This window comes from Schistocerca nitens, chromosome 2, assembly GCF_023898315.1.
Source record: "Schistocerca nitens isolate TAMUIC-IGC-003100 chromosome 2, iqSchNite1.1, whole genome shotgun sequence".
Taxonomy (NCBI): Eukaryota; Metazoa; Arthropoda; class Insecta; order Orthoptera; family Acrididae; genus Schistocerca; species Schistocerca nitens.
The window spans coordinates 992,433,618-992,577,796 of NC_064615.1; the positions used below are offsets into that span (position 1 = coordinate 992,433,618).

The following is a 144,179-nucleotide window of genomic DNA, read 5'->3' on the forward strand; positions in this document are numbered from 1 at the left end:
TATAACACATCCCGAGAAAAAAATTCTCAAAGAACATGCTTTTTTCCGGCCAAAGATAGTAAACCTCCCCTTAATGTGCAGCTAGGATTCGGTAGCCATCCTTCCGCTTGCCTACCTTGTTAGTTGTTGTCAGCAATTAAGTTTGTTTTTTAATAGAATGTCGATGTAAATACTTTGTAATTTGTTAATGTAATAATTAATAGGGTTGTGTTTCATTTTTATTTGAAAGAGAGCGTAGTTCCCTTCAATGATCTGATTTATTCTACTGATTGAATGGATAGTTATGAAGTAGTTATCATGTTCGTACAGATTTACTTTTAAACATACGTTACGCTATGTTTCACAATTTATTGTACATGTTGTTTCGCAGCTAATTGTTCCATTTCTTTTTTCAGGTAAGTTCCCGCTTTCTTTACTCCACCGTTCACGTTTGGCGAGGTAAGACTATATCTTACTCCATTTTAGGTCAACTAGAGACTATTGTGCATATTAATTGATATACACAAATAAGTGCAATCAATCGCTTTCGTTCATTATTCCACTACACGTATCGGAGAATCATGCCTCTATCTTCAGGTGCATTTATTTGCATTAATTAAACATTTACTGTTTGTACGTACGATTTCTAGGGCAACCTGTATAGCTGTCTGGCAACTGAAAGTGAAAACGAAACATGGTTCCAAAGCCTTATAGTTTCGCAATTAACATACCCATATAACACAATAGTATGCCTGTTAAATGCAACCCTTGTGGCATAGAGAAGTGTGTAATTGTACTGGCTGGACTGCGATGAATGTTATACAGGTGGACAAACTGAAACTTTCCGGGAAAATATTTCATCCACCGTAAGATAGGCAGCAGAATTTACATCTGCTCCCTATAAGGATGACCTAAGCTGGGTTGCTTGTATTAAGGTGCATGAAATACAGGGTGATCCAAAAGTCCGTTAAAATTTGAAAATTAAAGTGCTTTGCGGAATAATGCAGGAAGAGAGGTAGAAATGTACACACTTTATTGAAATGTCATGGCGTTTTATTGGAACCAAAAATAGGTGCACAAAAACACCAGCAGATGTCGGTTCATATGATACAAAACAATAATTAGAGTAACAATGGATTTTTAGCGAAGGCAATGTTCTTTAACAAATGCTCAACATGTCGGCCGTCATCCATCAACAACAGCTGTAGTCGAGCGACAATGTTTTGAACAGCACTGTACAGCATATCAGCAGATATGGTGAAAAACTGCTGTTGGATATTGTCTTTCAGCGTCCGTAATGAGGTCGAACGATCGCGGTAGATTTGCGACTTCAGGTAACCCTAAAACCGATAATCACGTGGAGTGAGGTCTGGGGAACTGGGAAGCTAAGCATGACGGACGTGGCGATTCAGCACGCGATCCTCACCAAGCGATGCGCGCAATAGGTCTTTCACACGTGAAGCTCAAATGGTTCAAACGGCTCTGAGCACTATGGGACTCAATATCTCAGGTCATCAGTGACCTAGAACTTAGAACTACGTACACCTAACTAACCTAAGGACATCACACACATCCATGCCCGAGGCAGGATTCGAACCTGTGACCGTAGCGGTCGCGCGGTTCCAGACTGTAGCGCCTAGAACCGCTCGGCCACCCTGGTCGGCTGCTGCTGTTGCAGACGCATCTGACTCCCTCCCTCACTACGCGAGTCTCATGCGGCGTCTCTGACGTGTTGTTGTCCAGCGCCATGTGTTACCTGATATTTGCACTCGCTTTTGGTTCCAATAAATACCCATATCCGTTCAGACATGGGTGTTAAGTTTTACCTCTCTACCTACATTATTCCGTAAATAAGTGCATTTTCAAATGTTAATGGACTTTTGGATCACTCTGTATTCTCCAGGTTAGTTTTATTTTGTCCATTCCGTACATACTGATATTATTTAGTTCCATGTTCCATAGATCATACTGCCGGCCGGATTGGCCGAGCGGTTCTAGGCGCTACAGTCTGGAACCGCGCGACCGCTACGGTCGCAGGTTCGAATCCTGCGTCGGGCATGGATGTGTGTGATGTCCTTAGGCTAGTTAGGTTTAAGTAGTTCTAAGTTCTAGGGGACTGATGTCCTCAGAAGTTAAGTCCCATAGTGCTCAGAGCCATTTGAACCATAGATTATACTCATGATAAATGTTACGCAACGAAATGAATCAACTGATCCAAATATTGTATGGACAGTTTAAAAAAATGTTTATATGGTCACGTGTCGGCCATTAACAGGTTTATAATTGACTACTTATTTCTCTCAAAAATTTATCCATGGTATAGAAGCAGTAATTGAGGAGAAACAAAATTAATCTTCTTTTGATAGCGAAAATATGGTTCAAATGGCTCTGAGCACTATGGGACTTAACATCTATGGTCATCAGTCCCCTAGATCTTAGAACTACTTAAACCTGACTAACCTAAGGACATCACACAACACCCAGTCATCACGAGGCAGAGAAAATCCCTGACCCCGCCGGGAATCGAACCCGGGATTTTGATAACACTTCTACTGTCTTTCAGACATCTTATTTGCATGGGCAGATCCTCAAAGAGCTTTATACTTGGGTATTTCCCTTCTTTGTTTGCCAAAGCTAGATTCACTAGAGGGAAGTGCAGATAATTTTTCATTCTAGCATTGCAGTTGTAAATATCTCTGTTATTCATAAACAAGAGCGGATTCGTGACAGGTCTCATTAGTAAGAAAATGTATTGTTAGGCTGTGGCTAATATTCCCAATTGTCCACACAGATACAATACGTAAGTTTGTAAACCCCACAAATAATCCTAAATACTCACTGTTGTGAAATGAATACCTTCTCTTCCAAGAGCGGAGCTAGCCAGAACATTAACCCACAGGAGACCGTGGATTAAAATATGCAAAATATGTCAATTTATTGCTTTTTATGACCCTAAAGCTGACAAGTTTGTTATGACAAAAGCAGCTAAACCTGAACGCTTCGGCATGCTGACGAATGTTTTCATCGAAATGAACATAATGCCATGCAAGGTACCATTTGTATAGGGTAAATGTGGCTAGGGCCTCCCGTCGGGTAGACCGTTCCCCCGGTGCAAGTCTTTCGAGTTGACGACTGTTCGGTGATTTGCGTGTTGATGGGGATGACAGGATGATGCTAAGGATAGTCACTTTTTTTCTTTTTTCTTTCACTAGCTGCTTATTTTTTATGACCCACCGTTTAATTTCTTATGGTGGGTCGTATGTTGCCACTTAGCCGCTGGGTCCGGGGTCCGGAGTGAGTGGAAGTAACACCATCCCGGATCCCGTCCCCACTCACACCGTTGCCCGTGTCCCGCCACGTGGAGGTGGGCTCTATTTGTTTACATCCATTTGATATCTTTTTTGTGCAGCATTAGAAAAACTTATAACTAATACAAAATCAAGTGAGATATTAATAAACAAAACGAAATTAAATATTTCGTTTTGCTAATGACAGCACAACACCCAATCCCTGAGCGGTGAAAATCTCCGACCCAGCCGTGAATCGAACCCGGGCCGTTAGGCATGACTTTCCATCGCGCTGACCACTTAGCTACCAGGGGCGGACTTTTACATAGGGTGAGGCTGCTAAGAAGAGCATCCCAAATACATGTCGAGTTACGGTTTTCGCAAATTTATTTCGGACAATATGGCAAATTACGTGACAGTAGCAACTGATTTTTATCACTTTCAGTCGCCGAATTACAACTCTGACTGTTTTGGAACTATATACTTTTTCCTCTGGCGTTTGGAAGAAGCTTCTACGAGAACTTCAACTACACAACATGTTTGGGACTTGGCCAAATGGTATCAAGATGACAGCGCCTCCAACCACTGTCTGGGCTCAGGAGAAGAGGTTCCAAAAACGCCTGCCCTGTTACACCAAATGTAAGCAAACATGTAGCTCAGGTATGGTACTTGTGTCTACCTGTGCACTTGAAGCCCATCAGTCTGTGTTCTGCTGTTTTAGCAGTAAGATAGCTTGCTCGTAAAGCTATTGAGACGTTCACAGTGTATACGGACAGTCCAAAAAGTGAATGTCGTTTGTGAACGTCGCTTACGTCGAACTTCGCGAAACTATTAGTGCAGCCGTACGGTTGTTTGCTGAACAGTAGTAAGATCGTGCCAAACGCTCCCAATCTGTCTTTGCCAACAATATAAAAAAGTTCTGGAAACTGGAAGTGTGCAGAACAAATTATTCCAAGGAAAAAGAAGTGCAACTGTGAATGAAATGGAAACTTAACATTTTAGCAGAAATAACACGCAATGCAGATGTCTCTAAAAGACATCTCGGAAGAACCAGTGGGATTAACCAAACGAGTGTTCTGCGAAACTGCATTCCATTGAATTTCATCCTCTTTATATTGCCCTGCTTCTACAGCTTCATGGCAATGATTACCAAAATTGCTTACAGTTCTCGGAATGTTATCTACTAAAAGTTAAAAAGCGGCGCAGCATATCTGTGCAAAATTTCCTTTAAGGAAGAAGCATCGATTACAGACCATAAACTAAATTCTGTCCGAACAGGCCTTCGAAGGCCCAACGGTACCAACCGGCCGCCGTGTATTCCTCAGCCCATAGGCGTCACTGGATGCGGGGATGGAGGGGCATGTGGTCAGCACACCGCTCTCCCAGCCGTATGTCAGTTTACGAGACCGGAGCCGCTACTTCTCAGTCACGTCGCTCCTCAGTTTGCCTCCCAAGGGCTGAGTGCATCCCGCTTGCCAACAGCGCTCGGCAGACCGGATGGTCACCCATCCAAGTGCTAGCCTGGCCCGACAGCGCTTAACTTCGGTGATCTGACGGGAACCTGTGTTACCACTGCGGCAAGGCCGTTGGCGATTACAAACCGTGGGTAAGTCAATCTTCGCAACATGCACTGGTAGTCAGAACCCGCGCTGATTCAAAGAAATGGATGCATGTTTTTCAAGATCCGTAACTTTGGTCCCTGTTTCATTGAAGTGAACCAAACTATACTTAAGTGTCTCGAGTTCTTAAGATATTCTGCTGCCGTATCTACTGGGAGGCATCCCACTGGGCATAAGGCAATCAGTAATGAAAGGCCGTCTTAAGTAAACGTTTAGAGAGCATTGCAACGGTCATTCAGAAACGCAAAATGGTCTGCACACTCACCAAACTTAACACTTCTGTACTTTTATCTGTGGCGAAAATTAAAACAAGAGGTCTGTTAGGAAACACCGACGACTTCCGAAGGCATGGAATGGCTAAAATAAGGGCCTGCGCTGCCGTTAACTCCAGTAGTAATTCAACATGGAGTATTGTTTCTCCAGAATCACTTTATTGCGTGCAGCAATGCTGAACATTTTGAGCCCTAGGTATGACAACCTTGATGATACACACACGAGCCGCACCTGATTGTTGACATTTTGTATAATAGGGCACACGTTTGTGGAACTTCTCCTGACGGCGGGACAGTGATTTGCATCGCCCAGCCCAAAACGCTAGGGATAAAAAGTTGATGTCTGGATGTTGTCTTATACTGTAGGCGTCGCTTAACCCTTTAGTGACCAAATTATTTCCGGAAGTTGTAGACTTTTTATGAACACTTTATTGGGCTAAGAAACCGTTCATAAAATCATAGTTTAAATCTTGAAAGTGAGAGTTTAGCCTACGAGTATAAAAGAATTAGTGGGAACTATTGTTCTCACCGAACTCTGGAGTAACTTCACTTGCTAATTTAAAAAAAATAAATTTCCCTTATTTTTTAGAACAAAAACATGTTAAACATTACATTTATATTTGTATTAGTTCATACTGTCCTTTGAGATCACTAAGGTGATGTACTATGGAACTCAGAGAAGCATGGTGCTACACACAAAGGTACACGACAGTTGCTACACATTATCTTTGTTCTCTTTTCTTTGTTCTTGGTGCTACATTGGCGGCATCTTCTGTTTGTTGTACCTTTTGTAGGGAAAGGAGTTCCCACTTTCTTCAGACAAACTTCATCTGGTACTCGAGACACAACTCTTTTTGTTGTTTGAAAATGAACAGGCCTTCCTCTTCTCTTACTACCTGAGAAGTCAGAGATAAGCTGCCTTGCCAAGAACAATCTAAATGTTAGCTGGTCTGCTTCTGTCTTCCGTAGCTTCCAAATAACGTAGGAATTGACAACTGCCAAATCCACAAGAAAGAAAAACAGTTTGTGCCACCACTTCCATGACTGACGGCCTACAGCATACCGTTCACACAGCTGATCACAACTATCCACTTCTCCCATTATTTTATTACACTCTGCCACAGTCAGTGGGCAGAATACTTCACTTCTGCTTCCACTAACTTACCTTGTAATATTTATGTAATTTTCAGTCAAATCCAGCAAATATACACGAATACTGTCTCCCTCATAAATATAAAAGTAGATAAATACAGCACAAGTCACTTCACACGTAAAAGGAAAGCACACTATCCAAAAAACGGTGTAGCGGTCGAAACAGTGGCTAGTTTTCACGCAGGAACTGCGCTTCTGCATTGATTGACTCACAAGGTAGAAATACAACAGCTTTCGCCCAACTGTTGACAATCTACACATAGTTAGCACACTCTAACAGAGATGGTAGCACAAGTTAGAAGTGAGAACATGGATTACCACTGAACTTACAGCGAAAACAAATAAGTGGGATCTATAGTTCCCACTGGTCACTAAAGGGTTAAGAAAGGATTTTTTCGAAATTCCATCTTTAAGGGGCTTCTCTGAAAAATGCCGCTGTTGAGGCAATTTTGAAGCTAGACCTACGGAAATTGGTATTTCGTTTATCGGTCAGAAATAAAGAAACCCGTGTTTCAGCATGTTCGCAAAATTAACTCTGTGAGGGTGAAATAGTGAATGCAAGCGTTTTTTTGAAAACATTTCTTTATCGAAGGATTGCTAAAGTATTTTTAAAGCTGCGTCTGTGAACACTGGTGTTTAACTCCTCGATTACAAATAAAAATATACGTGTGTGTGTTTTTTAAAACTGAACCCATAAAGGGGTGAAATAGGAGGAAACATTTTTTGAAACTATTTTATTATGAAAGCATTTTTAAAGCCACTATGAAAATTTAAGTTTGGCTGCTCAGTTGTAAATTAAAAAAATGCGTATTTCACTGTTTTTTGGAAATTCATCCCCTTTGGGGTGAAACAGTTTTTATCGAAATATTTCATTGTGCAAACGTTTTTGAAACTAAATCTATGACAGTTTGCATTTGGCTTCTATGTTAGGAATAAAAATGCAGGTGTCAATTTTTCTTTAATTCAACCCCTAAGGGAGTGAGATGGGGAATGAAACGTTTTATGACAATATTTCATTGAGAGAGAATTTTTAAAGATACATCTTTGAAAATTGGTGTTTGGCTTCTCGGTTAGAGACGAGAAAAATACGTGTTTCATTGTTTTTGGAAATTCAACCCCTAAGGGGGTGAAATAGGGTCAGATTGATTCACTGACTCATCACCGCCCGGCCCAAACCGCTAAGGATAGAAACCTGAAATTTGGAGAGGATGTGGATCTTATACTGTAGACGTCGTAAGGTATTGTCCGAAATTCCACTCCTAAGCTGATGAAATAGTGGATGAAAGGCTTTTGAAAATTAAAATTATCTCACTATTAAAGACATTCTGAAGCTGGAACTAGGAAAATTTGGTTTCTCAGTAAAAAAAAAAAAGTTTCAGCCTTTTTGAAACTTCAACTACTAAGGGAGTAAAATAGTGGGTGAAAGTTCTTTTTTCAAAATAAATAATTACTAAAGAATTGCTGAAGAATCTATGACAAATGGTATTTGACTGCTCGGTTAGAAATAAAAAAATTCGTGTTTCACTGTGTGTGTAAATTCAGTCCCTAATGGAGTGCAACAGAGGATGAAAATTTTTAAGAAATTATTTCTTTACATTAAAAAAATTTTAAAGCTAAAGTTATGAAAAAAATTGGTGTTTTACTTCTCGGATGGATATAAGGAAATATTTGTCAGCGGATGAAAATTCCTATGGAACGATCTCCACAAGAACGCAAAAGGCATGATCAACAAAAACTTTGGACTAAAGCTACCAGAAATACTTTTTTAGTCAGAAGTATATTCGGAAAAGACCATGGCCTTAATTAGCGCGAAAAGCTTAGAAGGTGTTGCAATTTGCGAACAACAAAAAAATTTTATTAAATAAAACAAAAAAATTGTTTGTAGGCCGTACAATTTACACGGGCGAAGCAGCGAGCGCTACGCTAGTGCGATACTATTCGATCAAGTCCCGTATATGTTACGTCGCTGAAGTTCTCCTAGAAGATTCTTTAAAATGGCACAGAAAAAGTGTGTAGTTTCATTAGAAAAAACAAAGGCGGTGTTGTAGGTAACTTGCAGACTTCAGGAAATTCGCCATATTGTCCGCTACGTAGCGAAAGGCGCACCTCGGTGTATTTATTCAGCCTGGATATATTTGTGATATCCTGCCTTAGCTGCGTCACAGTGTATATGTTGTGATATCTGCGGGTAGGTAATGAAAGAACAGGATGACTCGTGGCTCTGCTTCATCTTCTGTCGTCCCCTACAGACGTACATAGTCGACACTACAGCACCTCCCCAAGGCCAGTACTTTCGGCTAGACAACACACTGCTGTGTCGCTGCAGAGTTCAGTGTGACGTCATGAAGAATTCAAGATCAAAATGGTGTTTCCCTACGTCCTACGTCACCTGACCTCTAGACTACAGAGCACGTTGGGGTTCGATCAATAAAGACGTGCGCACATTCTGAGCTCTCTTTGTGAGTTGTTGTTGTTGTTGTTGTGGTCTTCAGTCCTGAGACTGGTTTCATGCAGTTCTCCATGCTACTCTATCCTGTGCAAGCTTCTTCATCTCCCAGTACCTACTGCTACCTACATCCTTCTGAATCTGCTTAGTGTATTCATCTCTTGGTCTCCCTCTACGATTTTTACCCTCCACGCTGCCCTCCAATGCTAAATTTGTGATCCCTTGATGCCTCAAAACATGTCCTACCAACCGATCCCTTCTTCTAGTCAAGTTGTGCCACAAACTTCTCTTCTCCCCAATCCTATTCAATACCTCCTCATTAGTTACGTGATCTACCTACCTTATCTTCAGCATTCTTCTGTAGCACCACATTTCGAAAGCTTCTATTCTCTTCTTGTCCAAACTGGTTATCGTCCATGTTTCACTTCCATACATGGCTACACTCCATACAAATACTTTCAGAAACGACTTCCTGACACTTAACTCTATACTCGATGTTAACAAATTTCTCTTCTTCAGAAACGATTTCCTTGCCATTGCCAGTCTACATTTTATATCCTCTCTACTTCGACCATCATCAGTTATTTTGCTCCCTAAATAGCAAAACTCCGTTACTACTTTAAGTGTCTCATTTCCTAATCTAATCCCCTCAGCATCATCCGATTTAATTTGACTACATTCCATTATTCTCGTTTTGCTTTTGTTGATGTTCATCTTATATCCTCCTTTCAAGACACTGTCCATTCCATTCAACTGCTCTTCCAAGTCCTTTGCTGTCTCTGACAGAATTACAATGTCATCGGCGAACCTCAAAGTTTTTACTTCTTCTCCATGAATTTTAATACCTACTCCGAATTTTTCGTTTGTTTCCTTTACTGCTTGCTCAATATACAGATTGAATAACATCGGGGAGAGGCTACAACCCTGTCTCACTCCCTTCCCAACCACTGCTTCCCTTTCATGCCCCTCGACTCTTATAACTGCCATCTGGTTTCTGTACAAATTGTAAATAGCCTTTCGCTCCCTGTATTTTACCCCTGCCACCTTCAGAATTTGAAAGAGAGTATTCCAGTTAACGTTGTCAAAAGCTTTCTCTAAGTCTACAAATGCTAGAAACGTAGGTTTGCGTTTTCTTAATCTTTCTTCTAAGATAAGTCGCAAGGTTAGTATTGCCTCACGTGTTCCAACATTTGTACCCTCGGATAATATTAAGTTAGGAATGAATACTTTTCGTTAACGATTCTGGTGTCGTCTGCCATAACAACTGCTTGCTGCCATCTTCAGCTAAAGCCTGCTCGACGGAAAAAGCGAGGTTGTAATTCATTTGTCGGATCCTGCGGACGTGCTATCTATCACTGAGTCTCTATGTTGGGATTTATTATTCCGGTAGCAAATAAATAAGGTTTGCTGCACTCAATCCGGTAACATAATACCCATAAATCAGCCTGCTGTTCCTTCGTTGGAGATTTGTGTAGTGTGCGTGGTATTCATTCTGGACATGCAGAACGTATTGTCGGCACTGTAGAGTTCTATTTTACGGCTAAATCGTGCCTATACTAAATAACATTAAAAGTGGAACCAACCAAAAGACAAAACAAAATAAATGAATGCGGTTCTTTGTTCACATATAATAGAGAAAAGTGTAAAAAGCGATTTTTAGTGAACTAAAGGACATTAATTATGCGTGGAATATTCAGTTCACGTTAACCTCTATGTAGCAGTATTTTTAATGTATAATCTGTTGTCTTCTTTCCTGTAAGAGTGTACAATGATTACTCTTGCTCTATCTGTGATCGAAGCTAGTCGCATTGTATAGGAACTGCTGTGTCAAGATCTGTAATTTACAAAATACTCCGAATATTTGTGTTAAATGTTCTCCTTGTATTCATTTAAATAATATTAGCATCCTCCTTCGTATCAGATATGAAAGCTTTTCTAGATTCTTAGCGTAATAGGATAGAGTAAATATCTCTGGAGAGAGCATTGCGTTCTGGGCATGTTGTCAGCTTTAAACCAGGATTGTCACGTGTTTTCGGGACTTCGCTGCGCGTGTGTGCTTTCTGCAGCGTTTGAAGTTTATAATATCAAGAGTTTTTGGTGTGTTTCACCGTTTGTTGATAGTGTAATAACGATGGTGAATTACTGTTGTTGCTAGGGATGCAAAGAAAAATATGTGAAAGGAGGGATAGTAACTTTTCATGGGTACATATCATGTAGCTCTAATTATAGTTATCATATTAGTAAGAGACACTGTATATGTTTAAAAATTTTGAGACGCATTATAATTAAGGCTTGATTCTGTAGACCTATTTTTTACGATTTTATGACTATATAATAGATATTACGGCTCGTACAAAAGCTTACAAACAATCGCTTCCTCTCGTAAATTTGCTAGTCGAACAGGAAAGGGAATGGTTAGTTGTTTCAGCAAATACTATTCTCCATGCATTTATCACTGACTTGTCGATTATGTATATAGATTATTCAATCTACTATTTATTTAATAAACTGGGAGCAAGTACGTAAAATGCGTTAAATTAATACTTCAAAGTGTCACCAGTAAGAAAAATTGTGCTTTAGGTCGCAAAAACTAGAAAATAAATACGCAGAAATAGCAGAAAAAAGGACGAATTAGCAGGGGTATAATAGCTAATGTGTGGCAAATTCGGTGTTTTTCGGACACTTGCAAAAGTACTAGCGTACTGTCAAGTCGTTTTGCAAGACTATCACTGCAAAAATGTACGTCAGGCTCTGTAATAATATAAAGTGCCGTATCATACCGAAAATCGAGTGCATCTGAACTGTGACACCTATCGCAAACAAGCAGAATGTAATATCACTTGCCCTTAAAACTTACGTTGCTGGTTTATTCCCGGTATCAAATGGATACTGTTAAAACGTCTGCGCAACATATATGAATAATCCACGACACGTACGAAAAGAATTCGTCTGTGCTAGGGATGTAGTGACATTCTAAACATACAGGGCGCTATACGGACACACGCACGATGTGCCGAGAGCACGTGACCAGGCCGGCAATGTATGTTGACAACACAAAATCTGTTCTGCGCATGTGAATGCTCACTCCAGAGATTTTACTCTATGCATAATACCAGCCGTTAATGCTAACATCGCTGGTGTCGTGCGTTCAAAGCGTAATAATGTGCCGCCATTATGCGGACAATTCAATCTTCCATAAAGTATAAAACTAAGCTCTCACTTTCTGTGAAAGAAAAGTGATAACTCTGATTTGCATTATCTAACGCAATTTAAGGTGATTTTTCAGCTTAGAAATGCCCATACTCGCAACAGCCTTTGGCCTGAACTTAACTGACGAAAGAAAAGTCACTCATCGACATACTCGTTGTCCAGAATTAATGATAGAAAGTAATTAAATCCAAGGTAAGAATAATTTTCCTATTCCCACTTACAGCGCTCTTCAACTTAGTACTGATATTTAAAGGTAAACTAAAAGTCCATTGCCGGCCGAAGTGGTCGAGCGGTTCTAGCCGCTACAGTCTGGAGCCGGGCGACCGCTACGATCGCAGGTTCGAATCCTGCCTCGGGCATGGATGTGTGTGATGTCCTTAGGCTAGTTAGGTTTAAGTAGTTCTAAGTTCTAGGGGACTGATGACCTCGGCAGTTAAGTCCCATAGTGCTCAGAGCCATTTGAACCATAAAAGTCCATTCACGGTGTAAACTCTAAATGTTAAACGTGGAGGGAAACGCTATACGCCAAACGAACAACTCACTGCTTATGGTTGTTATTTGATAGTACAAATATTTAAGATACCAAAACATACGTTGGCACTGTGCTAGATTGTTTCTCTTTGTGCTAAACCCTATTTAACGAGCGAGAGCTACTATACATGCGCTCGAGCGTCACACACACACACACACACACACACACACACAGAGGGAGAGCGAGAGACGTTGGGGTGGGGGAGGGGATGGTGGAAGCATCGGTTGCTACCTGAATGACAAGAGGTAGGAAGTAAAGGCGACAATTGGTTGGGGAAGGGGGGGGGTGGAGGGGAATTTGGTGGTGGAAGGCAGGAAAGAGGCGGAGAGAGAAATGAGAAACGCTCGTTGTGTGTGTGTGTGTGTGAGAGAGAGAGAGAGAGAGAGAGAGAGATAAGAGAGTGACGGAGGGATGCAAGCAAGGAATACAGAGAAAGAGAGAAAATTACCCTTGTACTTACAGCCATTCCTAACTGTTCAGAGAAGGGATAGCGAGGAGATGCATATTAACGAAACATGTTAATCTCAGATCGAAGGAACACAGCATCGTCTGCTGTATAATGAATATTACTCTGCCCCGTACCGTTCTCCGCTTCGACCATTTTGTTTTCCAATGACAAAGAGAAATGGCGCTTGGATTCGCTTCCCGATATCACAGTGGAAGCAATAGCAACGCATGGTAATCCCTCTTTATGAAGAAGTATAAAAAGGGAATTTGTCAGCGGAATATTTGTGACGGTGATATACAAGGCATTGAAAGTGGTTTTCGTAGCGTATCTCGGACAGGACGCATCGGTAACAAAGAATGCCGTTCCTATTTCTGGACGAGTATAAAGAAAAAACTTCGTTGTAGAAGAACGAGTTTTAGGGCTCAATAATCTTAACAGTTAGCTCTTCGCAATTGTAAAGGTTGATTAGAACACAGTCAAAGAGCGGCTAAGAATAAGGAGGAAAAGAGTGACAATAATGTATGTGACTTTATTTTCGTCTTAAAGTTCAGTTTTATGACCGTAGTTCATTCTTATTTTTAGTAAAAAATTCACTTGTCATAAGATATTTGCTATGGACAAGCTGCTATCGTAGTTTTAAAATTACAATAATTGGGAAATACACTGAAGAACCAAAGAAACTGGTACACTTGCCCAATATTGCGTAGGGCCCGGGCGAGCACGAAGAAGTGCTGTAACATGACGTGGCATGGATTCGACTAATGTCTGAAGTAGTGCTGAAGGGAACTGACACCATGAATCCTGCAGGGCTTTCCATAAATCCATAAGAGAACGAGGGGGTGGAGATCTCTCCTGAACGTGCTGTTCAAGGCATTCCAGATATGCTCAATAGTGTTCATGTCTAAACACAGAAGAGTGTTCCTGGAGCCACTCTGTAAAAGTCTGGACGTGTGGGGTGTCGCATTGTCGTGCTGGAATTGCCCGGGTCCGTCGGAAAGCAAAATTTACAAGAATGGATGGAGGTGATGAGACAGGATGCTTACGTACGTGTCACCTGTCAGAGACATGTCTAAACGTATCAGGGGTCCCATATCACTCCAACTGCACACGCTCCACACCATTACAGAGCCCCCACCAGCTTGAACAGTCCCTGCTGACATGCAGGTTCCATGGATTCATGAGGCTGTCTCTTCACCCGTACAAATCCATCCGCACGATACAATCTGAAACGAGACTCGTCCGACCAGGCAACATGTTTCCAGTGATCAACAGTCCATTGTCGGTGTTGACGGGCCCAAGCGAAGCGTGAAGCTTTGTGTCGTGCAGTCGTCAAGGTTACACGAGAGGGCCTTCGGCTCCGAAAACCCATACCGATGATGTTTCGTTTAGTGGTTCGCCCGCTGACACTTCTTGATGACGCAGCTTTGAAGTCTGTAGCAGTTTGCTGAAAGGTTGCACATCTGTCACGTTGAATGTTTCTCTTCAGTCGTCGTTGACGTTGTTCTTGCAAGATCTTTTTTTCCCACCCGTAGCGATGCCGGAGATTTAATGCTATACCGGATTCCTAATATTCACGGTACGCTCGTCATCACTACCTCAGAGACACCGCGTCCCAACGTTCGTGCGCCGACCGTAACACCACGTTCAGACTCACTTAAATCTGGACAACCTGGCACTGTGGCAGCGATAACTCATCTAACAACTGCACCAGACGTTTGTTGTCGTACGTCGACGTTGCCGACCGCAGCGCCGTATTCTACCTCATTACATGGATCTGTATTTGTAGTTTGAGCCTAAATTAGTTCTATAATAGGTAAGCAACATTATAATTAGGTCAAGCAAATGTAATAAAAAATTGACTCGCGCTGTAAGTGTTCTGTACGATTCATCGATCCCAGGAATGGAGAATTTTTACCATATTTGCCTGTTATCGACATCGATACTGGCAAGGTATCGCTGCCGAGAATTCCAAAAACTTTCGTGCATGTTTTAAATTTGAAGCAGGACAATAAATGACAAAAAATTTTGTTCCGCCGATATAATCACAAATTAAAAATTTCAGGGATTTTTTCCTTTAGCTGTGCCGTGAAACCTTGCTTCTTGGCAAATTTCATGATATCAGGTCAATGGGAAGCACCATATCGGTTTTGACGAGCGAGTCTGACATTGTCACAATATGTGACATAGATGCCCGTATCTTTTGATTTCATTGACTTAGAGGCTTTACTTTTTGCGTCGCCAAGGGACTGTAGACGTTAGTATGTGGGGTAAATTTCAAGTTCATACGTCTATCCGTCCCTGAGAAAGAAGTTTTCAACAATTGTACACACAGACAGACAACAAAGTGATCCTATGCGGATTTCGTACCCGAGTCTGAGGTTCGGAACCCTAAAAAAGGTATAAAAGAGCTCGAAAAATGATTCTAGCAGTGGTGAAAAACGCGCTAATGCGAATAGGCAGGGGAAGCTTATAAGGGTAGTAAAATGAACGTAATACGTGATGTAAGGGTGACATCCCATTAAACTTACTGAAATATGTTTTAAACTCTATAAAAATTTTATGCCCATATTTTCTCAACCTGTTAAGTTGCCAGTGCAATCAGGCGTCTGTCGAATAAAAAGTTAACAGGGTGTTATGACCATTTTTACGATGCAAAAGGAAAGTAGTATCCCTGTCTATGTCGGCAAGTGTAATAAAACGGCTTGTCAAACGTTGTCTATTTAGGATATACGTGTAAAAAACGTAATTCAGCTCTCACGATGTTGCTTTACAAGGCTTTTGGTATTGAAGTCATTCGAAACGGGCATGCCATACGGAGTTAGAAGGGATCTGCAGTAACGAGGTACTAAACTGGGGATTTCTGCAGCTCGACGCTTGCAGCTATATAGGAATGCGTGCCCCACGACTGCAGGCGAGTCGTTTTTCCTTTACCTCCTGGCTGTTGGACTGAGCGCGCGCCGTACCACATAGGCGGCGCTTGGGGCGGAGCAGATGTGTTTAATTAACGCCAAACAACCGCCGGTGCATAAATCTGCCGCTACGTGCGACGCTGCGCGCTAATGAAACAGATCTTAATCTCGTCGAAACCGAATTACGCGCTTTAATCGAGGCGCTACTGCTCTCTGGGTCGCGTTATGAGCGACAGGGTCGCCTAACCATAAACCGCCTCGTACGCAAGTCTGCCACCAGAGATAGTCTCTTCTTTTGCATATAAAAAAGACACTTAACACACTTTTAAAAAACGATACGGCTTCCCCGAAGCAGCCTGTTCTTTGAATAAACTGTCTTCTTCGTCTCTACTGACCAATTTCGATTAAACGCTCACTAGTAAATATACTGTATATTATTACAAGGTCATACACACGGTGAACCACACTTTCCGCACACACACACACACACACACACACACACACACACACACACACACACACACACACACTCACCACAAAACAGTTTTCCTTAGTTATTAACAATACGAAAATATCTGTAATAAAATTTCATCCCATGCTTATTTTGAACTGCAAATGGATGTCAAAGAGCGGTAATTTGGCAACATTGTAATCACAATTTTTAGAAGTATCTTTGTAATGTACTGACGGTAGCAGAGCTAGGATGGCGAAGGTGTAGGCACATTTATTTGGTCCAAGCCTTGTATTTATTATTTAAAAATAATTGGTCATACATCCAAGTTAATACAATTAACACTTTAAGGGAAATTTTAGCACTAGAAAATTTTTTTTTTTACATTCTCCAGAAGAACATGCAGTCCCACTCTGAAACATCACATAAAGGTACTGTTAGTAAAAGGTATATCATATATCATGTGCAGTCATCAAGACCTCAAGAATAATGTTTTGGTTCAACATAAGGTGCAAACACCAAAAATGCAGGTCTAGCGGTTCTGGCGCTGCAGTCCGGAACCGCGGGACTGCTACGGTCGCAGGTTCGAATCCTGCCTCGGGCATGGGTGTGTGTGATGTCCTTAGGTTAGTTAGGTGTAAGTAGTTCTAAGTTCTAGGGGACTTATGACCTAAGATGTTGAGTCCCATGAGCCATTTGAACCATTTTGAACCAAAAATGCAGATATTCAAAACAACTTACAGATAAACAATTTAACACATCACTCACAAAATTACACGAATTATTTCACACAAACAGTCTATTACGAGATCAACAGTCATTCTTTCCAGCTGTGTGATACCTAAATTTGATTGATACAGAATAAACACAGGTCAAACGAATGATCTTCCAACATACTATAAAACAACTTTATAATAAAAGATGACTGCCCCTTTTTTCCCATTCAAATTTCTGCATAACAGTCTTTGTACTAACAAGCTACAGTTGCTGCCTCTTACTTGCTACAGACAGACGCATCTGTCAATAAATGATGGATTAACGAGGTGGCAATTCAGAGCTAGCAACTTCTTGTAACAACTGATTCTCAAATGCTGCCACAAAAAAACATTCCCTAAAACAGAATCACTCAAATTAAAGTTCCACTCACTAGCAAAATCCAACAAATGACGCAGTATAAATAATGGTCACTTCGTAACAATGGAACTGAAAAAGATTACGCACTCAAGTGTGCTTCTCTCACACAACAGTCCTTTTAAGTGCATACACAACACAGCTTAAGATCTATATCCCAAGCAGCATTAGTAGAATTAGGGAATTTGCAATTTAAACGCACCAAGGTTAACAAGATGTAATGTAATAATGATTTGGACAAAACTTTCATTAAATGATCGATGACAGTCGATACCGTGCCAAACACTATGAAACAAATTACGAATTATTCACAATAGACACCTTGCACACGATGATATTCTCTGAAGTGTTTCAAATCACAAAATGTTGGCTACAAGTACCAATCGCATAATAAGGTAATGATCATGAAATATAATAAAGTATCTGAAAATTTCGGCCTCAGCCAGGTGACCAGAAGCATACCTATACAGTTTCCTGTTACACTCGAGTGCTAGGCCCAACAAACAACAGCTGGTCATGGAGAACCACGCTAAGCAAGCGAGCATTCCATCCTCCCCACATGCTCGCAAACAGCCATCTTATCGCAGTCCTCGACGACAGGCACCAGTTGACTCCCAGCCGCTTCCGTCCTGTCCCCATCCGACGACCAGCCCACCGATCGACCAACGGCCTTCCGTCTGCGTCGACCACGGCCCCGGCGCGTACTTGCACCGTGCGGACCTGCCTGCTGCTGACTGCCAACTCGTCCAACCGCAGACACATGCGAGTGTCTGCCTTCTGACTGACTCCGTCGCCTCACTGCACCGACTTCCAGACCGAGCGACTAACCGACTGACCAGACTCGCCGAGACTGACTGACTGGTCCTCTCGCCATGTCCCGACCGAGCCGTCCTCCAAAACTGTTGCTTCGCGCACCAGCGCCAACAGCGGTCAGCGATCACGCCCCCTATCGCTGTGGCGAAAAAAGTGAATAATCTCGCGGGTAAATCAAATGAGCTGAGCTGAGCCGTGACACGGCTCAATCTTCATGTTATTGTTTAACAGAGTCAGATTTGGAGGTAAACGATCTGTTGTGTTGAAGCTGCAGTTTCAAAAGAATTTTGGAAATTTGTTCAAAAATGGTTCAAATGGCTCTGAGCACAATGGGACTTAACTTTTGAGGTCATCAGTCCCCTAGAACTTAGAACTACTTAAACCTAACTAGCCTAAGGACATCACACACATCCATGCCCGAGGCAGGATTCGAACCTGCGACCGTAACAGTCGCGCGGTTCCAGACTGTAGCGCCTAGAACCGCTCGACCACTTCGGCCGGCAATGGACTTTTAGTTTACCTTTAAATATCAGTACTAAGTCGAGAGAGCGCTGTAAGTGGGAATAGGAAAATTATTCTTACCTTGGATTTAATTACTTTCTATCATTAATTCTGGACAACGAGTATGTCGATGAGTGACTTTTCTTTCGTCAGTTAAGTTCAGGCCAAAGGCTGTTGCGAGTATGGGCATTTCTAAGCTGAAAAATCACCTTAAATTGCGTTAGATAATGCAAATCAGAGTTATCACTTTTCTTTCACAGAAAGTGAGAGCTTAGTTTTATACTTTATGGAAGATTGAATTGTCCGCATAATGGCGGCACATTATTACGCTTTGAAGGCACGACACCAGCAATGTTAGCATTAACGGCTGCCATTATGCATAGAGTAAAATCTCTGGAGTGAGCATTCACATGCGCAGAACAGATTTTGTGTTGTCAACATACATTGCCGGCCTGGTCACGTGTTCTCGGGACATCGTGCGTGTGTCCGTATAGCGCCCTGTATGTTTAGAATGTCACTACATCCCTAGCACAGACGGATTCTTTTCGGACGTGTCGTGGATTATTCATATATGTTGCGCAGACGTTTTAACAGTATCCATTTGATACCGGGAATAAACCAGCAACGTAAGTTTTAAGGGCAAGTGATATTACATTCTGCTTGTTTGCGATAGGTGTCACAGTTCAGATGCACTCGATTTATGGTAGTTTTCGGTATGATACGGCACTTTATAGTATTACAGAGCCTGACGTACATTTTTGCAGTGATAGTCTTGCAGTCCTGGCCGGCCTGGAAATTTGTGGTAAGGGCTTACGGGACCAAACTGCTGAGGTTATCGGTCCCTAAGCTTACACATTATTTAACCTAACTTAAACTAACTTACGCTAAGGACGACACACACACACACACACGCGCGCGCGCGCACACACACACACACACACACACACACACACACACACACACACACACGCCCCCGAGGGAGGACTCGAACGTCCGACGGGGAAGCCGCGCGGACCGTGACAAGGCGCACCAGACTGGGCGGCTACCCCGCACGGCTTATTTTTAGAAAAACTGTTAATAGCCAAGATAGCAAGTACACATTGTGGTGATTAAAGTCTTGGGGTAGCAATGTGCACGTATACGAATGGCGGTAATATCGCGTACACAGGGTATAAAAGGGCAGTGCATTGCCTAGGCCGTCATGTATACTCAGGTAATTCCTGTGAAAAGGTTTCCGACGTCATTATGGCCGCACGACGGAATTTACACGACTTCATCGCGGAATGGTGGTTGAAGCTAGAGACGCATGGCACATTCTGTTTCGGAAATCGTTAGAGAATTCACTAGTCCGAGATCTAATTTGTCAAGAGCGTGCCGAGCGCTTCAGGCATTATCTCTCACCGCGGACAATGCAGTGACCGACGGCCTTCACTTAATGCCGAGAGCAGCGCCTTTTGCGTTGAGTTGTCAATGCTGACAGACAAGCAACACTGCAAGAAATAACCGCAGAAATCAATATGGGACGTACGACGAACGTATCCGTTACGACAGTGCGGCGAAATTTGGCATTAATTGGCTATGGCACCGTACGACCGACGCGAGTGCCTCTGCTAACAGCACAACAACGCCTGCAGCTCCTCTCCTCGGCTCGTGATCATATCGGTTGGACGGTAGAGAACTGGAGAACCAAGGCCTGATTAGATGAGTCACGATTTTGTTGGTAAGACCTGTTGGTAGAATCAGTGTGTGGCGCAGACCCTACGAAGCCATGGACCCAAGTTATCAACAAAGTACTGTTCAAGTTGGTGCTGGCTCCATAATGGTAGGGCTGTGTTTACATGGAATGGACGGGGTCTTCTGGTGCAACTGAACCGACCACAGTTGTTGGTGATTGGTTTGAACCATTCTGCACAGTTCGAGCGAATGATTATCCACGCAGATCGCCCAACATGAATCCCATCGAACATTTATGGTACATAATGGGGAGGTCAGTCCGTCCACAAAATCCAGCACTGGGAACACCTTCGCAATTATGGGCGGCTCTAGAGACAGCAGGGCTTAGTATATCTGCAGGGGACTTCCAACGACTTGTTGAGTCCATGCGACGTAGACTTACTGCACTGTCCCGTGCAAAAGGGGGTCCGACACGATATTAGGAAGTATCTCATGACTTTTGTCGCTTCAGTGTATGTAATGCACACTGACGGAGACAGTTTACATATGTGGACAATTGCAGTTGTACATTAATTAATGTACTTTGTTACGACCTGAACGTGATTTGTAAACAAGCCGAAACTAGTAATCGATAGAATTCTATTTGCGATATTGACTGTTTAGGGTTTTATTTTGAATTCACTGTTTTTTGGTACCTCCATAGCGCCGTGTAGTTGTGTTGCTGAGTTGATGCAGTCGTTTTAGTGCACTCGAGTTCTAGAGTACGATTCCGGATCTAGGTCTAATTCTTTAATTTTGATCTGCCCAAAATTGCTGTACTTCAAACGACACATATCGTGTGAGTACAGATTTTTTTATTATAAAACTAATTACTATACGAGTACCAAACTTGGTAGCACTAATGTAGGGAAAATGGGGAAGAGAAATAATGCAGAATCAAAGCAACTGAAACACTTTTAATATGCTGCTACGTTGCACGATACCATTACACACTGGTACCATTACTACTACAAAAGAGGCTGAATATGGCGTCCATTAGTGTCCATAAGAGTCTGAAAGCGCAGGATTGCATTCCGCACAGCAGAACGAAGCATGTCCGTAGGTAAACTGGCTACCTCTCTTGATACACTGCGCTTCAGATCAGCATATGTGTGAACGTTCTCCTGGTAAACCCTGTCCTTCAGGTAGCCCCACAATCAGAAGTCACAGGAAGTGAGATCAGATGATCGTGCCGGCCAGGCATTTGGAAACGATCGCTGATAGTTCGATCGTTTCAAAATGTGTTTGGGAGAAGCAGGTGAACTTCACGAGTGATGTGCGATGAGGCCGAATCTTGCATGAAAACGAATTCAGTGCGTGTCTCTCCTGCAGGACGGGTAATTACATGCTGGCGAAGCATATCGCAGTAACGCTGGCCAGTCACGTCTTTGGTCCTTGAGTGGCAACCTGTTGAAAAAAGAGTAGACCAATGATGAACTTAGCCGTGAAGCCAGACCGTACGGTGACACGTTCGCCATACAGACGAACTTCATGCACCGTGACTGGAGATGAAGATCCCAACACTTCGCAGTTCTGTGTGTTCACCTCAACCGTCAGAGAGAAATGAGCTTCCTCGATCAATAGGATGGTCCAAGGTCAGTCCTCGTCAACTTCAATCTTTGCGAGAAAGTGGAGAGCGAAGTCAACACATCGTCGTGCGTCCTGTGGTGCAAGGTGCTGTACGATATGGGCCTTGTACGGATAACATTTGAGAATGGTTCGAAGCACCTTCCTTACAGTGCACCACGGGATGTTCAATTCTCGTGACAAGCTCACTGTCTAGCGATCGGAAATTGCGTGCAGCGTTGTCTGCCACTGCAACAGCGGTGCCACCGGTTGTCGGCCTCTTCCCGGAGCGACGCCCAGTTCTCCAGTTGGTTGGTACATCTGCATCATGCTCTGTACAGGAGGTGGAAAAAGAGCACCCTTCTATAGTCCTTTCGGTCGACGATACTCTCAAAGTGCAGCTGCAGCATTACTGCTGTTTTGATAACAGAGCTTCACCAATAATGCTCTGCTCCTTTAGTCCAAGCTCACGTCGACACATCAACAAGTGCACTGCGAATGATCAGGAGAGTGGGACTATGAATCACGATGACTGATCACGGCACCTGGTGGCCATAATTGTAACTTTACGGTGGCGCTGTGAAGCATGGAAATCGTGCACCCCATACTCTGGACACAAGTTTGGTACTCGTACGGTAATTAGTTTCCGTGTTATAGCATGTTAAATAGGGAAAGTTTAATTATAACCATCCGGTATGTCAACGCGGAGATGTTAAACATAGACGGGGAAGGGGGGTGGCAAGTGTCATCACCCAACCCTCTTCCTTCGCCCATTGAATTCGCGCCTACGCTGTGTATACTTTGCCAGCACCGTTCGTTCGTTCCCGGAGTAGACGCGTAGCTAATTGCAGGAAGCAATGTGATCGCTTAGCGGTGTAGGTAGGGCCCGAGTTCCGTCCTGCTGTAATTGAGGCTCGGTTTACCTGCAGAGGCGACCTAAGCCCCGCAGATCGGATTCGGCGAGCCGCAGCGGTAAGCTCGTAGGATTTCCTCCCCTGCTGCTCCTTTCACTCCCAGAGCCGAGAACGGGCTATGTTTAACGTAGAGGGAGGATACGCCATGGGCGTGAAAGCATTTGAACGTACATGGCAAGATTTTCTGAACAAATCGTTGACGAGACGGAGTTTTTCCTGGAAAATGATGCCGGAGGTACGCTCTTGATTCTACATCTATGAAAGTGTGATGAAAAGTAATGCCTACGAATTTCTTATTCGGTTCCCAATATCGGTTGACGTATTAAATGTCATATATATTAATCGTATGACATAACCGCTTCAGTGATGCGAGTTGCGACCATCCGCCACTGGAGGGCTCCATATTGTAGCGCGTAACAGGCGGTGTGTAACGTAATCACGTCGGTGTACTGCGAGGCCCACGGAAAACTGAAAGCAAGAATTCGAAGAGTGAGTCAACACAGGGGACACCCTCTCCGTCAGCATAACAGTGGAAGATCACGTATTAGCGGTGCGACATTTACAACAATTCCATGCCTTGTGTTCACTGTCATCGATCATCCTCCATACAGTCCTGACTTGATGCTATTCGATTTTCATCTGTTTCCAAAACTTCAAGAACACCGTCGATGACTTCACTTAGATCATGCTGAAGCCGTGCAGGCGGAGGTTAGGTTGTGGATCCGCCAACAAAGTCATTCTACTGTGATGGTGATGGTGTCATCAAATTGGCCTCTTGTCGGGATAGATGTGTTTGTCGCCAGGGTGACTGTGTTGAGAAATAAATATGTAGAGATGGAGAATATTGATATGGAACGTTAATAACGTTTGTTTTATTTTAAAAGCTTTAAGAGTTTTAACATAAATAATTATGAGGCGTTACTTTTCAGCACACTTTCGTATACAGGGCGGTCCATTGATCGTGACCGGGCCAAGTATCTCACGAAATAAGCGTCAAACGAGAAAACTACAAAGAACGAAACTTGTCTAGCTTGAAGGAGGAAACCAGATGGCGCTATGGTTGGCCCGCTAGATGGCGCTGCCGTAGGTCAAACGGATATCAAATGCGTTTTTTAAATAGGAACCCCCATTTTTATTATACATTCGTGTAGTACGTAAAGAAATATTTATGTTTTAGTTGGACCAATTTTTTCGCTTTGTGATACTTGGCGCTGTAATAGTCACAAAGATATGGCTCACAATTTTAGACGAACAGTTGGTAACAGGTAGGCTTTTTAAATTAAAATACAGAACATAGGTACGTTTGAACATTTTATTTCGGTTGTACCAATGTGATACATGTAGACTACCTTTGTGAACTTATCATTTCTGAGAACGCATGCTGTTACAGCGTGATTACCTGTAAATACCACATTAATGCAATAAATGTTCAAAATGATGTTCGTCAACCTCATTGCATTTGGCATTACGTGTAGCGACATTCCTCTCAACAGCGAGTAGTTCGCCTTCCGTAATGTTTGCCCATGCACTGACAATGCGCTGACGCATGTTGTCAGGCGTTGTCGGTGGATCACGATAGCAAATATCCTCCAACTTTCCCCACAGAAAGAAGTCCGGGGACGTCAGATCCGGTGAACGTGCGGGCCATAGTATTATGGTGCTTCGACGACCAATCCACCTGTCATTAAATATGCTATTCAATACCGCTTCAACCGCACGCGAGCTATGTACCGGACATCCATCATGTTGGAAGTACATCGCCAGTCTGTCATGCAGTGAAACATCTTGTAGTAACATCGGTAGACCATTACGCAGAAAATCAGCATAGATTGCAGTATTTAGATTGCCATCGATAAAATGGGGGCCAATTATCCTTCCTCCCATAATGCCGCACCATACATTAATCCGCCAAGGTCGCTGATGTTCCACTTGTGGCAGCCATCGTGGATTTTCCGTTGCCCAATAGTGCATATTACGCCGGTTTACGTTACCGCTGTTGGTGAATGACGCTTTGTCGCTAAATAGAACGCGTGCAAAAAATATATCATCGTCCCGTAATTTCTCTTGCGCCCAGTGGCAGAAATGTACACGACGTTCAAAGTCGTCGCCATGCAATTCCTGGTGCTTAGAAATATGGTACGGGTGCAATCGATGTTGATGTAGCATTCTCAACACCTACGTTTTTGAGATTCCCGATTCTCGCGCAGTTTGTCTGCTACTGATATGCGGATTAGCCGCGACAGCAGCTAAAACACCTACTTGGGCATCATCATTTGTTGCAGGTCGTGGTTGACGATTCACATGTGGCTGAACACTTTCTGTTTCCTTAAATAACGTAACTATCCGGCGAACGGTCCGAGCACTTGGATGATGTCGTCCAGGATACCGAGCAGCATACATAGCACACGCCTCGTTGGGCATTTTGATCACAATAGCCATACATCAACACGATATCGACCTTTTCCGCAATTGGTAAACGGTCCATTTTAACACGGATAATGTATCACGAAGCAAATACCGTCGGCACTGTCGGAATGTTACGTGATATCACGTACTCATACGTTTGTGACTATTACAGCGCCATTTATCACAAAGCGAAAAGAGTGGTCCAACGAAAACATTCATATTTCTTTACGTACTACACGAATATGTCATAAAAAATTTTGGTTCCTATTTTAAAAAACGCAGTTGATATCCGTTTGACCTATGGCAGCGCCATCTAGCACGCCAACCATAGCGCCATCTGGTTTCCCCCTTCAAACTAGACGAGTTTTGTTCTTTGTAGTTTTTTCGTTTGGCGCTTATTTCGTGAGATATTTGGCCCGGTCACTATCAATGGACCACCCTGTATATACTGGGTGCTTCCAAATCCATGCGACAAACGTGTATGGGTGAAAATCTTTGCGACAAACGAGTAGAGGTGATAGATCACTTTATGGGGACCGACTTTAGTTAATGATAAAGTGTTCGTTGACAGTTCTCGGTGACGCCAGGCGTCGTTTAACACGAGTTGTGCTCCTGAGAGGCAACAAGGTGTAGGCGTCTGCACCTTTTGTATGCAGTGCGTGTTGCCTATCACCCACTTATCTGCAGTAGACCGCGCAAAATTAAAGTCCCCAATTCAGTTCTAAAATATCTTTCTCCCCTTAGAGACGCTCTCTCTTACTGTCTTCTTGTTGATAGTCTTATCACTTTATTGGGGTACGTAGACTCTATGAGTTCGCTGAAATCTCGTCGTCTTCAGCGAATACTAAACGAAATATAGCGTCAGGGAACATTTCGTCTCTGACAAAAGTTGTTCCCAATTACGTGATGTCACTCCTTGACATTCGTCTCAAGGACTCTGAAACACCCTTGTGTAATTAGCAAGCCACTGTACAGTGTATGGTGAAGGGTACTTCTTGCAAAGACTAGCTATTTACTGCCTACTGCATTCGCGTATTGGGCAAGGGAAAGAACGACTGTCCATATTCCTCTGTTCGTCCTTCAATATCTCCTACCGATTTCTAATGATCACTGCGCGAGATGTACTATGATGTTGACAGACTGGTACAGCCTTCTTCGAATATACACTGATGAGGCAAAGTCACCTTTGAGGCACGTGACACGATAAGGAAAGTGTATGCTGTAGGGTGTAACTGAAGCCCCTTTCAGACTCTGAGGCCAGGTTGCTTCAACCAAAACAAGAAACAAATTCTAGCAAACGTAGGGTGTAAAACGCATACTTTACGAGTTAACGAGTACTTGATCATCTTCACTAATGTGAAAAACTTCTCTTATGCTGAACAAGGGCTCACAGCTTTTAAGGTATGCGTTTTAGAGCCCATGTATACCGGATAGTTTTTCTTGTTTTAGCGTAAGGGACCTTTCCTCGAAGTTTGTAGAATGAATTTGGTTACACACTGTATAAGCGGAGCAGAGACGATTGGGGAATCATTATCTCCAGATTCGCTACATAAAAGATCAAACATGACTCTCACGAGGCGGTTTATGGACTGGTCCATATTTGCAAACTGTACATACAGTAATAAATACTATACGCAGATACTATCTGCTCATTTATCTAATGGTGTGTAGCAGACGTCAGACGAATATAGATGCCTGTGTAGCTTATGTTGTTTGTATTCTGAACACGCTCGTTAGGGATTCATTCTAGTGACGATGTTGTTGTTGTTGTTGTTGTTGTGGTCTTCAGTCCAGAGGCTGGTTTGATGCAGCTCTCGATGCTACTCTATCCTGTGCAAGTTTCATCACCACCCAGTACCTAATGCAACATACATCCTTCTGAATCTGCTTAGTTTATTCATCTCTTGGTCTCCCTCTTCGATTTTTACCCTCCACGCTGCCCTCCAGTACTAAATTGGTGGTCCCTTGATGCCTCAGAATATGTCCTACCAACCGATCCCTTCTTCTAGTCAAGTTGTGACACAAATTTCTCTTCTCCCCAATTCTATTCAATACCTCCTCATTAGTTATGTGATCTACTCATCTAATCTTTAGCATTCTTCTGTAGCACCACATTTCGAAAGCTTCTATTCTCTTCTTGTCTAAACTATTTATTGTCCACGTTTCACTTCCATACGTGGCTACCCTCCATACAAATACTTTCAGAAAAGACTTTCTGACACTTAAATCTATACTCGATGTTAACAAATTTCTCTTCTTCAGAAAAGCTTTCCTCGTAATTGGCTGTGTACATTTTATATCCTCTCTACTTCGACCATCATCAGTTATTTTGCTCCCCAAATAGCAAAAAATCCTTTACTACTTTAAGTGTCTCATTTCCTAATCTAATTCCCTCAGCATCACCCGACTTAATTCGACTACATTCCATTATGCTCGTTTTGCATTTTTTGATGTTCACCTTACATCCTCCTTTCAAGACACTGTCCATTCCGTTCAGCTGCTCTTACAATGTCTTCGGCGAACCTCAAAGTTTTTATTTCTTCTCCTTGGATTTTAATACCTACTCCGAATTTTTCTTTTGTTTCCTTTACTGCTTGCTCAATGTACAGATTGAATAAAATCGGGGATAGGCTACAACCCTGTCTTACTCCTTTCCGAACCACTGCTTCCCTTTCGTGCCCTCGACTCTTGCAACTGCCATCTGGTTTCTGTACAAACTGTAAATAGCCTTTCGCTGCCTGTATTTTACCTCTGCCACCTTTAGAATTTGAAAGAGAGTATTCCAGTCAACTTTTTCAAAAGCTTTCTCTAAGTCTACAAATGCTAGAAACGTAGGTCTATTTTCTAAGATGAGTAGTAGGGTCAGTATTGCCTCACGTGTTCCAACACGTGGTCCGTGACGATATGCGTCGTAAACGAGGAAATGTACTGACATAAGCGGCTCTGACAAAGTACAGATTTTTTATGCGGCGACGCCAGGGAACGAGCATCAGTGAAGCTGGTCAGCTGTTCCCGTGCTACTGTGGTGAGCATGTATGGAAAGTGGCTGAAGGACAGTGAGACCGCCAGTCGGGGATAAGCTGGTGGACGCCCTCTCATCACAGAGTGTGGACGCCAGAGGCTCACTCGCTCTGTAGAGCATGATAACGGCGGTGTGTGGTAGGTCTGTGGACGAAACATCAATATATATCAATATGTACCAAAAATTATCGATATACATCGGCGATTGTTTGTACCGATATGTCGATATCGAAATGACAGTGGCAGGTGCCCATATTTTTAGTTCATATTATATTTTTTTCGCAATTTTCGGTAAATATATAAAACTGTTCTTTTGAAACTGTACTAGAATATAATTTTACTCTCACTGTGAGGAGTGTTATTATTTTTTAGCTCCCATCACGTCGAGTCTTTCTCTTTGACTGTGCGAAGCAAGTACAGGTAGCACAAAGAAGTATCTCGGGTGCACTAGGGGTGGCGGTGTGAATAGAATAACAAGATTTTCGACCTGGAGAAATAGTCCACCAGTTGCGTTAAAAAAAAAAAAATTAACACAACTAGTGTGCTATTTTTTCACACAAGCATTCTTCAGAAACAGTTGCTGAAAAATATGATCATAATATAAATGATGAGATTGGTTTTCGCTGTGTGCGGAGACGTCTGAGGGGAAATGCTGACGTAATCGGCGCTCGGCGCTACTAAAAGAAACTGCAATGTTTGACTTCAGCCCGCCGCAATGGCCGAGCAGTTCTAGGCGCTACAGTCTGGAACCGCGCGACCGCTGCGGTCGCAGGTTCGAATCCTGCCTCGGGCATGGATGTGTGTGATGTCCTTAGGTTAGTTAGGTTTAAGTAGTTCTAAGTTCTAGGGGAGTGATAACCTCAGAAGGGAAGTCCGATAGTGCTCAGAGCCATTTGAACTTTTTTTTTTTTTTTTACTTCGTCACGGAAGTTTGACACTACAGCTGCTAAGTCACTGGCGTTCGCAGAAATAAAGAAAACAGGGAAGTCGGCATGAAGTGTTTCAGATAAATCCGATATGTGACGAAACCGAACGGCGGACTCATCGGACACGTACTGTGGCAGTTACACGAAGGTACCACTGTCAGCAAATTTGTTATCGCCTAGCGTGAACGTGCATGATTTTCCTTTCAATTTTTGCTCTAAGGGAAATAGGCAGACAGCTATCTTGTTGATCTACAGTATATCTAATAATAAATCAATATTTAAATATACAGATCTAAAACCGGTAGCATATTTACAATATGCAGCCGATATTTTTATAAACCATCATGTCGATTTTTTTTCGTAGATATATCGATATTTCTTTTAGATATAAGAATGCCAATGAGGATAATTTTTAAATATCGATATATCGGATTCCCGATCTTTTTAAAAATATCTACAGTCCTTACATCGGAGTGTAGCGCTGGTACTACCACAAGTGTTTCAGAGCAGACAGTTCAGCGCACTCTTCTCACGTTTCGCTAGCACGAGTCGCTGGCATTGTCAAAGCCTCACCCACTATTACTGTCGGCGCTGGCTGGAGGTTGGCTCGACCGGCAATGGAGCGTGAAGCTTTGAGATTTCCAGCCACACGTGCTGCTGAAACGTCAGGAAAAATGTCAAACAAGCTGCGGCAGAAGAACCCGAGACAGAAGCCAACAGGCAACTTGTGAAGTATTGAAGTTAGAATCTGAGTATATGTCTTAGGGCAGCGTCACTCAGGGCACGCAAATATAATACTAAGCTCATTCATTGATTGAGAATCAGAGCACGTAGTGACTGTGAACAAACGTAACATACAGTTTTAAAATTTTGCAAGACTACTTCTTCCTGATACCCCCCACAACATAATGATGAGAAAAAGTTTATCACTTACTACATTTTCCCTGTTCATTCCTCAAAGCTTCAATATCAGGCATCGCGTTTTGACTTACCACTTTTGCAACACATTTTGGAGGCACAATCTACTGAATGTAACGGGTGGTGCGAGCGTAATGCCTGAAACGTGGGATTCTCTGCACGTTATTGTCGTAGAGTATCTCGGAATATTAAAATCCCCCAACGATTTTCGAAATGCAATGTCCCATGCAGTCATGCTACCATAATCACGTCGGAAACCTTTTTACATGAATCACGTGAGTATAAATGACAGCTCCGCCAATGCACTGCCCTTTTATACTGTGTTACGCAATACGACTCAATCTGTATATGTGCATACGGCTATCCCATGACTTTTGTCACCTCAGTGTGTGCTAGTGCATTAATATGAAATCGATTTACGCTGAAAAAAAAGATGCAGTTTTGGCCAGCAGTAGTAAAAATTCGGCGCTTTAAATCATCTCGTCAACATCTCAGGCCCTCGTATTGAACAAATTGTGTAAGCGGCGGTTAATAATAAAATCAACATCGTGCCCTGCACACGTTCCTAATCCATTACATATGTAAACATTTCCCCACGTCTTTGAACTACTTCCATATTAACGCAATAGAATACACCACGTTTCACTGCAATTCGGTAATTACAGCCCACGCTGTGTACCTATGTGAGTAGCTGCTCTTTAGTGATAAGAACCCGGTATCTACAAAATCATACCACGGTACGACACATAGTTCAGGAGATATATCCTCCTACACATTTACTTCAAACCGGATATATTGAAGCTACAATACTGGCCATAAAAATTGCTACACCAAGAAGAAATGCAGCTGATAAACGGGTATTCATTGGACAAATATATTACACTAGAACACATTTTCACGCAATTTGGGTGCATAGATCCTGAGAAATCAGTACCCAGAACAATCACCTCTGGCCGTAATAACGGCCTTGATACGCCTGGGCATTGAGCCAAACAGAGCTTGGATGGTGTGTACAGGTCCAACTGCCCATGCAGCTACAACACTATACCACAGTTCATCAAGAGTAGTGACTGGCGTATTGTGACGAGCCAGTTGCTCGGCCACCATTGACCATGTGCGCGCCAGGGCAGCAGTCGAACATTTTCTGTAACCAGAAAGGCCCCTACGGACCTGTAACATGCGGTCGTGCATTATCCTGCTGAAATGTAGGGTTTCGCAGGGATCGATTGAAGGGTACAGCCACGGGTCGTAACACATGTGAAATGTAACGTCCACTCAAAGTGTGTCAATCTGAACAAGAGGTGACCGAGACGTGTAACCAGTGGCACCCCATACCATCACGCCGGGTCATACGCCAGTATGGCGATGACGAATACACGCTTCCAATGTGCGTTCACCGCGATGTCGCCAAACACGGATGCGACCATCATGATGCTGTAAACAGAACCTGGATTCATACGAAAAAATGACGTTTTGCCATTCGTGCACCCGGGTTCGTCATTGAGTACACCATCGCAGGCGCTCCTGTCTGTGATGCACCGTGAAGGGTAACCGCAGCCATGGTCTTCGAGCTGATACTCCATGCTGCTGCAAACGTCGTCGAACTGTTCGTGCAGATGGTTGTTGTCTTGCAAACGTCCCCATCTGTTGACTCAGGGATCGAGACGTGGCTGCACGATGCGTTACAGCCATCCGGATAAGATTCCTGCCATCTCGACTGCTAGTGATACGAGGCCGTTGGGATCCAGCACGCCGTTCCGTATTACCCTCCTGAACCCACCGATTCCATATTCCGCTAACAGTCATTGGATCTCGATCAACGCGAGCAGCAATGTCGCGATACGATAAACTGCAATCGCGATAGGCTACAATCCGACCTTTATCAAAGTCGGAAACGTGATGGTACCCATTTCTCCTCCTTACACGAGGCATCACAACAACGTTCCACCAGGCAACGCTGGTCAACTGCTGTTTGTGTATGAGAAATCGGTTGGAAACTTTCTTCATGTCAGCACGTTGTAGTTGACGCCACCGACGCTAGCCTTGTGTGAACGCTCTGAAAAGCTAATCATTTGGAAATCACAGCATCTTCTTCCTGTCGATTAAATTTCGCGTCTGTAGCACGTCATCTTCGTGGTGTAGCAATTTTAATGGCCAGTAGTGTATTATGTACATGGGAGTTCGATTTTTCAAAGAATCGGGAGTGGAGATCATTGGTTGAGAACTAATGAAAGAGAGATGTTAACTAAATGTTGTTTGCAAGTTTGCTAGAAGGGGAGAGATACCTCGTAGTCACGGTCTCCGTGGTAATCAGCTTCCTCTTATTCACGAGACACGTAACCATGCTGTCCAATAATTTCAGTAGCTATTAAAAGTGAAATCCGATAAGTCTTGAAAGTGCAAACAAAAACAGCATTTAATGATATTAAAGAAAAGCGAAACAGTCCAATCTATCAATCATTCATTTAAACAACTCCCCATATCAGCAATGTAACAGGTTCTAGCTAATTTTGGAGTCGTAGTTGCTGAGTTTAGCGCACCGGTATGCTGTGGAATGCCAGCCTGTTCTGACGCCGACCAATGCAGACGGCGACATTAAGCAAAGTGAATCTGGCTGTCTGCAGCGTCGAGCGCAATAGGACGCCCCACAGTGGAGGCTGGCAGACAAGGGTACGGCGCTAATCTGCAGAGCAATCGCTTCGTTCCTACTATTACCGTGCCATTCCATTAGCGCAGGGGGGAATCTGCTCCGACGCGTTAGCAGGCTACAGCCTTTGGAACTGCTCAGCATTCATCCTCGCGTTGCGCGTCCAATGTCTGACCTACATAGCTTCGCAAGATCGCTAGGGACTGCGAATGGCACGTTCGTCGCACGTTACTTAACACCCATCCGATACCGACACGGTCTCGCTCACGGAAACCAAGCAGCTCCGTAAGAAACTCCCTCTCGCTCGTCCTGTGTAATGCCGTGGCGTCGCAATAAAACATGGTTTTACGACTTTCTGTCCTCCACCTACTGAAATTTATCTGCATTTGGGACTTGGCGTAGGTAAATTTCCATTGCTGCAGTAGTCGATACCGATGTTTATAGAAGCTCTCGATACTAAATTATAACTGAATTACACGATACATTTGATCACATTCTCTGGTGAGCCGAAACATTAGGTCCACTGCCTACCGCGAGACTGATTGCCTCCTGGCGGTCTTGCGGGCTCGTGACGCAGTAAGTGAAGAATGTAGGCGGAAGAGAGACGAATGGGCAGCCAAACTATGGTAAACGCATTCTCTGAAAATTATTTCTAGCAGTTAGTTCATGAGACTACGCGGATAGTGAACGGTTGTGAAAACACGCTTGACCTCTTAGCAACAAATAATCCTGAGTTAATAACCAGCATCAAAACCGATTCAGGGATTAGTGAACACAGGGTTGTCGAAGCGATATTGAATATTGTAACCCCAAATCCTCGAAAAATAAGCGAAAAATATACCTGTTCAGAAAAGCAGATAAAAATTCACTTGATGTCTTCCTGAGAGACAATCCACACTCATTATAAAGTAATAATATAAGTGTTGACCAGATGTGGCTTGAATTCATAGTATCGGCAGCAATGGAGAGATTTATACGAAATAAATTAACAAACGACGGAGCTGATCCTCCTTGGAACACAAAACGTGTTAGAACACAGTTGCAGAAACAACGAAACAAACATGCAAAATTTAAACAGACGCAAAATCCTCAAGATTGGCCATTTTTTGCAGAAGCTCAAAATTTAGCGCGGACTTGAACACGATATGCTTATAACAGTTTCCACAACGAAACTTGTCTCTAAACCTGGCAGAAAATCCAAAGAGATTCTGGTCGTATGTTAAGTATGTTAGCGGCAAGAAACAATTAATGTCTTCTCTGCGCTGTAGCAATGGAGGTACTATCGAAAAGCAGAGTTACCAAACACAGCCTTCTGAAATGCCTCCACAAAAGAAGACGAAGTAAATATTCTAGAATTCGAATCGAGAACAGCTGCCAACATGAGTAACGTAGAAGTAAATATCCTCGTAGTAGTGAAGCAACTTAAATCACTTAATAAAAGCAAGTCTTCTGGTCCAGACTGTATACCAATCAGGTTCCTTTCGGAGTATGCTGATGCATTAGCTCCATACTTAACAATCATATACAACCGTTTGCTCGACGAAAGATCCGTACCCAAAGACTGGAAAGTTGCACAGGTCACACCAATATTCAAGAAAGGTAGTAGGATTAATCCACTAAATCACAGGCCAATTTCGTTAACGTCGATATGCAGGGGGATTTTGGAACATATATTGTGTTCGAACATTATGAATTACGTAAAAGAAAACGGTCCATTGACAAACAGTCAACATGGGTTTAGAAAACATTCTTCCTATGAAACACAACTAGCTCTTTATTCACATGAAGTGATGAAGGGATTTCGGATCGATTACGTATTTCTGGATTTCAGGAAGGCTTTTGACACTGTACCACAGAAGCGGCTCGTAGTGAAATTCCGTGGTTATGAAATATCGTCTCAGTTATGTGACTGGATTTGTGATTTCCTGTCACAGAGGTCTCAGTTCGTAGTAACTGACGGAAAGTCATCTAGTAAAACAGAAGTGATTTCTGGCGTTCCCTAAGGTAGTGTTATAGGCCCTTTGCTGTTCCTTACCTATATAGACGATTTGGGAGACAATATGAGCAGCCGTCTTCGGTTGTTTGCAGATGACGCTGTCGTTTATCGACTAATAAAGTCATCAGAAGATCAAAACAAATTGCAAAACGATTTAGAAAAGATGTCTGAATGGTGCGAAAATTGTCCGTCCTCTTTTAGAATACTGCTGCGCGGTGTGGGATCCTTACCAGATAGGACTAACTGAATACATCGAAAGAGTTCAAAGACGGGCAGCACGTTTTCTACTATCACCAAATAGGGGAGAGAGTGTCACAGAAATGATACAGGATTTGGGCTGGACATCATTAAAAGAAAGGCGTTTTTCATTGCGTCGGAATCTTCCCACGAAATTCCAATCACCTACTTTCTCCTCCGAATGCGAAAATATTTTGTTGACACCGACCTACATTGGGAGGAACGATCACCACGATAAAATAAGGGAAATCAGAGCTCGTACGGAAAGATATAGGTGTTCATTCTTTCCGCGCGCTATACGAGATTGGAATAACAGAGAATTGTGAAGGTGGTTCGATGAACTCTCCTCCAGGCACTTAAATGTGATTTGCGGAATATGCATGTAGATGTAGATACGGACCGCAAATGCGGAAATCCACTGATATATGAGGTTTTAACAAAGGGCAAATTGTTATGGCCCTGCAGCTGGAATCGAGAATCTCTGAAACGGCGAATATAGTCGCCTATTAGCATACTACCGTCGCGAGCACCTGTGGAAAGTGGTTGAAGGATGGTCGAATAACGCGTAATCCGTATGGTACGGGACGTCCACGTCTTATCTCAAAACATAGAGGTCGCAGGAATCAAGGATAGACAGCGATCTGTAGCAGATCTGACGACAGAGTAGAATACTGGTGCAGGGTCGGTGTTTCGGAGCATACCGTTCAGAGGTCATTGTTGAACATGAAGCTCCGTCATCGCACGACCCCTACGTGTTCATGTAATGACCCAACGACATCGTCAGTTACGACTGCAGAGGGCACAGCATCACCGCGTTTTAATCGTGGATGAATAGAAACGCGCCCCTGGCAAATGAATGGCATTTCTTGCTACACCAGGTCGATGGTTGGGTCTTTACACTCTATCATCCCGCCGCATGGCTGCTTGAACGTGCACCACGCTACAGATGCAGTCCGGTGAGGGCAGAATTACGCTGTCGGTTACGTTGAGTTGGGCTTCCACGGAACCTGTGGTAGTCTCGAAGAACCGTTTCAACAGTGAACTACATGTTCATTATTGCGGATCACCTGCACCCCTTCATGGTTAAAGTTTTCTCTGGCCAGCTCTGTGAAGCAGGATAGGCGGCGATCTGTAGCAGATATGATGCCAGAGTAAAATTCTTTTGCAGGCACAAGTGTTTGGGTGCACGTCGTTATGCGCACAATGTTCAAAATGAGGCTCCACAGCAGAGGATCCGCACACGTGCTCCCGTATTAAAATCTACATCTACACGGTTACTCTGCAATTCACACTTAAGTACCTGGCAGAGGGTTCATCGAACCATTTTCATACTACTTCTCTACCATTCCACTCTCGAATGGCGCGTGGGAAAAAGGAACACCTAAATCTTTCCGCTCGAGCTCTGATTTTTCTTATTTTATTATGATGATCATTTCTCCCAATGTAGGTGGGTGTCAACAAAATATTTTCGCATTCGGAAGAGAAAGTTGGCGATTGAAATTTCGTAAATAGATCTCGCCGCAAAGAAAACCGCCATTGTTTCAGTGACTGCCACCCCAAATCGCGTATCATATCAGTGACACTCTCATCCCTATTGCGCGATAACACCAAACGAGCTACCATTCTTTGCACTTTTTCGATGTCCTCCGTCAATCATACCTGGAAAGGATCCCACACTGCGCAGCAAAAAATGGTTCAAATGGCTCTGAGCACTATGGGACTTAACATCTAAGGTCGTCAGTCCCCTAGACCTAGAACTACTTAAACCTAACTAACCTAACGACATCACACACATGCATGCCCGAGGCAGGATTCGAACCTGCGACCGTAGCAACAGCGCGGTTCCGAACTGAAGCGCCTAGAATCTCTCGGCCACAGCGGCCGGCCCGCGCAGCAATATTCCAGTAGAGGAAGGACAAGTGTAATGTAGGCTGTGTCTTTAGTGAGTTTGTCGCATCTTCTAAGTGTTCTGCCAACAAAGCGCAGTCTTTGTTTCGCCTTCCCCACAGTATTATCTATGTGGTCTTTCCAATTTAAGTTGCTCATAATTGTAATTCCTAGGTGTTTAGTCGAATTGACAGCCCTTAGATTTGTGCGATTTATCGTATACCCAAAATTTATCGTATTTCTTTTAGTACCCATGTGGACCTCGCACTTTTCTTTGTTTAGTGCCAATTGCCACTTTTCGCACCATACAGAATTTCTCACTAGATCATTTTGTAATTGGAACTGATCGTCTGATGATTTTGCTAGACGGTAAATTACAGCGTCATCTGCTAACAATCGAAGGGGACTGTTCAGATTATCACCTAGATCATTTATGTAAATCAAGAACAGCAGAGGGCCTATGACATTACCTTGCAGAACGCCAGATACCACTTCTGTTCTACTCGATGTCGTTAGTTGCGGTTGCACTGGACACGGGAGCGTGGAGTCTGGACCTTGGGTCGACGGGAACTCGTCACCTGGTCGGACGAGTCACGTTTCTGGTTGACGCCGGGTCTATGGTCGTGTCCGAATACACGATCATTCGCATCATCCGGTGCTCGGAACATCCACTGCGTAGCTAACGCAGGCCAGTGGGGGCCGTGTTATGCTATGACTGACGTTTCCGTGGCCTTCCGTGTCGCATCTGGTAGTAACCGAAGGCACCGTGACAGCTCTGAATTGCGTGAACGTCGTTGTGCGCCAGCTGCATCCTCTCATGCTTATCGTCTTCTCCGACAGAGATGGTCTCTTCCACGAGGATAACTGACAGTGTCACAAGGCCATAATCGTGCTAGAATGGCTCGAGGAGCATGATAATGAACTCACCAAACTCGTCTAATTTCAAAGACTTCTATTCTCCTTTTGTCTGAACTGTGTATCGTCCACGCTATACTTCCGTACATGGCCAAACTCCGTTCAAATACCTCGAGAAACGACTTGATAACATTTAACATTCGATGTTTAGAAATGTCTTTTTTTTTTTTCAGAAACTCTTACCGTCCTATTGCTAGCTTGCATTTTACATCCTATCTAATTTGACCGTCGTCAGTTATTACGCAGCCCAAATAGTAAAAATCATCGACTAGTTGTCGTATCCCGTTTCCTCAACTAATTCTGTCTACAAGCCCTCATTACATTGTACTACATTTCATAATCCTATTTGTATTTCTGTCGATATTCATCGTATAAATTATTTTCAATTTCATTGCATTCAAATGCTCTTTCAAGTCCATTGCCATCTATGACAGAGTGCAATGTCAACGGCAAACATCAAAGTTTAAATTTCTTCCCTTTCCAAATTTCTCCAGCGTTTCTTTTACTGCTTGCTATGTACATTGAGTAATATTGGGGAGAGCCTACAGCCATGTCCGATGCCCTTGTCTGCTACTGCTTCCCTCCCTTTCATGCGCGTTGACTCTAGTCTGGTTTCTGCACTAGTTGTAGATGACTTTTCGTTCCCTGCATTTTACCCCTGCTACCTTTAGAATTGCAAAGATTGTGTTATAGTCAACATTTTTAAAAAGTTTTCTGTAAATCCATAAATACTATACACTTAGGTTTTCCTTTCTTCAGTCTGTCTTGTAAAACAACATCCAGTATTGTTTTAACACGTCGCACCCTTGCTACAAAAGTGATACAACTCAAAAATTTTCATTTTTTTAGTTTCTAATGTCGTAAAGTTGAAGAAACGATACCTGACCAGTCATCAAAAGTGTGTTTCTGTTATTCCATAATTTGACCGTTAGAGGACAGTTGTGTCACGTTAATTGTTTGGAGCGGGAACTTATTCAAAACAACAAGAGCATTGTGTTATTAGCTGAATAGTGAATTCCATAGCGAACGGTTCGTTGTTAAGAAGTTCAAAACAGTGTTATTTTGAGTTGACGTTCTTTTGGATTGAAGTCACAAAAAAAACAGCTTCATATTTCTATCTGTGCCACTTTAGTCTATCATGGTAAACGTAGAACGATTAAATAATAAGTATTGTGCTCATTTTGAAGAATCATTTCAGGGAACTTCGAGTTACCACCGTTTTAATGAATAAGCTGAAAAGTTCCGTTTCTGTGCTTTGACCATAAAAAATTTCTGATTTTCTAATTTAACCATTGTTAACTCTCCAAGTAAACATAATACTTTTGACTATAGTATGAATTGTATTATTTGCGGGGATGTGTTGTTGCTGTTTTGAATTGCTTCACTTTAGAAGAATTATTTTCTAACGTTCTCAGATATGTCGGTTTTGAAAACTTAGATTAGGATATTTTGATGTGTCACTTTTTAAGAATATACTCACACATTTACTTTTCTGTTTCCTCTACATCCGGAAGAATGAGGTTGCTGTTAGTGTCCACCTGTCCTATTGCTCGTTAATACAGAAGATAGACATCTTGCTAATCTGGAAAGTATTTATGGAAAAGCAACTCATGTTACAAATCCAGGTGATGAGGAACCAAAGCAAGAACACAGTAAAATACTTAATGAGCTACATTGTCATAGAAATGCAACATATAATTCAAAAACCTATAATGCAATAGCATCAACTATTACTGCCACCAGTTCTGAAGGAGATAAAAGTGACATTTATGCTGTTGCATGTAGGTCAAAAAGTAGACTGGCTAAAATTTATTCTAATCAATTTCTTCAAGATATTGTAATTCTTATTATGAAGAATTTGTCAATATTTGTTGAATATTGGGACTATTTATTAATATTCAATCATTTTAGTGTCAAATAACTGTTGGTCATGTATAATGCTAAATGATACTGTCATTTCCCTTATATATCTGAGTTTGTGAAAGGTTTTGTTAAATATATCTAGTTTCCAGAGACGTAATGTGTTTGCAGCAATGGAAACCAAAAGCCTGTTAGTCAAAATCTATCCTGCTCACTGTGCGACTTCAGTAGAAATAAAACATTATTAATAAGCATAAATTGAACGACAAAAGTGTCAAACATGGACGTTTTATTCTAGAAAAATGTCAGAACTATAAATAATCAGCAGCTATATGTATGATGAAGACACTGAAAGTGACGTAATTAAAACAAAGGGCAGTTCTTTGGCGTTAATATTATAAAAGACTAAAACACCAATTCATCCTGGTGCTTTACCCATTTACATTGGCACTGATAAATTTGTTTGTCTTCGGTTTTCGTGATTTATGGAAAACCTGAGATTTTGCATTGTGTCACTTTTATAGCAACAGCGCGGTATGAGTAACGAGAATTCGTGACTTTGAAATTATCTCATTGCCAGTTTTTGGCCGTTTTATTTCGAAATGTAACACTATTCCGCATACTACAAGCAGTGGTGCACGCTAGTAAAGACTACGGGCCAGCTGGTTCTTGTCCCTGAGGGACGAATGAGGTGAATGAATCCTTTGACACGCCTAGCGTCTGGCAGTGTCTGCTTCGGCTGGCCGCCAAGCTGCACTTTGATGCTCTCCTGGTGCTTCCCAGTGACACGCGTACTAGCGTCTCTTGTTCTGGAGTACAGCCAATTTCTTACTTACTGCCTCCACGCCAAAGTTTGAACCGAGCGAGGTGGCGCAGTGGTTAGCACACTCGACTCGCATTCGGGAGGACAACGGTTCGATCCCGCGTCCGGCCATCCCGATTTACGTTTTCCGTGATTTCCCTAAGTCGCTCCAGGCAAATGCCGGGATGGTTCCTTTGAAAGGGCTCGGCCGACTTCCTTCCCCATCCTTCCCTAATCCGATGAGACCGACGACCTCTCTGTTTGGTCTCTTCCCCTAAACAACCCCCCAAAGGTTGAAATTAAATAATTTCTCTATCTGCCTATGTAACGTCGCTTTTCTCAAACGCCATCATGAGACCCATGGATCAAGGCAATCAAACGAATACATTATTTCCCGACTTCTGGAAAACTTTTGAATGAACACCACACAAGGCTTATTAAGGGACATACACTACTGGACATTAAAATTGCTACACCACGAAGATGACGTTCTACAGAAGCAAAATTTAACCGACAGGAAGAAGATGCTGTAATATGCAAATGATTAGCTTTTCAGAGCATTCACACAAGGTTGGCGCAGGTGGCGACACCTACAACGTGCTGACACGAGGAAAGTTTCCAACCGATTTCTCATACACAAACAGCAGTTGACTGGCGTTGCCTGGTGAAACGTTGATGTGATGCCTCGTGTAAGGAGGAGAAATGCGTACCATCACGTTTCCGACTTTGATAAAGGTCGGATTGTAGCCTATCGCGATTGCGGTTTATCGTATCGCGATATTGCTGCTCGCGTTGGTCGAGATCCAATGACTGTTAGCAGAATTTGGAATCGGTGGGTTCAGTAGGGTAATACAGAACGCCGTGCTGGTTCCCAACGGCCTCGTATCACTAGCAGTCGAGATGACAGGCATCTTATCCGCACGGCTGTAACGGATCGTGCAGCCACGTCTCGATCCCTGAGTCAACAGATGGGGACGTTTGCAAGACAACAACCGTCTGCACGAACAGTTCGACGACGTTTGCAGCAGCATGGACTATCAGCTCGGAGTCCGTGGCTGCGGTTACCATTGACGCTGAATCACAGACAGGAGCGCCTGCGATGGTGTGCCCGGCAACGAACCTGGGTGCACGAATGGCAAAACGTCATTTTTTCGGATGAATCCAGGTTCTGTTTACAGCATCATGATGGTCGCATCCGTGTTTGGCGAAGCGTGTATTTGTCATCGCCATACTGGCGTATCACCCGGCGTGATGGTATGGGGTGCCACTGGTTACACGTGTCGGTCACCTCTTGTTCAGATTGACACACTTTGAGTGGACGTTACATTTCACATGTGTTACGACCCGTGGCTGTACCCTTCAATCGATCCCTGTGAAACCCTACATTTCAGCAGGATAATGCACGACCGCATGTTGCAGTTTCTGTAGGGGCCTTTCTGGATACTGCACAGAAAATGTTCGACTGCTGCCCTGGCCAGCACATTCTCCAGATCTCTCAGCAATTGAAAACGTCTGGTCAATGGTGGCCGAGCAACTGGCTCGTCACAATATGCCAGTCACTACTCTTGATGAACTGTGGTATCGTGTTGAAGCTGCATGGGCAGCTGTACCTGTACACGCCATCGAAGCTCTGTTTGACTCATTGCCCAGGCTTATCAAGGCCGTTATTACGGCCGGAGGTGGTTGTTCTAGGTACTGATTTGTCAGGATCTATACACCCAAATTGCGTGAAAATGTAATCACATGTCAGTTCTAGTATAATATATTTTTCCAATGAATACCCGTTTATCATCTGCATTTCTACTTGGTGTAGCAATTTTAATGGCCAGTAGTGTACTATCATATGAAGGTATTCGGGAGTGGACGGCCACAACTGGAATCGTTAAATTTGTTCAAATACCTAGATGCAATAGCGTGTAGCGATATGAAATGAAACGATCACATAGGTTCAATCGCAGGTAAAGCACGAGGCAGGTGTCAGCGTATTGACTAACTAAATATGCATTTAAGCAGTATTTCTTCCCTTGCGCCACACAATAATGAAATAGAAAGAAATCCTAATATGTGGCTGTTACACAGGGTGAAGAAAAATTCGCACACTCGGACTTCGCAGCGCGATTCCTCACGTACTAGCAATACAAAAATGTATCTCACGAAATTTCGTCCTTCGCATATTTCTGGCAATAAATGGACGTTAAGGATTGGTAGCGTGGCAACACTGTAGTCATATGTACGGTAAGTACTTCTCTCATCGTAGGACAGTAGTGCTGTGCAGTTGGTGCAATGGATAGCGTTTGGGTTAGCATGCGGGAGGTTAAGGGTTCGATTCTGGGTCGCGACGTATTTGTTTTTATTTGCTAAATGTAGTCTGTTTCTCAATCGTCAAATAGCGATTACAGCGAGTCTTCTAAAAAACATTTGCACTTCCATACTACGAACGTAGAAATGGAAATACAATCGTTTTGACTGGTCAACTTTTAAAGAAGCCTTTTGTGCGTTGTGGTCGCGAAGTGTTTCACAGCACTGCATCTAATCGATTCCAAACGTGTCTTTTTTGTACCCTCCCACAATGGTCCCATCGCTTAGCACCAACTATTATTCTTGGGCTACCAACGTGATTTGCAAATAATTTCCAAACATGTGCTATGACAATTTCGGGTACATGCGGCTTAGTGACCGAGTGGTTCTAGGCGCTTCAGTCCGGAACAGCGCTGCTGCTACGCTCGTAGGTTCGAATCCTGTCTCGGGCATGGATGTGTATGATGTCCTTAGGATAGTTAGGTTTACGTAGTTCTAAGTCTAGGGGACTGATGACCTCATGAGTTAAGTCCCATAGTGCTTAGAGCCATTTGAACCATGTGGCTTAAGGAACGGTGTATACCACAGTATTATATGGCGGAATGAAACTGGCAAATAAAAACAAATACCCCTCGACCCAGAATCGAATTCTCGACCTCCTGGATGGTAACCCAAAACGCTATACCACTGCATCAACTGCAAAGCACCTGTTATATGCTGACTGAGGTAATTACTATACACGTGACTACAGTGTTGCCAAATTGTCAATCTTTAATGTCCGTTTACTGCCGGAAATATGCGCAGGACGAAATTTTGTTACATACGTTTTTGTATTGCTAGTATGTGAGAAATTGCGCTGCGAAGTTCGAGTGCGCCAATTTTTCTTCGCCCTGTATAGCAACCATACATTCAGCATTGAAAATGGATAAGTAAAGGAAATATGCATTACTCTGTACCACTACTCGGTACAAATACAGGGTATTTCAAATTGAATATAGGGGTTTTAAGGCTTTAAGCAGTTACTATATTCAACCTACAATTACAAATCATCATCATCATCATTTAAGACTGATTATGCCTTTCAGCGTTCAGTCTGGAGCATAGCCCCTTTATAAAATTCCTCCATGATCCCCTATACAGTGCTAACATTGGTGCCTCTTCTGATGTTAAACCTGTTACTTCAAAATCATTCTTAACCGAATCCAGGTACCTTCTCCTTGGTCTGCCCCGACTCCTCCTACCCACCGAGCGAGGTGGCGCAGTGGTTAGCACACTGGACTCGCATTCGGGAGGATGACGGTTCAATCCCGTCTCCGGCCATCCTGATTTAGGTTTTCCGTGATTTCCCTAAATCGCTTCAGGCAAATGCCAGGATGGTTCCTATGAAAGGGCACGGCCGATTTCCTTCCCCATCCTTTCCTCACCCGAGCTTGCGCTCCGTCTCTAATGACCTCGTTGTCGACGGGACGTTAAACACTAATCTCCTCCTCCTCCTCCTCCTCCTCCTACCCTCTACTGCTGAACCCATGAGTCTCTTGGGTAACCTTACTTCTCCCATGCGTGTAAGATGACCCCCACCATCTAAGCCTGTTCGCCCTGACTGCTACATCTATAGAGTTCATTCCCAGTTTTTCTTTGATTTCCTCATTGTGGACTCCCTCCTGCCATTGTTCCCGTCTACTAGTACCTGCAATCATCCTAACTACTTTCATATCCGTAACCTGAACCTTGTCGATAAGGTAACCTGAATCCACCCAGCTTTCGCTCACATACAACAAAGTTGGTCGAAAGATTGAACGGTGCACAGATAACTTAGTCTTGGTACTGACTTCCTTCTTGCAGAACAGAGTAGATCGCAGCTGAGCGCTCACTGCATTAGCTTTGCTGCACCTCGCTTCCAGTTCTTTCACTATGTTGCCATCCTGTGAGAATATGCATCCTAAGTACTTGAAACCGTCCACCTGTTCTAACTTTGTTCCTCCTATTTGGCACTCAATCCGTTTATATTTCTTTCCCACTGACATTACTTTCGTTTTGGAGATGCTAATCTTCATACCATAGTCCTTACATTTCGGATCCAGCTCTGAAATATTACTTTGCAAACTTTCAATCGAATCTGCCATCACAACTAGGTCATCCGCATATGCAAGACTGCTTATTTTGTGTTCACATATCTTAATCTCACCCAGCCAGTCTATTGTTTTCAACATATGATCCATAAATAATATGAACAACAGTGGAGACAGGTTGCAGCCTTGTCTTACCCCTGAAACTACTCTCAACCATGAGCTCAATTTACCGTCAACTCTAACTGCTGCCTGACTATCCATGTAAAGACCTTTAATTTCTTGCAAAAGTCTCCTCCTATTCCATAATCTCGTAGAACAGACAATATCTTCCTCCTAGGAATCTGGTCATATGCCTTTTCTAGATCTATAAAGCATATATACAATTCCCTGTTCCACTCATAACACTTCTCCATTATTTGCCGTAAGCTAAAGATCTGGTCCTGACAACCTCTTAAGAGGCCTAAACCCACACTGGTTTTCATCCAATTGGTCCTCAACTAATACTCGCACTTTCCTTTCAACGATACCTGAGAAGATTTTACCCACAACGCTGATTAAAGAGATACCTCTGTAGTTGTTACAATCTTTTCTGTTTCCATGTTTAAAGATTGGTGTGATTACTGCTTTTGTCCACTCTGATGGAACCTGTCCCGACTCCCAGGCCATTTCAATTATCCTGTGTAGCCATTTAAGACCTGACATTCCACTGTATTTGATGAGTTCCGACTTAATTTCATCCACCCCAGCTGCTTTATTGCACTGCAGTCTACTGACCATTTTCTCCACTTCCTCAAATGTGATCCTATTTCCATCATCATTCCTATCCCATTCTACCTCGAAATCTGAAACATTACTGATCGTATTTTCACCTACATTGAGCAACTCTTCAAAATATTCCCTCCATCTGCCCTAGGCATCCACAGGATTCACCAGCAGTTTTCCTGACCTGTCCAAAATACTTGTCATTTCCTTCTTACCTCCCTTTCGAAGACTGCTAATTACACTACAGAATGGTTTTCCAGCAGCTTGACCCATAGTCTCCAACCTGTTTCCAAAGTCTTCCCAAGATTTCTTCTTGGATGTTGCAATTATCTGTTTGGCTTTGTTTCTTTCTTCAACATAACTTTCTCTGTCTACCTGAGTTCTAGTATGTAGCCATTTTTGATACGCCTTATTTTTCCTTTTACAGGCTGCCTTGACTGTGTCATTCCACCAAGCTGTTTGCTTCATCCTACTTTTACACACTACTGTTCCAAGACATTCTTTAGCCACTTCTAGTACTGTGTCCCTGTACCTTGTCCATTCCTTTTCCAATGACTGTAATTGACTGCATTCAACTAACTGGTACCTTTCTGAGATCGCTGTTATGTACTTGTGCCTGGTTTCCTTATCCTGAAGTTTCTCCACTCCTATCCTCCTACACATGGACCTGACCTCCTGCACTTTCGGCCTCACAATCCCAATTTCACTGCAGATTAAATAATGATCAGTGTCGTCAAAGAATCCCCTGAATACACGTGTGTCCCTCACAGCCTTCCTGAATTCCTGATCTGTTATTATATAGTCAATGACAGATCTGGTTCCCCTGCCTTCCCAAGTATACCGGTGAATGTTCTTATGTTTAAAAAAGGAGTTTGTGATTACTAAGCCCATACTGGCACAGAAATCCAAGAGTTGTTTCCCGTTCCTGCTGGCCTCCATATCCTCTCCAAATTTACCCATCTGTTCGATTTCCAATCCTGGCATTAAAATCACCCATGAGCAGAACACTGTCCTTGTCCTTTACTCTAACAACTACATCACTGAGTGCGTCATAAAAACTATCCATTAATTAAAAGTAATACATCAAATGAAAGAGCAATGCAAATAATTTTGTTTGTGTACCTGTGAGCAAAACGAAGAATATGAAACGACCAGGAATGACTGAAGATCGTGTCCAGCGAGTGAGAGAGTCTTTCAGGTGTAGCCCCGAGAAATTAGTTCGGAAAGCTAGTCGCGAATTAGCAGTTCCAATGACGTCTGTGTCGAGTCTTTTAATGAGAGGCTCAGAAGTATGTCGTTATTGTTTGCAGCTGTTACAAGCTCTAAAGCAGGGGTAGTCAACCTTTCTTACCTACCGCCCTGTTTTGTATCTCTATTAGTAGTAAGATTATCTAACCGCTCACCCTTTCCACAGCAATGGTGATTTATTGAGCAAATAACTTAAGGTTACTTTACAACATTTATGAAGTAGAGTTACAGCAAATCAAAGCATACAATAATAATTTCTAACGAAATATTTTAAATCAAATTTTTTAGAATACTTAATGAGAATGTTTTAAAACCCCTGTCTCCAACCGCCGACCATGAAACATGGAACACCCACCAGTGGGCGATGGTGGTCTGGTTGACTACCACTGCTCTGAAGCCTACAGACTACTGTTTAAGTGCCAACTCTGCAAATAAAGTGTTGCTTTATGACGATGAGAATTATCTGGATCGTGTCGTCAGTGATGAATAGACATTTCACCTAACTTTATATGTGTGAACACACATAATGGGCCCATCTGGGGATCATCAAATCACCACGTGGTGGTACAGCTGCAACGAGACTCCCCTAAATTGAATGTATTCCTGCCAAATCCTGGCGGAAAGTTTATGGGCCTTTCTTTCCCGGTGAAGCAACTGCAACTGGCGTTCCGTATCTTGATGCGCTAGGACTATGGCTCTTTCCTCAATTGAAAGAAGCTGAGCCACAGAACTATATTTGGCAGCAAGATGGTGCGCAGCCTCACTGGTATAACGAGGTATGTGATTGGTTAAAGTGTTAAACGACGTTTTGTACGCGACCGGTGGATTGCCCGCAAGGGGCCAGATGATAGGGCTTGTTTTACATGATGTCTACATTCTCACACGATCTGACGCCATGCAATTTTTGCTTTTAGGAGTTCATAACGGATTAAGTGTATGTGCTTCTGCTACTAGTTGATCTAGCCGACTTTACTAACTGCATTGTTGAAACAATTACTCCAGTCACGTAATTAAGGTTTTGGGAAGGACTCGCCTATCGATTCGATGTGTAACGAATGGTACTCACGTTGTGCAGTTTTAGGAAAAACGTTTGAGTTGCTCTTGCATTTGATGTATTATTTATAATTCTATGTTGAATGTAATGAATTCTAAAAAATGCTAAAACACCTATATTCATTTTGAAACACCCTGCATAAAATTGCCGTTACTATTCCTTACTTTTGTTACATGGGAAGTATTCCATGACATTCCATTAAAAAGCAGGTTACGTCACACTGTCGTGGATCGTCGAAGTTCCGATCCATAGCCTATGGCATTAGCAATACACCTCTTCCACGCGAAAACCATCTTTGAAACGATGTTCAGCGCTGTTTCTTTACAAAAGTGAGATCCTAAATGTCCATCGCCGGAATGTGTACCGCGTGTCAGTTATTTTTAGTAAAATGCCCCGCTGCGGCAAACTGAACAAGAACATATACTCTACCGCTATGAGCGCCGGTATAATGGGGCGGAAATTAAAAACGGTGAGTTGTATTGTTTTCTCCTACTGCCTCGTTTAACGCTTCCTGGAACTACAAATAAAGAATGTGCGTGCGGTAATAAAGTAATTATCCGTTCACTCCTTCTCTTGTGTTTACCGTTGCACCTGAAGTAAAAAAGCGGATGAAAATCCGACAAAGTGTTGTTCTAAGTCGAGAGCATATTTCAAGGAACAGTGAACACTCCAGCTTCAGGAAACAAACGAAGTTACACAAAGGTAAAAACAGTTTGTCTCTCTGAAATAGGGAATTAGGTAGGCAGGGATGTATTTCGCAACAAAAAAAACCATATTATTATTCATTTATTTCTCCTTACATCTAACCAAACTCCCTCGGTGAGCAGACGTGGCATTTTTTTGTGGTACATGAGCACCATAATGATAGTATGTGTAGGAATGAATATGTAGAATTTAAGAAATATCAGTCTTTTAACATTAAGCAATTACCTCATTATCTTCTTGTCAGTTGTGAGTAGTCACATTTAACAGGAATGTACGGCAGCAGTGCAGAAGGAATGGATGAGGAAAATATGATGACGGGGCGGAGAAACAGCGAGGGACAATAGGGTAAGATCAGCAGATGAGATGGAAGGAAAGAAAGTGACAAGAAAAGCGTATATAATTTTCAACGTGATACAGACACAGGTTCCTGTTGGACAGGAAGGAAACAGCAGGGATGTGCTGAGAAGGCAGCTACGCCAGTAACCAATATATATTATAAAAGTAAGCGTGTAATGTGCGTGCCGCTAAAACTCAGAAACGAGTCCAGATACGATCAAGGGAGTTATATGATGTGGTAGCCCTCTATCCTCCATCCATGATGAAGGTTCTAGTGTTTACCTAAAATGTGTGCTTTTCAAAATATAAGGAGTGGGAACTTTCGCTCTCTAGAAATCTCTAGAACATTCCAGAATATTAGAGAGCATTCCACAACATTCCGGAATGTTTCACAATGATCCGCGGTGTTCGAGAATGTTTGGGAATAGTCTGGAACATTCGGGAAGATTCCAGAATGTTATAGAACATCCCGGAACACCCCATGTCGTTGTGGAATATTCCAGAACGCTCTCGAATGTTGTGGAACGTTCTGAAACATTGTGGACCATTCGAAGAGTTTTTGGTATGTTCAGGATACCCATTCGTAAGGCCGGCCGAAGTGGCCGTGCGGTTAAAGGCGCTGCAGTCTGGAACCGCAAGACCGCTACGGTCGCAGGTTCGAATCCTGCCTCGGGCATGGATGTTTGTGATGTCCTTAGGTTAGTTAGGTTTAACTAGTTCTAAGTTCTAGGGGACTAATGACCTCAGCAGTTGAGTCCCATAGTGCTCAGAGCCATTTGAACCATTTGAACCCATTCGTAGGGATATACAAAGTAAGACCGGTCGTGGGTTCTAACGTCAATTTCTTATCAGTGACGAAGGGAGAAACCGAAAAAGTAGTGCAGTGAGAGAATAAAAAAAGAACAGTGAATTGTGATTAGTCAAAGTGATGCAGTGACTGGATATAAATCGAAAATGAAGTGTGAAATATGTGAAAAGTGTACTTAGCGTATTTGTTAGTAAAAAGTTGATTCGATTTATATTGTAGACTATGACCGAAGGTAAAAAAAAAAGGGAGATCTTGCCAGTTTAGAAGCGAGAAAACGAAACAGACGAAGAGCACGAAGCACGTTTAACTTTCCAAATGAACGAGAATGAGTACCGTGAGAACTATACCAATCCGGACTGGCAATTTTGGCACCTAAAAATAATATTGGTGGTGATACCTACTTTAATATTCAAAAGAAAATTCCCTGTGAAGAGAGAATATACAAATCGATCGACACTATGTTAAACGTTGAAGAAAGTGTGAACTTTTCTACAGAATTTCTAAACTGTTTGCAAGTACCAGGAATGCTATTACACTGGCTTGGACTTAAAACTGTACCTCCAATCATAATAATCAGAAATCTCAACTCACCAAAACTAGGTAATGGAACAAGAATGATCGTCAAACAGCTATAGAATAACGTCATCGAAGCCGAACTTACGACTGGTAAATACAAAGGACGCGCACTATTTATCCCCAGAATACCAGTTATCTCTACCGAACTGCTATTCCAGTTTAAAAGACATTTCCAATCAAGTTAGCCTACAGTTCTACAATTAACAAAGCGCAAGGAAGGACGTCAAAATATTGCGACATCAACTTCAAAGACTCCTGCTTCCGTCAAGGTCAACTACACACGCTAACGAGTAGGAAATTCGAAAAATTTGTACTTATGTACCCCGGAGAACAAAATGAAGAATGTATTGTAAATAATTAGAATATGTTTTCAATAAGTTTTGTACCTCTTATACATTGAAGTTAATTCTTTCATTCCAGTTACTACGCAAACTCATGTCAACGCCCTGAGCATAGCCGGATACCCCAGCTAGTAACAGATAAAGCTCTAACCTCCTATTGAATTCGGAGTTGTTTTTGGATAAGACGCAGGTTGCAGGGTAATTTGTTCCACAGCGACCGTATAGATGAACGGGGGAGGCAGTGGAGAAAGATCTAGATTTACAGGAAGGTGCAGCTAAGATGTTGGATTATCAGATCTGGTATTGCAGTTACAGAATGATCATAGGGATTTGATGTGTCAGGAGCGGTAGCGAGGACACTAGAGACTAATAAACCGATCCTGTAAACATAAACAGAACTTGTGAAAATCGCTCCGACTCTCCGGTCGCATCCGACACGACTGACGAGATTTCGCCAACTCGTTCTCACCGATTTTGTCCTTATTTATGTTATATGCAGGTCTTGACCAAAAATAAAAGTGACAGAACTGGGAGCTCCAGATGGCCAAGTGCTTAGAGAAAATAGTATTTTTCGCGTGTGGTTGAGGCACGAGCCATTTATGTTTAATGCTAATTTGTCGAAAACTGATACTCTTAGCCGGTGGCTGTGTACAAAATACAGGTAGACTCTTACAGAGAAGAAACAGTAACCGGCCACTTGTTACAATGCTATTTGTTTATTTAAATAGCACTGTTACCGGTGTAAAATGTATCGTAGCGTGAACTAGCCGTCTGAAGATGAACCTTTCGGTTCGAAACTGGTAATGGCGCTATTTAAATAAATAAATAGCATTGTAAAGAGTGGCTGGTTGCTGTTGTCTTCTCTGTAAGAGTCAACCTGCATTTATGTTTAGTTGATGTCCATGCAGTGGTTTGCGCAGAGCAGAGAGTTCATAACGGTTAACCATAGGGTCGTGGGTTGGAGTCTCTTTGCACAAACAAATTTTTATTTTAAATTTTTACTTAAATTACATTCCAAATAAACCGAAATAATACTCGGTATATTATAATTATATTTATTATATTTTCGTAAAAGACATGAAAAGGAAAGCGAAAAGAAAATTTTGGGTTGCAGATAAATTTCCGAGACAGCATTCCTCTTAAATGCATTCAGCTAGGGCAAATCTGCGACGTCTGTTTTTATCGTCAGGTAAAGAATTTGATCAAAAAGGTTCAAAACTGCACTTACCTCGTCGAGAGAGAAGAAGAAATCGCATTTCCGGGAGACTGCATCTAAATATATTCCATTGTAGATCAGTATTTGACCGAATGATGCGTTTCGCGTGGTTTGCTACCAAACTATGCGGTAAGAGAGAACGTTTTATCAGTAGAAACTATTTTGTTTTTCTGTAGAATCTATAAAACAACCGTGTAACTGTAAAAATGCGGCGTGTATAACGTGAGCAACAAGGCATGAAAATTACTGTGTTCTCGGTTTTTGCCTCGGGCATGGATGTGTGTGATGTCCTTAGGTTAGTTAGGGTTAATTAGTTCTAAGTTCTAGGCGACTGATAACCTCAGCAGTTAAGTCGCATAGTGCTCAGAGCCATTTTTTCTCGGTTTTTACGACGAATATCATCCCAACGAGTGTAAATCATCAACTGTAAAATATTAAAAATACCTAATTTTATATATGAGGTTCTCATGTTCGCCTTATAATCCCTTCCTGGAAATTTATTTGCAATCCTAAATTTTCCTTTGCCATTTTTTCGTGCCTTTAATGAAAATATTAATAAATACAATATATTGCGCCACATTTCGGTTTATTTGCAATGTATGTAACTTAAAAAGTGAAATCAAAAATAGGTGTGTGCAAAGGCATATCAACCGATGACCCATGACCCTCGGATTACCGGTCTGTACTCATCCCGCTGCACCAACCGCTACTTGGAAACTCCACTGAAATAAATGGCTCATGCCTCACCGGACCCATGCCAGAAATACCTTGGCCGTTGGCAGTCCCCACTTCTGTCACTTTCATTTCTGACCATGCCCTGCATACACCATAAATTTGGACGAAATTTGTGGTGACGAGTGGGCGCGGTCTCCTTGTGAATATAGGAAGGACCAAATAACTGAAATCTGCACACGTATCATACGCAAGCGTTCATAGCTAGTTCCAGTCCTCTCGACTTTTCAGTGTTTGCCCAATGATGAACCATGATAGCAGGACTAAATACTGGACTATTTTTTGTTTAATTTTAGGTGCAAATATTTTTTTCTACATTTGTGGATTGCATTTAAACGGCAGAGAGATTCCTTGCATACTGCAACAGTTTGATTTTACCAATTTAGAAGCTAATCTAGTATTATGTGAAGTTGTTACACTGTTCTTTTGGATCGGTAACTACACTACTGGCCATTAAAATTGCTACACCACGAAGATGACGTGCTACAGACGCGAAATTTAACCGACAGGAAGAAGCTCCTGTGATATGCAAATGATTAACTTTTCAGAGGATTCACACAAGGTTGGCGCCATTGGCGACACCTACAACGTGCTGACATGAGGAAAGTTTCCAACCGATTTCTCATACACAAACAGCAGTTGACCGGCGTTGCTTGGTGAAACGTTGTTGTGATGCCTCGTGTAAGGAGGAGAAATGCGTACCATCACGTTTCCGACTTTGATAAAGGTCGGATTGTAGCCTATCGCGATTGCGGTTTATCGTATCGCGACATTGCTGCTCGCGCTGGTCGAGATCCAATGACTGTTAGCAGAATATGGAATCGGTGGGTTCAGGAGGGTAATACGGGACGGCGAGCCGGATCCCAAAGGCCTCGTAACACTAGCAGTCGAGATGACAGGCATCTTACCTGCACGGCTGTAACAGCTCGTGCAGCCACGTCTCGATCCCTGAGTCAACAGATGGGGACGTTTGCAAGACAACAACCATCTGCACGAACAGTTCGACGACGTTTGCAGCAGCATGGACTATCAGCTCGGTGACCATGGCTGCGGTTGCCTTTGACGCTGCATCACAGAGAGGTGTACTCAACGACGAACCTGGGCGCACGAATGGCAAAACGACATTTTTCGGATAATTCCAGGTTCTGTTTACAGCATCATGATGGTCGCATCCGTGTTTGGTGACATCGAGGCGAACGCACATTGGAAGCTTGTATTCGACATCGCCATACTGGCGTATCACCCGGCGTGATGGTACGGGGTGCGATTGCTTACACATCTCGGTCACCTCTTGTTCGCATTGACGGCACGTTGAACAGTGGACGTTACATTTCCGATGTGTTACGACCCGTGGCTCTACCGTTCATTCGTTTCCTGCGAAACACTACATTTCAGCAGGTTAAGGCACGACCGCATGTTGCAGCTCCTGTACGGGCCTTTCTGGAGACAGAAAATGTTCGACTGCAGCCCTGGCGCGCACATGGTCAATGGTGGCCGAGCAACTGGCTCATCACAATACACCAGTCACTACTCTTGATGAACTGTGGTATCGTGTTGAAGCTGCATGGGTAGCTGTACCTGTACACGCCATCCAAGCTGTGTTTGACTCAATCCCCAGGCGTATCAAGGCCGTTATTACGGCCAGAGGTGGTTGTTCTGGGTACTGATTTCTCAGGATCTACGCACCAAAATTGCGTGAACATGTAATGACATGTCAGTTCTAGTATAATATATTTGTCCAATGAATACCCGTTTATCATCTGCATTTCTTCTTGGTATAGCAATTCTAATGGCCAGTAGTGTAGATACCATTTAGCAGCATCGGAAAATACGTTCCACTAAAATGCCCGCTGTTCAGCTTTTGGTTTGATATGAGAACGACCTGTGATATCTGGAGTTTTGTTAAAGACCCATGTTTTGTGCCCTTCGTGATATTGAACAAAGATCATTCGTACCTGATACAGAAGCAGCAGACCGACCCTAATTCCAGTTTCTGTCCTGACACATGTTATTCGCATTTTTTCGTAAACTATATGGGTCACTGTAGTAGTCGCAAATCGGTAGAGATACAAACAGCATCAGAAGCAATAAATCTGTTTGTGTGGCCTGGCCCCTGGATCAACGTGGACACTCAGCCCGTCGCATTGGCGCCAGACTCGTAACTGTTGAGCTCTCTCTCTCTCTCTCTCTCTCTCTCTCTCTCTCTCTGTGTCTCGGGCACAGTTATGTCTCCTCGACAGAACCTAATCAGATTGTGTATCACGTAGGAGACAGTAAACGCTGCCAGGCCATAACAGCTTGAAGTATGTAAGCACACTAACAAGCAGAACAACTTTTATTTTGGCTATAAAAAGTGGCGATCAAATGAAAACGAGACACAGAAAAAAGTAAGTGAACGTTTATTGTTTCAAAAGTAATTGCCGCCGGCCGGTGTGGCCGAGCAGTTCTAGGCGCTACAGTCGGGAACCGCGTCACCGTTACGGTCGCAGGTTCGAATCCTGCCTCGGGCATGGATGTGTGTGATGTCCTTAGGTTACTTAGGTTTAAGTAGTTCTAAGTTCTAGGGGACTGATGAACTCAGATGTTAAGTCCCATAGTGCTCCCATTGGAACCATTTTTTGAAGTTATTGCCATAGGTTTTAAAACATTAATCCCACTGTGAGACAAGACGGTGAGTGCCTTCATGGAAAAATGTTTTGGGTTGCCTACGGAGCTGTGATTGTACCCAGGCGTGCACGTCTTCTTCCGAAGCAAATCGACGGCCACAAATTTCTTACATCAGGGCTCCAAAAACATGAAAATCGCACGGAGAGGTATCGACGCTGTATGGCGGTTGTAAGGGCATCCCCAGAGAAACTTCCGCAGCGCAGACGAAACAACCTTGGCAACATGTGGGCGGCCATTATCGAGCAACAGAATGATGCCGTCCGTCAACAGCCCAGGGCGTTTCGGCTTCATGGCATGCTTCAGTTAAAGCGATTCCATATTCCATATTCTGCTAACAGTCATTGGACCTCGACCAACGCGAGCAGCAATGTCGCGATACGATAAACCGCAATCGCGATTGGCTACAATTCGTCCTTTATCAAAGTCGGAAACGTGATGGTACGCATGTCTCCTCCTTACACGAGGCATCACAACGTTTCACCAGGCCACGCCGGTCAGCTGCTGTTTGTGTATGAGAAATCGGTTGGAGACGTTCCTCATGTCATCACGTTGTAGGTGTCGCTACCGGAGCCAACCTTGTGTGAATGCTCTGTAAAGCTAATCATTTGCATATGACAGAATCTTCTTCCTGTCAGTTAAATTTCGCGTCTGTAGCACATCATCTTCGTGGAGTGGCAATTTTAATGGCCAGTAGTGTACGAAATACCTTTCTGAATAAATAATATCCAAAGTCAGACTTATTCACTAATGAATCGTGGTTTTAGATCGCTTAAAACGCGCGTCACATCGATGAGAGAGAAAAGTACGTTGCAGTTTTTCATTACAAATGTCTTATGAGAAAGGCGATTCTCTCAAACTGTAAAATAGTAAGTTGAGCAGGAAGTACTATCTTTTCAATTAACAGGATTGGTAAAACAAAATTGAATTTTATGTGTGCCAGTTTTGTTCGCACTAGCATTTCGGACTTGGTCAGTATACGAGTAAAACTAGCAGGACCTGTGTAATATGTCAATAATAACTACCGAACTGAGGTGGTCGCAATGGCGTATCTATTGGATTCAGTCATATTATTTCAGATTGTTAAATCAGAAAGACAGCATCCGTATTCGTACCGATAGCACAAAAGGATCTACTCTGCATACTTTTAGAAATCGAAGTAATCTACTTTCCAAAGAAACACTGATCAGCCGGCAAATTGTGACCACCTATATCTAATAGTCGGTATGTTCCTCTGTGGCACGGATAACAGCGGCCACGCTTCGTGGCACGGAAGTAATGAGGCCGTGGAAGGTCGCTGGAGGGAGTTGATACGTCTGCACACACAGGTCACCTAATTCCCTTAAATTCCGGTGAGGGGAGCGATGAACTCTGACGCCACGTTCAGTCACATCCTAGATGTGTTCGACCGGTTTCAAATCTGGCGAACTAAGAGCCGCCGCATCAATTGGAACTCGCCGCTGTGATCCTAGAACCACGCCATCACGCTATTGTGCCTTGTGACACGGCGCATTATCTTGTTGAAACGTGCCACTGCCCTCAGGAAACATTATCGCATGAAGGGGTGTGCGTGGTCTGCAACCAGTTCACGATCCTCTTTGACCGTCATGGTACCTTGCACAAGCTCCACTGGAGCCATGGATGCTCACGTGAATGTTCCCCAGAACATAATGGAACCGCCGCCAGCTTGTTTCCGTTCCGCAGTACATGTTCAAAGAGCTGTTCTCCTGGAAGACGACGGATTCGCGCACTCCCATCGGCATGATGAAGAAGATATCGGGATTCACCAGACCATGATGAAACGCTCTACCAGTGCGCCAACGTCCAGTGCTGACGGTCACGTGCCCATTTGAGTCTTAGTTGCCAATGTCGTGGTGTTAACATCGGCACATCCATGGGTTATCGGCTGCGAAGGCCCATCTTACGAGTGTTCGGTGCATAGTCTGGCCGCGCGGGATTAGCTGAGCGGTCCGGCCGTGGTGGCCGAGCGGTTCTAGGCGCTTCAGTCCGGAACCGCGCGACTGCTACGGTCGCAGGATCGAATCCTGCCTCGGGCATGGATGTGTCTGATGTTCTTATGTTAGTTAGGTTGAAGTAGTTCTAAGTCTAGGGGACTGATGACCTAGGATGTTAAGTCCCATAGTGCTCAGAGCCATTTGAACCATTTTTCTGTTGGTACGGTAGCTCAGCGACGAACTGAAACTGGTGTCTTGCGACGTCCGCTCCGAGCAGATGAAACGAACGAAAACGAACAGTATGAGATTTAAAAAAAAGCTGTCTAAGGCGCTACAGTCATGGACTGTGCGGCTGGTCCTGGCGGAAGTTCGAATCCTCTCTCGGGCATGGGTGTGTGTGTTTGTCCTTAGGGTAATTTAGATTGGGTGTAATCTTAGGGACTGATTACCTTAGCAGTTAAGTCCCATAATATTTCACACACATTTGAACATTTTTTTTTTTTTTTTTTTTGCAAAGTGTGTTGACACACAGTTGTACTCTGCCCAGCATTAAAGTCTGATGTTAGTTCCGCCACAGATCACCACCTGTTCTGTTTACCAGTGTGCCTAGCCTACGACGTCCGACATCTGTAATGAGTGGTGGGCGAGTCTGTACGTGGTTTGGCCACATATTGAAAGCGGGAACTGGCCACAGCACTCCTCGAACACCTCACAAGTCGTGCAGAAGTCGTACAGTTTCCGAAAAGCTCGTGCCGAACCTGCGAGCCATCACAACCTGCCCTCGCTCACACTGAGACAGATCACGCGCTTTCTTGATTCTACACATGGACAGGACGCTCGCTGATACTACGAATACATGCACCGTGCATGTGTCTGAGTAGCACTTATTCCTCGCCAGGTGACGTTGCTATCGCCTGGACGGATGTATATCGATCGCAGGTCGGTGGTAGTAATGTTCTGGCTCATCAGTGTATATTAAGTGGATAATATCAGTCCTTGGAAATATAAGGAGCAATCTAATGAAAATAAGACAGATGGAAATAAGTAACTAAACTGTTTATTACTGCAAAAGTAATACCCATAGCTGTTAATACATTTGTAACAGTGTGAGACAAGATGGGGAATGCGTCATCAAAAAATGGTAGAGTGCGGAATAGTGATTGCCCTGGCCGTGCACCTCTTCATCTGAAGCAAGCCGACAGCCACGAATATCTTTCTTCAGGGTTCCAAAAATATAGAAATTGCCCGCCCAAATATAATCCATACAGTCTCGATCTCAACCCATGTGATTCCCATATTTCTGGAGGCCTTTAGAAAGACATTCATGGCCGTCGTTTTGCTCCTGACGAAGAGATGCACACGTGAGTTGGCCACGGCAAAAATTTATCTATAAAGGCACTGACCGTCTTGCCTCACATTGGGATAAACATACACTACTGGCCATTAAAATTGCTACACCAATAAGAAATGCAGATGATGAACGGGTATTCATTGGACAGATATACTAGAACTGACGTGATTACATTTTCACGCAATTTGGGTGCATAGCTCCTGAGAAATCAGTACCCAGAACAACCACCTCCGGCCGTAATAACGGCCTAGATATGCCTGGGCATTGAGTCAAACAGAGCTTGGATGGCGTGTACAGGTACAGGTGCCCATGCAGTTTCAAAACGATAGCACAGTTCATCAAGAGTAGTGACTGGCGCATTGTGACGAGCCAGTTGCTCGGCCACCATTGACCAGACGTTTTCAATTGGTGAGAGATCTGGAGAATGTGCTGGCCAGGGCAGCAGTCGGACATTTTCTGTATCCAGAAAGACCCGTACAGGACCTGCAACATGCGGTCGTGCATTAACCTGCTGAAATGTAGGGTTCTCAGGGATCGAATGAAGTGTAGAGCCACGGGTCGTAACACATCTGAAATGTAACGTCCACTGTTCAAAGTGCCTCCAATACGAACAAGAGGTGACCGCGACTTGTAATTAATGGCACCCCATACCATCATGCCGGGTGATACGCCAGTATGGAGATGAAGAATACACGCTTCCAATGTGCGTTCACCGCGATGTCGCCAAACACGGATGCGACCATCATGATGCTGTAAACAGAACCTGGATTCGTCCGAAAAAATGACGTTTTGCCATTCGTAAATTGCTGCAATCCGACCTTTATCGAAGTCGGAAACGTGAGGGTACGCGTTTCTCCACCTTACACGATGCATCACATCAACGTTTCACCAGACAACGCCGGTCAACTGCTGTTTCTGTATGAGAAATCGGTTGGAAACTTTCCTCATGTCAGCACGTTGTAGGTGTCGCCACCGGCGCCAACCTTGTGTGAATGCTCTAAAATGCTAATCATTTGCATATCACAACATCATCTTCTTGTCGATTAAATTTCGCGTCTGTAGCACGCCATCCTCATGGTGTAGCAATTTTAATGGCCAGTAGTGTGTCAATAATTATGACGATTACGTTTGGAATAATAGACACTTTCTTCCATGCGCCTCGTTTTCATTTGACTTTTCCTTATACAACGAATGTCTGCATGTTGGAAAATTTTAGTCCTGATGCAGGACATATGCTCAGTCTCGTAGAACGATTTGTGTAAAAATATTGACAATATTAGAATGTTGCCTCCACTTCGATAAATTTCTGCAGACGGCTACAGTGTTGGGTACAAAATTTTTCCACGAACTTAGGTATGTCCTATAGAGATATGGGTGAATGGACACAGGACGGCCCGCTTGGTTACGTGGCCGGCGGTTGGGTGTCCGCCGAGGTATTCCATTCTAGCGGCAGGATGATCGCGGCGCCGACCTTGGGCGGCATTCCTTAGCCGGCCGCTGACGTCAGCACCGGACTCGTTCCGTCCCGGGAAAGCCTGCGACCGCAACAGCTTCCCGGGACACCTGGCCGTTCGGCCGCCGTATGGGGTCGACGGCCGCTTCACACCGACCAACTCGTGCACCCGTTGCCAGACTTTCTCCCAGCCGCCTCAAGGTCAGCGCTGTGGTGCACCCAAACGCCGGTACTCACTAGGGGCCGCCGATAAAACATCGATATAGCGATATTTCTTCCAAGAATGTATAGATATATGTCGGCCATTTATCTATCCCCGATAAATCGATAACGAAATGGCAATATCGACGGCCGATATTTTTATATAATATTGTATTTTTTCGCAATTTTCGGTAAATATTTGAAATTGTTCTTTCGAAATAGTAGTTGAACATAATTTTTCTTTCTCTGTATGAAGGAGTCTTACCACTTGTTGAGCTTTCATCGCGTCCAGTCTTTCTCTTTGACAGTTTGAAGCCAGTATGGGTGGCACAAAGAAGAATTCAGATTGCACTGGTGGGGGTGGCGGTCTGAAAGGAATAATCAGATTTTCGATTTGAAGAAAAGGCATTCCAGGCGAATTCAATATGCTGTTGGTCCATCCTTAGCCTTGATGACAGCTTCCACTCTCGCAGGCACACATGTTTAATTAGGTGCTGGAAGATTTGTTGGGAAATGGCAGCCCATTCTTCACGGAGTGCTGCACTAAGGAGAGGTATCAAAGTCGGTCGGTGAGACCTGGCACGAAGTCGGCGTTCCAAAACATCCCAAAGGTATTATATAGGATTCAGGTCAGGACTCTGTGCAGGCCAGTCCATTACAGGGATGTTATTGTCGTCTAACCAGTCCTCCACAAGCCGTGCGTTATGAACAGGTGCTCGAATGTGTTGAAAGATGCAATCACCATCCCCTAATTGTTCTTCAACAATGGGAAGCGAGAAGATGCTTAAAACTTCGATGTAGGCCTGTGCTACGATAGTGGCACGCAAAACAACAAGGGGTTCAAGCACCCTCCATGAAAAACACGATCACACCATAACACCACCGCCTCCGAATTTTACTGTTGGCATTACACACGCTGGCAGATGACGTTCACCGGGTATTCGCCATACCCACACCCTGCCATCGGATAGCCTCACTGTGTACCGTGATTCGCCTCTCCACACAACGTTTTTCCACTGTTCAATCGTCCAATGTTTACGCTCCTTACACTAAGCGAAGCGTCGTTTGGCATTTACCGGCGTGATATGTGGCTTACGAGCAGCCGCTCGACCATGAAATCCAAGCTTTCTCACCTCTCGCCTAACTGACGTAGTACTTGCAGTGGATCCTGATGTAGTTTGGAATTCCTGTGTGATGGTCTGGATAGATGGCTGCCTACAATACATTACGACCGTCTTCAACTGTCTGTGGTCTTTGTCAGTCAACAGACGAGGTCAGCCTGTACACTTTTATGCTGTACGTGTCCCTTCTCGTTTCCACTTGCCAATCATATCGGAAACAGTGGACATATGGATGTATAGGAGTGTGGAAATCTCGCCTACAGACGTATGGCACAAGTTATACCCAATCACCTCACCACTCTCGAAGTCCGTGAGTTCCGCGGAGCGCCCCATTCTGCTCTCTCACAATGTCTAATGACTACTGAGGTCGCTGACATGGAGCACCTGGCATAAGGTGGCAACACAATGCACCTAATATGAAAAACGTATGTTTTTGAGGGTGTCCGGATACTTTTGATCACTTCGTTTATTTCGTAATGTTTACCACAGCTGTTAAGTCACTGGCAACATGAAGGACATTGTATAGTGAAGGTAACCCACGGTGAAACACACCCATCAATGATATCCATATGTGCCGACAGAAAATGCTGTCTTCTGTATGATTTTTTGTTTTGTTTTGTATGTTCTTAAATGTAAGAGAATATATAATATGTAAGAACTCAAAATATGCTCTTGTGGGTTAGCACTTTCTTCCGTCGACCCTTTCAATTCCTTTTCCCAAATTTCTTCCTGATGCCCTTTACCGCTTGCGCAGTGAATGGGTTGAATAACACCCGGGATAGGCTCCAAGCGTCTCTCTTTTTCCTGCTCAGCTGCTGCTTCCCATTCACGTCCTGAAGACTGTAGTTGGTTTTTCCGGTAATATGTGTTCCATTGTGAGAGAAGGGCTGCATTTCACCAGACGCTTGCACTCTCCCCGATAAGTTTGTAGGGGCACCTGCGGAGCCTTCTCGGTAGCGTAGCCGGAAGGCTTGCGAATGCCTCTGGAGACCACTGGGGTTCCTCGAAAGGGGGGGGGGGGGGGCGGAGGCGGAAAGCACTGGATGCTGTTGTCCCGCGAGTACCGGAACTTTCTCTGCCGAGCCGCGCTCAACTTCAGCCGACAAGAATGAAACTGAGGCTCGCATCCCCGAACGGTCTACCAACTTTTGCGGCGAATTTCGTAAGTGCAAAGAAGTGTTACATCTTCCCGGGGCGCACTAAGCACGAATTTTCTTGAACGAGGATGCGATTCCAGATAGGCATCTTATGTCTTCCAAACTTCGATTTTCGCCTGTATTTTAACGCTGAAAGCTTTTAGAGAAAACGCTTCTATCGCGAATTACGCGCCGATGTGTAATCGATGCTTTTTACTCTGTACCACACGAGCGGCTCGTAGTGAAATTGCGTGCTTATGGAATATCGTCTCAGTTATGTGACTGGATCTGTGATTTCCTGTCAGAGAGGTCACAGTTCGTTGTAATTGACGGAAAGTCATCGAGTAAAACAGAAGTGATTTCTGGCGTTCCCCAGGGTAGTGTTATAGGCCCTTTGCTATTCCTTATCTATATAAACGATTTGGGAGACAATCTGAGCAGCCGTCTTCGGTTGTTTGCAGATGACGCAGTAGTTTATCGACTAATAAAGTCATCAGAAGATCAAAACAAACTGCAAAAAGATTTTGAAGAAATATCGGAATGGTGCGAAAAGTGGCAGTTGACCGTAAATAACGAAAAGTGTGAGGTCATCCACATGAGTGCTAAAAGGACCGCGTTAAACTTCGGTTACACGATAATCTAAAAGCTGTAAATTCAACTAAATACCTAGGTATTAGAATTACGAACAACTTAAATTGAAAGGAACACACAGAAAATGCAACAGACCTACTAAGGAGACTGCCTACACTCCGCTTGTCCGTCCACTTTCAGAATACTGTTGCGCGGGTTGGGATCCTTACCAGGTAGGACTGACTGAGTACATCGAGAAAGTTCAAAGAAAGGCAGCACGTTTTGTATTATCGCGAAATATGGGAGAGAGTGTCACATAAATGATACAGGATTTGGGCTGGACATCATTAAAAGAAAGGCGTTTTTCGTTGCGACGGAATCTTCTCACGATATTCAAATCACCAACTTTCTCCTCCGAATGCGAAAATATTTTGTTGACACCGACTTACATAGGGAGGAACGATCACAAAGATAAAATAAGGGAATTCAGAGCTCGTACGGAAAGATATAGGTGTTCATTCTTCCCGCGCGCTGTACGAGATAGGAATAATAGAGAATTGTGAAGGTGGTTCGATGAACCCTCTGCCAGGCACTTAAATGTCATTTGCGGAGTATCCATGTAGATGTAGATGTTGATTAAGGTAATTCCTGCGACGCTTGTATCACCGAGAGCTATCATGAGTCACAGGTAAGGTGAGAAAATCTGAATTGGTAGTTTATTTCACTAACAGGGTTGTTACTGGCTACTCGTGCTACATCTTATATATGGCGCGTGTGTTTAGATAGCTGTAAGAAGGTTCAGGCAGGAAATAATCAACTTTACCGGCTAACGATAAGCACATCATTTCAGGGACATGAGAACGTGTTAAAGCATATTATTAAATTTCAAAGCAAGTTTATATGATGCTCGAAAAGAAAAAACAAAATAAAGGGAAACGAAGTATCTACTTTCACGAGATACATACTGCACAAAATATGAATCTTATAAAGTCTTATCACAATTCTGATGGCAGCGAGGATAAAATAGACGGAGTGGAAGTTTAATTACAATTTGTACACAAAACAGAATGCAGTTATAAGAATCGAAGCAGTGGTCGCGAAGGCACTGAGACGTGGGTGTAACCTATCCCCGATGTTATCCCTTCTGTACATTGAGCAAGCAATAAAAGAAAACAAGGAGAAATATGGGATTCAAGTTCAGGAAGAACAAAACAAAAACTTTGTGGGTGACTGTAATTTTATCAGAGACGGGAAAGGACTTGGAAGAGCTGTCGAACGTAATGGATAGTGTGTTGAAAAGAGAATATAAGACGAATATTAACTATAACAAAAAAAAATTGTAGTGCAGTTTAGTCCAGTCAAATCTGACGATACTGAGGGAATTTCACTAGGAAACGAGGTACTATCTACATCATTTCCACAAAGTGAGTTAAATAGCAACAGGATAAAAAAGACAGATTGGCTGTAGCAAGATGGTTCAAATGGCTCTGAGCATTATGGGACTTAACATCTATGGTCATCAGTCCCCTAGAACTTAGAACTACTTAAACCTAACTAACCTAAGGACAGCACACAACACCCAGCCATCACGAGGCAGAGAAAATCCCTGACCCCGCCGGGAATCGAACCCGGGCGTGGGAAGCGAGAACGCTACCGCACGACCACGAGATGCGGGCAGGCTGTAGCAAGAAAATCATTTCTGAAAAAGGGGGATATGTTAACGTCGAATATAAATTTGAGGAAGTATTGTCTGAAGGTATCTATCTGGTGTGTGGTCTTGTATGGAAGTGAAACGTGGACGATAAACAGTTCAGACAAGAAGAGAATAGAAGCTTTTGAAATGTGGTGTTAAAAGAAGAATGCTGAAGATTAGATCGATATATCGAGTAACTAATGAGGAGGCACTGAAAAAGAAATTTATGGCACTACTTAACTTGGCCAGAAAATGAGATTGGTTGATAGGACACACATCAGGACATGAGGGAATCGCAAATTTCGTAATGGAGGAAATTTTTGGGGTAAAATTGTAGAGAAATGCCAAGGGACGAATACAGCACGCAGTTTCAAATAGATTTAGGTTGCAGTAGTTATTCACAGATGAAGAAGCTTTCATAGGCTAGCGTAGCAAACCAATCTTCGGACTGAAAACCACAACAATACTACTGTGTCACCGAACTGCAACTGTTTCGCACCATCATCCCTTCAAGATTAGAAGAATAAATTCGGAGGGATATACCATACACGGAACCTAGCATGAAAGCTTAACTATTAATGAGAACATGCGCTTCTCTTTACAAACGGGTCACGTTCTTCAGATAGAATTAGCACACATATTACGACGAAACGGAGACGGACATTTCAGCTTCCCCTGTGATTACAGCGGAACTCACTGCAATACTAGGGGGGGGGGGGGAGGCTCAAATATGCTGACGGCTTAAATGAGGACACTTTTATCCCGACAGACTTCCCGTCTGTGCTGCCGCTCATGCAGAATCATGGTCAGTAAACCCATCAACTATTCGGTGTTCCAGATGACAGAACGGATCGCAGAACTATATCACCACAATAAGAATGTTACCTCATGAGTGAAAGGGCTCTTTGGTATCAAAGGAAAATAAACTCTTACGAATAAGAGGCAAACGCCATGAGACGTACAGGACCTGTATTTATCCATTCCGAGACGGCTGGAAACTGCTTTGAATGCCAACTCGTTTCCTGCACCGTATTAGGCATGGCTTCGTATTGTGTTTTTGATGTTTCCGTAATGTTGTCCAAATCGTGTAAATCGTTCTTGCTAGTAACGCCAGTCCGTATAACATCCACAGAATCCCAAAGATAATATACAAAAATAACACACGAAAGTATGGGAAAGAGAACTGATTTTCTGTGAGATGACGATAAGTTTGGTTTTAGGAAAGACAAAGACACCAGAGAGGCAGTTCTGACGTTGCGCAATATAACGGAAGTAACACTTAACAGGTAGACGATGGAGTGAACAGCAATCGATCGCGAAATCCGTCGTTCTATTACAGCAGATTTAGAATTCAACTATTACATAACCATCAAAAATGGTTCAAATGGCTCTGAGCACTATGGGACTTAACTACTGAGGTCAGCAGTCCCCTAGAACTTAGATCTACTGAAACCTAACTAACCTAAGGACATCACACACATCCATGCCCGAGGCAGGATTCGAACCTGCGACCGTAGCGGTCACGCGGTTCCAAACTGACGCGCTTAGAACCGCACGGCCACACCGGCCGGCACATAACCATCTTCAGTGCATATAACAACAGGTAGCGTTAGTCCAAAATGTCACATGGTAAACAATATTGATGTACAGCTTACAGGAGTCTCCAATAGCTCTACACCAATATAGTCCGTAGGTCGTGGTCTCGCGGTCGCGTTCTCGCCTTCCGAGCACGGGCTTCCAGGTTCGATTCCTGGCGGGGTCACGGGTTTTCACCTGCCTTGAGATGACTGAGTGTTTGTGTTGTCGTCATCATTTCATCATCATTCATGAAAGTGGTGAGATTGGAGTGAGCAAAGGTTGGGAATTCGTACGGGCGCTGATAACCGCGCAGTTGAGCGCCCCCCAAACCAAACATCCTCATCATCTGCACCAATACTATTTACTACGTGACAATGGATTAATGCCACCTGTTACATGCTCAGAAGATGACTATGTAATAGTTGAAATCTAGATATGCTGTAATGAAACGATGGATTTCGCGATCGATTGCTGTTCTTTTCTCCGTTGTCTGTACTCAACGATCGCTGTGCACAACGATATCACATAGATTCCAGTCTGACTTAAAAGATATTTGCAAAGTATATCTCGACCTACAGAAGGCGTTACACATTGTAATATGGTGCAAGATGTTCGAAATTCGCAGGAAGACAGGGTTGAGATATACGAAGATACTAGTAATATACGATAATGCAAAAACCAACAGGCTCAAATAAGAATGGAAGACCAAAAACAAAAGTGCTCGGATTAGAAAGAGTATAAGAGGGGGTGTAGTATTTGCCAGTATTTTTCAATCTATAAATCGAAGAAGCATGACAGAAATAAAAGAAAGAATTAAAATTCAGGGGGGTTGAGTTGAGTTCAGTTGTTTGGGGGAAGAGACCAAACAGCTAGATCATCGGTCTCATCGGATTAGGGAAGGAAGTCGGCCGTGCCCTTTTAGGGGAACCATCCCAGCATTTGCCTGAAGCGATTTAGGGAAATCACGGAAAACCTAAATCAGGATGGCCGGACGCGGGATTAAACCGTCGTCCTCCCGAATGCGAGTCCAGTGTGCCACCTCGCTCAGGGTGAAATATATCAGTGGTAATGTTCGCTGATGACATTGCTACCCTGAGTGACAGCGATGAAGTACTGCAGGATGTACTGGATGAAATGAACAGTCTAATGAGCGCACACGATGGATTGAGAGTAGACCGAAGAAAAACTAAACTAATGAGGACATTAGTGGTAAACTGAACATCAGAATTACAGGCCACGGCGTTGACGAAGGGAAGAAATTGTGCTACTTTGGAACCGAAATTACGCCGCAAGACTGAAAAAACAAGGACGATAGAAAGAGCAGGCTGGCACGTTCAAAAAGGGCTACCCTGACCGAAAGAAGTCTACTATTATCAAACATCTGCTTTAATTTGAGGCGACGACATTTGTGAGAATGTCCGTTTAGAGCACAGCATTGTCTGTAGGTGAATCATGGGCTGTAGAAAAATGAAAAAAAAAAGAGAATTGGAGCGGTTTAATGGTACTGAAGGACGTTTAAAAGCAGGTGATCTGTCAAGATGAGACAGTAGGTGGTTGTTCGCAGGATCTGCGAGGAGAACATATAAAAGGCATTGATCAGAAGAAAGTACGGGATGATAGTACACGTGCCAACACAACGGGGAATAACTCCCACGGTACCTGAGGAAGCTGTAGGGGGTAAAAACTGTGGGGGCAAACAGAGACTGAAACACGAGGGTAATCCCAAAAGTAAGGTCTTCTATTTTTTTTATATGTGCATATACCTGTTTATTTCTACAATGGTTTACATCAGTTTACAGCTTGAACATTTAGCTATTTTTCGACATAATCTCCATTTCTGTCGATGCATTTTTGTAGACGCTGTGGCAGTTTTTGTATGCCCATGTCATACCATCTTGCCGCTATGCTGTTCAGAAAGTTATGAACCTCTTCTTTCACCTCGTCCTCGGAGCTGAATCGCTTTCCGGCCAAATGTTCTTTTGGGCTAGGGAACAGGTGATAGTCACTGCGCGCCAAGTCAGAACTATAGGGTGGGTGGGTGATTATGTTCCACTGAACTGTTGCAGGAGTGCAACGGTTTGCCGAGCGATGTGTGGGCGAGCGTTGTCATGGAGAATGTGTACGCTATTGCTCAACATTCCTCTTCTCCGGTTCTGAATTGCCCGTTTCAGCTTTTTCAGACTGTCACAGTACCTGTCAGCGTTAATTGTGGTCCCAGCGATTCAGCTCCGTCGACAAGGTGATAGAAGAGGATCATAACTTTCTGAACAGTATGGATGCGAGATGGTATGACATGGGCATACAAAAACTGCCATATCGTCTACAAAAATGCATTGACAGAAATGGTGATTATCTCGAAAAATAGCTACAATACTGGCCGTTAAAATTGCTACGCCAAGAAGAAATGCAGATGATAAACGGGTATTCATTGGACAAATATATTATACTAGAACTGACATGTGATTACATTTTCACGCAATTTGGGTGCATAGATCCTGAGAAATCAGTACCCAGAACAACCACCTCTGGCCATAATAACGGCCTTGATACGCCTGGGCATTGAGTCAGACAGAGCTTGGATGGCGTGTGCAGGTACAACTGCCCATGCAGCTTCAACACGATACCACACAGTTCATCAAGAGTAGTGACTGGCATATTGTGACGAGCCAGTTGCTCGGCCACCATTGAGCAGACGTTTTCAATTGGTGAGAGATCTGGAGAATGTGCTGGCCAGGGCAGCAGTCGAACATTTTCTGTATCCAGAAAGGCCCATACAGGACCTGCAACATGCAGTCGTGGATTATCCTGCTGAAATGTAGGGTTTCGCAGGGATCGAATGAAGGGTAGAGCCTCGGGTCGTAACACATCTGAAATGTAACGTCCATTGTTCAAAGTGCCGTCAATGCGAACAAGAGGTGACGGAGACGTGTAACCAATGGTACCCCATACCATCACGCCGGGTGATACTCCAGTATGGCGAAGACGAATACACGCTTCCAATGTGCGTTCATCGCGATGTCGCCAAACACGGATGCGACCATCATGATGCTGTAAATAGAACCTGGATTCATCCGAAAAAATGCCGTTTTGCCATTCGTGCACCCAGGTTCGTCGTTGAGTACACTATCACAGGCGCTCCTGTCTGTGATGCAGCGTCAAGAGTAACCTCAGCCATGGTCTCCGAGCTGATAGTCCATGCTGCTGCAAACGTCGTCGAACTGTTCTTGCAGATGGTTGTTGTCTTGCAAACGTCCCCATCTGTTGACTCAGGGATCGAGACGTGGTACACGATCCGTTACAGCCGTGCGGATAAGATGCCTGTCATCTCGACTGCTAGTGATACGAGGCCGTTGGGATCCAGCACGGCGTTCCGTATTACCCTCCTGAACCCACCGATTCCATATTCTGCTAACTACCATTGGATCTCGACCAACGCGAGCAGGAATGTCGCGATACGATAAACCGCAATCGCGATAGGCTACAATCCGATCTTTATCAAAGTCGGAAACGTGATGGTACGCATTTCTCCTCCTTACACGAGGCATCACAACAACGTTTCACCAGGCAACGCCGGTCAACTGCTGTTTGTGTATGAGAAATCAGTTGGAAACTTTCCTCATGTCAGCACGTTGTAGGTGTCGCCACCGGCGCCAACCTTGTGTGAATGCTCTGAAAAGCTAATCATTTGCCTATCGCAGCATCTTCTTCCTTTCTTCCTGTCGGTTAAATTTCGCTTCTGTAGCACGTCATCTTCGTGGTGTAGCCATTTTAATGGCCAGTAGTGTAAATGTTGAAGCTGTAAACAGATGTAAACCGTTGTAGAAATAAACAAGTCTATTTAATTATAAAAAAAATAGGAGACCTTACTTTTAGAATTACCCGCTTACATACAACAAATATCTGACGACATTTGGTGTAAGGGAGACTCTGAGTTGTATAGGTTAACACAGGGTAGGAAGTCGTGGCGGTTCGCACCAAACCAGTTGGAAGCTCGGTGAAACAAAAAAATGTAACAGTCCCATCATTAAACACGCTCTGCTACCAGTAGTTCCCTGGGCGTGTCCCTGCAGCGAGAACGACTGTTTTTGTTGAGTTTTGTGGAGACCCTGTTTGTTATCGAAAGCACCTTCCATTGCTTAACGACGGCACAGCGGTTCGATGCTACCGTTCGGGTTTGTTTGGACAGATCCAATTTCTGCTTTCATTACTGTGTGGGCCGATTAGTTGAAGATATAAAGAGAAAGTGTGTACCAGCAGAGAAATCGATAACCTGAAAAGCAGAAGGAGCAGAGAAGTATTTGTATGCATATTCCTGTAATTTTTTTGTTGCTGTCGGATGATTACTAGAGGACGACGGAGAGATTTTGAATCTTGGTCGACATTGTTGTCGCTCCAGATTGCAGCAGCTGTAGGCGGCTGCCGAGAAACTAATCTCTCGATCGATCTTCTCTCGCTTTCTTGGCATGGGAGGGGCCACCCAAGGCATTCAAACAAGCCGGACTGGAAAGTCTGGAGCAGCAGAAGGATGGGGTAGCAGTTCTCAGGCTCTCTCACCACACCAATACGAGTTACTTCCATCCAAGCATAATGAGAACACTAGCAACACAAATTCGTGGGAGTAACGAAAAGCAAAGCCTCCGAAGTTTTTATGTGAAAACTCTTAAAGCTATTTAAATTAAATAAACTTTATTAACATTCCACCTCTGAATTCTTTAAATCTACGTTCTTTTTTGTCAACATAGTCACCCTGACGACGAATGCATTTCCCGCAACGAGAGACCAGTAAACAGAGCCACACCTCACCTCTGCTTGCACCGCTTCATCAGTCTCTACATCTACATCCATACTCCGCAAGCCACCTGACGATGTGTGGCGGAGGGAACCTTGAGTACCTCTATCGGTTCTCCCTTCTATTCCAGTCTCGTATTGTTCGTGGAAAGAAGGATTGTCGGTATGCCTCTGTTGTTCTTGTTGTTGTTGTTGTGGTCTTCAGTCCTGAGACTGGTTTGATGCAGTTCTCCATGCTACTCTATCCTGTGCAAGCTTGTTCATCTCCCAGTACCTACTGCAACCTACATCCTTCTGAATCTGCTTAGTGTATTCATCTCTTAGTGTCCCTCTACGATTTTTACCCTCCACGCTGCCCTCCAATACTAAACTGGTGATCCCTTGATGCCTCAGAACATGTCCTACCAACCGATCCCTTCTTCTAGTCAAGTTGTGCCACAAACTTCTCTTCTCCCCAATCCTATTCAATACTTCCTCATTAGTTATGTGATCTACCCATCTAATCTTCAGCACTCTTCTGTAGCACCACATTTCGAAAGCTTCTATTCTCTTCTTGTCCAAACTATTTATTGTCCATGTTTCACTTCCATACATGGCTACATTCCATACAAATACTTTCAGAAATGACTTCCTGACTCTTAAAACTATACTCGATGTTAACAAATTTCTCTTCTTCAGAAATGCTTTCCTTGCCATTGCCAGTCTATATTTTATATCCTCTCTACTTCGACATCATCAGTTATTTTACTCCCCAAATAGCAAAACTCCTTTACTACTTTAAGTGTCTCATTTCCTAATCTAATTCCCTCAGCATCACCCGATTTAATTCGACTACATTCCATTATCCTCGTTTTGCTTTTGTTGATGTTCATCTTATATCCTCCTCTCAAGACACTATCCATTCCGTTCAACTGCTCTTCCAAGTCCTTTGCTGTCTCTGACATAATTACAATGTAATCGGCGAACCTCAACGTTTTTATTTCTTCTCCATGGATTTTAATACCTACTCCGAACTTTTCTTTTGTTTCCTTTGCTGCTTGCTCAATATACAGATTGAATACGATCGGGGATAGGCTACAACCCTGTCTCACTCCCTTCCCAACCACTGCTTCCCTTTCATGCCCCTAGACTCTTATAACTGCCATCTGCTTTCTGTACAAATTGTAAATAGCTTTTCGCTCCCTTTATTTTACCCCTGCCATCTTCAGAATTTCAAAGAGAGTATTCCAGTCAACATTGTCAAAAGCTTTCTCCAAGTCTACAAATGCTAGGAACGTAGGTTTGCCTTTCCTTAATCTATATTCTAAGATAAGTCGTAGGGTCAGTATTGCCTAACGTGTTCCGATATTTCTGCGGAATCCAAACTGATCTTCCCCGAGGTCGGCTTCTACCAGTTTTTCCATTCGTCTGTAAAGAATTCGCGTTAGTATTTTGCAGCCGTGACTTATTAAACTGATAGTTCGGTAATTTTCACCTCTGTCAACACATGCTTTCTTTGGGATTGGAATTATTCTATTCTTCTTGAAGTCTGAGGGTATTTCGCCTGTCTCATACATCTTGCTCACCAGATGGTAGAGTTTTGTCATGACTGGCTCTCCCAAGGCTGTCAGTAGTTCTAATGGAATGTTTTCTACTCCCAGGGCCTTGTTTCGAGTTAGGTCTTTCAGTGATCTGTCAAACTCTTCACGCAGTATCATATCTCCCATTTCATCTTCATCTACATCCTCTTCCATTTCCATAATATTGTCCTCAAGTACATCGCCCTTGTATAGACCGTCTATATACTCCTTCCACCTTTCTGCTTTCCCTTCTTTGCTTAGAACTGGGTTTCCATCTGAGCTCTTGATATTCATACAAGTGGTTCTCTTTTCTCCAAAGGTCTCTTTAATTTTCCTGTAGGCAGTATCTATCTTACCCCTAGTGAGATAAGCCTCTACATCGTTACATTTGTCCTCTAGCCATCCTTGCTTAGCCATTTTGCGCTTTCTGTCGATCTCATTTTTGAGACGTTTGTATTCCTTTTTGCCTGCTTCATTTACTGCATTTTTATATTTTCTCCTTTCATCAATTAAATTCAATATTTCTTCTGTTACCCGAGGATTTCTACTAGTCCTCGTCTTTTTACCCACTTGATCCTCTGCTGCCTTCACCACTTTATCCATCAAAGCTACCCATTCTTCTTAAACTGTATTTCTTTCCCCCATTCTTGTCAATTGTCCCCTTATGCTCTCCCTGAAACTCTGTACAACCTCTGGTTTAGTCAGTTTATCCAGGTCCCATCTCCTTAAATTCCCACCTTTTTGCAGTTTCTTCAGTTTTAATCTACAGTTCATAACCAATAGATTGTGGTCAGAGTCCACATCTGCCCCTGGAAATGTCTTACAATTTGAATCCTGGTTCCTAAATCTCTGTCTTACCATTATATAATCTATGTGAAACCTGTCAGTATCTCCAGGCTTCTTCCATGTATACAAACTTTTTTAATGGTTTTTGACCCAAGTGTTAGCTATGATTAGGTTTTGCTCTGTGCAAAATTCTACCAGGCGGCTTCCTCTTTCGTTTCTTACCCCCAATCCATATTCACCTAATACGTTTCCTTCTCTCCCTTTTCCTACTGACGAATTCCAGTCACCCATGACTATTAAATTTTCGTCTCCCTTCACTATCTGAATAATTTCTTTTATTTCATCATACATTTCTTCAATTTCTTCGTCATCTGCAGAGCTAGTTGGCATATAAACTTTTACTACTGTGGTAGGCGTGGGCTTCGTATCTATCTTGATCACAATGCCTTTGTGTGAGCTCTAATCTCTCTGATTTTATCCTCATGGTCCCTTCGCGAGTTATACGTAGGAGGGAGCAATATACTGCTTGACTCCTCGGTGAAGGTATGTTCTCGAAATTTCAACAAAAGCCCGTACCGAGCTACTGAGCGTCTCTCTTGCTGAGTCTTTCACTGGAGTTTATTTATCATCTCCATAACGCTTTCGCGATTACTAAATGATCCTGTAACGAAGCGGGATCCTCTCCGTTGGATCTTCTCTATCTCTTCTACCAACCCTATCTGGTACGGATCCCACACCGGTGAGCAGTATTCAAGCAGTGGGCGAACAAGCGTACTGTAACCTAGTTCCTTTGTTTTCGGATTGCATTTCCTTAGGATTCTTCCAATGAATCTGAGTCTGGCATCTGCTTTACCGATGATCAACTTTATATGATCATTCCATTTTAAATCACTCCTAATGCCTGCTCCCAGATAATTTATGGAATTAACTGCTTCCAGTTGCTGACCTACTATATTGTAGCTAAACGATAAAGGATCTTTCTTTTTATGTATTCGCAGCACATTACACTTGTCTACATTGAGATTCACTTGCCATTCCCTGCACCATGCGTCAATTCGTTGCAAATCCTCCTGCATTTCAGTACAATTTTCCGTTGTCACAACCTCTCGATATACTACAGCACCATCCGCAAAAAGCGTCAGTGAAATTCCGATGTTATCCACAAGATCATTTATGTATATTGTGAATAGCAACGGTCGTACGACACTCCCCCTGCGGCACACCTGAAATCACTCTTACTTCGAAAGACTTCTCCCCATTGAGAATGACATGCTGCGTTCTGTTATCTAGGAACTCTTCAATCCAATCACACAATTGGTCTGATAGTCCATATGCTCTTACTTTGTTTATTAGACGACTGTGGGGATCTGTATCGAACGCCTTGCGGAAGTCAAGGAACACGGCATCTACCTGGGAACCCATATCTATGGCCCTCTGAGTCTCGTGGACGAATAGCGCGAGCTGGGTTTCACACGATCGTCTTTTTCGAAACCCATGCTGATTCCTACATAGTAGATTTCTAGTCTCTAGAAAAGTCATTATACTCGAACATAATACGTGTTCCATCAAGTGTATCAAAGTGAAATTGTCGAAGGTGTTCTTTAAGTTCTGGAAACAGATGAAAATCGGACGGGGGCAACTCTGGAGTGTATGAAGGATGACAACCCAAGGCATCGGACTGTTACAGACGTCGCAGCGCTTGTGTGTGGTGTGGCATTGCCATGCTGAAAGTGCCTCAGAACGTGGGGAACACATGCCCACAATTTGAGGATGCAGCATGAGTGGACGAACTCTTCGAATTGCTGCTTTCAGTTTTCTAAGCTGTTTCTCACGCACTGTCTTGGTTACGTTACACACCGCCATGTTACACGCTACAACACGGAGCCCTCTAGCGGCAGAGAATTGCAACGTGCGTCAGAGAAGCGGGAAAGTCGACCGAGCAATACGCGTGACATGTCAGACCACTACTGATATCGAGAACGGAACAAAAATTTCGAGGGCATTACTTTTCAGCACGCTTTCGTAGTGTTCGCTGGCAAGGTACAAGGTGTTTCAAAGAGATTCACTCACTTTTAGCAGGGTATATCTTCTACACGAATGAAGATGGAAGCTCGAGATGCGTTTTAACTTACGCATATGACTATAAAGTTTTTGTTTTCAAAGAAATCATTCTTTTTCACATGCAAAAATGGTTCAAATGGCTCTGAGCACTATGGGACTCAACTGCTGAGGTCATTAGTCCCCTAGAACTTAGAACTAGTTAAACCTAACTAACCTAAGGACATCACAAACATCCATGCCCGAGGCAGGATTCGAACCTGCGACCGTAGCGGTCTTGCGGTTCCAGACTGCAGCGCCTTTAACCGCACGGCCACTTCGGCCGGCTTCACATGCAACTTTCAATTACTTTTTACAATACATTTAACGTCAAAGTTTTCTTTTACATTTCACAAATGTTCAGTGTGCCCTCCATCGGACGCACAGTAAACATCCAAAAAATATCTCTCAGAATTTCTTGGCGTGACTGATTAATGGTGCACATCTGAGTGTACGGCAAAATAGTTGTTTCAGTTTTTGGCACGAAATTTCGACAACCGACTCAGACATCTTCTCCAGGAGCTGCGAGTTGCGCTGTTATGTGTATTCGCTGCCTGGACACCAACCAGACTCAGAACTGTTGTTGATCCCGCGACCCGCTCCGCTATATATACCTGTTGCCAGCTCCGGATCTTCACTACTCCGTTGTTTTTTTTTTTTTTTTTTTTTTTTTTTTCCAGAGCGCTTACTTATATTCCGTGAAACGCCCATTCTCTTAGATGGATGTGATGGCCCGCGAGATGTTAATAGTGTCGAACCACAAACCTCGTTCAAGGGTAATTAGAACGGATTTTTTTGAACCATTTCGCATCCTTATACCATTGTAACATTTGCGATTTTTTTCAATGAAATGGCATATAACTCACTTAAAAACTCGCATGGGAAGTATTTTAATTGCTTTTATTAATATCGTCTAGAGCTGTTTAAAATGTTAAAAATTTCACGGGTATTACTTCAAGATCAAATAAAGTCAGTAAGTTCGTATTCAGAAGGCTGTGGCTTGCAGGATTATAAAGGCTAAATTATGTTATTTCGATTGCTAACAATGTCGAAAACAATATAGTAGCTTTCTGAAACATAAAATCTTATTGTATGTAGACGTTCTAAGAATTCCGCTATTACGGTGGCTAGTGTGGACACCGGAAAGGTAATAGAGTTTCAGATTCTGGAAAAACAGTGTTATAAAAATAAATCAACGAACCAAGCAAATCTATCTGTGATAACTTCTATTAAGGGGTGGCGCTACTATTTAAATTATCTGTCAATCCATGAATGACACGAGTGTTTATTACATTAAGTTTTTAGGTCTTACGGACTCAGAAACATACGACAGCGCAGTAGCACCTCGGCTTCAAGGTGATAAGATTATCAAAAACTGGAATGCGTGGATCATGCCCAGAAGAGGACGGCCACCAGGCTGAGGAAGCTGGAACTAAGTTCGAGAGAAGAGAAACACAGTGATGGTAAAACCATACGGGGCAAACTGGCAGACAAAATCATTGTTGAATTATGGTTGTATTATGGGACAACCATTAGAAACAATACTGATGATTTGTTCAGAATGAGGCTGGCAGTACGAGCTGCCTTCTTCCACAAACTGTTAACAGATGACAAACCTGTACAGCAACAGCGCCCTCCAGGAGCAGTTTCTTGGTGCAAAAATCGCAACGGCCAATATTTAAACATTTTACAGCCAGACTTATTTCATCCCAGCAGCAGCCGTGGGAGCCATAAAGTTCATTTTCATAGGTATGACATACTCGATGTTGTTGAAGCAATGTCTACATGGGCAGACTCTGAATACAAATGAGTCTGTCAACAATCTCATATCAACTCACACACCCAAAAAAAAAGAAATTTGTATGGAGGAACTCACTAAAATTGGGAATCTGTGTTGCTGGTCGGCCGGGTGGCCGAGCGGTTTTAGGCGCTACAGTCTGGAACCGCGCGACCGCTGCGGTCGCAGGTTCGAATCCTGCTTCGGGCATGGATGTGTGTGATGTCCTTAGGTTAGTTAGGTTTAAGTAGTTCTAGGGGACTGATGACCACAGATGTCAAGTCCCATAGTGCTCAGAGCCATTTGAACCATTTTTTTTGTTGCTGGTACAGCTTTTAATGATGGCAACATTGGTAAAGTGGAAGTGCTGCAGTATATGGGAATTAGTCCTAGAGTAAACTGCATCAGAGAACTTTAACGGATGGCTAAGACCTCATCGGTAAAGCAGAGTGCACAGCAGAAATGGCCGCTAAGGAGTCTAGAAGGGAGAAAGAAATGAGGTCCATGGAAAATGATAAAGAGGATGACACACAGAATGGTGCAGGTCGTTTCTGAACGAGTAACAATAAAAAATAAAACACGTATTAAGTAAATTTCAGTCATTGCAAGCTGATAAAAAAAAATTCAAATTTTTAGTTGCATTATTCTCTAAATCTCAGGAACCACGTTGAGTAGAGCATTCAAATTTTCAAGGAGTTGCAGTATAGGTATACTGAGTGTACTGAAGTAAAATAAAAACAGAATTTAAAGTATAAGTAAAATTGTTTTGCAGACAGTACAGAAAAATTATACAAAATTTTAATCATTTGGTTAAAAAATTGTATTTTCCAATGTACTCGCTGAAATTAAATGCTTTTAGTTTAGTGCACTAAGAACTTAACGTGTGTCCATTCGTGCAGTTATTTCTGAAGTACAGGGAAACAAAGTAACAAAATTTAACATTGTGGACATAGGCTGTTCCAATGATTATTAGATTTTCTGACTACTTAATTTCGAGAGACCCTTCATTAGGCTGTTCCAGAAACATGGCGTTTGCACCACCATACTGGAAAAAGAAAAAAGAAAGAAGAAAGACTGGGTTTAACGTCCCGTCGACATCGAGGTCATTAGAGACGGAGCACAAGTTCAGATTCTGTCGAGGATGGGGAAGGATTTCGGCCGTGCCCTTCCAGAGAAACCGTCGCGGCCTCTGCCTGGAGCGATTTAGGGAAATCACGGGAAACCTAAATCAGGATGGCCGGACACGGGTTTGAACCGTCGTCCTCCCGAATGCGAGTCCAGTGGGCTAACCATTGCGCCACCTCGCTCGGTTTGCACCACGAGACTGGCCGCCCCGTATTTCATTGTTTGGTTGTTGTAGTCATTAGTAGGGGACAGGTGATTTGATTGGTTGCTTCAGTCGGGTGTGTGGCTGATGTCGCCTGCATCTCCTCTCGACAGTTGTGGGATATACAGTAAGAAAAGTTGAGGAATATAAATTAAGATGTCAGAAAATCTAATAAACCAGGGCAGAGGGTTCAGTGCAGACAAGGTTTGGGGTTGGGCACTCAGTTTACTCGTATTAAGATCTCGCCAGTTATCGCATCCACCACAGCTGGGAAATGCTAAAAGAGTGTTAATTTCAGAGACTGTCAATATGGGCTCTGAAAAACTATAAGAGTGCCGAGAGACGAACTCTGTTAATATCGGGACAGATCAACAATAGTTCACAGTCTGGTTGGAGTCAAGTCAGGCAAGATAACAGCAAAATTCGCAGCACCTGGAAAAAACGACTGAATTGGTCGTAGAAATATTGTACAAAAATGGAAACAACATCTCAGCCACATAAGCTGTATAAGCACAGCATTAATCCAGGTGACAGTCAAATTCGTCGCACACTTTAGTGCGTACATCTGTAGTTATTGCATTCACTGCTGTTGCTGTGGGCGTCACAGATGACCCAAAGTTGTTGAAAAAAAGGGGAAACAGGCACACAGAAAGAGCCGTCCATAAAAACCCACAAAAAAGTCACATACCACGAGATCAAGAAATCTGTGAGGCCAATGGTGCTGTTGTACTGGACGAAAATATACTTGTCGGTACAACGGTGGGTTCTTTACTTTACTCCGGAAGGAGACCAAATGGATAATATAACATATAAAATATTAGTTATTATTACAGAATTGACAAGAAGAGTTACTTAACTTTCTACAACCTATTCCACAGAAATGTCATGAGTATTGAAAACTGTCTCTGAACATTAACGTATCACTTGATACAGACAATAGAAAAGTCTCGCAATCAGAGTACATTTAACAATAACTTTCACTTAGTGTTCTGCTTAATACAGTGATCACACATCTGTCCTACTAGAAGACGATGCTGTCGTCTTAGTTCATGACCGCGGACTGGTCTGAGCGGCCTTGTTCTCGGTCGCGAGTAGAAGATCCCATGCAGCAGCAAAGCGAAACGTTTCTGGCCATGACTGTCCTGTCGTCGATACGGCTTGCAACGAGTATCTTCCCTTGTGGTCGCGTTGCGAGGTACCAGCGTTGCTTTGGCATCTCGCTCTTCGGACGACACCACAGGTTCAATTAGAGACTCTAATGCCTCTTACTCTCTAGAAAGTGCAATGCCGTTCTCTCGACGAAAATCACGCCGCACCATCTTAGTTGAACTGGACCTGTTGGCACAGAGAATGCAAAACGCCTTTTCCTCCGGTGTTGAGGAACGAACGAAGGAACGAGATGGGGAAATCCCAACCACATGATCCGGCAACTTATAAATGGCGCTAAGGTAAATCTGCAATTTCGGCGTGTAAGTTAAATTTCACCCCAAGTTCTTATCATAAGTGTAACAGATATCGGTCGCTGCAATTTTTACTTTTCATCTCGTCATGAAAAATTCGAAACGGACCTAAAAAGAGCCTCATCGATTGGAAGAGGAGTAAATGTAGGTGGTCAAGTGAAACTGTTGACGTTTGCCGATGATACCGTCATTTGAGGAGGAAGATAAAGTAAGAAGAACAAGTCAAGAGGGAACTCATTGAGGATCAGTTAATATAAAACAGAGTGTATGATTGTAACAAGAAACAGTGAAGAGAAAACAGAGGGATCAGTAACAATACAAAATAAAGAATTTAAGAGGAATCTCTCCTTCAACTAACTAAGATGTATTGTCAGTGCAAACAGCAACATGGAGGAGGAGATAATGAATCAAATAAAATCTGCAGAGAAATGTTTATCACGTCGTTGGTGCCTTTCGCAGTGGCATGCGCCAATAAAATCTTCTTACCGAGCGAGGTGGCGCAGTGGTTAGCACACTGGACTGGCATTCAGGAGGACGACGGTTCAAACCCGCCTTCGGTCATCCTGTTTTAGGTTGTCTGTGGTTTTCCTAAATCGCTCCTGGAAAATTCCGGGATGGTTCCTTTGAAACGGCAGCACCGACTTCCTTCCCCATCCATCCCTAACCCGATGGGATCGATGACCTCGCTGTTGGTCGCCTCCCCCCAAGTCAACCAACCAACCAAATCTTCTCTGTTCACAAGCCGCACGTCTCTTTCAATAAAACTCTAGAGCTTTCGACAGCCGTCTCCGCCATCTTCATCAGGACGTAAGATCACTAACTGCCGGGCTGTCACTGTGTTCTGCTCATATAGATGCAATAGCAGCATCAGGAACCTTCGGGAGAGGGTGAAGTGACACGTGCTGTTACATGCACAGAAGGCAAGCAGGACAGTTCATAGCTCTCCTGATGACGACGGCGGAGACAGCAGATGAAAGCTAGAGTGCTTTATTCGAAGTGACGCGGACTGAAGTGTCTGTTTTCACCGGGCAAAGTATGTAGCAGCAAAGTAGTAACAACAAGAACAATACTCTACACGTATTAAAGAATTGTGTGACATGTGTTAATGTGTGAGAATGAAAAAAACATTGACAATGAACAAGAAAATTGGGAGGAAAATTATGGTCCTCGAAAACATTGTTTTCAGAAAAAGTTTTGGACTTGGGTCAGAAAATGGAATTCTTAGAAGAAGAAAATAACACAAAATTCTGCACACTGTAGAATGAACCAGATGTGGCAGTTGTAATAAAAAGACAGAAGATCTGCATGTCTGAGACATGTCCTGAGAAGAGAAGACAGAATGGTGAACACAGTGCTACAAGGGAAGCCACGAGTTACGAAACTCATTGGTAGACCAAAATTGAGGTAGTTGGATGGAGTCAAGAAAGACCTGGTGATCCTGAGAACTCACGAGAACACGGCCAGCGACAGAGACCCTTGGAATAAGCGAAGAAGTAAGGTGATGAACAGACATCGGTTCACGTGACCAACTAAGTAAGGAAGTAATGGGAAAGATGCAGTCTTGTGAAATCGGATATATGTTTTAGTAACAGTTCTCTTACTTGCAGGTCAGTAGAAGTCCACTGCAGTAAAAATGTTCGCGTATTGCCAATCATATGCCTTTCACAATTACTTCGCCCACTCGTCAGTTATGTCACAATAATTATTGAGGGTCTTGCTCGTAAATCTTCTCACTGCCGAAGAAGTAAGCACTCAGTTTCCTCCTTTAGTTTTCCTAACTTCTCTTTGGTGGCGAGAATGAAGTGGTCTCTATTTTCGCAAAATTCTGCGAAAGATACCGTTAAACCAAGGTGCATCTTTGCCGTCTTTTACCACACTCATGGTGTGTGTGTGAAATCTTATGTGACTGAACTGCTAAGGTCATCAGTCCCTAAGCTTACACACTACTTCAACCTAAATTATCCTAAAGACAAACACACACACCCATGCCCGAGAGAGAACTCGAACCTCCGCCGGGACCAGCCGCAGAGCCCATACTGCAGCGCCCCAGACCGCTCGGCTAATCCCGGCGGCCACACTCGTGGTGCGTCTTGCTGCTTTTAGGCAGACCGCCTGATAATCGTGAGTTAAGACAGAACAAAGTAGTTCACTATAATACTCACATTGGATGGAAATCTTCTACATGTGGCGGACTTTTCGCTGCGTTGAATATTCATGACGCGTTCACAGCAAATTCCAGGTGGCCTGGATCGGCTTACCTGTGTTCTACGAGTAAAGCTCTTGCAGCTGCCTGCGAAAATCAGCTTGACTCCAAGTCCGACGTACAGTTTTAACGTGTCATGAATATTCACTGCCTATAATATTTACAAATTCAAACGTGAGTAATTTATGAAATCAGTGTTCGCTGGAATAATGGCCAGAAAGTGCTAATCCCTTCCGGTATGTGTTGCACATTCTACCCAACTGTCGACACTGGAGAACTGCGCTGATTTTCCGGGAAGGTGAGCCGTTTTTGGAATTCCGCAGAAGAGTTGAGAAAGTAAGTCAAAGTTCTTCAGAGCTCCACCGCTGCCTAATATTTGGACACAGAGGATTTACCATATTCGCGAGGCAAACTCTGGCAGTCTTACTTCAATTAGCAACCAAGAAGAAACTCTGTGAGACCTTAACTTTTCCCGGCGAATTGAATGTTCAAGTAACTTACGGGTTCGCTGCCGGGTGACGTCGTTGACCACCGCTGATATTTCGACAGGAGCACACCCTGCCATTCTCAAGGCACAACTGCAAGGCAGTTGTGGCATGTCATACACGGTCAGACAATCAGGACTCTGGAAGACCGGTGTATTGAACATAAGTGTCACACACGCTTACAACAGCCGAGCAAATCCGCTATTGCAGAACATTGCCTTGACACCGGTCATCCTATGGAATACAACAACACGGAGATTCTGGCTTGCACGTCCGGCTATTGGGATAGTGTCATTAAGGAAACTGTTGAAATCAAACTATCAAGTAACCTTATAAACAGAGATTTTGGATTTTGTTTAAATACTGCTTGGAATCCGGCTCTGTCTCTCATCAAGAAACAGAGGGACAGAATTAATGCTACCTCACCTGTTGATTAATAGTCACTATCGATATTTCTGATGTTGGTTATCTTTGGTTATGTGTTGACTTTGCGGTTACTTGTTCTGTGTGTGGTATCTTACTTGTTTCTCCTCTGTGAACCGAGGTATTAAATTGCCTTTCACATTGCTTCCTCCTTGCAGTTGTGCCTTGAGAATGGCAGGGTGTGCTCCTGTCGAAATATCGGCGGTGGTCGACGACGTTACCCGTAAGCAAACCCGTAAATTATTTGAACACCAGTAAGTTATTAACTGACATTTAATTATAACAAATCGAACCACCAACAATGCGTTTTTGATGGATCTTAAAAGTGCCGATGACTTTCAGCGGCATACTTTCATAACGGGCAAGTAGTAATATTAATATTCTTTAACCACCAATATGGCGTTTCCTGTCATTTTACTACAGCAAATCGTACCCAAGATGCGTTTTCGAGAGATTCTCAATTCTGGTGCTTGGCAACGGCATATCACAAGTCGTGCTCTTACATGTTCTCGGGCCGGCCGGAGTGGCCGAGCGGTTCTAGGCGCTACAGTCTGGAACCGCGCGACCGCTACGGTCGCAGGTTCGAATCCTGCCTCGGGCGTGGATGTGTGTGATGTCCTTAGGTTAGTTAGGTTTAAGAGTTCTAAGTTCTAGGGGACTGATGACCTCAGCAGTTAAGTCCCATAGTGCTCAGAGCCATTTGAACCAATCTTACATGTTCTCGGTCTACGTTCAAATGGACGTTCAGAATATCTGCCATAATTCATATAACTCCGCATGTTCCCAAGGACTCTGCAGAGTCCTTTTTCTACGCAGTGACGTCAAAAACTCGTCACGCTGAGCGTTGACGTTCGAATGCCGGCGTGTGTGACGACTACTTGAAACGGATGGCGGCTTGACCGCTCGCAGTTCCACCGTGTCTTCTAGGGGTCTGTCTGTCATTTCTGATAAAGCATAGCGAACGGTGTAAAGTAAAGTAAGGTGTTGGCTGTATAATGGAGATGTCACACAGCGTGAAACTCGCAGCTCGTCGCGAGGTAACTGGCGAGCACTGTGACAGGAGCTGTGCCGTGTACCTGGTGGACGATGACGCGCAACCGCTAGACAGCGGCGGGAAGAAAGCCGCCCGCCTACCGCTCAGCGGAGGACAATGGCCGGCGGCTGATAGCGGCGCCATTGTGTAGGCCTGCCCACTGTCGCCACACACGCCAGGGACGCCGGCCCTGATGGCACCTCTTATCTCGGCGCTTCTCCCCACCTATACAACTCGACACTCAACACTGCAACACAGCTCACGACTCGGTGCCCAATCGTGTGTGTGTGTGTGTGTGTGTGTGTGTTTTGTTTAAGTGCGCTCAACTGCGTTGTTATCAGCGTCGTTTCTAAAACAGAGTCAGAGGAAAAAAAGTGGTCATATTTAACGGACAGTAACTTCGGGCTTATTCCAAGGGAGTGTGATAACAGCATCACTTTTCACAATATACAGAATGTTCCAAAAGCAGAGGGCATAATTTGATGTATGTATTCTCCAGACAATAAAAAGGTTCATCACAACACATGTCCAAAAATGCTTGGATTCCGAGTTAGCCGGCCGCTGTGGACGAGCGGTTCTAGGCGCTTCAGTCCGGAACCGCGCGAATGCTACGGTCGCAGGTTCGAATCCTGCCTCGGGTATGGATGTGTATGATGTCCTTAGGTTAGTTAGATTTAAGTAGTTCTAAGTCTGATGGCCTCAGATGTTAAGTCCCATAGTGCTCAGAGCCAATTTTTTATTCCGAGATTTTCTCCCGTTAGGGAGCTGTTGTGACAGACGCTATCAACAGGGTAGTTAATTCCGAGGCGAAAAGCACTGACAGGCAGTCGTGAATTAAGTCTGTTTACAGGAGGCTATAACTCCAGGATACATTAGATTACTGAATACTCCTTGACAAACACTACATTGCCCGGATATTCATTTAGCCAATTTTCTATTACAGATGAAACCTTATATGTATATGTGCAGAAGTGTCTATGAGAGTTGATCCCGGACAGTTTGTGTACGCTGCGCGCAGCTGATTCGCGTGTCTGCAACGCGATTTCGCAAACGTCTCGATGGCAGTGCCTCCTCATAGCTCTAGAGACGACTATTGTTTTGTCTTACAACCATATACGCTTCGCAGTTGAAAGCTGTCAACTGCACTGCCAGGGGTAAAAAATTTCTTCAAGTTGAATCGACAGTATGAGTGTATTAAAAATTCCTGCATGATGCGGCATTTTTTCACGCATCTCAGGGTTTATGACGTCATGTCTCTTGAACTGTGTGAGGTACAATTATATATTGTGTAGGTACATTCATTTGTGGATGCTATCTACAAAATGCACGGAGAGCTGCATCAAACCAGTCTCAGGACTGAAGACCACAACAACAACATCTACAAAATGTATTGCGAATAGAGTTAGTAGCAAAGAACTAATAAATTTAAATGTTACGCATGATGCGGAACCCTTTAACGCCTTTTACGGTTGATGGCGACGTATCTGCTGAACTATGATAGATAGGTGGTTCTTTTCCGTACAGCGAGTGTTGGCTGTCTGTAACGGGCATGTGCAACAAATTTGGTTGAAAATGGTCCAGTGGTTTAGGTGAAGATTTGGAACACACACACACACACACACACACACACACACACACACACACACACATTTTTATAATATGTATGGGTTTCTCATAAGTACCACAACAGCAGTAGAGGTTCTACACGTTACTTATATCTCAAAGAGGCATCTGGGTGCTGATTAGTTCCTTCAAAGAACCTAAGAAGTGGACATGATACATTATTGTTTGACCCCGCAAGGAAAACTGGCCGAACTTAACGAAACATATCACTGGAAATGAATTCAGACAAGATCTTCGCGCCGCGGCAATACAAAACCAATTGCTTTGACCTCGCTGTACTACAGAAATGTTAGTCAAGCATGCCTGAGCAAAATTATATCTGCTCAGTAATGGACAAGCGCTTGCGAATCTGTCGTCTACTCGTAAGTGAAAGAGAAGCTGCTAGCTGAAATGACGGAATGAAGCTAACAAGGGGAGGCCGCCAGTTGTGAAATTCAGATTCGATTCATACTGTGCATAATAAAAGCTCATGGCCAGAGGTGTAATGTGGCAAAGCACCAAGATGCACTTCGCAGCCGTTGTCGAGAAAATCGACAGTTAAAAGAAACCGTTCTGTGAAATACTCGCTAGGCTTAATAACTTTCTACAGCGTCGTGGCGCAGCGGTAAGCGCTCGGGTTCGTAATCCGAAGGTCGCCGGATCGAATCTCCCACCATGCAATTTTTTTATTATTTGTTTTTTTTGTAATTCAAATGTATACACATACACACACACACACACACACACACACACACACACACACACACACACATATATATATATATATATATATATATATATATATATATATATATATATATGAAGTAAATCCAATCCATCGTCCACCACCAATTGTCTTCTCCGATTTTTGCCGATATGATACGATACGATACGCGTGGTATGCATCAAACCTGACGAACGATAGAACAATTTTTCAGAATGTCAATGAGGTGTGTTTCCCAACAGATAATTTAAAAAACAATTGTTCTTGTAAAAACGCATCGTTAATCAGATGTGCTCGATGTCGTGCTGTTTTCTGCTTTCCATGTTTCTATGACTACTATCACTCTGGTTCGTGCGATACTCCAGCTACTTCTGGTCACTAATTGTTAATTATGTGCGAGTGTATACCGAACTTATCAATAAATTGTATCCACTTGAATGTTATTTGTGATATTGTGTTTTATTTCCAGTTTTATTTTTCCACGACAAACCACTTTCAACAACTTATTATATGCATAATTGTTGCAACTGATTGCCGGGAATTTTTATACATTTGAATTACAAAAAAACAAATAATAAAAAAAAGTTGCATGGCGCGAGATTCGATCCGGCAACCTTCGGATTACGAACCCGAGCGCTTACCGCTGCGCCACGACGCTGTAGAAAACTATTAATCGTAGAGAGTATTTCACCGCAACGGTTTCTTTTAACTGTCGATTTTCTCGACAACGGCTGAGAAGTGCAACTTGGTGCTTTGCCACATTACACTTCTGGCCATGAGCTTTTATTATGCGCAGTATGAATCGAATCTGAATTTCACAATTGGCGGCCTCCCCTTGTAAGTGAAACACGTGCCTCCATGAGTTGCACAAATCTTGACAAACATGGCTCAAGCCTAGAGTCCTATTTAACGATGCCGAACTTACCAAATTTAACGCTTCCTATTATAGGGTGAATACATCTACAGCACCCATCGATCGGACTCAGCTCCCAGGGGCCCCACGTGAGCCCACGCACCAAGACTGAAGAGGGCCAGAGCTATATTTCCGAAGACTGCGCCTCTCAGAGCGTTGCACAAGAATACACTTCCGCTCCTCTCGCAGTCTAGTACGAAAATGTCCTTCCTGCCTCGCATCTGAGTTTAACTTAGCATCTCCTAAGGAAAACGCGTTGATTGCTTCATCCAATCAAAATCATACAACCACTGGTCCGCCAATCATGTGAGAGAAACGCGAAGTTGCTGTCCCCACCCATGAGTGGAAAAATTTTGTTGTTTACCGAACTGTGTTGCATCAGTCTGTACGGCAATAACTACGAGGTACGTTCAATAAGTAAGGGTCTGAGATAACGTGGGCCCTGTGAACCAAGGTACGAAGTACTCCTTCAAGCTGAGCTGGATGGTGACAACTATCAGCTCCCAGATACAAGTCAGTGTGAGTAGGCTTCCTATAAACAGAATGTCCCAACGTACCATCAGTCTTCCTTCTGACCAAGACATCAAGGAAGGCAAGGCACTCATTCTTTTCCACCTCCGTAGTGAACTGAATATTCGGGTTGATTGAATTCTGGTGTTCCAAATCCGGATTAAATTCTCACTACCATGAGGCCAAACAACAAAAGTATCGTCTACATATCTGAAAAAGAAAAGAAAGAAAAACGCGCAGGTTTCAAGTTCGCTGACTCCGTTGCACGTTCCTCAAAGTCCCATAAACAAATTGGCTACAATAGGTGACAACGGGCTTCCCATTGCAACTCCATCAGTCTGTTCGTAGTACTGACCATTGAATAAAAAGTAAGTGGAAAAGTGGAAGTCAGCACATGTCGAAACAAATTTGTTAACTCGACACCAAACAAAGGGACAGAATTAGGGCTACCTCACCTGTTGATTAATAGTCACTATCGATAATTCTGATGTTGGTTATCTTTGCTTGTGTGTTGATTTTGCGGTTAGTTGTTCTGTGTGTGGTACCTTCCTTGTTTCTCCTCTGTGAACCGAGGTATTAAATTCCCTTGCACATTGCTTCCTCCTTACAGTTGTGCCTTGAGAATGGCAGGATGTGCTCCTGTCGAAATATCGACGATGGTCGACGACGTCACCCGGCAGCAGACTCGTAAATTATTTGAACGTTCAATTCGCCAGGAAAAGGTAAGGTCGCACAACTTACTGGTGATTGAAACCTTCAGGAAAAACCAATATACAAGACTAGCTGTCTTGTTCCGGAAATTCAGCATAGCGTAATTCATAGAAATGCGGGGTTACGTAGATGTGTGTGATGCGTAGCAAGTTCGCATTCCGCTAAACCCAAATTTTGTTTTATTCACCTAGCGTTTTCTAAAAGATACTGGGACTTCCAATAGGTGGCGGAGCTATACGTACCTTCAAAACGGTGTCTGTAACGCAGGTGCGTTCCAAGCAGACTGCTGTCATTGAGTTTCTTTTGGCGGAAAACCAGAGCATCGCAGATATTAATAGGCACTTGCAGAACGTCTGTGCAGACCTTAAAGCACGAAGAGTCGTTGGGCGTGTATCATCATCGTCACAAGATCACGCAGACGGCTTCAGCGCGTTCGTCGCCACGAAAATGCAAATGAACTTCTACATGGCAACGCAGGACCTCACAAGCCTGCGTTCTCAGAGGAGCTCACAAAACGTCATTGCACTGTTCTTCCGACTTCCATCTGTATGGTCCAATGAAGGATGCCCTCTGCGGGAAGCAGTAGGGTGGAGGATGGGGAGGTTGTTAATGCACCAAGACGCTGGCTCCGACCTCGACCAGTGGAATGGTATCATGAGGGTGTACAGGCCCTGGCAGTAAGCTGACGTAAGGCCGTTGCAGTAATGGTGATTATGTCGAAATTGTTTTGTAACCAGAACAATGGGGAATAATACAGTGTATTGGAATCCTAAAGAAAACCAACCTGACTTTCAGTACTTATTGAACGCCCCTCGTAAAAGAGAGCTTTCACTATTTGCAGTAAGACGATTTCCACTTCCTTGTTTTAAGTTTTCTATTTCACATGTTCTAACGATTTTACTACTGAAAAAAAAAACAGTAATGAAATTTACTAAGAGGGTCACTCCAAAAGAAATGCACACTATTTTTGTAAAAATACAGTTTTCATTCTGCATGTGTGAAAGTTTTACAGTGTGTAGATACATCCTTCCTGCTTGTTTTCAATATTAGTTCAACCTGTTCCCGTGAGTGGCGCCGTCACAGCATGTCTTCAAGATGGCTGCTACACTTGACGTTCGTCAGAAGCAACGTGCAGTCATAGAATTCATGTGCTGTGAAAACGAGACAGTGGGAAACATCCACAAGAGGTTGAAAAAGGTGTATGGATATGCTGCTGTCGATCGCAGTACAGTTCGTCGGTGGGCAAGCAAGTTACGTGATGAAAGCGGGCACGGCAATATTGAAGACTGTCCTCGCAGCGGCAGGCCTCGTAGTGCACACACTCCAGACAATGTGCAGAGAGTTAACGAATTGGTGACTGCTGACAGACGCATCACAGTGAAAGAATTGTCACGCTACGTTGCGATAGGGGAAGGAAGTGTTTGCAGAATACTGAAAGTGTTGGCGTTAAAAAAGGTTTGTGCCACGTGGGTTCCCAGGATGTTGACAGAGGCACCCAAAGAAACAAGAAAAACGGTATGCAGAGAACTTTTGGAACAGTACGAGAATGGTGGTGATGAATTACTTGGAAGAATTGTGACAGGTGATGAAACATGGCTTCATCAATTTTCACCAGAGATGAAGTGGCAATCAATGGAGTGGCATCATGCAAATTCACCCAAGAAAAAAAAAAATTCAAAACCACACCTTCTGCTGGAAAAGTTATGGCTACGGTGCTTTTCGATTCCGAAGGACTCTTGCTTGTGGACATCATGCCAAGTGGAACCACCATAAATTCTGATGCATATGTGTCGACGCTGAAGAAACTTCAAGCTCGACTGAGTCGTGTTCGACCACATCGGCAAAAGCAGGATGTTTTGCTGTTGCACGACACTACACGGCCACATGCCAGTCAAAAAACCAGGGAAGTGATCACAAAACTCGGATGGACAACCCTGAAACACCCTCCTTACAGTCCTGACCTGGCTCCATGTGACTATCATCTCTTTGGGAAACTGAAAGAGTCTCTTCGTGGAACAAGGTTTGAATATGATGACTCCCTTGTGCACGCTGAGTGGCTCCAACAGATTGGTCCAGAATTTTACCGTGCGGGTATACAGGTGCTGGTTCCAAGATGGCGTAAGACAGTTGAGAGGGATGAAAATTATGTGGAAATGAAAATATTGTTCCTAAAGGATGTATCTACACACTGTAAAACTTTCAAACATGTAGAATAAAATATGGATTAAAAAAAAACATTGTGTGCATTTCTTTTGGAGTGACCCTCGTAGAAAGTGATAATGATAATATAATTTTTATCTTATGTGCAAGACTATTGTAAATTTGTATCGTGCTGTGTTTAATGGAACATAACTGATGTCCGTATTGGCTAGACGTTAATACACTCCTGGAAATGGAAAAAAGAACACATTGACACCGGTGTGTCAGACCCACCATACTTGCTCCGGACACTGCGAGAGGGCTGTACAAGCAATGATCACACGCACGGCACAGCGGACACACCAGGAACCGCGGTGTTGGCCGTCGAATGGCGCTAGCTGCGCAGCATTTGTGCACCGCCGCCGTCAGTGTCAGCCATTTTGCCGTGGCATACGGAGCTCCATCGCAGTCTTTAACACTGGTAGCATGCCGCGACAGCGTGGACGTGAACCGTATGTGCAGTTGACGGACTTTGAGCGAGGGCGTATAGTGGGCATGCGGGAGGCCGGGTGGACGTACCGCCGAATTGCTCAACACGTGGGGCGTGAGGTCTCCACAGTACATCGATGTTGTCGCCAGTGGTCGGCGGAAGGTGCACGTGCCCGTCGACCTGGGACCGGACCGCAGCGACGCACGGATGCACGCCAAGACCGTAGGATCCTACGCAGTGCCGTAGGGGACCGCACCACCACTTCCCAGCAAATTAGGGACACTGTTGCTCCTGGGGTATCGGCGAGCACCATTCGCAACCGTCTCCATGAAGCTGGGCTACGGTCCCGCACACCGTTAGGCCGTCTTCCGCTCACGCCCCAACATCGTGCAGCCCGCCTCCAGTGGTGTCGCGACAGGCGTGAATGGAGGGACGAATGGAGACGTGTCGTCTTCAGCGATGAGAGTCGCTTCTGCCTTGGTGCCAATGATGGTCGTATGCGTGTTTGGCGCCGTGCAGGTGAGCGCCACAATCAGGACTGCATACGACCGAGGCACACAGGGCCAACACCCGGCATCATGGTGTGGGGAGCGATCTCCTACACTGGCCGTACACCACTGGTGATCGTCGAGGGGACACTGAATAGTGCACGGTACATCCAAACCGTCATCGAACCCATCGTTCTACCATTCCTAGACCGGCAAGGGAACTTGCTGTTCCAACAGGACAATGCACGTCCGCATGTATCCCGTGCCACCCAACGTGCTCTAGAAGGTGTAAGTCAACTACCCTGGCCAGCAAGATCTCCGGATCTGTCCCCCATTGAGCATGTTTGGGACTGGATGAAGCGTCGTCTCACGCGGTGTGCACGTCCAGCACGAACGCTGGTCCAACTGAGGCGCCAGGTGGAAATGGCATGGCAAGCCGTTCCACAGGACTACATCCAGCATCTCTACGATCGTCTCCATGGGAGAATAGCAGCCTGCATTGCTGCGAAAGGTGGATATACACTGTACTAGTACCGACATTGTGCATGCTCTGTTGCCTGTGTCTATGTGCCTGTGGTTCTGTCAGTGTGATCATGTGATGTATCTGACCCCAGGAATGTGTCAATAAAGTTTCCCCTTCCTGGGACAATGAATTCACGGTGTTCTTATTTCAATTTCCAGGAGTGTACATATACATGTATACTGAAGCTTTTTTTATACACTATGTGATCAGAAGTATCCGGACACCCCCAAAAAATATGTTTTCATATTAGGTGCATTGTGCTGTCATATACTGCCAGGTACTCCATATCAGAGACCTCAGTTGTCACAGACATTGTGAGACAGCAGAATGGGGCGCACCGCGGAACTCACCGACTTCGAACGTGGTCAGGTGATAAGGTCACTTGTGTAATACGTCCGTACGCGAGATGTCCACACTCCTAAACATCCCTAGGTCCTCTGGTTCTTTCATTTTATCCAGTCCCATCTCCTTAAATTCCCACCTTTTTGCAGTTTCTTCAGTTTTAATCTACAGTTCATAAGCAATAGATTGTGATCAGAGTCCACATCTGCCCCTGAAAATGTCTTACAATTTAAAATCTGGTTCCTAAATCTCTGTCTTACCATTATATAATCTATCTGAAACCTGTCAGTATCTCCAGGGTTCTTCCATGTATACAACCTTCTTTCATGATTCTTGAACCAAGTGTTAGCTATGATTAAGTTGTGCTCTGTGCAAAACTCTACCAGGCGGCTTCCTCTTTCATTTCTTAGCCCCAATCCATTTTCACCTACTACGTTTCCTTCTCTTCCTTTTCCAACTGTCGAATTCCAGTCACCCATGACTATTAAATTTTCATTTCCCTTCACTACCTGAATAATTTCTTTTATCTCATCATACATTTCATCAATTTCTTCATCATATGCAGAGCTAGTTGGCATATAAACTTGTACTACTGTAGTAGGCGTGGGCTTCGTGTCTATCTTGGCCACAGTAATGCGTTCACTATGCTGGTTGTAGTAGCTTACCCGCACTCCTATTTTTTTATTCATTATTAAACCTACTCCTGCATTACCCCTATTTGATTTTGTATTTATAACCCTGTAATCACCTGACCAAAAGTCTTGTTCCTCCTGCCACCGAACTTCACTAATTCCCACTATATCTAACTTTAACCTATCCATTTCCCTTTTTAAATTTTCTAACCTACCTGCCCGATTAAGGGAACTGACATTCCACGGTCCGATCCGTAGAACGCCAGTTTTCTTTCTCCTGTTAACGATGTCCTCTTGAGTAGTCCCCGCCCGGAGATCCGAATGGGGGACTATTTTACCTTCGGAATAGTTTACCCAAGAGGACGCCATCATCATTTATTCATACAGTAAAGCTGCATGCCCTCGGGAAAAATTACGGCTGTAGTTTCCCCTTGCTTTCAGCCGTTCACAGTACCAAAACAGCAAGGCCTTTTTGGTTAGTGTTACAGAGCCAGATCAGTCAATCATCCAGACTGTTGCCCCTGCAACTGCTGAAAAGGCTGCTGCCCCTCTTCAGGAACCACACGTTTGTCTGGCCTCTCCGCAGATACCCCTCCGTTGTGGTTGCACCTATGGTACGGCTATCTGTATCGTTGAGGCACGCAAGCCTCCCCACCAACGGCAAGGTCCATGGTTCATGGGGGGGGGGGGGGATGAAATCATCTACAGACTGCAAAAATAACATTTTTGTGAATAATTTCCGGTTCGATCTCTTGTGTTGTTGATATACAACATAATTTGCTTTTGAGAACTGTCTTTCACAAGCTGTCGATGTGGTTATAAAGCTCAAATATTTAAGGTAAATTATTCTGTAGGTTTCTGCTTTTGTAGCTGATGATCCGTTTCCATACTTCTAATTTAGCGTTAAGATCTAGAAGTTTATCGTTCAGATAGTAACTGAACAGGGATGACATGTCAGTTTCTGTTTCAGTAGCAAAGTATTCTTTTCTTGTACTGTTTTATTGTTTTCACGTCATAAATCATGTTTAATTTCTCGGTTTTCTCATGTAAGCCACACTAGTTGACACAACGAAAGCATGAACTCAATGCGAAAGGCTTACCTACAGCAGTAACCAATGCACATGCCTTAGCTCGTTAAAAAATACAGAGTAGTTTGAAACGTCCCCTCTGAAAATTAAGAATGATTGTGCTGGTAAAGTTCTACGTTACTTAATTTTCTAACAGCTGAGCAAAACTCAACGTACTCAAACAGTTTTCTCTTTACTTATTCTGATCACTAAACTGACACACAATATTTTTAGCGCAACGCAATCTGCCTTTGAATAATCCCTACAAAAGAATGGCCTCACTAACAATAACCTATACATTCCATGTACACTTACCTCACAAAAATCTTCGTTACTCGAGCTGCTGCAATAAAGCGAGCGCCAATACTGCCAGCTAAATAAAAGATTCTAACTACTGAAGGCACTAACTACTGATAGGCATAGTTAGCAAATGAAAGATTTTGATAGAGAACAAACACTGTATTTCCCTTAATAGTGTTCAAAAGTCATCATATGTATATCTATCAATCCATACATCCACCTTTACAAATTTCGTTTTTCTAGCGGACACACGTCCAGATCGTCCACTCATATTAACATCTGAAAACTCTGTCATCTCTCTCCCCCCATCCACCACTGCTGGCGGCTCACCTCCAACTGCCCAACGCTACGCGCTGTTGACATCCAACTGCCCAACTCTACACAAGGGAATATTCTAACAATGAGTCCAACCAGCCACAGGCTGCACACAGCGCAGTCAGCGATTTTCATACAGAGCGCTACGTGGCGTTACCAACGTAGAAACCTAAACACCTACTTACAAGTTATTATTAACTTCCGCTACTTAAGCCAGTGTAGACGGAAAACTAATTTACTGAATGGGTACCAAACTTTATAGGAATTATGCTCCGACTGTGCGCTGCAGGATTTGGTTTTGTTAGTAGCGTTAGTGTCATGAATAGCCGTTAGGGGCCGCTACTTATTTTGATACGGCGGCGCAGGGTTGGAACACAAGTAGCAGTGTGCATTATATGGGTCGCTGCACACAGTCAACATGGTTCTGGACGGGGTGGGCAGGACTTTAGTCGTAAAGCTGCTTTAGCAAAACAACAGCAACAGCGCTGCTGTCTTAGCAAGTATTGTCACATTAGATAAATAAGGGGAGGTCCTGTTCCGCACCGTCGGAAATTAACTGGCGATTTTGAAAGTGCTCCTGGGAGAGGACGACGGCCAATTGCACCACAAATTGTTGAAGTTACTGTTGCCATGGCTGAGAATGCTGGATGCAAAGTGCGATCTTCAGGCTGTGTACAAGCTGTGTCACGACAGCTGAACTAAATGCTCTACTATTCGAAAAGCGCTGCAAATAATTGTGATATGGTGTCTCCGGTGCGGCTGCCGGCTATCGTGGATGCAGACTGACGTCACATTGAGCAACGTTTATAAAAAGCAACGTAAAAATGGATCGCAATTAACAGCTGTTCCCTCTCACTCGAAATTAAAATGTGTTTCTTTCAATGGTTTATTCGTGATTGTGAGTGTGTGGGTGCTATTCTGTCATTCTGCGCAACAGATTAATCTGAGGTGTACCCTTTACCCTGTGGCTCCTGCAAGATGCAATTTCCACCCCCACACTACTACAGAAGTCAGAAAGACGCTCCTAACGTTCTAAAGAGAAATGCCTGAAAAACTTTCAGCAATAAATATCTTCTGGAGTCGTCCGCTGTAAGAAAATGACACAAAATTTCTTACGTAACTAGTGGGATGCTTGGGTACTGCAGTAGTGCTAGTTAGTGTAAGAAAAACATAGAACTAACGAAAAATATTATTTATTTTGCAGAAATTCTGAGAAATCACAATGGCACTTTTAGATATGAACTGAACACGCTATTTCCTGGTTCTTTTCGGAATGTGAAGTTACCTCTCAAGGATAGGATTCGCTAATGAAATTTCTATACAAAGTTTAAGATTGTTATAGATTTGGCTGAATGGCTGAGAGTCGCGCCTACTCAACTTGAATAATTATCCGTTAGAATGTTGCTAGGTGCGGTCGAGGCTGTCGCATGTGAAATGCAGTGAAATGTACTGTTGTGGAGGAAATATGGGGCTCGCAATAGCTGTAGCGCACAATACCGCAAGCTGCGATGACTGCTGTCTGCGCCGCTCGCTGCTGACAAATACGATAACTCTCGTTCTATCCGGATTGACCTTCGCCAAATAAACTCTCCCTATGCCTTGATGAAGTCCAGGATTACTATTCGCCCCTAGTCTAACTATTGGCGTGGTGCACCGGTCAGATAACCAGTCCACCGCAATGTCACTCAAAAATTCGCTCGCAGGCGTTTAACTATAATTCTGTCTGTTCACACCGCACAATAAGTGTGGGCGGCCAACACAGTGAACAACGCTTAATCGCAAGGACTCAATATAGAGTCACACTCCAATTCGCTCTTGACAGAGGTGCTCTCCCAGTGAAGTACTGAGGAGAGACTTGTTCCTCGCTCCAAGAGCGAAGACGGAACGGCCCCTCTCCATGCCAGACGTGAAGGGGTATATCTTTCGGTCTCTTCCATTACTCCTTCAGCTCAAGGCGTCAGAAATATCGTCTGCCAATCAGCATTGCTCTTCGAAAACGGGAGAATGACGTTTCGTTTAAGGCGACCAATCCGGAAATCTGTAGCATCGGCGTTTGGCGTTTGCTGTCTCCCTCGAAAATCTCTGAAACTGCATGGTATATTTGTAAGGAATGCGCAGGTTGGGCGCTCCCACACAATGCAGCGGAATTTGCTTTTAAGCCGAACACGGGGTCGTACTTCCCTTTCACTCGGGCAAACGCTGTCCGGTCCACGGGAGGCCACCGGCCGACGTAGATAGCTCCCTGTGAAAACCTCTGAAGGGACCGGCGTCCTGGCGTGCGGTGTTTGCCTCTCCCAAACCAAAAGCTTTTGTGACCGTCATGTCTTGAATGTGTGTGTGTACGCCAGCCTCGAGTATTTCAACCACGGTGCGCACTTGCGATTTATTAGTTATTTGCGTATCGTTTGCATGAATTCATACAACAATGACTTCGTCTTATCGAGTTTGGGTTCCAATGAAGCGTCTTGATGTGAGGAATATGATTGAGACGGCGGAATATGTAAGCAATGAAGGTCAGGAGACCACGTCGTCTTACATTTCTCTTTGAAACGTCCTTACAAATATTTCCGCAAAATTTCGTTGCCCTCTGTTTACTCGTTTTTCATGGGGGCCCTCTCAAGTAGTAGGCGCGGGGGGAACGTTACTGGTAGAATAATATTTTCTTACAACTGCAAAAGATTCAGTCAAACAGTGATGTCGGAGCGTCTCCCTTTAATCACAGAATGCGGTGTGGACTAGCCGCAGAGCTGTTTGCTCCTGTGACGTGCAGTAACACTGGTGGCTTATGGAGTGGAAACAGCCGGGCCGTGTCCGCTAATTACCGCTGTTGGGCTGTTCCCGGGGGCGCGCGCACAGCCCAAGCCTTTTACGGCAACCCTACGGCGGAAGCGGCACTTGCGTCATAGACCGTGCGTCAGACACAACCCGCGCAAATGAGTACGCGCGCCTAGCTGCTCGCGAACGGCGGATATTGCTTTTTAGTTCACCCTATACTTGGCAAATTAATGACATTCAGGGTCTCTCTCTCTCTCTCTCTCTCTCTCTCTCTCTCTCTCTCTCTCCCTCCCCCCTCCCCATCCCTCCCTCTCTCTCTCTCTCTCTCTCTCTCTCCCTCCCCCCTCCCCATCCCTCCCTCTCTCTCTCTCTCTCTCTCTCTCTCTCTCTCTCTCTCTCTCCCCATCCCTCTCTCTCTCTCTCTCTCTCTCTCTCCCTTTCTCCCTCTCTGTGTGTGTGTGTGTGGGGGGGGGGGGGGGTTGTATGTTAGCTTTCAATGCGGTAATATATACTGTACAAGTACCGGTATATAATGTACAAGAACACAGTCATTTAGAAATGCGTGGAATAAAGATTCAGGCTTACGCCTGTTTCTGTCCAAGTTGCCGCCTTTTTCGAAATACTTTTGCACTCGGTGTGTGATGCACCGAACGAAAGTACGTTTGGACGCACCAAACCATGTACTCTTATCAGATTGTGTGCCGCAGACTCTGTAGACCAGGGGTGTCCAAACTTTTGGCTTACGTGGGCCACATTGTAACGAGACTACAATCTTTTGGGGCACACATAACGTACTAAATACTAACAATAACCTCCCAGGAAAAAAAGAAAAGAAAAAAAAGAGGACGGCGAAGGGGGGGGGGGGAGGGGGGGGGGACGGTAGGAGGTATATAGTTAACACGTTAACACATTTATGTAATTTCATGTAATTTTGAATTTATTAATTTATGGTTCTTTATTCTTCAAAAGCAAGATGGAATTCATCTGACACTATTTGAGATTTCATTAATAATTTTAGATAAGTAATTACATATAATGGAATTAATGTGGCAGTTGACTTTGAATTTGGGAATCTGATGTATTTATATCAGGTACGATCGAAATGGTTGCTACTATTCCGTGGTGTTCTCGACGTGATCGTGTGATATTTTGGTTCTATTTTTACTCTTTGTGTGTTTTACTCTTGAAAATAACTGTTCCAAACGTGATTTCTAACGAAGATGACATGTATAACGCTTGAATGTACAGTAAGAGATATTTGTTTCTGGGGACAAGTCATTTGTAAAGTCCAACAGATACAAGTGATTAAATTTTTCTTTTAGTTAAATGTGAGAGTGCAACTCTATACTTTCTATCTTAAAATCTTGTGGCAACGTACCTGTATTATTTGTAAAAGATGTGACATAAATAGAAAAATTTTGATTGCTTTTCCGAAAATCCTGAAATCTATTTTCAGATTCTTTCATCAGTTCGAAAGAATGGCTGCGTATTTCATTTACTCTTTGGGATTATGTTTGGCCAACGTGTTGCAATGGAAAAAAAATCTTGCATTTACTTGTCCCTGCCATAATTTTAGTTTCACTCGGAACGCGTTTATTGTTTGAAACATTATACTGATAAACAGGTTTCAAGCTTGAAGAAGCCTACTCAGGTCACCTAAATTGGCAGTCAAATCTAACAAAGATGCTAAATCTGCCACCCAGCTGGCATCGTCAAGTTCTAGCACAGTTACTTTTTGACGTCATCAACGATCTGATATAATAAATTACGCTACAAAATCTTTTAAGATACAGTCTCGAATGGGCCTCCTTACTTCTGTAGGATATACGATACCACCATACTCAGCGTCCAAATTTCTGAGGAATTCCTGGAACTGGCAATAATTCAGTCCTACAACTGTACAGAAATAACACAAATTTCCTTCCATTTCCATAAACTAATTTCATTGTGTGTCGCTAAATCTGTAGTTTCGCATCTCCAACTGAAGTAGCCGTAAGACAACAGACAAGCACGTCTGACGAATTGTCCAGTTATGAAAAAAAGACTCTGACGGTTCAGGTATAGCACTAGCGACAATCATCTACAACTACATTTATACTCCGAAAACCACCCAACGGTGTGTGGCGGAAGGCACTTTACGTGCCACTGTCATTACCTCCCTTTCCTGTTTCAGTCGCTTATGGTTCGCGGGATGAACCACTGCTGGAAAGCCTCCGTGCGCGCTCGAATCTCTCTAATTTTACATTCGTGATCTCCTCGGGAGGTATAAGTAGGGGAAAGCAATATATTAGATACCTCATCCAGAAACGCACCCTCTCGAAACCTGGACAGCAAGCTACACCGCGATGCAGAGCGCCTCTCTTACAGAGTCTGCCACTTGAGTTTGCTAAACATCTCCGTAACGCTATCACGCTTACCAAATAACCCTGTGACGAAACGCACCGCTCTTCTTTGGATCTTCTCTATCTCCTCTGTCAATCCGACCTGGTACGGATCCCACACTGATGAGCAATACTCAAGTACAGGTCGAACGAGTGTCTTGTAAGCCACCTCCTTTCTTGATGGACTACATTTTCTAAAGACTCTCCCAATGAATCTCAACCTGGCACCCGCCTTACCAACAATTAATTTTACGTGATCATTCCACTTCAAATCATTCCGTACGCATACTCCCAGATATTTTACAGAAGTAACTGCTACCAGTGTTTGTTCCGCTATCATATAATCACACAGTAAAAGATCCTTCTTTCTGTGTATTCGCAATACATTAGATTTGTCTATGTCAAGGGTCAGTTGCCACTCCCTGCACCATGTGTCTACCCGCTGCAGATCTTCCTGCATTTCGCTGCAATTGTCTAATGCTGCAACTTCTCTGTATACTACAGCATCATCCGCGTAAAGCCGCATGGAACTTCCGACACTATCTACTAGGACATTTATATATATTGTGAAAAGCAATGGTCCCATAACACTCCCCTGTGGCACGCCAGAGGTTACAAGAAGAACGCGATGGACGAATGAGATAATAGCATCGTGTGGCGGCAGTTTCATATTGAAAATTTTCAATTTATCGTAACTTTACAAAATCCGAATAATTTTCTCTTTACCGATCATGTGACGGACGCTCACTTCTTGGGCCGCATTAATACCTGATGTGGGTCGCATGCGGCCCGCGGGCCGCGGGTTTGGGCACCCCTGCTGTAGGCTCTACAGTGTAGAGTAGTGATGCTAGCTGCCCACCGCGGACTCGAGCTGTGTAGCGTGGGCGTCCGCCTTCTATTAATTACAGAGACGACGCCACAGCGTATAGAAAGCTGCCGCCACACGGGCCGTGGCATTCAACATGCCACGCGCTGACTTGATCGCCATCGTGCTGCTCAGCGCTCAGAAAAGACCCGGCTTGTGCATACGGCACGTGTGCCGCAACGTGGCATACTCGTACGAGAGCAAACCGTTCTCCAGAGGCGGTTGTCGGATGTCTCTGGCTCGCAGATCACACAGCTTCTTTAAAAAACATGTGCGCGTAAAATTGTTACGTTAGCGCTATTAAAACGCACGTTTCGCCCTACGACCATATGATAGCTCTGTTCCTCTGTCTTTAGTACATACACTATGTGATCAAAAGTATCCGGACACCTCGCTGAAACTGACTTACAAGATCATGGCGCCCTCCATCGGTAATGCTGGAATTCAATATGGTGTTGGTCCACCCTTAGCCTTGATGACAGCTTCAACTCTAGCAGGCATACGTTCAATCAGGTGCTGGAAGGTTTCTTGGGGAATGGCAGCCTATTCTTCACAGAGTGCTGCACTGAGGAGAGGTATGGACGTCGGCCGGCGAGGCCAGGCATGAAGTCGGCGTTCCAAAACATCCCAGAGGTGTTCTATCGGATTCAGGTCAGGACTATGTGCGGGCCAGTCCATCACATGGATGTTATTGTCGTGTAACCACTCCGCCACAGGACCTGCATTACGAACAGGTGCTCTATCGTGTTGGAAGGTGCAATCACCATCCCCTAATGGCTCTTCAACAATGGGAAGGTGCAAACCCTCTCCATGAAAAACACGACCACACCATTACACCACCGCCACCCAATTTCACTGTTGGCACTACACACGCTGGCAGATGACGTTCACCAGGCATTCGCCATACCCACATCCTATGATCGGATCGCCACTTTGTGTACCGTGATTCGTCACTCCACACAACGTTTTTCCACGGTTCAGTCGTTCAATGCTTACGCTCCTTACACCAAGCGAAGCATCGTTTGGCATTTACCGGTGTGATGTGTGGCTTATGAGCAGCCGCTCGACCATGAATTCCAAGTTTACTCACCTCACTCCTAACTGTCATAGTATTGCAGTGGATCCTGATGCGGTATGGAATTCCTGTGTGAGTGTGTGGATAGATGTCTGCCTATTACACATTACGACCCTCTTCAACTGTCGGTGGTCTTTGTCAGTCAACAGACGAGGTCGGCCTGCACGCTTTTGAGCTGTACGTGTCCCTTCACGTTTCCACTACACTTTCATATCGGAAACAGAGGACCTAGGGATGTTTCGGAGTGTGGAAATCTCGCGCACGGACGTTTTACACAAGTGATACCTTATCACCTGACCACGTTCGAAGTCGGTGAGTTCCGCGGTGCGCCCCATTCTGCTGTCTCACGATGTCTATGACAACTGAGGTCTCTCATATGGAGTACCTGGCAGTATAGGGGAACAATTGACAGGAATGGGGGAAAGAAATACAGCAGAAGAAGAATGGGTAGCTTTGACGAATGAAGTAGTGAAGGCAGCAGAGGATCAAGTAGGTAAAAAGACGAGGGCTAGTAGAAATCCTTGGGTAACAGAAGAGATACTGAATTTAATTGATGAAAGGAGAAAATACAAAAATGCAGCAAGTGAAGCAGGCAAAAAGGAATACAAACGTCTCAAAAATGAGATCGACAGGAAGTGCAGAATGGCTAAGCAGGGATGGCTAGAGGACAGATGTATGGATATAGAGGCTTATCTCATGAGGGGTAAGATAGACACTGCCTGCAGGAAAATTAAAGAGACCTTTGGAAAAAAGAGAACCACTTGCATGAATATCAAGAGCTTTGACGGAAACCCAGTTCTAAGCAATGAAGGGAAAGCAGAAAGGGTGAAGGAGTATATAGAGTATCTATACAGGGGCGATGTTCTTGAGGACAATGTTATGGAAATGGAAGAGGATGTAGATGAATATGAAATGGGAGATATGATACTGCGCGAAGAGTTTGACAGAGCAGTGAAAGACCTTAGTCGAAACAAGGCCCCGGGAGTAGACAACATTCCATTAGAACTAATGACAGCCTTGGGAGAGCCAGTCCTGACAAAACTCTACCATCTGGTGAGCAAGATGTATGAGACAGGCGAAATACCCTCAGACTTCAAGAAAATAGAATAATTCCAATCCCAAATGGTTCAAATGGCTCTGAGCACTATGGGACTCAACTGCTGAGGTCATTAGTCCCCTAGAACTTAGAACTAGTTAAACCTAACTAACCTAAGGACATCACAAACATCCATGCCCGAGGCAGGATTCGAACCTGCGACCGTAGCGGTCTTGCGGTTCCAGACTGCAGCGCCTTTAACCGCACGGCCACTTCGGCCTGCTCCAATCCCAAAGAAAGCATGTGTTGACAGATGTGAAAATTACCGAACTATCAGTTTAACAAGTCACAGCTGCAAAACACTAACACGAATTCTTTACAGACGAATGAAAAAACTGGTAGAAGCCGACCTCGAGGAAGATCAGTTTGGATTCCGTAGAAATGTTGGATCACGTGAGGCAATACCGACCCTACGACTTATCTTAGAAGAAAGATTAAGGAAACGCAAACCTACGTTTCTGGCATTTGTAGACTTAGAGAAAGCTTTTGATAATGTTGACTGGAATACTCTCTTTCAAATTCTGATGGTGGCAGGGGTAAAATACAGGGAGCGAAAGGCTATTTACAATTTGTACAGAAAGCTGATGGTTGGGAAGGGAGTGAGACAGAGTTGTAGCCTCTCCCCGATGCTATTCAATCTGTATATTGAGCAAGCAGCAAAGGAAACAAAAGAAAAGTTCGGAGTAGTTATTAAAATCCATGGAGAAGAAACAAAAACTTTGAGGTTCGCCGATGACATTGTAATTCTGTCAGAGACAGCAAAAAGGACTTGGAAGAGCAGTTGAACGGAATGGACAGTGCCTTGAAAGGAGGGTATAAGATGAACATCAACAAAAGCAAAACGAGGATAATGGAATGTAGTCGAATTAAGCCGGGTGATGCTGCGGGAATTAGATTAGGAAATGAGACACTTGGAGTAGTAAAGCAATTTTGCTACTTGGGGAGGAAAATAACTGATGATGGTCGAAGTATAGAGGATATAAAATGTGGACTGGCAATGGCAAGGAAAGCGTTTCTGAAGAAGAAAAATTTGTTAACATCGAGTATAGATTTAAGTGTCAGGAAGTCGTTTCTGAAAGTATTTGTATGGAGTGTAGCCATGTATGGAAGTGAAACATGGACGATAAATAGTTTGGACAAGAAGAGAATAGAAGCTTTCGAAATGTGGTGCTACAGAAGAATGCTGAAGATTAGATGGGTAGATCACATAACTAATGAGGAGGTATTGAATAGGATTGGGGAGAAGAGGAGTTTGTGGCACAACTTGCCTAGAAGAAGGGATCGGTTGGTAGGACGTGTTCTGAGGCACCAAGGGATCACCAATTTAGTACTGGAGGGCAGCGTGGAGGGTAAAAATCGTAGAGGGAGACCAAGAGATGAATACACTAAGCAGATTGAGAAGGATGTAGGCTGCAGTAGGTACTGGGAGATGAAGAGGCTTGCACAGGATAGAGTAGCATGGAGAGCTGCATCAAAACAGTCTCAGGACTGAAGACCACAACAACAACAACAGATGATTTCATGTCCGATATGTAATGTCATTTATTGGTGTAGTTAGTGGTTAATAAATAAATAATTTATTTATTCTAATAGCTCTTATACAGCGGGCGTTAAATCAGTATTTCAATTCGTGCTGCATGCGTTCTTCTTCCTTTTCGCCGGCTTTCGTATCATAAGTTCTGATCTCTGCTTACGGAGCTTGTTCGATGTTATGAGGCTCTTATCTTTTTATTTCCTGTTCGTGTCTGAAAATCACTTTCAGAGTTTTGTTTCTAAATAAATTCCAGTTAGTGTGTGTCCATTCCGTTGATGGGTCTGTGTACGCCACGCTGGTTGTCCTTTCAACTTCCCGGTTTACAAAACATCTGCTTCGTCACTCTTTCATCATCCATTCTTGCCAAATGTCCGAAAAACGACTTTCTTCTATGGCGCATGGTGTGTCTCATGGTATTTACATGTCCATAGATTTCAAATGTGTTTGAGGTCCTAACGGACCAAACTGCTGAGGTCATCGGTCCCTAGACTTACACACTGCTTAAACTAACTTATGCCAAGGACAACACAGACACCCGTGCCTGAGGGAGGACTCGAACCTCCGGCGGGAGGGGCCGCACAAATAGATTTCTTTGTTCGATCGTTGCGTTTTGTATTTTCTGTATTTAACTTTTACACCATTCTATAAATTCGCCATTTAATACCGATGTTAAAAACATTTATGTATTGGGGTCTATTACTGACGTTAAACGATGTTTAGACGTAGATAATGAGATCCAAATCAGCGCCGATGATTTATAAACATCGCACATCCCTAGCTGGACTTATAAAAATCATACATACCCGACAGATGTTTTATAAACATCATACATACATGATAGTTGTTTATCGTTTGCCGGCCGATGTGGCCGAGCGGTTCTAGGCGCTACAGTCTGGAACTACGCGACCGCTACGGTCGCAGGTTCGAATCCTGCCTCGGGCGTGGATGTGTGTGATGTCCTTAGGTTAGTTAGGTTTAAGTAGTTCTAAGTTCTAGGGGACTGATGCCCTCAGATGTTAAGTCCCATAGTGCTCAGAGCCATTTGAACCATTTTTTGTTTATCGTTTTGTTTTCCACGAAATGCGGTACTGTGCACGAATACTCTTTCAGTCCCCCTCGGTAGTTGCACGGTCATTGTGGCGAATTTTCTAACTGTATGGGCCAGGTTCGATTCCCGGCTGGGTCATAATTGACATTCCACTGCTGTATGGGCATGTCTCGAAAGCCTATGAGTTAAAAAAAAAAGAAAGAAAAAACAGCCAAGGATGTTCTGGAACGTCCCCGAGAAATCCTAGATTTATCATCCGATGACCCGATGTTTGTCTCTGCCATCGATTCGGTGAAGCAGCAGCTCGGAGTCATATTGAAACAAATTTGTTGGGCGATTGCGTAACACGAGGCCGCGGAGTTAGCGTGGTGAAGTGAATGGAACATTACTTTCGTCGTTTCGCAGATGCGGAGCCGGAGAGAGTGGTGGAAGAAGGCTGTGTTGACGGGTACCCCTGCTCACATCAGCGCTAACGTACGCCCTGGCCAGCGCGCTCGTTGTGCAGATAAAGTTGTCCGCGAGCCGCTGAGTCATCGGTGGTGCCCACGATTTATCGCCCGGCCAGACCTCTTATATCCTCCGCCGCTGACTCAACCGCCAGTCTCCGTTTCGCACGGCCTTTCGTCACGGCTCCGCCAATTTTTATTCTCGCCCCGATATTGTTTTTATTGTACGCGATTATATCAGGGCGGTACTCATTTTCTCCACCTGTTGCGTTTTGGCTGTCGGCAACAGGTGTGTTTTATTATTCTGGCAGTCCGCTGCAGAACAATGAGACGATTGGGCCGTGCCGGTGCAGAATGGCTGGCGCGTGGCAGTTTTTTCTATTCAGCCGCTGTTACCGGTGAATGGCGGCCATGGTTCCTCCCGACTGCAGCCAGGCACATTGCTGCTTCGCGACTGTTGGCACTTGTAGTGATACGAATATTTTGATTTGTTGCCATAAAACTGTACATGTGAAATGGAGGCAATGTTGGCTATCTATAGACCGGTGAGGGGATCACACCCTGCCTATCTAAGGCCTGTCAATTTAGGCAAGTATTTGACCCATTTATGAAAAAACTATTTAATGCAGGACCTTAATATTTTTATTGTATGTTACATGATGCTAATAGTCAACTGTACTAAAAATCTACTTTATCCATTTTATAGTTTTTAAGAAATACTTATTTAAATTTATTAACAAAAAATATAAAGTTTTTTCTGCAGAAAATATTTTTATTGTAAACGTTCTAATGGGGGAATATTAATGAATGTAGTACCAGTGGTGGCCTTTCATGTTATATGCAGACTCTCTGAAAATTTCATTCATTTATGATAGTTTCTGATATAATGGGGCAGATGTACTGAAAATTTTAGTTTGCGGTAAACTGACTTTAAAGAAAAAACTTTTGAAATTTGTTACTTACAGCTGATTAAAACTGTCCTGCTGCATATAATGGCCCTTCTTTGGCCTCTAGCAGGTCTTCCAGCTTCTTTTTCACCTTCTTGGATGTTTGTCTTGCTTTCTTGGCCATATTAGATGCAGATCAGTCTGCATCGGCTACCCTCATTTTATCGCAATGTTGCAGCCAGGTGATCATATTTTCACCAGGATTAATTCCAAGCTTTTCCAGTACCCAACACTTTCCAATATTACCACAATTGAATGTAGTAACAGCATCATGAACTCCTAGTTTCACTGCAAACGTAAGTATAACAGTTATTCGCAATCACACTTGAACAAAACTAACCGCGTGTTTGAAAGCGTGTTGTTTACAAACCGCAGAAACAAAAGAATACCGACCGTTGCATTCCGAGGATAGCCAACACACTCGGGAGTAAAAAAAAATCCCTAACGTGCAATGTAGGGGATATAAAGATCTAAAATATGTGCAGAAAAGTGGGTGACAGAAAAGTGGGCGTGGCACATAAACAAACGTGGTAGGAAAATGCTCTTTAAATGTTTGAAAAAAATTTTTTTCAGCAAAATCCTTTTCAGAGTACTTAAATAAAACCTTAATCTATCGAAATATGATGAAAACCGAAAATCGATTTTTTTCGACCTGAACCACGGTGCTCAAATTTATGCATTGGATCCAGATGAAGCCTTGTCTCAAAGCATACATTGGTCGGAAACTCATTTTGGTAAAGTCGGCCAGATGGTGGTGAACCAAGACCGCAGCCAAATTTATCGTTAGATATTGTATTTATCATTAGATTTCGGTAAACTTTTCCTTTTCTACCGGCCAGAGTGGCCGAGCGGTTCTAGGCGCTACAGTCTGGAACCGCTAGACCGCTACGGTCGCAGGTTCGAATCCTGCCTTGGGCACGGATGTGTGTGATGTCCTTAGGTTAGTTAGGTTTAAGTAGTTCTAAGTTCTAAGGGACTGATGACCTCTGAAGTTAAGTCCCATAGTGCTCAGAGCCATTTGAACCATTTTTTTTCCTTTTCTGGTAGATACTGGTAGTGATATAATGCGTCAGCTAGTTGCGCTGCTTTTTAATCAAACGATTTCGATTCTTTAATACGTAGTAAAAACCTAAGAAAACCTCCCGTTTTTGTCATTTGTCTTCGTAATGCCACATAATCACATTGCTCGCTTTTCTCTCGGAAACGTTTACATTCATCGTCTGGAAATTTATGTCATGTATTGAGGTATGCAGGCGCACCACTCTGTACAAAATAGAAGCTTCGAAGTTGATGCAATCGACAAGTAAGACGTATTACAGGTCATGCTTTAGTTATCGAAAATTCAATTATTGGCCGGTTTTTGTGCCTTATGGTTGACCTAGGACCGTAAGATTTTGCATGAGCCGAGGTCTGGCAGCCACATTACACGAGAAAATGCGAAAAGTGTTAAAGAATAGGGAACGGGGGTTACTGGTAAAATAAAATTTCGTGCGTGATCTAGAAGTTTTACTGCATGAGCAACGAACATGTAGTAAAGGACACACTTTTTTCTTTCATTAGTCTGTGGAGGATGTCAGTACGAAAAAATTCCGAAAAGGCTTCACATCATGACTAAAGTTGTTTGGAAGTCGCTAAGTGTTCTCTTTCTCAAACACAGAAAGAATATGGTCTGAGGAATTTGCACGTCGTGATGTGGGTGTGGTTGGATGGTTGATTTGGGGGACGGGACCAAACAGCGAAATCATCGGTCCCATCGGAGTACGTATGGATGGGGACGGAAGTCGGCCGTGCCCTTTCAAAGGAACCATCCTGGTATTTGCCTGAAGTGATTGACGGAAATCACGGAAAACCTACCTAAATCAGAATGGCCGGACGCGGGTTTGAACCGTCGTCTTCCCAAATGCGAGTGCAGTGTGCTAACGACTGCGCCACCTCGCTCGGTTCACGATGATTTACGCAGCCTCAAGTTTGAGAGGGTTGTCAGAAACAGTCTGAATAGCTTGTAAGCGTGCTGCAGGGTAGGTTGTGATGTTGTGCTGAGAAATAATTTTTAATAAAAAAAATTTATACGTCGCGCCGTTTCCGAGTTAGCATCGAAGTTAGGCAACCAGGTAGTTGCGCGCAGATTCAGACGGCCCGCCAGAGGCAGTGTCGCCAAACGTGTGCTTCGTTTGGTTTCCTAAAACCGGAGAAGAGGGCGATACAAGTACTGGACGTGGGACCGTAGTAAAATCGAACCCCAGACAAAGGCTGCGCAGTCTCGTGCCCTATCATCTACCGACCTTTCGTGGACCATTATCCCTGAGTCCAATGAGACATGATCTAGTATCCCCAGCCTCCCCCCTGTGATCTGTTGCCCCCTCCCCGCGACCTGTTGCCCCCTCCCCTTCCCCACGTGTACAATGAAAGACTTTTCTTGGAAACTTTTATTTTTACTATGATGAAATATGAATGATATTTAGTGTGTGTGTGTGTGTGTGTGTGTGTGTGAGAGAGAGAGAGAGAGAGAGAGAGAGGGGGGGGGGGGAGAGAGAGAGAGAGAATGAAGAAGTCACTCGCGATGCATCGCAAGTGCTACGCAAACTCCTTCTCAGGAAAGAAAGCTAACAATCCACAGTGAGGGTACACACGTGTAACAAAACTTGCTTTTCCTGCGTAACTCCCTTCCATTGCGACACTTGCTTGACCTGCACGCTGTAACCCCGTATAAAATAAAACAAGTGCAGATGTGTGCACTATGCTTACTGTTCATAAATCATTTCACTGCTGCACTCCATACTTCTGAACTGGAGAAATGGGACGACTTCAATGCCTTGTGTCTAACCACTCTATAGGGTGTCCCGAAAAGAATGACCCGATTTTAACTTGTAATAATATTGAGACAAATGTCACTAGGTAACTGAAACAGCACTAGGTATAAACGGCATGGTCTAGACTTTCAGAAAAAAATCCGCTAGATGTCGCAACGAACGCTGACCTGGAAGATGCAGCCAGTCTCGCGCAATATGGCGTCCGCGCAACAGAAGGCGTATTGTATTACTGAATTTAGTCGTACTCAATCAGTGATCGCAGTTCAGCGGGCGTTTCATATTCGATTTCGTGCTAAGCCACCATCACCAAAGAACATTCGACGGTGGTATAAACAGTTTGAAGAAACTGGGTGCCTCTGTATCTTCAGTGACAGAAGACACCTTGCGCTCAGTTTGGGATGAATTGGGCTGTCTGTAAGATGTCGTCCGTGCAGCCAAAGGAGGGCGTATTGAATATTTATGATGGATTTTTATAAACTTCTGTCTTTTCAGAGTAATTTAGTATGCAATTTCTTGGTGTTAATCCCTTCTTCCTAATAAATAATTCTATTTAAAATCGGGTCATTCTTTTTGGCTGGCTCTGGCTCTGAGCACTATGGGACTTAACATCTGAGGTCATCAGTCCCCTAGGACTTAGAACTACTTAAACTTAACTAACCTAAGGACATCACATACATCCATGCCCGAGGCAGGATTCGAACCTGCGACGGTAGCAGTCGCGCGGTGCTGGACTGAAGCGCTTAGAACCGCTCGGCCACCGCGGCCGGCGAAGGTCATAACACTGACGATGTCCCATGTTGTCTGATATTTTAATTATTCTTTAGCTGTCAGGGACAACCAACCAGTTTCCGTTCACGAAGTATTTAAGTTATTCTTTACCTTGGACACATTATTGGCTGTCAGGGACAACCAATCTGTTTCCGTTCATGAAGTATTTCGGCTTAAAATTCTGTTAATCAGTCATCACCTGTAGATATCATTCGTGAAAGAAACTTAGTGAAATTGTATGTAAACTACGTAACAGCATTGTAGGCATGATGTTCGTACAGATTTACTTTTAAACATACGTTAAGCTGTGTTTCACAGTTTACTGTACATGTTGTTTCGTAGCTAACTGTTCCATTTCTTTTTTCAGGTAAGTTCCCGCTTTCTTTACTCCACCGTTCACGTTTGGCGAGGTAAGATTATATTTTTAGGCCAACCAGAGACTATTGTGAATATTAATTGATATACACAAATAACTGCAATCAATCGCTTTCGTTCATTATTCCACTACACGTATCGGAGAATTATGCCTCTATCATCAGTTTCATTTATTTGCATTAATTAAACATGGACCATTTGTACATACGATTTCTAGGGCAAACTGTACCGCTGTCTGGCAACTGAAGGTGAAAACGAAACTGTTTTAATACATGATTCCAAAACCTTATAGTTTCGCGATTAACGTTCCCACGTAAAACAATAGTACGCCTGTTAAATGTAATCCATGTAGCATAGAGAAGTGTGGAATTGTGCTGCCGGGACTGCGATGTATGTTATACAGGTGGTCAAACTATAACTAACCTGGAAAATTTTTCCTCGACCTCAAGATAGGCAGCTGAAATTACATCATCTGCTCTATGTAAGGAAGACTTAAGCTGGGTTGCGTTTATTAAGGTGCGTGAAATACGGGGTGATCCACAAGTCCGTTAACATTTGAAAATTAAAGTACTTCACGCAATAATGTAGGAAGAGAGGTAGAAATTTACACACTTTCTTGAAATGTCGTGGCGTTTTATTGGAACCAAAAATAGGTGCACAAAATCACCTGCAGATGTCGGTTCATATAATACTAAACAATAATTAGAGTAACAATGGATTTTTAGTAAAGGCAACGTTCTTCAACAAATGCTCAGCATGTCGGCCGTCATCCATCAATAACAGCTGTAGTCGAGCGATAATGTTGTGAACAGCATATCATCAGATATGGTGAAAAACTGCTGTTGGATATTGTCTTTCAGCGTCCCTAATGATGTCTAACGATCGCAGAAGATTTGCGACTTGAGGTAACCCTACAACCGATAATCACGGGGAGTGAGGTTTGGGGAACTGGTCAGCACGCGATCCTCACCAAAAGGTGCGCGCAATAGTTCTTTCACACGTGAAGCTCAAATGGCTCTGAGCACTATGGGACTCAACATCTGAGGTCATCAGTCCCCTAGAACTTAGAATTGCTTAAATCTAACCAACCTAAGGACATCACACACATCCATGCCCGAGGCAGGATTCGAATCTGCTAACGTAGCGGTCGTGCGGTTCCAGACTGAAGCGCCTAGAAGCTCTCGGTCACAACGGGCGGCATTCTTTTTGGGACACCCTGTATAATAATAATAATAATAATAATAAAACTGTGTACACCACTGTAGTAGCCCTTATGGAGTTACTGATTTGCCTTACTGTCAATTCATTTATCTGTTTCGAAACGAGTAATAAAGCAATTTCTGGACCACTGCAGCTACTATCTATAACTTGGAGAAGACATTTTCCTTATATTTATCATTTGTTATGCATATGTCTCGCTTTTATCATCAGCAATGTACGAGATAAAGCACAACGTATGTGTTTAGTGGGTGAACGACGTGAGGAACCTGTAACTCGTAAGGTGCCTCTTACGTGAGGAAGACATTTTTACCAGTTTTAATAAATTATTGTCTCTCATTGATGTATTCACAATAGGTAGGGAGTGCTGTAGTCCGTAGCCGGCCATGAGTCGGAGAGCATTTCCCACGCTGGCTGGCTAGGTGACGAAGCGACCATATGTCGCGCGTAGTGGGGTGGGGCTCGGCGCTGGACCGTAGCAACAAGCGTCAGCCTGGGAAATATACATGCCGGGAAGTACCGTCATCTTGGCGCCAAAGTCACCGATTTTGTTTATTTATATTTAATAAACAAAGTCATTTATGACAACATGAATACTAGGAGGAGCCCCTGGATGTTTAAAACTATTTACCATATTTTGCCTCATTAAAATTCACACCCGTTCATTAACAACTTGATCGGAAATCCACGAACTGTGACGAAACTAGTAAGAGATACGGACTGCGCGTCAAAGTCGGTAGTCGGCGTTAAGAGCTCTTCCTGTCTTGTTCAATGGTAGCCATGCTCTCGGTTACGAGTAGTTTGTGACATGACTGTTTTATTATTGATCTAATAGGAATGAAAGCGCTATTACGGCATTCTGAATGTTAATTTCGAGTAAATAGATACCCCAAAGTTGATCGACAGCAATGTCAGATAATTAGCTTCCACCGACAGAGACATCCAATGCGCCAATGAAGAATCTGCATGGGACGAGAGCTGCACAGCGCACAGGTAGGTTGAAATCCGACGACACGACCCACCAAGGCGGATCACGGAAGGTCCGACTTACACTCGCAAATTCCGGGTGGAAATGCTGACCAGCCATACTGTACGTCACGGATTCGCGGCTAAGCTGAGTAAGAACAGTATCAGTTTAGAAGCGAGGGATCTTGCAAACTTCTTTTGCTTCAGCGTTTGTCCCGCTTGCCTGTGGGGTACGCTACATGGGTCCGTTGTCTCCATTTCGCTCTATCACAGGCTGCATCTGGGTGGATGTTCACGCATTTAATGTCTTTATGAATTGTAACAGCCCAATGTTGCTTAGGTCGTCCTTTGGGTCTACTGCCGACGACTTCAAGTGTGTAACCCGGCTTTGCAATAGAGTCATCACCGGCCCGTGAAACATGCCCAAACCATCGAAGACGATTCTCACACATTTTGTCTTGGATCGGCGCAACACCAAACTGTTTCCTGCGGTCATTAGAAACGTGATTTAACTTAGTGAGGCCCGCTGTCCACCTTACCATCTTCGTTTCCATTACACTTAGGCGGCGTTCTGTCTCAACTGTGGTTGGCCAGCACTCACAACCATACAAGGTGACTGGTCGGATGACAGTGCGATAGATTTTTGATTTTAAATTATCTTTCATCCTGTGGTCGCAAGTGACTCCGGTTGCTGTTCACCACTTCAACCAGGCTGCCTGAGTTCTGATGTTGACCTCTTCGGTGAGTCGGCCGTCAACGGTGATCGTGGAACCGAGGTACTTACTCACACGAGTCAGAAAAATGGTTCAAATGGCTCTGAGCACTATGGGACTCAACTGCTGTGGTCATAAGTCCCCTAGAACTTAGAACTACTTAAACCTAACTAACCTAAGGACATCACACACACCCATGCCCGAGGCAGGATTCGAACCTGCGACCGTAGCAGTCGTGCGGTTCCAGACTGTAACGCCTTTAACCGCTCGGCCACTCCGGCCTCACACGAGTCAGATCTTCACCATTAATCGCGATGGTTCCCATTTCATGTCTTTCTGATGTCAGGTACCCGAAGAAAAATTAAGGTGCAATTGAGAAAAAGTAATTGTTGATAACGTACATAATCAGTATTGGCATCTTACAGAACCGTGATAATATTAGGTCTACAACTTTGCTTCCGCCGTTTTGCAATAGATGGCAGTAGCGGCAAGTGGGGTTCGGGTGGTTGGTCATAGGTGTAATACTATAAGCTTAAGCATCTGTAAACATAATGCCATAAAAATATTAGTCGATCTGTGATTGCATCATGAGGTTATTCTCGATTAAGTTTGCGGGAAGCTGTAATTTTCTGCTTTAACATGAAGAAATCGGCGGCTGTGGCTCTTAGAATGCTGGGTAAGACAAATGATGAAGGAAATATTAGTGGAAGAACGTGCAGAGAATGTTTTCAACGCCTTAAGAACAGTGATTTTGATGTCGAAGACCGGCATGGCGGTGGAAGACAGAACGTTTTCGTAGCTACTGAAACAGACGAAGACAGTCACAGGACATCATATTGAAAGCAGCTGATGCTTTCGAGCCCAGCAGTGAAACACAGACGGCCACAATACAGCGATAGGCACGTAAAGGTAATTTTACAGCAGGTCAGTGCTCGACCCCATGTCGCAAAACCCGTAAAAATATACATGGAAACGTTGAAATGAAAAGTCCTATCCCTCCCGCCGTATTCTCCATACGTTGCTCTCTCTATCACCTTTTCGGATAAGTGGCATACAGTCTGGCTTACCAGCACTTCAGATCATATGAACAAGTGCAAAATTGAATCGATTCATGGATCCCCACAAAAGACGCCCAGTTCTTCCGCCACGGGATTCGTATACTATCCGAAAGATGGGAGAATGTAGTGGCCAGCGATGGGTAGTACTATAATCATAACTTTTTTGTACGTTTTTCCCAATAAAGCCCCGAATATCGAGAAAAAACGGCGGAAGCAAAGTTGTAGACCTAGTAGTAATGATCTTTTTAAAATAATTTACTTTCGTGACTGAAACAGAATCGAATCGTTTAGTTTTTATCCCTCGGAAAATTTCATTTGACCCTTCCGGTCGTAATTACCCCCGATTGGGAACCACTGCTCTACGCTATGACAACAATTGACACCAACTGTATCTGGCGGATCGCTTGAATTTGCGCGCGCTGCGGCCTAATTGGCTAAATTCTGTGCTAATTAACAATTATTCCTTGGTACACCCTACCCTGCAACAGTCTTACAAGCTTTTCAGACTGTTTCTGACCACCTTGTATACGTAGTTCCTTTTTCTCCGTTCTCTTGTGCGTTTGTCGCGCTTCTGTGGAGGGTCAGCACGGTTATCACCGGATGTAGCACGGTTAACCTAAGGGATACCGTTCCTGTCGATGGGACGGAATATGTGTGCCCCCCAACCCCCAACTGCCTGTGTATAGTGTTTTTATGTGAAAGTGAGCGGAACTTTCTTAAATGTTTAGGAATCGCATAACTCAGGAGGGACTTTGGTACCAGGCCGGGATGCAGGAAGCCGCCTAGAAAAACATCGAACCTGGTCGGGTACACCGACCCACGTCCGCCGGGCGGATTCTATCCAGGGCCGTCCAACTCCTCATACTGTGGGAAACATTCGAACAGTGTCTGCACAAACACCAATCAAATCAGTAAGATATGGATCGAATGAGCTCGAGGTACCGAAGACAACGCACCCGTTTCGTGTCCTCTATCCGCTATCTTGTATACTTTCTGTATTTTTCACGAGCTACGTGAGCGATGGAGTGGTGTGAAGAGAATGTAATGTTGCTGATTGAAGAATAGGTGCTTCTGGGATCCAAGAGTCTACAGCGCAAGTATCAAAGGAAAAGAAAGACGACTGCTAGAAAAGTGCCGAAGAATTGAATTGTCTTACTTAAAACGTGAGAAAGGCAATAAATTCATTCGATACTTCCATCAGCAGAGAACGAAGTGATTAAACAAAAACGTTGTAATTCCTTTTGTTGAAAACGAAAAGCACAGTAAGTTTCCCTGAAAGAAAACGCTCAAACTTTGTTGCATTCCAATTCTAGAATACGGAGAGCTGTACAAATAATGCTTTTGGCAGCGGCAGCACGTATGACGATGTACTCATTGTAAAATTGTACAAAAGCTCCAGTACGAAATCATGATGGCGACTACTGGCCACAGTAGTCCACAATAACAGTATACAATGAAAATGCGTTGTTGTTGTTGTTGTTGTTGTTGTTGTTGTTGTTGTTCTGGTCTTCAGTCCTGAGACTGGTTTGATGCAGCTCTCCATGGTACTCTATCCTGTGCAAGCTTATTCATCTCCCCGTACCTACTGCAACCTACGTCCTTCTGAATCTACTTATTGTATTCCTCTCTTGGTCCTCCTCTACAATTTTTACCCGCCGGCCGCGGTGGTCTCGCGGTTCTAGGCGCGCAGTCCGGAACCGTGCGACTGCTACGGTCGCAGGTTCGAATCCTGCCTCGGGCATGGATGTGTGTGATGTCCTTAGGTTAGTTAGGTTTAAGTAGTTCTAAGTTCTAGGGGACTGATGACCACAGCTGTTAAGTCCCATAGTGCTCAGAGCCATTTTTTTTACCCTCCGCGCTGCCCTCCAGTACTAAATTTGTGAGCCCTTGATGCCTCAGAACATGTCCTACCAACCGATCCCTTCTTCTAGTCACGTTGTGCCACAAACTCTTCTTCTCCCCAATTCTATTCTATACCTCCTCATTAGTTATGTGATCTACGCATCGAATCTTCAGCAGTCTTCTGTAGCACCACATTTCGAAAGCTTCTATTCTCTTCTTGTCCCAACTATTTATCGTTCATGTTTCACTTCCATACATGGCTACACTCCATACAAATACTTTCAGAAACGACTTCCTGATACTTAAATCAATACTCGATGTTAACAAATTTCTCTTCTCTTCTTCAGAAACGCTTTCCTTGCCATTGCCATTCTACAATGAAAGTAACAAGCAAAAACACTTGGAGTAAAGCCGGACGAGGTGATCGAGCGGTTCTAGGCACTAAAGTTTGAAACCGCGCGACCGCCACGGTCGCATGTTCGAATCCTGCCTCGGGCATGAATGTGTGTGATGTCCTTAGGTTAGTTAGATTTAAGTAGCTCTAACTTCTAGGGGACTGATCACCTCAGAAGTTAAGTCCCGTAGTGCTCAGAGCCATTTGTGCCATTCGGAGTGAACCCTTTTGCTGCGTTTGTGCACGTTACTGCCCTCTAGTGCGCATGCGCATTTCCACGGGAATTCAACCCGTTTGACCGCCAGATGGCAGCCGCGCGATACATGTTCCATTTGTGGTGGATCGTCCTGTAATTTCCCATAATCTGTCACAAAGTTCTAAATAAAAGATTGATTACATATATTTATTTTTTCGAGGTGGTAATTGAAACCTTTTGACTGTTCCCCATAATAAGCTGAAAGTGTTCAGAGAGTGTTGAACAGACAGAGATTTTGTGTTTCGTTTACGGTTGCCGCCCGTTTAACGCTCGGTGGTGCAACTTCGTGACGTACCATATTTGGCGGAAGAAGTACGTGTTTTCAGTGCGGTAAGGTCTGACCTATAACGAACTCTGTGTGTGAGATGCCGGAGTCAGTTTCACTCGCGGATATTTATCGCCTGTACGTGGCGCAGCCTGGAAACACGACGTGTAAACGGCGCTGCGGATTAATGTTCGGGCGGTAGGTCGTGTCACCGCCATGGCGTCGCGCTCTTCCAGCGGGTCCGGCGGGCTGACATCTTTATTGCCGCTGATTACACCCGAATTAGGGCAGGACGCAGAAACGCCTCTTTGCGGCGTGTAGCGCGCAGCTTCGGGTAAAAAGTGGTAACCAGGTCGGTTGGCCAGCGCCACAAGGACGGCGCAGCAGTGTATCGCGCGTGATTGCGAGACTGACAACCGAATTGTCACCTGTCGCCCGTCGTGTAATAGCGCCAGCGCCGCTTTCTCTTGCTGCAGGGCTTGCGGTCACCCGGGGTAGGGGTCCGCTTTGCTCCATCACACTCCTGTCGAAAGGCGTACCCTGTGGCGGTCTAGGGGAGGGCGGGCTGCCAGTGGAACGGTAGGAGGGGGGGGGGACGGTCAGGGAAGAGCACTCGCCCCAGAAAAGTTATCTTCGCAAACCGAACTCGCATCCTGATCCCCCCCCCACACACACACACACACACACACGTATCAACGTCAAGAAAGTCACCAATTGGGCTTTTTGATATACAAGGTGTGTTCAAAGAATTCCGGAACTTCGTCCACAAAAATTCTTTCTTGCTGGGCTGTCATACTTTATTTTGCTTCCAAGGTTGTAACCTCCCCACAAAAAAATATGATTATGTATAGAATTCACATTCAGTGTAACCTCCCAACAGTAAAAAAAAAATGTATATATAATAGTGTAACTACCCAACAGTAAAAAAATAAGTATAACATTCACATTTGGTATAACCTACCAACAGATTATTATTCCGTAACCTCACAATAATAACGTGACTAATCTCTCAATAAAATTGTGGCTCACTTATAACCTTTCAGTAATTGACTGTGAATTTAAACTGGTAAATTTTGGGTGTCAGCAGTGCTGCGTCATGGACCTGAAAATTCATTCTGAATAAATTGAAAAATCTTACCTCAATTAGGTCGCCGGATAACGCGTATATATCTGCTCCTGTAGGAAATTTTTCTGGTACAGCCCAGTGCAGTGCTGGCCGATAGATTTGTCATGTATAAAAAGAAACAACTGATTTTTCTTTACAATAATCGGGATGACCATGGATTGGAGAAATTTGTAAATTCTTTAAATTGAGATGAATGATTGTCAAAAGTTAATTTTTTTGTAAGAAAGATTATTATTAAGAGATTTTTTAAAAATATTTACATGGGACTTGATCTAACAATAGTATATATGCGCGAGGCTGCTTTTACCTTATAGTACATCGCTCAGGTACCGCCCGATCGCTCCCCACGACCGGCCCAGCCAACTCCATACACACGACTGCGAGCTACCACTACTACTGCCACACAGTTCCTACTGCAGTCCACACTGCTCTTTGGTCTGCGATTCTCTTATAGCTTACATATCGCAGGCAGCGCGTGAGCAATCCATCGAAATTACACCTGCTCGAGTGCGCTAGCAAAAAATTCCTTAGTCATGGACCTCTTGCAAGGTAGCAGAATTCCTTAGATTCATCTACTTGGTGTTCACAAATTTTGTTGTTAATTTTATCGCTTATATCATTTTGCCTACACCTCGTTACTTGGGCCGGCCGCGGTGGCCGAGCGGTTCTAGGCGCTTCAGTCCGGAACCTCGCGACTGCTATGGTCGGAGGTTCGATTCCTGCCTCGGGCATGGATGTGCGTGATGTCCTTAGGTTATTTAGGTTTAAGTAGTTCTAAGTTCTAGGGGACTGATGCCCTCAGATATCAAGTCCCATAGTGCTCAGAGCCATTTGAACCATTTTGAACCTCGTTACTTTCGACTTATTTTCGGTCTACTTTCAATCTTTATTCTGTAATCATTAGAATTGTCATTCCATTAAACACATCCTATAATTATTCTTCACTCTCACTGAGCGTAGCAATATCATCAGTGGGTTTTATCACCAACGTCCTCTTGGCCTGAATTTTGCTCCAACCTATGAACCTGTCTTTCATTTCCGTCCTTCGGTCTTCGACGTACAGATTGAGCCGTGGTAAAAATTGCTGTTTTGAAGAGCGCGCCGCAGCGCGTTGTGTGAAGCAGTCGCTCTCCGTTTCTGGCGGTGGCGCCGCTGTGGCAATCGCAGCTTTGGTGTCTCCCTCTGGTGGGAAAGGGGAAAGGTTGCCTGCTCACGTGCATTTAAGGGGCGCTATGAGCTCGGCAGTTGGCCAGTCCGAGTGAGGTCGGGTCAGTCTCGCGTCACCAGTTGCTGGTCTGTCTCTCGTTCGCATTTGTGTGGCAGTGAGTGTCTGTCTGTCGTCGGAGTGCTAGCATGGCTGTCGTTTAGACCAAACTTTAAAGCCAGGAAATGAGAGTCAGAACTCAGCTAGTGGTCGCCTGGTCGGGGATGTGTTCCTGCATCTGAGTCTGCGTGTTAGGCCGCCAGTCTGCCCGAGTTGCTCGGGCAACGGTTATTGGCGGTTGGATCGGTCGGTTGCTCGGTCGCACACTGAGACACAAGATGACTGGTCCGCCTTGAGCGTCGTCGCATGTGAGGTCCCCACGTGAGTCCATTGGGCCGCGCCGTATAGAAAGGGGTAGTGGCTTCGCGGCCGACACGAGAGCAACAGGAGTCAAACCGCGACATCGGGCTTTCCGGGACGAGCTGCGACGCCGTGAGACGGGAGATCGGCGCGCCTTCCTGCGTCCGTTGAAGCGGCTGGCAGCGGACGGTTCGGGAGAGCGTTGGGTGTGCTGCGTCAGGTTTTCGCCAGAAATCGCAGTTTATTAGAAGTTAAGTGATTGGAGATATGTTGTTTCATTTACTTGTTAAATTCTATTTGTTTTCTTGGTGAGGTCACCAGCCGCTTTGTTTTGGGGTCGTCCCACCATTATTCTCCGTTTGCCCACCCGCGGGAAGGTGGTTATTTATGAAGTGGGTGGTCAGTTTTCCCATGTGGAGTTGGGGCGGGTTAGAGCAATCTGCAGTTCGGGTTGTTCAGTAATCCCTCATGTCAATCTGCCATACGTGGGTCGACAGAAGCGTCCGATCCCACGCGTCGGCTTTGACCCGTGACGTAAGGGTGTTGTCGTTTGTGACGTCATGGCGGCGCGGAGTTTGGTTTGAGTGTGGCTGTCTCCAGTTCTGTTTTATCTTATTTTATTTACTTTTCTGATCTGTTCGTTCTATCTCGTGAGATTTTTTTTAAATTTAAAAACACTTATTACTTATTTTAATTATCTGTTTCCTCCAATTTCTGTTTTAGTTTATTATATTTATCTTTCTGATCTGTTCGTTCTATCCCGTGAGATTTTTAAAAAAAAAGACAAAAAACACTAATCAGCTACTGAAGCATCTTTATCTTCTATGGGTTGCAGGGGTTACGACCCCTGGGGAGGTGGGTGGATATTCATGCAGGGCTGTCTTCACTTACACGTTGTAGCTACGCAAGGCGTCTAAATTTGTTTATATTTAGTTTGCCCCCCACCCAAAACACCGCATTTCCCGCGCTTGTCCCGTTAGTGTCATTAGGCTTCTTCCGGAAAGTGTGTGTGTGTGTTTGTTTTTGTTTCCGCCACATTTGTGACGTCATGGGTTAAAGCAGACGGGCGGGATCGGATGCTTCCGTATTTCCCCATACGTTAATAGCTGCCTCTGTCATGTTTGTCGGATTCGGTGTTAACGAATTTATTGATTAAGGTGTAAAGGCCGAATTCCTGAAATATGTTTTTATCTTGTCTATCATCTTGCGAGGTGGTATATGTGTAATGTAGAGCATGTTCGTACATTTTATGTAAAACTGCATTTCATGGATTTTATTTAAATTGTCGTTTTAGTATATGAAGTTGCCACCCTTCCACCGTAAGAGTTCTTTAAAAAACAAGTTGCACTTTCGGTGGCAAATAATTTTTTAATGTGAGCGTTTTGTACCATTTCCATCCCTCTTACGGGGTGCATAGTTTGTGTGTTTGTGTGAGTTGTTAAAATTTTAGTTTAAAGTTATCTGGTGTGTTGCAGATTTGCACCAGTGTAGTCTTTCAGAGGTTGTTGAGCGGTCGTCACTACGGCCGTGTTAAAAGGGAGCGGCAAGGTTCTCTGTCCAAAAGCTCACAGTTAAAAAAAAAAAAAAAAAAAAAAAAAAAAAAAGGGGGCTTTAGGAATAAATTTTCCATTTATGGAAAAAAATTTTTAATTTGTTTCTTCAGTTACCATTGGAAACTACGCTCACATAGTGTCATTAAATGTGTTAATGTTCTTGATGAATAGCTAGTAAATAAAGTAAATTCTTTAAGAAAATATTTTGAAAGTAAATTCACGGTTCACAGATTGAGCAGTAAGGGCAGAGACTGCGACCCCCGAGCGTTTCGTTGTTTTTGCTTCCATTGTCAAGCGGACCGTCAGAACTGCCTTTCTGGTGGCTTTAGTTTTCGTCGAGCCAAACTGATCGTTACCTGAGAGATCGTCAATTTGCAATTATGTTTTATCGTAAAGATAAAACTTCCGTGTTTTGCAACTGAAATTTATTCATGACTACCAGACATGTTTCGTCTATTCGTGTTAGGCATCTTCAGCGGTCTGTAGTCATATAAAAATATTTAATTGTACTTATTTTGATGTGAGATTTGTAGTGATTCTGTGTCAGTTTCGTTTAGATCTAGCTATTTCTATTTACAATCATATGTTTGTGTTTTTACTGCCATTGTAAGTAAACATGTAATTCAAATAGCAATAGTTACGTCTAAACAAAACTGCCACAGAATCACTACAAACCTCACATCAAAATATGTACAGTTAAGTAATTTTATATGCATTATGTACTACTGAAGATGCCTAACATGAGCAGACGAAATGTGCCTGGTATTCAAGAATAAATTTCAGTTGCAAAAGACGGAAGTTCACTGATCTTTTTGACAAAACGTAATTGAAGTTATATTAGCAACTGAGGATGATGTCTGCAAATAATAACGGTATTCTCGTTACTGAGTAACGAGTGTTGCACGAGACTCGAAGTACCGTTTCGTTACTACCTGAAATGTTTCGGTACTCGCATGCTTCCTTCACGCACGTACTTGGAGCCTTACTCACAAGGGGGCCACACGGCAGAAGGGTTTGTAATTTTTTGTATTTATGGTATGTGAAATTCAGAACTCAGACGTACCTCTCCCAGAACAGCTCGATGCAACTCTGAAAAACTAGCGAGAATATCGACTTTGAAGTTTTGCAACCACGTCTAACTTGCTAAAATAAGGTAGATATTTTTCGTCAAGCAGTGTGGGTCTGTGGTAGAGTGCTCGCTCACTGCGTGAGGGTCTGGGTTCGATTCAAGGTGGCATGAAATTTTTAAACAAAGGTGCAAGTTCTACTAGCATTTCCGTGAAGTGCAGAGTACATGAGGAGCACGAAACTGTTAATCGCTAGATCTAGCCTCATTTCGGTCATTATTTTTTTCGCTTTCAAGGTGCGTTTACACGTGTGCAACTTTCCTACACAGTAGGTACATGCGGTCTTTGCAAGAAGAGACAGAAAGATGTTTCCACTTCTTCAAAGTCACTTACGCTTCTTAACTGTGCATAAAAGTATCCTTGCATAGACGCTAGAGTCTCCCCATTTCAGACGGGGAGACACGTTCAACAGCCGTTCGCCTGTCCGCGGTTCTCTCTGCTTGGTGCTTTGTTTTGCTACATCTGCTGCGTACCACTACACGCTTACTCAGTTTGCGCGAGGATTAACTGGGCGAGTAGGGACTGAACATCAATCGTTACAAGAATAGTACTAAATACCATTTATTTTAAAATACTGATTCACTGAAAACACAAAAACATATAAGATTGAAGATGATAATTTCCTTTCTGACTAAAGAGAACAGCAACTACTTTGATTAAAACATAATAAGATTATAGGAGCAGCGATTTAAATTTAAACTGAACAGTAAATCACAAGAGCAGCAAAGGCTGAATAATAAATTAATCAGTCTAGGGAAGACGCTCAACAGATCAAGCAGGAATTAATAATACATACATTGAATCAGGCATCAAGTTCCGAGAGCAGCAAATGTCGTAAAATCGGCATTAAATTCCCAGAGCAACTCCGGAAGTGGACGTTTCCAAACAACGTAGGCTCTGACGTCACTGCTACCAAGGGAACCTCCCCATCGCACCCCCCTCAGATTTAGTTATAAATTGACACAGAGGATAGGCCTTGAAAAACTGAACGCAGATCAATCGAGAAAACAGGAAGAAGTTGTGTGGAACTACGAAAAACATAAGCAAAACGTACAAACTGAGTAGTCCTTGTGCAACATAGGCAACAACATGGACGACAGAAATTCAGGAGCGCCGTGGTCCCGTGGTTAGCGTGAGCAGCTGCGGATTCAGAGGTCCTTGGTTCAAGTCCTCCCTCGAGTGAAAAATTTACTTGCTTTATTTTCGCAAAGTTATGATCTGTCCGTTCATTCATTGACGTCTCTGTTCACTGTAATAAGTTTAGTTTCTGTGTTTTGCGACCGCACCGCAAAACCGTGCGATTAGTAGACGAAAGGACGTGCCTCTCCAATAGGAACCGAAAACATTTGATCGCAAGGTCATAGGTCAACCGATTCCTCCACAGGAAAACACGTCTGCTATATTCTTTACGACACTGGTGACGGCATGTGCGTCACATGACAGGAAAATGTTGTCGACCCACCTAACTTGCACACTTGGCGAATGGGTAAAAAGATTCTTCTACCTTGCCCGATTTAGGTTTTCTTGTGGATGTGATAATCACTCCAAAAAAAAGTGATGAAAACATAAGAGTTTGTCACATAAACTGCATCAAATGAATGCAGCAGTTTCAGAGTCGCACGGTTTTCCCTGTGCTCTGTCAAAACATATGTTTTTTTACGTTTTCAAATGTTTCCGTGCGTAGACCGTCAAATTCTGTATATGTCCAAGCAAATCTGTACATGTCCTGGAATTTTGGAGAGCGAAGTTGATTATGTGTGAGTGCCTGAACTTTGATAATTATCTGAAAATAAAAAATTAAAATTTTCACCTGAGAGATTTGAACCAAGGACCTGTCGTTCCACAGCTGCTCACGTTAACCACGGGACCACGGCGCTCGTAAGCTAACGCTTTCCTTGATGTTGCCTACCTTGCACATGGACTACTCAGTTTGTATATTTTGCTTATTTTTTCATAGTTCCACACAACTTCTTCCTGTTTTCTCGATTGATCTGTGTTCAGTTTTTCAAGGGCTATCCCTGTGCCAACTTATAACTAAATCTGAGGGGGGTGCGATGGGGAGGGTCCCTTGTAAGTGGGACGCCTCACAATACCCCTTCCGAGCAAGTCAGATTAGCTGCCTGTAAAACATATATAACACACAAATTTAAAAATAAGAGATAAGGCACACACAATCACGCAACAGCCGTATGTCAACTCCAGTTCTTTCCAAGTTAAGTCTAGAATGAGAACTTTATTTTTTTTATGCAGAAACTGGCTGACGGGACATGGGCCCTTTTATTAGGCCTGGGACGATGTGTGGCAGCTGCCGGCTACCTGTGCGGCAAGAGCTCGCTCGTCGCACCACCGGGGTTGCCCGGTGTTTTCGCCTTTTGTAGGGAGGCGAGCAGAGTGTCTGCGATATGGGCAGCGTCGGAGCCGCAGCCTCGCAAATCATTTTAGTGCACTGGGGCCCGCCTCCCGCCTACCAGGGGCCCTGTTCTGTATTGCTCATACCGATCGCTGTAGTAGGTTAGTCTCGGTAGTGACGTCATTTTCGGTTCTTTGTCGAAATATCCTATTCAGTAAGCTTCTGAGACTTGTTACCGAACGGTCCTCCCACCGATTTTACGATAATTCTACCGAGAGGTTTTGGATTTCGGTCTGGCCCTGTCGACCGGTAAGCTGTGGTTTATGTACACCTATAATTTGTTATTTTAAACGTATTTAGCGGTTTTAGCTTTGGATTTAGTGATTGTGTTACTAAAGAATCACCAGAGGCCGGATCCAGTTGGAAAGTGAGTTCATAATAGACTATTTTCCTTTGTTAGAAATATGGTTAGATTAGGTTGTTACTGTGACATCCTTGGTCTAAGGCGCTGCAGTCATGGACTGTGCGGCTGGTCCCGGCGGAGGTTCGAGATCTCCCTCGGGCATGGGTATGTGTGTTTGTCCTTAGGAAAATTTAGGTTAAGTAGTGTGTAAGCTTAGGGACTGATGACTTTAGCAGTGAAGTCCCATAAGATTTCACACACATTTGAACATTTGATTACATAAAAAAAAGTTTTCGGCCAATATTCTCTCAAAATACGTGTTATTTTTATGCAAATAAGAGTTTAGAGATCATTAAATATCAAGAAATCGGCTCTGCTTACGTATATTACATGAGTGTGAACTGACGTTACTAGTGCCTTTGTGTACTTTTTCCCCACAAATAGGTTAGTTAGTAACTATCGAAACGTGTTTACATCTTTCAAATAGCAATGGAAAGCAATTATGTGAAGCCTGATATTGCAAACCTTACAAACTATCACGCATTTATGACTTACGCAGCACCGTTTGGCAACGAAGTCAGCCTACGTTCCTCTACATGATACTACAAGAATTGAGCATTGCATGTCTGTTGTTTGGCGTGGCCAATTGGTTAGCGCTCGGGAAAGATACAGAATAGGCACCCAAATGGCGCTCGACAGCTGCATTATCTGCATGGGTTCGGAGAATTTTAACGTCTGCGTCAACGGTGTTCGACAGTACGGCGCCCACGGAGACCACTGCCACACAATGGCCAGAGGCAGTTTCAGGCCAATGCTGTCCCGCGCTTAGACCAAAGAACGCCATCTGGTTGGTGGGCCGGTATGATGTGTGCTGACGTAAAAGAGCGCATACCAGGCTAGGAGGAAAATTTGTTGTAATGGTTTGGAGAGGAAGGGAGCAGCAAGAAGCTAAGAGTATGATTGGCACCTGTTTCTGTATCGTCCCACGGTTGTAGATTTTCCTGCGTGGTGAGGACAAGTCGCTAATCTTTCGGAGTGAAGGCGAAGTGAGCAGCTCAGTGGATTCGCTTCTGGATGGCAGGAAAGACGGGTTGAGATTTGCTTCTGGACCACCAGAGCGAACGTTAAAGTTCTTAACTTTTTGCGGAAAACTATAGCATCGTAGATATTCATAGGCGCTTGCAGAATGTCTACGGGGACTCGGCAGTGAGCTAAAGCAGTCTTTTGGCGAAGCGTCTGTCATCATAGTAACAACATCGAGTAATTGTGCCCCATTCCCCGCGTGCTGGCCTGCCGCACATAGCTGTGAGTGCTGCATTGTTGGAACGTGTGGACACTCTCATTCGATTCGACCGACAGATCACAGGCAAACATCTTGCTGCGCTATTGGACGTGTCTGTTGAGAGCGCTGACACTCATCCACCAGTTTAGGGTACTCAAAGGTGCCGCTGGGTTCCTCGCAACCTAACAGAAGCCCATAAAGAGCAACAAAGGACCATCTGTGCAGAGTTGCACGTTACGAGGCTGAACGCGACATTTTTTGTTTTGTTTTTTTTGTAGAACGTCACAGGCGATGAAAGCGAGGTTTATCACTTCGAACCGGAAACAAAACGGAAGTCCATGGGGTGGCGTCACACCACCGCTGCTCCAAAGAAAGAGTTCTAAACTGCACCCTTAGACAGTAAAGATATTGATGATGATGTCTGGTTTGTGGAGCGCTCAACGACTTGGTTATCAGCGACCACACAAATTCCAAATATTTGCACTGTCCAGTGTCGCCATTCCCTGAGTGATAATGAAATGACGAGGACAACACAAACACCCAGTCCCCGACAGAGAAAATCCCCGACCCGGCTGGGAATCGAACCCGGAACCCCATGATCCAGAGGCAGCAACGCTAACTGCTAGACCACGAGTTGCGGATTCAGACAGTACAGCCATGGCGACGATCGTTTGGGACTGTGAAGGGGCTACTATGTCTGATGTCCTCCCTCATGGTACAAAAATCAACTCGGAAGTTTTATTGTGCCACCACCAGGAAACTGAAGAAGCGACTTGAGCGTGTTCGTCGCCACAAAAATGTAAACGAACTTCTCCTTCTCCACGACGACGCAAGGCTTCACCCACGTCTGCGCAGGCGAGGGAGCTCACCTAAATTCATTTTTTTAAAAATTCTTTATTCCTCAATATATATGATACATGAACAACCCACCACCTTAAACAATTAGTGGGTCCTAATTGATACAATGCAATTATTATTTCTACAGCATATTTCTGAGAATGTTAGTTCTTTTACTCATACACTATGGGCACTACAGCGTTACAGGTGTTCCAGCTTTATATAAACCTACATTGTTGGCGGTGTTCACCGAGCTAATCCCGGTGAGCGTGCCCCTGGCACCGGGCTGGCCCGGAGTGGTTGATCGCTGCAGTACTACACTAGTGTTGCTATCCTAGCTTATCATACATCTAACCTAATATTTAATCTAATGTTCTTCATTGGACTGTCCTTTCCCATGCACCCTACAGCCCGGACCTCAGACCTTCAGACTTCCATGTGTTCGGCCCAATGAAGGATGCATTCCGTGGGAAGCAGTACGTAGATATGTATCTACTTCTACATCTATACTCTGCAAACCACCGTGATGTTTATGGCAGAGGGTACGTCCTATTGTACCAGTTATTAGGGTTTATTCCTGTTCCATTCAGGTATGGAGCGTGGGAAGAAAGTCTGTTTGACTGCCTGTGTGCGTGCAGTAATTATTCTAATCTTATCCTCACAATCCCGTTGTGAGCGGTACGTAGAGGTTTGTAGTATATTCATAGAGCGATCAAGTAAAGGCGGTTCTTGAAACTGGTAGCAGACGTTCTCGGGATAGTTAATGTTCGTCTTCAACAGTCTTCCAGTTCAGTTCCTTAAGTATCTCTGCGACACTCTCCCACGGATTAAACAAACCTGTAACCATTCGTGTTGCCCTTCTCTGTGTGCATTCAATATCCCCAGTTAGTTCTATTTGGCACGGTTCCCACACACTAGAGCAATATTCTAGAATCGGTCGCACCAGTGAATTGTAAGCCATCTCCTTTGTAGGCTGATTACACTTCCCCAGTATTCTACCAATAAACCGAAATCTACCACCTGCTTTACCCACGATTGAACCTATGTGGTCATTCCATATCATGTCCCTACTAACAAGGGAACCTCCCCATCGCACCCCCATCAGATTTAGTTATAAGTTGGCACAGTGGATAGGCCTTGGAAAACTGAACACAGATCAATCGAGAAAACAGGAAGAAGTTGTGTGGAACTATGAAAAAAATTAGTAAAATATGCAAACTGAGTAGTCCATGTGAAGATATGCAAGATCAAGGCGAACGAACGCCTAGGAGCGCCGTGGTCCCGTGGTTAGCGAGAGCAGCTACAGAACAAGAGATCCTAGGTTCAAGTCTTCCCTCGAGTGAAAAATTTAGTTTTTTATTTTCAGTTTATGTGTCAAACTCTTATGTTTTCACCACTTTTTTTGGGAGTGATTATCACATCCACAAGAAAACCTAAATCGGGCAAGGTAGAAGAATCGTTTTACCCATTCGCCAAGTGTACAAGTTAGGTGGGTCGACAACATATTCCTGTCATGTGACGCACATGCCGTCACCAGTGCCGTATAGAATATATCAGACGTGTTTTCCTGTGGACCTTTGACCTTGCGATCAAATGTTTTCGGTTCCCACTGGAGAGGTACGTCCTTTCGTCTACTAATCGCACGGTTTTGCGGTGCGGTCGCAAAACACAGGCACTAAACTTATTACAGTGAATAGAAACGTCAATGAACGAACGGACAGATCATAACTTTGCGAAAATAAAGAAAGTAAAATTTTCAGTCGAGGGAAGACTTGAACCAAGGACCTCTCGTACCGCAGTTACTCACGCTAACGACGGGACCACGGCGCTCCTGAGCTTACATACTCCTTGATGTTGCTTATCTTGCGCATGGACTACTCAGTTTGTATATTTTACTAATTTTTTTCATAGTTCCATACAACTTCTTCCTGTTTTCTCGATTGATCTGTGTTCAGTTTTTCAAGGCCTATCCACTGTGCCAACTTACAACTAAATCTGAGGGGGGTGCGATGGGGAGGTTCCCTTGTAAGTGTTACACCCAGATATTGATGGTGAGATTACTGGTGCAGCAAGACATTGGTTCCGACGGTGACAAGTAGAGTGATGATGGCGTATACAGTATTGGAAATAAGTATTCATACACTAGAGCGTGGAAAAGTAAACTGCCTTTATTGACAACACGAAACCAAAAACACTAATTGGATATGCACAAAGCACATTGGCCAGTCGCCAATGCAGCTATGCTGGTATATAGAACGAGAATGAACAAGCCTTTACAAATCAAAATACAAAAAGTCTGCCAAGTTCTCTACTGCGCTGGGAATTAAGTATTCATACACCAACAGAAAATGATACTTCTAACAAAGCCAGAACATGTTTAATACTTCGTATGCATACCCTTCCGATGTATTACTTCTCGCAACCTCCGTGGCATGGAATGGACCAATCTTGCTGTAGTTTCCGACGTGATACCTTCCCATTGTCGAAGGAGAGCCTCTTTCAAAGAGGCCTTACTACGGATGTCGTGTTTTCTCACTCGTGTTTCCAGCTCACTCCACAAGTATTTGATGGGATTCAGGTCCGGACTCTGAGTTGGTGTTTTAAGAGTGTGTGGAGTGTTGTAGAGCAACAGCAGCCGGACAATTTGCTCCGTATGTTTGCGATCATTGTCCTGTTGGAAGTAATAATTTCTCGGAAGACCCAAGGCGTCAACAGTCTGTTGTAAGTTCTGTTTGAGAATGTTCATATACGCAAATCTGTCCTTCCACTAACACTAATTTTCCGACACCGGAGGCTAACATACAGCCCTATACCATCACTCCACTACCTCCGTGCTTCACCGTGGATTGAATGTTGTTTCGGTCGAGATCTGTATTCGGTCTTCTCCAGATCAAGATCCTACCATCATTGTGCACGATATTAAATTTGCTTTCATCACTAAACAATACAGTATCCCAGAAGTCTGCTGTCTCGGATACATGCTATGCCGCGAATGCCATCCGCCACTTCCTGTTCTTTTTGCTGATGTAGGGCTTTCGTCTCGGGACCCTGGCTCTCTAGCCCGAACGATTGAGAATGGTACGAACTGCCCTTGGAGTGATGTCCTTTCGGAAGTGGTCATGTACATATGCGGATAGTTTTCGGGTTTTTCTTGATGATTCTTAGTAGCATTCTGGTCTTTCTTATTGTTAGCTTCTGTGGACGACCGTGTCGTTCACTGTTTATTACTACATGTCTGTCCTTTTATCGCTTAATGATAGATTTCACAGTCGCTCGGTTTCGTCCTATGATGATCGCAATTTCGGCATACGACTTGTGTTGAAGATATTGGGCGACAACTATGTTTTGTTCCTCAATGGTCGTTTCCTTCCCCTTGCGGCCCATTCTGCTGTTCCACGGTACCCACGTCCGACGTGCTGTTGCTTCACGGCCGCCACACGACTAAACAAGTGTGGCATGCACTACGGAGCTGCGACAGCCGTTTGTTTGGTTGAAAGTAGTCCCCTGTATGAATACATTTTTCCCTGTCGTCGACCGTGCGGAGTGTAACATATCTTATTTTTCCAGAATAGATTAATGGCATACGGGAAGCTTCATCACCAAGAACATGGTTATCTGACGTTACATCATCGTACATATTCCTATCGGCGCTGTGGGTGATTTACTATCCCAACACACCATCGTAGTTTGTCACCACCTACTGTATGAATACTTATTTCCGTGACTGTAGGTACTCCTTGTGAGGTGGTGTAAGCCCGTCGCCTTGGACGGAGATTACGTTGAAGAAAGGGTTTTGTAGCCAAAAGAGTGGGGAATAATATGGTCAGGGTGTAAACGACCCGGGACAACCGGGAAATCCGGGAAAAACCGGGGAATTTTTTCATCAAGTTGAAAATCGGGTAAAACCCGGGAATTTTTCGGAATTCCGGGAATTTTTCATTGTTTTAGCTTTCAGTTACATTTTTGTAATTTTGATTGCAGAATTGATTCTCTAGCAAAGAATGTTATTGTATCCTGCTACTGGAGAATGATACTGCAGCAATAAAATATAAACGAGAGGGAAAAAAATAAAACTTTAGTGGCAATTTACAACAACAAAACATCGTGCATGCACAAGCGTCTGCAAATAGCAAAAATATGTCAAAGGCCGTAGGGCGCAGACTGTAATTCTTCGTAACAATAAACTGCTTGCTATGAGCATGACGTCACAACTGTTCACATTAGGTTCGTTTGACCAGTTGCCAGCGGTCTGTTGCGCATGCGCATTTGACTCGCGTATAAGCAGTACCTACTCCCGCTTCCCGCTACTTGAAGTTTGGCTGTTAGCTGTATCGGTAGTAGTAGCAAGCAGCCAGATGCAAGCCGAAAATTTTTTTCTCGCGCGCCCTAGCTGCCAGATTCGCACTTGCACAGAGTTGTAGTGGGGAGGGGGCTAGTCTCCACGTGACCCGTGTTTACGTTAAGTGATTTCGCTGCTTCTCTTCGTGTACAGCTCCCATGTCAAATGAAAACAAAACGGATTTCTGTGGCCGGGAGCTATCAAGTGAATTAAAACACATTCACATAATTACGGAGGACAAAAATATATTATTAATTTCAGTTTTCCGATTTTATTTTATTTCCAAGTTAGTAGCAGTCAAGCATTAATCGCCTTGAAGAACAATAAAGTTATTTTTGCAAGTTTGCTTCAGAAATTTGGCTTTATTAATCTTTCTGCTGAGGCAGTAATTTTATTTGAAACGAAGTGTTTCATTCTACAGTATTGGCTAGTTCCAACTGTTCGCTGAATTTCAAGTGCACGTTATCATCGTCTGCCATGTATGGCGTTATGGCATAATAAAGAACCAAAAATGAGATCGTAGAGTACTGGTACTTCAAGAAAATTTACATCCCAAAAACCACACTGAAAAGCTTAATATCAGATGGGACCTATTTCATTGTGAATCTGGAAAAAGCCAATTTGCGCTTCAAGCCGAATTATGCATTTCAGTATGGTTTACGAAATTTCGATGCTCTTTGTAGTATCCTCTGATGCCCTGTTTCTTTTATGGTGTAATCTAAGCTCTCTTAGTGCTTCACACGAACATGCGGGCTTTCTACACCACTGTAGTTGCACACGCACACTAATGCCTGTTTTCTGGCGCTCTCTGGCAACTGGTAAATCGAACCTATTTCTAATAGTCTCCGGATAGTATTGCGAACGGTGGTTAGAAAAGCGTTACTTTCAAAGTAATTTTTTTTCACGCAAGATGAATTATGTTACGTGTGAGAAAGTGGGATGGATTTCTAAATCACAGAGCGTTCGAAACTGAACTTTTTGAGGACCAGCCACTTAAAAGAATTTCGAGCCGAGACATTTATGTCATAATTTTAAATTTACTGGCACATTTGTGTGATGTGTCTTAAAGTATAACACACGCAAAAAAGATCAATATTAGATGTGAAAGCTTAGCTTCTGTTGTAGTGTGTTAATCTTAGAGACCAATATTATATGTGAAAGCTTAGCTTTTCTTGTAGATATACGGTACTGTGTACATTAATGTAAACAGTTAACTTTTCCTCTTGTGTGTTCGCATGTAACCAGTGATCTTGCTATTGGCTGACTATAACATGTGTCCTATGCTCTGAATAGCGGCTGACGAGATCTCGTGGCTTGAGAGATGACTCGCTTACAAAAGGACATCACAACCTCGGTTTCAACGCTCCGCAAACTAATGCGCTGTGTTTGGTGCAATTCGAATTTATACTTTCGTAATACGAAAATATGCAGCGTATATGTTGCTGCAAATCAATGGTCTTTCCAAAACTTCTCCCCTTTTTTATTAAAAGTCTCTCCAAAACTTCTCTGCCCCATCTTTTTTTTCCGGGAAGTTCTACGCGATTGTATAAAACGTTAACCATTCAAAGGATTGATAAGTTTTACAGTTCCGAGGGAAAATCTACGGAAAACCTACTGACACTTAGCACAGAAAAAGTGTATTTTCGGCCGGGAAAAAGCATATTTCTTAAACGGGATATCCGGGAGAAATCCGGGAATAATCCGGAAATTTTTTTTCCTTGTCCCCGTATACACCCTGATGGTGTATTGGAAAGCTGAATAAAACAAGTATTGCGTTACTTATTGAACGCCCCTCGTAAATTTGCCATATCAAGAAAACAACGGATTCAGTACAAGGTGATAAATGCTACGACAGAGAGAGAGAGAGTGTATTAGTTAGTTTGGTGGCGCCAGCGCGACTTACGGGACACGTATGTAAATCCGGCGGCCCGGCAGCCTTGGTGCGGCGGGTGGTGAGTAACGCTCCCGCGACTGGGGGGATCGTTCGTTGCCTGTCAGAGGCCGGTGGCTCCCTTCAGGCGCGGCTGGCGGAAAAACAAGCAGGCCGAGCCATAAATCCGCGACGCAGCTGGCGCCGCCTGCCACGGCAGCCCAGCACTGCGCTGACCGCGCGCGCACAAATCACGCCGCCCCGCCGAAACCTTCATCATTCTTACTTGTTTTTCCCGCGAATCAAAATGTTGACTGCCAACTATCTTTCGCTGAGACAGTTAACGACCATCTTAATGTCATCGCCCACTGTCTGTAATCCGCTCGCGCCTCTAAAAAAAAAAAAAAAAAACAAAAAACAAAAAAAAAACAGCTAAGTGTCAAACTGGGCGATCAGACGCAGGGGGGCGGCAGGTTGTTCGGACTGTCGGACTCCCGGCACGCTGCCTATCCGAGCGGCGTTCTCTGAACTCGGCGACTGCAGCGCGATACGTAGAAGGGGCGAACCGAATACGTACAGCTGACATGAGTGCAGACGAAGGTGATGTTTTCCACCTTCATTGTTGACTAGCTTCTTACCTGCGGCTTCACCCGATTACATACGCTGATCGGCTGCAACATTATGACCACTGCCCACCGCGACTTTGGACGCCGCCTGGTGGCGTTGAAGGCACGTGACGCGCTAACAGAAGTGTGTAAGCGGAGCAGACACGGACGGGGGATCATTCTATGGGCTGCAAATGGCGAAATCCATTGAGATAAGCGACTTTGATAAAGGGCAGATTATTATTGTGGAGAGCCTGTGAACGAGTATCTCGAAAACGGCGAAGCTGGTCGAATGTTCGCGTGCTACTGTCGTGAGCATCTACGAAAGGAGGTAGAAGGATAGTGAAACTGCCGCTAGGGTCTAAATGGTTGGACGTCCATGACTCTTCACATATAGTGGGGTTGGGGTGCTTGTCTGCTTTGTAAAGTAGGATAGATGATGATCTGTGGCATATCTGCCGAAACAGCATAATTACGGTGCACATACAAGTGTTTCGGAGCACACCTATCTATCTACCGCTTGCGCCTTGTCCCGCGGTGACGCAGGGTCGGCCGTGGTTAATCGGATTTGGCATGTTAATGTTAAGGGGTAGCCGGCCGGGGTGGTCTCGCGGTTCTAGGCGCGCAGTCCGGAACCGTGCGACTGCTACGGTCGCAGGTTCGAATCCTGCCTCGGGCATGGATGTGTGTGATGTCCTTAGGTTAGTTAGGTTTAAGTAGTTCTAAGTTCTAGGGGACTGATAACCACAGCAGTTGAGTCCCATAGTGCTCAGAGCCATTTTTTTTGTTAAGGGGTGGCCGGATGCCCTTCCTGCCGCCACCCCATACACCCTGGGACGGTATTAGTGTACCCCAGCTGTCTGCGCCTAGTGTAAATCGTGAAAGAGCGCGAATGTGTTTCAAATGTCTGCGAGTCGTGTAATTGAGGCGGGACGTGGGGACCAGCCCGGTATTCACCTAGTAGCATGTGGAAAACCGCCTAAAAACCACATCCAGGCTGGCCGGCACACCGGCCGTCGTAGTTAAGCCGCCGGGCGGATTCGATCCGGGGCCGGCGCGCCTACCCGAGTCCAGGAAGCAGCGCGTTAGCGCTCTCGGCTACCCTGTCGGGTTGACCCAACGGCGTAGTCAGTTGCGAGTGCGGTTGCCACAGGACCATCGGGATTCGACCGTCGATCAATGGAAACGTGTCGGCTTTTAGGGTGACCCACATTTTTGCTACACTAGGTCGATGGTCGTCTCCACAAACGCCGTCATCGAGGCGAACGGCGGCTCGAAACGTGCAGCGCGGCACTGACGCTGGCTCGTGGGAGCAGTGTTAAACTTTGGGAGACATTCTCCTGTACTTGCATGGGACCTGTGGTAGTAACTGAAGATGCTGTGACAGCTGTAAACCACCTACATCCCTTCGTGCTTGATGTCTTCCCCGACCACGATGTCGTCTTTCAACAGTAAAATTGTCCGTGTCTCGGAGCCAGAAACTTGCTACAGTGGATTGAGGAGTGTTATGGTGACCTCATACTGATGTCTCGCCGACCAAATTCGCCAGATGGCAATCCATCTGGGTTGCCATCGGGCGCCGTTACCGCATACGCAAATCAGCGGTCCGTTATTTATGCGAAATACATGACCTGTGCATAGATGGTTCAGATGGCTCTGAGCACTATGGGACTTAACATTTTAGGTCATCAGTCCCCTAGAACTTAGAACTACTTAAACCTAACTAACCTAAGGACATCACACATATCCATGCCCGAGGCAGGATTCGAACCTGCGACCATAGCGGTCGCGCGGTTCCAGACTGAAGCGCCTGGAACCACTCGGCCACAACGGCCGGCACCTGTGCGTAGACATCTAATGCCACATACTTCCACAAACCTGCCAACAAACTGTCGGGTCCCTGGTCCGCAAAATGAGTGTTGTTGTTTGTTCCTAAGATGAACAAATAAGCTATTTAGCAGGTGGTCGTAATGTTTTGGCTTATAAGTGTATAATATACAAAATTATGTCACACATACTGCACAAATACGTATACATCTGATATTTTGTTGTTTTATTCTTCACAACTCCCGAAGGGATGTAAAATTCCCTGTGCTGCTCAGCCATGTGTCATGATGTTTGCTCCCTAAACATGTTAACAAAAGTATCAACTCTTTCTCCCGACTTAGTTAACACAAAGATCTGCACAAATAATAGAAAAATAGCACTTTGTACTTAAAATGTATTCCCAGTCAGCTACATACGGCAAAGAAATAAATCCTTTTTACATATCACCCTCACATTCCGTCGCTAGGGCTACACCGACAGTACTTCCCTTTGCGTCCCCACACTCGAAAAATTTTCTGTCTGCCCACTACCCATCTCCATCTTTCACCTGCCCTCTGTATACCTTGCCCTCCTCTCCTCCTCTCTTTCCATCTCCTCCTCCTCTCTTTGCCCTCTTCCTCTCTGCCTAACTGCTCCTTCCTCCTCCCTCTGTCAAACTCTTTTCCTCTCATTTTGTCTCTGCCCACCACCTAAGTCACCACATGTTCACCTCAATCCTGACCCCAATAGGAGGTAGTCCGTTCTTGGACCATAGTGCTTCTTTCCAGACAGTAAGTGGTGTGTGTACCAAGTCTGCGCGCGTCTTCTACAGGCTGAACCAGAACTCCACCGAGAAACTTTTCAGCAATCGTAGAATGGACCAAAACAAAAAGAAAAGTCCAGTAAACATCAGCTAAAAAATGCATGCCTTACGAGCTATGTGGACTTGTTTAATAGAAGAGATGTCCCACTATTGTGAAAAACAAGTCATCTACCGAACAAGTGCTTAAAGTTCTTAAGATATGCATTTTGGTGCCCATTGCTACTGGACATTTTTCCTTGTTTCGGTTCATGCTACGATCTCTGAAAGTTTGTCGCTAGGCTCATCCTGTAGAAGAAACGCGCATATGGCGTTAGGATGCGATGAAAAATTGTGTACAGTCTGTCAACTAATACACTATATGAGCAAATCTATCCGGACACCCCCAAAAATATACGGTGCATTGTGCTGCCACCTACTGCCAGGTACTCCATATCAGCGACCTCAGTAGTCATTAGACATCGTGAGAGAGCAGAATGGGGCGCTCCGCGGAACTCACGGACTTTGAACGTGTTCAAGCGATTGGGTGTCACTCGTGTCTTAAGTCTGTACTCGAGATTTCTACACTCTTAAACATCCCTACCAGACATCTATCCAGGCCATCACACAGGAATTCCAAACTGCATCAGCATCCACTGCAAGTACTATGACAGTTAGGCGGGAGGTGAGAAAACTTGGATTTCATGGTCGAGCGGCTGCTCATAAGCCACACATCACACCGGTAAATGGCAAACGACGCCTCGCTTGGTGTAAGGAGCGTAAACATCGGACGATTGAACAGCGGGAAAACGTTGTGTGGAGTGACGAATCACGTACACAATGTGGCGATCCGATGGCAGGGAGTGGGTATGGCGAATGCCCGGTTAACGTCATCTGCCAGCGTGTGTAGTGCCAACAGTAAAATTCGGAGGCGGTGGTTTTATGGCGTGGTCGTGTTTTTCATGGAGGAGGCTTGCACCCTTTGTTGTTTTGCGTGGCACTATCACAGCACAAGCCTACATTGACGTTTTAAGCACCTTCTTGCTTCCCATTGTTGAAGAGCAATTCGGGAATGGCGATTGCATCTTTCAACACTATCGAGCACTTGTTCATAATGCACGGCCTGTGGCGGAGTGTTTACTCGACAGTAACACACCTTTAATGGACTGGCCTGCGCAGAGTCCTGACCTGAATCATACAGAACACCTTTGGGATGTTTTGGAACGCCGACTTCGTGCCCGGTCTCACCGAGCGATATCGATACCTCTCCTCAGTGCAGCATTCCGTGAGTAATGGGCTGCCATTCCCCAAGATACCTTCCAGCACCTGATTGAACGTATGCCTGCGAGAGTGGAAGCTATCATCAAGGCTAAGGGTGGGCCAACACCATATTGAATTGTCGCATTGCCGATGGAGGGCGCCACGAACTTGTGATTTTCAGCCAGGTGTCCGGATACTTTTGATCACATAGTGTACTGCCTTTTAGTTAATATGACAACGCAGCTTATGTGCCGCATGCTGCTTCATGTATTTGAGCCATATTTTATTTTGAAGTACGCTTTCTCAAGTAGAAGAATATGATTTTTCAGTTTTCTGTGTCTAATCATAGGTGGTGGCGGCGGCGAGGGTTGAGGTTACGAGAGATGATTTTGCTGTAGAAGATGAATTGAGTTCAGTGGATGGGCTGTGGTGCGCAGCACAAGGCTCATTGAACATGGGCCTATACAATGGTATCCACGAGGGAGAATAGATAATGGGAGTGTATTTGTGCGTATTTCGCAGTGGCATTTGAGTGGATTATAGAACGAGCATCGAGGGTTATTTGCAGAACGATACGGGGTCCTTCAAAAGGATGGATGTTCGGAAAGACGGTAGCAACGGAAAGCATAATGTCTTCTGTGATGGGAGTGTGATGCAGGGAGTTTTAAGTGTGGAGTAGCGTATCAAATGGACGAGTGGAGACAGTAAATTCCGATTTAGTGGTAGGAGGCTTGGCCTTAAGTTAAAGGGAGTAGGTGGGATGGAATTGATTGCAGGTGTTACACGCAGGTGGTGATTGCAAGTTGGGATTTGCAATGGGAACAAGTGAGGGGGGTATTTACACTGTTGATCGCAGCAGTCTATGTGAGCGGGCAACGAGGAGGGTGAGGTAATCTGGGGTGTGTGCGACTAAGTGGTAGCAGTTTATGTATTGTGATGGTGCAGCTAAACTACCTAACTTTTTGAAGAGGTACCTATATGAAGGCCGCGGGTGAAGGCCACGTATTATTCTTACTACTCGCTTTTGTGCAGTCAGTACTTTTTCTAAGTGATGAATTACCACGGAGCCAGTCGCAGTGGCCGAGAGGTTCTAGGCGCTTCAGTCTGGAACCGCGCGACCGCTACGGCCGCAGGTTCGAATCCTGCCTCGGGCATGGATGTGTGTGATGTCCTTAGGTTTAGGTAGTTCTAAGTTCTAGGGGACTGATGACCTCAGTAGTTAAGTCCCATAGTGCTCAGAGCCTTTTGAACCATTTGAATTACCACGGAAAATTATTTCGGAAGACATTGAGTGGAATTATGCGGAATAGCTCTGGAGGTTAATTCGTTTGTTTCCAAGACTAGCAATTATATAAGGATCAAATTTATCTGATCTTGACTGTTTGAGCAGTTCAGGAATATGCATTACAGTACTGACAAATCACGGGATGCAGGACTTGTACCGATCAACCGCTATGGTACAAATTTTAACACAGAACCAGTACGTATCAGTGAACGCGCATTATAAAGACGGTCTTCTTCAAATGCGGTAGACGTTTGTAACAAGGAACGAAATTAAATATATACTGCTGTAATACAGTGCAAGGAGTAGAAGAAAAACGACATTCAAAACATTTAGTAAACATACGTGATAAGGTCTCATGTTATATAACGCATTAAAAATAAGTACAGCTACTGCTATTAATCAGTTAATCATCCACTGACACAGACAACACAACAACACATCGTCAGGCAATTGCGGTGTCACAGCTTTGGGGTCGTTGAAGATGGCAGCAAATTGAAACAGACAACAGCCGGCAAAAAGTGCTCCATATGGTGCCAAGTTTTAACGACCAATACTTACGGGCAAGCAGCCAACAGTCCTTACTGTAACTAGACTATTGGGCACTCAAAACATACTACTTTATATAGGTTATCAACTAATAAGATCGGTACGTCTGCGGCCGGATGTGTCGACCCACAATGTTAAGGGGGGACGTATTCGAAGTTGCAATAATTGAAAAAAAAAGTATAAAATCCAAAGTTTCCAAGGCAATTTAATTAAATTTGGCACAGTTGTTAAGGAATGTTATATTAATTATAAACAATTGAAATTTTCTCAACAAGGTGAGTACAAATGTTCCCTTTTTGAAAAATCTGTCGGAACGAAAATAATGTATTTTTGTGTAAAGTTAAAGATTCCATAATTGCAAATATCTGTGGAACAGAGTATTTGTATCTTGTTTGCTAGACTTTTTTAGCTCTACTCATTTCTGTGAAAAAAAAACTAAATCCTAGGTTCTTCTGTTGCGTAAGTGCCTTACTGTTGCAGTAAATGAGAATTCTTTCCACACAATGTGTAACTATAGTATTGACTAATTGCATGCCAAATTTAAGTAATGTAATGTCAGTGATTTGTAAGGAAAATGTGTATAAAGTTGCCAAAATGTATGTTGCGGGAAACCTGAATCAAAGGTTTGACAGTGCTTGTATTAGGTCTTACCTTATACGTGTGAATTATTATGCATTCTCCTCTTCATACTTAAGTAGTCTTTTCTTTGCTTGCCCTCATAGGCTAACCTGGTTTTCAAAATGAGTAAAAATAATGTCAGCTGTATCAATTCTCCTTTTATCGATTTCCTTCAGTATCGACAGTGCGAAAGCTCCTGGATATATTCCTAGCCTCTGCAGAGTCCGCATTCTGCCAAGATTAGCACAGTTAAAAACTAAACAAGTATCATATGCTGCAAATTCATCGGCATTTGTGGAAATAAATGTTGTCCTGGGGCATGGTTTTCCTGTCACAAAGTTGTAACTTTCATTAGAATTTTGAATTTTTTCGTGCACAAACTTTTGTGGAATTTCTGAATCTGCTACACCGAAAGATTCCCCAATTATGACTGCATAAAACTGGAAGAAAACACTGCAGGAATAAATTATGAAGAAATACAGAACAACAAAAGGACGTGGCCCCGTGCAAGCTTTCGTTAATTATTATTTTTAGCACACGTAGGGGTGGAATTCGAACGTAATACTCAGGTATTCAAAATTTCAATACCGTGTAGTAAATGAAGATACAATAAAAAAATTTCACAATTTGGTCACTTTAACTACTGGCTCGTGAGTTCAAAAGTTTTATGACCACTGGTGTATAATAGCACGGTGGGAAATGTGCGCTGTGTTGTGACGTTCCGAAGCCGCGAGTTCGCTGTGATGGATGTTCCCTCCTGCTGTGCGGCCGCCTGCGAGCAGTTTCCACTGACACAGCCAAGTGACGTGTTGGTGGCTGGCTGCCCCTGTCGGCGATCGCCGTCAGATGCGGCTGCAGGCTGTGGCAGCTGCCTCGCTCCCCTCTGCGCCTCTGCTTTGTACCTGTGCTCTTTGTAGTAGCTCTCCGTGACACGACTCGCAGTTGTTCACTATTCTAGACGCGCAGCGCCACTCCCTATCTGCGTTGGCGATGCTCCTCATTCACTTGCGCCAACTATGGTTTCTACTTCCCGGAATGAGAGCTGCTGGCGGTGATGTATATGTCATGGAGCCTTCACACTCAGTGGTCTACTCGGCACTATTCGAGCACTCGTACTTTTGATCTATTATCTTTTCCTTGGCCACCCGAAATAACTACGTCCACTTTGCCAATACGCCTCTCTTATTCTGTGTTTATTTCACTTCTATCTACTGTCCTGATACGCCTGACTTAACTACTACCGGACACACCGCGATAAACACTGATGATCCAGACTATTGTGACCGCCTGTGTGGGTGGTCCACCTTAGGAACGCAGTACAGCAAGGGCTCTGCGTTATTGGTAGTGTCCTGAGATACATGGTACCAGATCCCAATTCCCAGATCATACAGTTGCACTAACAAGGGAACCTCCCCATCGCACGCCCCTCAGATTTAGTTATAAGTTGGCACAGTGGATAGGCCTTGAAAAACTGAACACAGATCAATTGAGGAAACAGGAAGAAGTTGTGTGGAACTGTGAAAAAATAAGCAAAATATACAAACTGAGTAGTTCATGGGAAGATAGGCAACTTCAAGGAGAATGGGAACGCAGGAGCGCCGTGGTCTCGTGGTAACGTGAGCAGCTGCAGAACAAAAGGTCCTTGGTTCAATTCTACCATTGAGTGAAAAGTTTAATTTTTTATTTTCAGTTTATGTGACAAACTCTTATGTTTTCATCGCTTTTTTGGGAGTGATTATCACATGGACAAGAAAACCTAAATAGGGCAAGGTAGAAGAATCTTTTTACCCATTCGCCAACTGTACAAGTTAGGTGGGTCGACAACATATTCCTGTCATATGACGCACATGCCGTCACCAGTGTCGTATAGAATATATCAGATGTGTTTTCCTGTGGAGGAATCGGTTGACCTATGACCTTGCGATCAAATGTTTTCGGTTCCGATTGGAGAGGCACGTCCTTTCGTCTACTAATCGCACGGTTTTGCGATGCGGTCGCAAAACAAAACACTAAACTTATTACAGTGAACTTAGACGTCAATGAACGAACGGACAGATAATAACTATGCAAAAATAAAGAAAGTAAAATTTTCAGTCCAGGGAAGACTTGAACCAAGGACCTCCCGTTCTGCAGCTGCTCACGCTACCACGGGACCACGGCGCTCCTGAGCTCATATTGTCCATGATGTTGCTTATGTGACCCATGGACTACTCAGTTTGTATATTTTGCTTATTTTTTTCACAGTTCCACACAACTTCTTTTTGTTTTCTCAATTGATCTGTGTTCAGTTTATCAAGGCCTATGCACTGTGCCAACTTATAACTAAATCTGAGGGGGGTGCGATGGGAAGGTTCCCTTGTAAGTAATGGCTTGGTGGTCTGTGGGCGTGAAGTTGGTGTCCGATAGCGCCTCAGATGTGTTACATCGGATTCAAATTAGGCGAATTTGGTGGTGAAGACATCCGCGTGATTTCACTATTAAGCTGTTCAAACCACTGTATTACGTTTGTCTCCTTATGACACGGACAGTTATCATGCTGCAAGGTGCCATCGCCGTCGGGGAAGACAGCAAGCATGAACGGGTACAGATGGTCCGCAATAATATTCACATAGTCCACAGCTGTCATGGTGCCCTGGGTTACCACCACAACTCCATTGGAAGCCCCGATGAGTATCCGCCGTAACATAAGTCCACCCACTGGCTTGCGCCCATGGCACTGTGTGTGTTCTGAGCAGCCGTTCTCATGGATGACGGCGTATCCGAAAACCACCGTGACCTTACACAAAAATAATCGTGATTTATTCGACCAGGAGACAAGTTTCCATTTAGCGACGGCCCAGTCTCCATGATCCCGTGTC

General features: G+C 43.9%; 1 pseudogene; it reads right to left on the bottom strand.

The window, feature by feature from the left end:
* Positions 1-4,739: 4,739 nt before the first annotated feature.
* LOC126238604 (5S ribosomal RNA) lies at positions 4,740-4,857 on the bottom strand (annotated as a pseudogene).
* Positions 4,858-144,179: the final 139,322 nt, after the last annotated feature.